General features: G+C 38.1%; 9 protein-coding genes and 2 long non-coding RNA genes across 15 annotated transcripts in view; 4 read left to right on the top strand and 7 right to left on the bottom strand.

Moving 5' to 3' along the window:
• LOC124311894 (collagen alpha-1(I) chain-like) overlaps positions 1-508 on the top strand; it is a 3,616-nt gene extending 3,108 nt beyond the window's left edge. Inside the window, exon 7 of the mRNA XM_046776262.1 lies at positions 99-508. Coding sequence (XP_046632218.1) covers positions 99-508 — 410 coding nt within the window. The remainder of the gene's footprint in view (positions 1-98) is intronic.
• Positions 509-7,254: 6,746 nt separating this feature from the next.
• Positions 7,255-13,689, top strand: LOC124312667. Its single transcript, XM_046777154.1, has 6 exons — positions 7,255-8,154; positions 11,711-11,872; positions 11,941-12,355; positions 12,423-12,624; positions 12,692-13,027; positions 13,094-13,689. The coding sequence occupies exons 3-6, from the start codon at positions 12,094-12,096 to the stop codon at positions 13,359-13,361; spliced, it is 1,068 nt and encodes a 355-aa protein (XP_046633110.1). The 5' UTR covers positions 7,255-8,154; positions 11,711-11,872; positions 11,941-12,093; the 3' UTR covers positions 13,362-13,689.
• A 27,482-nt stretch (positions 13,690-41,171) lies between these two features.
• LOC124311819 lies at positions 41,172-57,665 on the bottom strand. The gene is made up of 3 exons (XR_006910239.1): positions 57,577-57,665; positions 51,997-51,998; positions 41,172-41,185 (listed from the first exon to the last, which is right to left on the bottom strand). It is a non-coding gene; the product is annotated as an uncharacterized LOC124311819 (long non-coding RNA).
• LOC124311818 lies at positions 55,846-57,377 on the bottom strand. Its single transcript, XR_006910238.1, has 4 exons — positions 57,173-57,377; positions 56,882-57,111; positions 56,479-56,820; positions 55,846-56,415 (listed from the first exon to the last, which is right to left on the bottom strand). It is a non-coding gene; the product is annotated as an uncharacterized LOC124311818 (long non-coding RNA).
• Positions 57,666-57,676: 11 nt separating the features above from the next.
• Positions 57,677-59,509, top strand: LOC124311816. Its single transcript, XM_046776175.1, has 5 exons — positions 57,677-57,745; positions 57,826-58,107; positions 58,229-58,357; positions 58,435-58,566; positions 58,622-59,509. The coding sequence occupies exons 2-5, from the start codon at positions 57,966-57,968 to the stop codon at positions 58,951-58,953; spliced, it is 735 nt and encodes a 244-aa protein (XP_046632131.1). The 5' UTR covers positions 57,677-57,745; positions 57,826-57,965; the 3' UTR covers positions 58,954-59,509.
• Positions 59,510-68,815: 9,306 nt separating this feature from the next.
• On the bottom strand, positions 68,816-69,876 carry LOC124311893. Its single transcript, XM_046776261.1, has 3 exons — positions 69,860-69,876; positions 69,498-69,721; positions 68,816-69,442 (listed from the first exon to the last, which is right to left on the bottom strand). The coding sequence occupies exons 1-3, from the start codon at positions 69,874-69,876 to the stop codon at positions 69,153-69,155; spliced, it is 531 nt and encodes a 176-aa protein (XP_046632217.1). The 3' UTR covers positions 68,816-69,152.
• A 2,878-nt stretch (positions 69,877-72,754) lies between these two features.
• LOC124311815 (WD repeat-containing protein 61-like) lies at positions 72,755-74,337 on the top strand. Its single transcript, XM_046776174.1, has 8 exons — positions 72,755-72,823; positions 72,893-72,969; positions 73,047-73,198; positions 73,322-73,557; positions 73,627-73,720; positions 73,783-73,876; positions 73,951-74,122; positions 74,201-74,337. The coding sequence occupies exons 1-8, from the start codon at positions 72,821-72,823 to the stop codon at positions 74,288-74,290; spliced, it is 918 nt and encodes a 305-aa protein (XP_046632130.1). The 5' UTR covers positions 72,755-72,820; the 3' UTR covers positions 74,291-74,337.
• A 96-nt stretch (positions 74,338-74,433) lies between these two features.
• LOC124311817 (ras-related protein Rab-27A-like) lies at positions 74,434-76,096 on the bottom strand. Of its 2 annotated transcripts, none has more exons than XM_046776177.1 (8): positions 75,849-76,096; positions 75,766-75,789; positions 75,563-75,711; positions 75,481-75,500; positions 75,297-75,411; positions 75,051-75,163; positions 74,621-74,768; positions 74,434-74,555 (listed from the first exon to the last, which is right to left on the bottom strand). In XM_046776177.1, exons 1-8 carry the CDS (start codon positions 75,913-75,915, stop codon positions 74,517-74,519), a joined length of 675 nt encoding a protein of 224 aa, XP_046632133.1. In that variant the 5' UTR covers positions 75,916-76,096; the 3' UTR covers positions 74,434-74,516. The 2 variants fall into 2 exon arrangements, with proteins under 2 accessions (XP_046632133.1, XP_046632134.1); XM_046776178.1 differs by having other exon boundaries at positions 74,434-74,552.
• Positions 76,097-77,156: 1,060 nt separating this feature from the next.
• Positions 77,157-82,306, bottom strand: LOC124311814 (polypeptide N-acetylgalactosaminyltransferase 5-like). Of its 2 annotated transcripts, none has more exons than XM_046776172.1 (12): positions 82,153-82,306; positions 81,071-81,387; positions 80,745-80,989; positions 80,479-80,645; positions 80,169-80,376; positions 79,980-80,090; positions 79,723-79,900; positions 79,405-79,585; positions 78,257-78,396; positions 78,139-78,187; positions 77,887-78,071; positions 77,157-77,815 (listed from the first exon to the last, which is right to left on the bottom strand). In XM_046776172.1, exons 2-12 carry the CDS (start codon positions 81,359-81,361, stop codon positions 77,651-77,653), a joined length of 1,920 nt encoding a protein of 639 aa, XP_046632128.1. In that variant the 5' UTR covers positions 81,362-81,387; positions 82,153-82,306; the 3' UTR covers positions 77,157-77,650. The 2 variants fall into 2 exon arrangements, with proteins under 2 accessions (XP_046632128.1, XP_046632129.1); XM_046776173.1 differs by lacking the exon at positions 79,405-79,585 and adding an exon at positions 78,768-78,948.
• A 1,012-nt stretch (positions 82,307-83,318) lies between these two features.
• LOC124312616 lies at positions 83,319-85,131 on the bottom strand. Its single transcript, XM_046777094.1, has 6 exons — positions 85,002-85,131; positions 84,736-84,922; positions 84,631-84,649; positions 84,196-84,411; positions 83,933-84,119; positions 83,319-83,811 (listed from the first exon to the last, which is right to left on the bottom strand). The coding sequence occupies exons 1-6, from the start codon at positions 85,085-85,087 to the stop codon at positions 83,595-83,597; spliced, it is 912 nt and encodes a 303-aa protein (XP_046633050.1). The 5' UTR covers positions 85,088-85,131; the 3' UTR covers positions 83,319-83,594.
• A 1,063-nt stretch (positions 85,132-86,194) lies between these two features.
• LOC124352562 (isoleucine--tRNA ligase, mitochondrial-like) lies at positions 86,195-90,702 on the bottom strand. 3 transcript variants are annotated; one of them, XM_046802100.1, is made up of 19 exons: positions 90,558-90,702; positions 90,396-90,491; positions 90,058-90,337; positions 89,841-89,992; positions 89,731-89,780; positions 89,298-89,620; positions 89,138-89,236; positions 88,984-89,054; positions 88,690-88,926; positions 88,488-88,596; positions 88,359-88,416; positions 88,067-88,205; positions 87,831-87,991; positions 87,600-87,737; positions 87,296-87,521; positions 87,090-87,196; positions 86,879-87,024; positions 86,619-86,812; positions 86,195-86,539 (listed from the first exon to the last, which is right to left on the bottom strand). In XM_046802100.1, the coding sequence occupies exons 1-19, from the start codon at positions 90,639-90,641 to the stop codon at positions 86,261-86,263; spliced, it is 2,949 nt and encodes a 982-aa protein (XP_046658056.1). In that variant the 5' UTR covers positions 90,642-90,702; the 3' UTR covers positions 86,195-86,260. The 3 variants fall into 3 exon arrangements, with proteins under 3 accessions (XP_046658056.1, XP_046658057.1, XP_046658058.1); XM_046802101.1 differs by having other exon boundaries at positions 86,619-86,809; positions 90,558-90,700; XM_046802102.1 differs by having other exon boundaries at positions 90,396-90,495; positions 90,558-90,694.
• Positions 90,703-143,109: the final 52,407 nt, after the last annotated feature.

Here is a 143,109-nt window from a genome sequence, read left to right as displayed (position 1 = left end):
TTTATTAATTTAAAAATTATTCTATTTAAACTTCAAAACTAACTACTACTTGTCTTCTACTTATCTAACTACTTATCCATGCGGTCCCAGAAAACCAGGCAGACCCGGCAAAGATGGACTTAACGGAGGCCCCGGCGCTCCTGGCTTCCCAGGCGGACCCCGACCAGTTGGACCTCAAGGCAAACCCGGTGCTCCAGGTTTCAATGGCGAACCTGGACCAGCTGGACCCGTTGGACCGATTGGTGGCCCCGGACCTCAAGATAAACCAGGAACACCAGGTAGTCCAGGACCAGTTGGACCGGCTGGACAAACCGGAATTGCCGGAACTGTGACGCCAGTTCAAGCCCCGGCATACGAAGTACCTGTTCATCAACCTGCACCAGTTGATCAGCCATCTTACCAACAACCAACTCAAGCACCATTTTGGGCAGCTCCGACTCAACCGTCGTGGTGGACTCCTGTTCAGCCCTCATTCCATCAGCCGCAGCAATGGGCCTACGGACGATGAACTCTACCCGCATTCTTGAAACAACAACTACACTGAAAAGAAAAACTTTCCACGGTGAAAGTCGCTTCAAGACGACAAAAGAAGATAACACACCTCTATTTTCGATTATTCATTTTATAAATTCCTCATCTTCGCAACATGGTGATTTCTAATTATATACTTACATTTTAATTCAAAGTGCTATACAAATAAACTGCTTTACTAAATTCAAATTTTATCACATGAGCAAAGTCATGTAAAATGAAAAATAATAAAAACATGTAAATGTCAAAATGTAAATTGTTTGAAATCAAATTAATTTTGAAGCTAATATGAGCCATGTTTAAATTTTCTCAATAGTCGGGACGATACCAAATTTAACTCGAGAAATGAATGCTGTGGAAATTGTTGTGACGATACGGTCTGAACACACTCCCTTTTTTACAGAAACCGTTTTGTTTTTGAAGAGATAGCGCTTTTCGAAGAGAAAATGAAACTCACGGAAATTGGCCCTCATAAGCCTTGCTATTGGCCTCAATTAGTCCTGAATTATATAGAAAAAGTTCCATTTATAGAGTCTACCAATTTTGTCTGTATACAAAAATAACATCTCTCTATTAGCGTATATAGTTTACTGGGAAAAATCCAGACCTAGTAAAGCGCCTGTGATGTTTTCTGGATCCAATAAAGATGATGTTATACCAACTTTTATACAATTATTATACTGTGCAGACAGCAGTTGATTAATTGGTTGAACCTTGTACCAAGAATTAAATGATGGGAAACATTTTTAGCATTGATCTAACTCGCTGTCTACACATTACAAATTCGTAACTACATACATGATCAGCCCAAAATGTGTCCAATCTCTTTTATTTTTCAAAAGCGAATACGAACGAAAAAAGCGCCAAAGATATTTACGCACAAAAAAAAAGATGGAAAATTTCAACGCTATTCAATTTCTGTAACATATTATTGTAGCTTGTCCTCAGCCAAAAATGTTTTTGAAAAAATTTGAGGGGTAATGGGGAAAGAATTTACCCTGATGGTAGCCAAAATTCGCTTCAGCGAATCAGGAATTGGTGGAACAAGTTCCACCATCCCCCGTAACCCCCCTAACTGCTGGATGGTTCTTGTTCCTCCAACAGTACTTCAATTTTTGATTTTTGGCTACCAAAATTGTTTCACTCTTGTATAAATTAGATAGGAAACGTGGGCTATCCTCATTCTCTATTTTCGTTCGTTCCCCTGATCGTTTCAACTCGATCGTTCTTTGCCCTTGATTTAAAATTTGACTGAAGATAGATTGATTGAAGATGGAAACGGAAGCAAGCGTATCCGAGCTACTTCAAGATCGGTGGGATCTACTGAAAAAAAAAACTCGTTTGGAACAATTGTTGACTGCATTTCCGAGTGTTTTTTGAGGGATCATCCAGACGAGTTATTTCTGCCATCCATGGCCAAGTCGCTAGAGGAACGCTGGATGGTAAGTTTTTTATTATTTAATTCAATTTTTTTATTTACTTTTTGGACGTGTAACTAATATTCCTTTTTTATTTTACAGAAACTCTCGGAAGTCGAAAAGGAGCCTTATCGCCGCCTGATGGAGAAAAGAAACAAAGTAATCGAGGAGGAGATCAAAATTTTGGATAACATCATCATTGCCAAGCGTCCGGGAAGTCGGTCGTATTCAAGAGACAAATTGACCGTCCGAATCCCAGAGAAGGATAAAGCCATGGAAAACAAAATAGGTTTCAACCCCATTTTTTGGTGAGTTTCCATTTCATATTTCTTTAGATTTCTTTAATTTATTTTTTTTTTTAATTTACGTATTTGAGTGGCGATTTCCGCAAGAGCGTCTCGAAGAAACCAAACTAGCGCAACAACATCCTGGAAATGCAAACGACTGCCGTCAAGGAATGGTTTTCTTTATCCAAAACAATCCAAGGAGTGTACAGTATCCTAAAAAAAAATCCGAACGGCGATTTTTTTGTTTTAAGCCACCTATCCATATATCGGGAAACTGTGTTTGGCTTTTTTACATAAATTTAGGGGGATAGGAACAAAGCGAAAGGTGGGAAGAAAGTAATGTCTAGAATAGCCTTAGGCTCGTTGTCAATTTTTGGACAAGTGACGAGAAAACCTAAAAGCTGCGGGAATAATTCGTTGTTCATTTTTTCGCGCCATGACAATTCCAGACAGCCTGTCTGATTTTGTTCATATTTTTGGGGGGGATGGGGTGGAGACATGGCCATGGGCTAATTGAGCCTATAACTCCTTTTTTCATTCTTCCCAGTTCCCACCATTCGCTTTGTTCCTTGCCTCCCGGATTTAGGTCTAAAGCCAAACAGTTTCCCAAAATATGGATAGGTGGCTCAAAACAAAAAATCGCCGTTCGGATTTTTTTGTAGGATACTGTACATACATCGGGCCAAGTCTGAGTTTGAAGCATACACAGGTAAAATTTAAAATAATAATTAAAAAATAAATAAATTGATAACTAATAATTTGATTGAAAAATATAGGATCCTCAGAAGGCAATGAGGTGGTGGACCACATCTTACTTAAGACTCTACGTTATGGAAATTTTGATTTTTATTGATGGTTGCGACACATATGAAATCTGCTTGGTGAAATGTATTTTCATATGTATCCACCCGTTATCAAATATTTTTCAAGTGATTAACAAAAGTTCAAGAACGTCGATACAATTTTCCTGTTTTTTCATACGACCCATATTTCTTTTGTTAATCAATCATACGCCATAATGAAATTTGTTGAAAAGCATGAAATTCCATGAGTCAAGACCCAATACTAGTTTGGAAGCTTTTTAAGTCACTTAAATTTTAGTGTAGTTAAAAGACTAAATAAAGGTTGGGGAGGGGAGAGGAAATAAAAATCCAAAATCTCCGACTTGTTTTCTAAATGTGGGGTTGGATGGGTGGAGAGAAAAGTTTAAAATGGCCGATTTGTAAACCCTTCCTCCTCCTACGCATAACGAATTGCCGCCAAAAATTCAGCTCGGGAAATATGGCGCCCCTTGACAGTGAAAAAAAATTCTGTTTGGTGTGTATCACGAGTCGTGCCTGCTGTCATCTTAAAGCTCTCTGGCTGAATTTTATTGATCTCTTTAGTTTAATTTTCATCGGAAATTAAATCATGTGTGATGTGTATAACACGAGTCGTGCCTGGGTGGTTGGATGGGTGGAGAGAAAAGTTCAAAATGGCTGATTTGTAAACCATTCCTCCTTCTATGCAGAACGCATTACCGCAAAAAATTCAGCCAGGAAATATGGCGCCCCATGACGGTGAAAAAAAAATTCTGTTTGGTGTGTAACACGAGTCGTGCTGTTGTCGTAAAGCTCTCTGGCTGATTTTGTGTTTCTGTTACATTTTCATTAAACTGGGCCGATAATCTTAACTGTTTGCCAAGTTTTTGTTTCGGTGGCAACGGCTTCAGTGTCGTGATCTCTACACGCTGCTCTGCATCCTGGACGGAAGAGCCGGCCAATACCAACAAGTCGTCGTCGTCGTGGACTGACGGGTATGTTTTTAAATAGAATATTATATCATCATATGATGATGATGGGTACAAGTGCAGCATGGTCGATATTTCCGATGGTGTTGGTTCTTTTTCGAATTCGAAATTCAAATTCGAAAAATGTTGTTCCTAGAGATTCTTCTCTCTCTCTCTTCTTCTTCTTCCATTGATCTCTATATTATTTCGTTTTCTGTCGAAATTGGTTGGGTAATTTTTTCCCCTTTCTCTTTCATTTCTAGTGTGTGATGGATAGGTTCAAAAGGCCGGAGGTCTCTTAGGCGTGACTTCACTCGGACTCTTGATTCTGGGCCTTCTGTTGGTGTTCATCCTGATCCTGCTCGTCATTTTCGTCGTTCTAGCTGCCTTGTTGCCCAGAACCAAGGCCCAGGAGGCGCCCAAAGTCTGCGACACGCTGGCCTGTCTCCGAGCGGCAGCCCAGGTAAATTCTTTTCTCTTTTCTTCGTCTTCTTTTTTATTTTGATGATTTTCCGGGCCTCTTTATTTTTTTTGTCCACTCCCACTTTCGCTCGTCAATCTGAGCGTGAAGTTCCCGTCCGTTTCTATTCGATTCATTTTCCGTCCTCACTTTGTTAGCGTCGTAACGATCGCCTTATCGATAGACGATCGTCATGGGCCCACCAAGAGAAAAGCGAAACTTGTCCGATTCTCCCCCCCCCCATTTAGTCTTTCTACTCGCATCGATAGACTAGCACTCCCACATACATAGCGCACACAATTTACGCCTTTTACATTTTTGTTTATTATTTTGTGTGTGTGTGAGCTTTGTTTTGTTTTTATTCATGGAGAAAGGGGTGGGTTTCATATGTACAGTACTGCTACTACCCGTGCTGGTCTTTTCTCCTTTGGCCTTTCTGTGTGTGTTTTGGTCTCGGTTGTTTTTCGAAGCTGGGGTCGTTGTTGTTGTTATTGCTGTTGTCCATTAATCAGGTTCTGCGAAGCCGAAGACTGTATATCTACTAGGTTATCATGCAAGGGCTGGTTGCCTCCGATAGGTATATTTTTTTGTTTCCTCCCTCCGTCTGAATATGTGGCCGGAATGAAGCGATGCGAGAGATGTGAGAGATAGACACAGAGAAAGAGAAAAGATAGCGAGCGCACAAGAGAGAGAGAGACTGAGTAAGTATTGCCGGGGCTATGGGGGTATGCCACGGAATACATGCAGCGCATACAACAACAACAACAAGAAAAAGGAAAAGAAAGAAATAAAGGGGGGAACGAAGATCCATCGAGAGCCAAAGTGGTGCGGTAGAGAGTCCAGCAAAGTCGCTCTCTCTCTCTCTCTCCTTGGCAGTGGTCTGCCAAAGAAAAAATCCCGGGGAATGAAGCCAAAAAAAACACAGCACACACACTGGTGTGCTGTGTGCAGGGCTCTGCCGCTCAATGGCGATGCAGTATCTATAATGACGAGTATGTATAGCGCAGAGAGAGAGAGAGAGACGAGCGTGTGTGAAAACGAATCCGGCAACTCTGGCTGACTTTTATGGACGTGCGAGATGGAATCCCAAAATCATCCCCCAACCTAATAGAAAAAAAAATTATTCCGTCTCTGTATGTACACGGAATAGTCTGGACGGAGAATGGGGGGGGGGGGAATGCGGGGTGAAGCTAGGACCTTTTATCAGCTTCGACATCATAACATCTACACTATATTAGCTATGACCGTTTTGTTATTTTCTCTTTTTTCTTGTCCGTGCCTAGTCATTATTGATCCATCGAGAGAAACCAGATGAGTGGGGGATTGGTAATGCGGAAGAGGCTTTGTGTATAGTCTAGATATCTCTTCTCACGCAATTTGTGGTTTACGCGCTGGGTACCACTGCACTGTCGGCACCGCCCGTAATTGCATATTTGGCTCGAATATCCGAATTTTAAATTTCCCACTATATCCAATTGGATTAGAGTCTCGTCTCTGGGAGCGACAACCTCTTGATATGAATCAAACTGTAAAGTGCGGGTTGTATACCTACTGTATTCTTTCGGTGGTTACCGCACATCCTGCGGAAGGGAGAAAAACAAAAGTGAAGTATTTATTTTTAAACTTGAAATGAATTGCCGACTTTCTTTTTCGGGTGGCGGGAAGATTTGTGAATTAGAGACGACGAAATATATCAGAGAAACGACACCCCGCGCTCAACACTTTGGCGACAAACAGTAGGATCTCTCAAACAGCTATTTTGTCGTCTCTGCAAATATTGTGTGCGTGAGAATGGGCCGAAAACGGGAACTGTGAAGGGAAAACGGCATTGAATTGCTTGTTTAGATCGCATCTAAAGCCCCTCGTTCTTTCCTTTTTCACGCTTCGGATTCGAATGCAAAGCGGATGGTAGACAGATGATATAGATATAAAGAGACAGATGAGAGACAGAGAGAGTTATGACTGTCATGAGTATTGTAATATTATAAGCACAGAAAAAACCCATACAGGGAAATGCGTTCGCCATTTTTTGATTGAAATGAATTCGGCGTCTAATTTGAATCATTTTGAAATTTTTTCAGGAGCATCGACCGCCCCGCCAACGAGCACGAACCAACCGAATTCGTCTTGCTCTACACGCTACTCTACATCGCGGACGGAAGAGCCGGTCAACACCAACACGTCATCGTCGTCGTTTTCGTGGATTTGTGGTTGTAGCGACGATTTTCTGCTGAAGAATTCTTGCTACTCTGATTACGCCACCTTCTGTTTGACGGGTGAGTCCTGCCCATCGGCAATTATTTATGATCATTAAGAATTATCCTTTGCTATTCTGTCGATGATGTTATTTAGTCCGTTGTCCGTTGGCGTGCGTGATTTTCCGCTGTTGGAAAGAAGGGGGAGGGAATAAAAGAAGAGATGATGGGTACAAGAGCAGTATGGTCGATATTTCCGATAGTGTTGGTTCTTTTTCGGCTTGTCCCTTTGGCGCTTGGTGGGAGATTCAGCCTGGATCCTTTTGGATCCTTTTGGCCGAGTCGATGCCCGAGCGGACGCGTTTGAAACGAGGTGCTGTCGAAAAAGAAACGAACGAACGAAAAACAAATTTTATTTTGTGAGTGTTCGACTCTCTGCAAACATTTTTTTTCCCCCGTCGACGTTTTGTTTTTGTTTGGTGCGATCGTGAAATATGTTTTGCGGGCAACCAAATTTTTCGGGTTTGATTTCGTCGCGGATTATTGCGGCCACCACCACCACCACCGTCAATCAACAATTGCTTCTTCCGTGTTAATCCGATTCGCATTGTGGAAACTTATAATTTATTTGTCGAAAAAAAATGATAAGACAGTGTAATTCGACGCAAGAGTTTTAGTTTTCATGACATGGCCGACTTTTGATTGATTGAAGTCGAGTGCAAGTGACTTAAGGAACTCTCGGAACTCTTGGACGGGAGTTTTTTTTCCCGATGCCCTTACAGTTACGTATGTGTGGATATGCGTGTCTTTGACGTTACTATTGTCCCCGTGTCCTCGTCTGCTGTGTTTCAACCCCCCCCCCCCCTCGTGTGACGTGTCTTGTGTGTGTGCCGAACCGTTTCGTGCGTCTTGTCTCTCGGTTCCGGATCCATTGAAAATCGGAAGTTTTTCTTTTCTTTTTTCTTTTGTTTTTTTTATTTATTTATCTATTTTTTCCGTCGGCAAACGACAAGAAAAAGTTGGATGGTTGTCCGCTACTGACTTCTTGTAACAACTAGTGCTAGTAGGGGGAAGCCCATCAAATCAAAGGATCCGCCATTGAACATACTTATTTTCTTACTTACTTACTTTTTTTCAACTTTAATTGAATTTTTCTTATTTTCTTGCACGTGTCGTTTGGGTGTAGTATAACGAAGAAAAACCCTGGGTGGGTGGCGCTCATCAGCAGTCAAGCGGTGAGCTCCGGCTCTGCTTGTCCTGTGTGTCGTTACTCGAATGACTTTTCTTCTTCTTCTTCTTTTCTCTCCTTCGCATCGGCCAACGTCGTCGTCGTGTGGTGCCAGTTTTTTTTTTTTGTTAAGTATTTGGGAATTTTTTGCGACTCACTCGACTAGTTTTTTCGCCGTACGACTCCAGGCGCGCTGGTTCCGCAATCAATCCGACATTCTCGACGCTTGCCAACGTGTCTACAAAACCGGACGAAAAAAAAATCCATGTATCTATATTTTTATAAGGAAGTTAAAAGAAGAAAAAAAAATCACACGCGTGATGGTGGTTAAAATTTTTGTTTAGTGTAGCCACAACCTATACGTGTAGCTCTTTTGATTTCAGATAGGCTGCTTGATGCAGTTCAGGGTTATGTTGTGGAAGGCTTTCCTCCGTTTTATTTGTTCGCTCGGTTGATGAATGGAAGAAAAGAGGAGAGACACAACTTTCTGAGCAGAGCTCTGGCTCAGATGTCGTAGTTTTTTGGGGGGTATAGGGGGAAACCGGGTGACGGTTACAGCTTCTTCTTGTTGTCTATTTGCCTGCTGTTATCCGTCTCTCCATTTCGTGGCCCGCACGTTGAATAACGTCAAATTTCTTTTATAGTCTCTCTCTGTCTCTCCCGTGTGTGTCCTTGTCACCAAGCAAATCATCTAGCGCCGTGTGTTTTTTTTATGTTTTTCTCTCTCTCTTTGTTATTTATATGTTGTAAAAGGAGAAAGGAAACAAAAATTGCTGGGTTGGTGCATACGGTGGGAGTGGTGGATAGTTGATTGCGATCAAGAAAAAATGAAATAAAAAAAAACAACTGCTTTTTTTCGCTCGTTTGTTTTGTTTGACGGACTTCAATGCTAAACTGGTTAGGCAAACAATTTCACCCCTTTTTCTCCGCTTTTGACGTTTTTGGGGTAATTTGATGATGAAAGGATCGGTCAATTTAATCCCGAGCGACGGTCGAACGATCTTTTGTTTGTTCAATTCAGGAGGTCGGCCATACCTCTACATGATTTCTCATTTCCCCCGTTTGACCGGCTCAAAGTGACTTGTATCCAGAATTTTGGTTTTCTCTCCCCGCGACGCTAAACGAGAGCGGGATAGTCTTGACGTCGTGCGTGAATTGAGCCGTGGTAGAGCGAGAGACTCTACGACCCTAAACACAAATGAGCTATAGGCTACTCTGCGGCGGCGTCGATATAGTAACTCTCTCCCTTCTCCCACCTCACAACTTGTTTGCTCGCAGATGAGGAGGAAAGCAAAGTTAATTAGTTTGAGATCCGCAGAAAACACTTACCGGGAGCGGGCGTCGCCGTCGCATCAACCGCCGACGCCCGAAAACTTTGACAGCCCCACCAGTCGTCGGCCGTATAACAGAAGCTTCAGGCCGGAGAAATCGAATCTGCATCGGCATTTTCATTTTCCTAGTGAAAAAAAAGAGAGGGAAGAAAAAATGGGAGCGGGATAATTGAACAGGAGAGATTGAAGGCTTTATAGAGAGGCAGTGAGCTCACTTGATGGTGTCTGTTGTTCCAGGATATTGCCTCCTGGAAGCGGTTTCCTTTTGTTTTTCCTGTTTTGTTATTTTTCAAGGAAGAGAAGAAGAAGGAGACGATCTTTTTTCCCTCTTAACCCCACGGGAGGATGAAACTTGCATTCACTGGCACACGCCGCCACATGCAAGGGATGGAAGGGTGGGGGTCGGGGGGGGGAGAAAATGGGTGAATGTAATCAATACTGTCGTCTGCCGAGGGGGGCCTGTATTGAGAACAAGATGCTCCTCTCCGTATGGGAGAAACAGCTGCGCAACTGCACACACACACAGGCATCTAACGTTTGTTGGGAAAGTTCCCCAGGTCAGTTGCAGAAAAGAAAATATCGACCGAGATGAAAAACTTTTATTTTTTTTCTTTTTTCTTCCGGGTCGGTGGTATAATAATATCTGAGCAAGTGGGAGTAGCAGCAGCAGCAGCAGCCAACGTGACCGCCAACGTTTTCTTCATTGGCGTTCGTCGTCGAGATGGACTATGGCTTCAATTACTTACTTTGACATTTGTGCCGTGAACGGACGAGAGACCGACCTAACCCGCTTTTTTCTTCGCTGTAGTCTTTCAATATAATGTCTGGGAAAAAAGTATTGGCAGAAAAAAAAATCAGTTGAGCGGGCGTCCATCCATCCATCCATCCGCCTCTTTATTTCTTGTGTCGGGGAGCAGTTGTTGACTGGGCGATGCCTCGCGTGCGTGATTATTCAAGCTGGATACATCATCAATGACTTAAGGCGTTTAGCTGTCGGTCGGGTTGGCGCGCCGGATTCGTTACTCTCGCAATCACGCGAATCAAACGCCGGCAAACGGAGGTGAGGGGGAAGCGAGAAGTTGATGGGACTTTGATGTCGAACGATTTTTTCGGGGTGGGGAAAGGTGATTTCCCCTTTCTCTTGCCGATTATATCGGCGTCGCTCTTTTATTTCTTATTTTTAAGTCGATCCGACGAGCGTCTTACATACATCTATAGGATCGGATGAACATTAGTTGGTACACACCTCTTTACTTTTGCTTCTTGTCTTTGACTTTTTTTTGTTTTCATTCGATTCGGTCAGAAGAAGATCGACTGTGAATCAATCAAGGAGAGATACGATCGAACGTGTTTCGCCCCATTGTCGCGACTGTTGGGCACCGCTCTCCAATGTTTTACGGGATCGACATGGCTAACGCGATGGCGGGGTAGTAACTCTTTCTTCTGCCGTTGTGTCTCTTTTTTTACCTCGTTTGGCCGATGTGTCACATGAGGAGGAACAGAGAGAAATAGATTTTGATTCACTGTTGGAATCGTCTGGGCTGTGCTGTGTGTGTGTGTGTCGAATAATCATCTCTTTTGCTTGGTTTCATTTCGTTTGATTCGTTGCCAACCGTCGCCATCAACCCAATAGCACACGGCCATTTCAGTATTGATATATCTGACAATATCTTTCAGTTGTCTTGCTTCTTTGTTGTCGGACCAATTTCACTTGCGAGCTCTTCTTTTTTTCCCCCTTTGCTACAACTTCTCTCGTTGTAGTAGTAGTAGTCGATGATATACTGCATCTATTTGTTGATTCAGCCGACCGACGACAATCTTACCTATTCCGCATACAAGTAGTACACGGGAAAAACAAATTGGGGGGGGGGGACAAAACAAATACAGAGACTTTTCCAATGTCATTTTCTTTATCGACGCTCGACGTGACACGGTAAATATATTCCGTATACTGTGTATACAGTGTGTGGGTGGATGTAAACCAATAGTCTCCGTTCTAGCGTGCATAGAGAGTTGACAGGCAACACGGGCAGGATGGCGTAGAATTCGGGGGAAGTACTTCTCTCTCCGACGTCGACAGAGACCCGACGAGGGACGTTTAGGAGCATCAACTGAATCGTCGATGATAAAAGCTTTGGAGGTTATATTTTTATCTACCTGAAATCTGGTTTGGCTAATAATAAAAGGGGGGAAAAGAGTTCTGGTTTTGTGTAAAAGTTGAATGAGGGCGAATACTTTTACTGTTTTTTACGGACCTGCTGTTACTGGATGATGTCCGTCCTTCCGTATTTATTTTATTTATTTTTATTTATTTACTTTGAATCGAAAAATATCTGTACGCCATCGCGCTGTTTTACTGCTAGGATTTTGTTCATGATGAACTTTTGAATTGATTGCCTTCTAGCAACTTGTTGTGTCGTTTATCATCGAGAAATTCAAAACTTAACCGCTTTTCTTTTTTACCCATTACAATTTTCAAATATGTTTTACAGCCACAGACCTGATTTGAAAATGTTCCCTAAATTAATCTATCCAAAATTGGTGAAATCGAAATTTGTACATTGGCGACCAATTGCTAGGCTATCGTCAAATACCTGCCTAGAATCTTTGTCAATATGTGGCAATCCGCCTCGTAAACGATTAAATTTCTGGGTGTAAGTTTTCATAATTTCTAGAATTCGTCAAATTCCTTGCTATTCAATTTCTTTTTTATTTGTTTTAGTTGTAACACCTATGCAAGAAGCAGACCACAAGTGATTCAAATTCTCAAAGAAAACGGAATAATAGTAACCGCAGATCTGTTGAAGAAATTCAACTTCACGGTAGAAGAATTTCAAGCCGATTCGAGACTTCTTAAAAGAAAAAAAAGGGAAAAATGAAACAAAGTACTTTGAAAAAAGACCAGAATGAACCAGAAACGTGCAATCCGCCGTTTATTGATCTTGATGTCGATCTTTCATATCTCGGGATAAATTTTACCGTTAAATCGTCTCCATCACTTAAAAACGAAGTCTGGATCCCATCAGAAGAAAATGTGATTGACGGGTCAACTCTCCAAGAAAATTGTGAGCCAAAATTACAGGCATTTGAGCAATATTATTCTGACAAATCTGCTTCTTTTCACACATATTGCCTCGGTATGCTTTTTTCGTTTTAGTTTTCTTTTTTTTATTGTTTAGTAACCAAAATTTATTTTTTCAATAGAACAACTGTCGTCCAGTGACGATTTACCTGAAGGTTGGAGTGGTGATTGTCTGATTTGTCCAGGCAATACTGCTTTTAAATGTTACAACGCCAACAACAGCCTCTCCTGTCCAAAGGACAGTATTGAATGGAACGAAATTTTTTCCATGTTAACAGGTGTTTCGCATTTGTCGCTTCAAGAGAAGATTGAAACGCTCACATGGTAAGACCAATTTCATTACCAAATTTACTTATTTTTTTTCTAATAAGTTTTTTTTGTTTTCAAATAGGCGAGTTTGCCCTTTCTATGGGATCTTGGAAATCTTGGCGTCCAATGTTGTTGTGTGGACAACTAAAGTAGAAACGGTCGACGGACCGATTTGCTCATTTTGCGATCGTTACGTGAGTCCCATCTACCGCACGACAACGAATTCATGCGTATCCTGCGAGCACAATTACATAATAACGCTATTTCCACCAACTCCAAGAATTCTTGATATCCCAAAGACAGATGTGCCCCGGAAGAACAAGACGTTAGTCTTCTTGTGCGCCCGGCTATCGGCTGGGAATACATTGACGGTTGGATACTTTGACAAATTGGTCGCGTCACTAGAACAAAGTGAAAGGTGAGCTGTATTAATTGCTATTAATTTGGTAGTTGTCTAATTTTACCCATTTTCTTTTACTTTCAGCAATCCAGGACGGTTTGGTAAATTCAACCGTCCCGGGTTGCCGGCAGGAATGGAGATTGTTGGAAAATTTGTTGCCCGCGCGACTGCAACTACAAAAATTGATACTAGAAACGAGCGAACCATCAATGCTGAAGCTGATTGGCTACCGATGAATCTGTTGCCAGAGTTCATCGTACATCGCTACTGGCCGGGAAATACAGTTCTCATAGGAATGTCTTCACCTTCCTGTTTAACCGTTTCGCCAAATCATCTGGTTATGCATTCGTAACATGTCTTCATCAATTCTTTTTTTTATTTTTTTTTATTTCTTTATATTTCCCCAAAAAACCTTCATTGAGGAACTTTTCGCCCGTGGCATTCCACGAGACAGCCTCTTCTGTTATTGTTATTGTCTACAATCCAGGAATGGCCATTCAAGCAAATATGAGATAATTCTCTTGGCCCAAGAATTCCTAACCGCTTTAGAACTTGGTGCGCCTACTTATGATGTGCGCCCAGCACATATTGGATTTTTACACGCGGCGATAATTGGTAATATTTCTTTTAATTTTTGTCTCACGTATTACATTCAAAAAGGAACGTGACAGTACAGCCAGGCAGACACAACACGAACAAGATGGATGAGGCTAAACAGCATGGAGCTGGAGAAAGAAGGCCACGTACTTGGCACCATACAAGTTACCCCGTCCGCCGCCTGTCGCCATCTGTTGCCAGTATAGTGTAACATGTTTGGATAAATCAACATATTTTTGTAGAGAATAAACATTTTGCATAAAAAGTTTATTCTACTGCGTACAATAAGTTTCCGGTGTGCTCATCGAAATACTATTTTGCTTCAGGTTTTTTATTTTAACTGTCACATGGAAAAATCGCCAGAAGAATTTTTACTAAAAATTCTATTGTTTTTCCGTGTTTTGAAGATCAGTATACATTTATAAGTTCACGTGTTACCCGATCCGGGCCCACTTAAATCACCCTCTTTATCACCCTCCTCTATGAGGTCACCCCAGAAATAAGGAGATGACTTACTCTATGTAAAGTTCAGCAGTCGACATTTCCCCCTCCCTAAAAGTCGAACTAGACTGGGCTGCTCCTTTTGGCGAGCTCCGGAAGCATTTCTTTACTTGGCGGCATGGGCGGTGTGGTTCAAAACGTGAAGGGGGGGGGGGAACTACTGGGAAATTGCTCCCGTTTGAGTCCATGCGAATTCCGCAATAAAATAACAAGTGTTTTCGGCAAAAGTGAATTCGGCCAAATTGCCGAATTCGCTTATTAGAATACTAGCTGAAGTTATAGCAAAATAGTCATAGCTAATAAAACCCAAGTAAGAACCCAACACAGATCCCACAGACAACGCTAAATATATACAATTATATTAGCTAAGTAAGGTTTACGCAAAAAAACTAAAATAATAATTAATATAATTTTAAATTATATTGGCTAAACTGTTTAACAGTAGCACTCGTGAGCAGTGTTTCCACCTTAAATTTTGTTTCATCCCGAAAAATTTCGAAAAAAATCCACATTTTTCCCGTCATGATTTTTTTAGAATTGCATGTAATTTCCATATTTCTCATTTTAAAATTCAGACTTTCACTTTTAACATAGATATGTTAAAAAGGATGCGTACTACAAGTGTACACCATGAAGAGTAAAAGTTTTGACGTTTCTAAGTCCATTTTTAATTGTAGATAAGAAAGAGTGTAGCCAAAAGCTTTCGATATAAAATTCGAAGTTGGGATTATTCAATATTTGTAAAATCTAGCCCATGAATGAGTAAAATAGTTTCAAATCAAAGGACATAAGACCAGCATATATTTTGTGGGCAGCCAGAAGGTTTTCTGTGAGAAAGTTGATGGTAAAGTACAGCTCAAGTGCTGTCAATTACTCCAACAATCTTTTGCTGACATCTTCCATCACAATAAGCAATCTCGTTTTACTAGGATAACAAATCTCGTGATTCTCTAGAATCAAAAAGAGTATTTCGAATGATTATTCGACGATTTTTAATTGAGTATGCCCGTAGAAAATGAACGGCTTCGAGCGAGCTTGCGCTAGACTTGCTCCCAAGCCCAGCACAAGCTCGCGGATTCCAATCTTAAAAACTTTACCTTCTAATAATACTGTTTTTAAGCTTGGACCAATTTTTTTTATTCAAGGTTGCTCCAAGCCTTTAATTTTAATGTTGTGATAAGTAAACTTTATATATGATGTTTTATATTTGATTTTTGAAACCTTTTTTTACACGTTTAAAAATGTATGAATATATTAATTAATAAATAAATAATAATACAATAATTTTCATTCAATCTTAAATCATCTCTTGATTGTAAAAACACGCAACTGCACACATAGATAATTAAAGCTATTGTTGGCCGAGTGGAAAATTTACAATATCTAAACTTCTCTTGATATTTTACGATGCACATAACACCTTAATAAAAAAATATATGGTAAAGATGTAAGAGAGGCGTCACTAAAAACTGCGTTGTTTTATATATTTCGGGGCCCAGAATATCATTTTGTTTGATCCGAGCATCTCAAATAATATTTCTCATGGGAGGTCTCAACAGGATTTTTGTGAGATTATAGCAGAACTGCATGATTTCATAAGCACTCTTCCAGGCGGATATAAGACAGCTCTTGGACAGTATGGGTGAAGTATCTCTGGGGGAAAAAGGCAGCGCATAGGATTAGCTCGCATCCTTTTTTCTCGATCAACCTAATCCCTAGATCTGGAAGCTAAACAGAAAATTATCTATAATTTTAAAGAGGTTGCCAAAAACAAAAAAAAAAAATCATCATAGCCCACCGTTTGACCACGATTATACATGCTGAAATTACTATTTTTCTGAAAAACAGAGAAGTAGCACAGCAGGGGACGCACAGCACTCTCTTATAGAGAAAAAAGGGCTGTATCATAACCTATGGAAACCACAGGAATCTTTACATAAGAAGTTTTGTAAAACATTCTCAGAAACGCTCTTATTATGATGGCCCATTTCTCGTTCGTCCTCTTTTGGAAAATGTTGAACCGACAACTCTTTGCGTCCGATGTATTGTTACAGATCAGCTAGGGTAAATTCTTCTGATGTAGCATAGAGGGTACAAATCAATTATTTTTGTTTTGTGAATTGGTTGAAAAAACGAAACATTTTCGTGTGCAGCAGCGTGAGAGTTCCAAGAAGAAACGATAGTCGTCCATAGTCATCCACCCACATCTCCCGAATTTGTTAGGATGTTACATACCTTTCCTTGAAGGCAAGCATGACTGTATAATTATTTATACTTTCCAAATAGATTCTTCTGTTCTTAGGGAACATTTTGTGTGTTTTTAAATCGAAAGAATTTATTCTTTTATCCGAAAAATCTTCCAATAGAGACATGTCCACGAACACGCAGACGGATAAACGAATATCTTGAAAAAGAAGCCGTCAATGATACATGGTAGGGTTAGCTAGAATTTCTCCCTGTGAAAGATTGTATGAGATCTTTGACGATCAGAAGTTTATGACCCTTGATATATGATATGTCTCATATATCGCTTTATTGCTTTAGATAAATCTAACATAAAATAGAATAAACGTTTTCTAGGTTGTGTGCGCTTTTCATCTAAGCCAGATAATCGTTGAGAAAAAAGAAGGAGAGGAATGATGAGAAGGAGGATTCTCTTTTTATCGAATTTTGAGAAGACGTTAATAATTTTTTTAGTTTTCCAGAAGAAAAAAAGGAACTTCCTCAATCATTTAAGTCTATTAAGATTGGTGGGGACTGTCCGATAAAGATTTTTTCCATCAAATGCTTCACCACATATTTTAGTTTTTAGCTAAATCAAAACCAATGTTCAGCATGAAAATTCATTAAAATCTCAAGTTAAAAAACTTTTAGTAATCGGAATGATTTCCTTTCTTAAACCTCGCCTGATTTTTTTGTTGCGATGAGTCAAGTCACAGTGTAGTCTACAAAATCTTTTTTGACTGTTTTTTGTACTGAATGGAGTGGAGGTATACTTGCTCAAAGGTATGGAAGAAAACACCTTTAGATCTGGTCAGATATTTTTAATATGGACTTGATGAAAGATTTCCATCACTTGTAAATATATAAATATACATCTTGATTCCATATTTTGAGAGTTCAAAAAGGATTACAAAAAGGATCAATATCTGAAGCGTGATTGTTCGCCTAAAAACTCAGAAACTGTTGTATTCAAAGCTTGAGTAGTCAGCTACAGAATCTCAACACTGTGATTTTTGTACAGCCCTTGAATAAGCGAGCTAGGACGAATTCCCACCTCTTTTCCAAGGCACTTGCCAAAATATTGTGTTCACGGAGCTTTTTTTTAGGGTAATGGTAAGATCTCTCACGAAAAACAAATTTCTTGAGTTAAACTTCTTTTTTATTTATTTTTATTTCAAAACAACGTTTTTTAACTGAATTTTTGTTTTTATTATTAAGAAACTTTCATTTCCAGAAAACGTTCAGAATACTTTCAGAATTTAAGCCTTTCGAATGTCAATGACAAGTGAATAAATTCATGGTATTAGCAGATCATCAAATATGAAAAACCACAAACAATAGGTAACAAATCTATATGCGTTTGCCGTGTTTTCCCAATGAGGTCCATATACCTTTGGGCTTGAATGCTTGCACGATGTTCGAAATCAGAGATTGTCCGTTGCCGAAAACCTTTTTCAACTTCGAGCACATCACGACGTATACCAGAAAGGGGCAAGTAAGGCTTGTGGACGTCCCATTCTTTGAGGATCTCTCAATATTTTTTCTGCTCAAGGCCCCTCTGATAAGTCTTGTTAGAAGAATGCTTTAAGAAAGGTGTTTGGGGAATCAATCTGTTTTTCTATTACTTTTGGCAAATAAAGGAATTCACTCATCAAATCTCGGTATTGCTAGACGCTCTCCAAATAAGACTTCTGTGATTCGGGGACCTGATAGTCCTGCAGGATATCGCTTGTGGAGCCATGGCCAATTTTATCAGCCAACGCTTTAAAATCGACAATTTCCTCACGGTTTGAAAAGACCTTTACGTCCAGACGGTTTCGTGTCATGCGTCATCCCAGATAGCACACTGCAGTCCCATAGACGCCCAAAACACGTCACTTTGAGACGTCTGGGATGTACTTGGCACATAGCAGATTCCCAAGTTTACATTCCTAGGACGTCTTTTACGTATGGCCAATGTCCGCTTCGCCGAGATCTCATAGCGGTCCTTATCCCGTCCCATTGGATGGACTTTAGACGTACTTGGGACGGAAAAAGGACCTCAAGAAGTCATTAATAATAAATCTTTTTCTGGACTCTGAATTTCGTTCCTTTTTTCTTTACACTTCTTTTTCTTATGAGTGTTTGCTGTGCCGACATTTTTTCACGAACGGTGATCCGGATATCCGGACAAAGTTTATTTGTCAGAGTATGCAAAGAGTTACCAGGCACACATCATAATTCGACTGCATATAACCATCATAGTTGAAGAAATATGGAACCTGACCCGGGGATCGAACCCGGATCGTCGTGGTGAGAGGCCAGTACTATACAGATGGGCCACGAAATCATATCTGAGGTTAGAAGATAAAGCTAATAATGGAATTTTAGAATCAAACTTTGCCGCGAAAAGACAAAGACAGTTTCTCCGAAATTTTCTAAGTGTCGAGAAGGAGCCAAAAAATAAAAACGGGACGCATCAGAGACTTCTACGAGAGGGAGTAAAAAATGACGTATCCGACAAGATTAAAATGAGTAACGTGTTCAAATAAGGGCTCGCAATGGGACATCTTAGAGATTCCCCTGTGCCCCCCGCACCATCCGCACGGCTTTGGTCCCGCCTTGGGACAAGAATTCCTATCTGGGATGGTGACCAGAAACGATCTTGAATCAAAAAGCGAACCAAGCGCAAAAAAAAGTTATCAAATGTCAAGCCTTCGGATTTGTGAATCAGTAAAGCATAGCCGTGGGGCAGATTGGCGTATTCAGTTGTGTTGTCTAACTGGATTTAAGGTGATGGGTGTTTTCATAAAATTTGTTCAAAATTTTCTGTTTCGAAAAAATGTTAATATTTTTGTCAAAAGTTATTTAAAAAAAAACATTTTTTTTCTTTTTATTAAAAGATGCATGTATATTCTTAAAAAATACTTATGCATGAATGAAAACTTCATTTTTTATACCAAAATTAAATTTCTAAATATAAACAAAACTAGTATTTTTTACAAGTCTTGCAACACAACAGCAGACGACGTTTCAGCGTTATTTGCTCAGTGTTTTTTTTTTGTGTTTACTCGCAATAATGATTTCGAGTGAAATTTTTTGGAATCAATTAACTTGTCATAACTTACGGGGCAGCAAAAGTATTGGTTTTAGTTTATTTTGTTCTTTTTTTGGGACATCCCCGTAGTGGTGTGCAAGTGTGTCGCTTGGGATATGTTGTCAACTCAACGTCCGCCTAATTCAACAACCAATCATCTCTTATAGGTACTTTTATTGTTAAAGCAGTACAACACCGAGAGTGTTATAATGCTGTCCTTATTGAAGCAAGCGAAAAGACTTTTCAAAAATGGTCTTTTATTTATGTTCGTCTTATAAACAATCTTCCAGTGGTAAATAAAAGTATTTTTTTTTAAATCTTGCAAATTTTGATATGTACATTTATTTGTACTTCAAAATATTAGCTTGATTGGGAGAAACGTTTCGAAAACGTGCCTGAAGTCATCACTACGTTTGTCTCTGCTAGAACTTACTGCATAAAAGATAGATTTCGTCATGTTTTAACTTTACTTCCTTCTTTTTTCGTGCCTGTTCAACTTGACACAAATAATGATTGTTAATGGCGAACCTTTCATGATGTTGAGCCATTAGTACAATAAATCAGGCTTTTAGTCGTCGATTTATATGCTTAAAAATTTAAATTTTGAAAATTATCTTAAATCAGGTTATATTTTTAATTCGTCATAAATTGCGTCCTACCTTAGATCTCAGTAAATTTATAGGTGATTTCGTCCAGGAGAGTTTGAGGTACCCTTTGTGATCATCCGCAGTTCATGAAGTATTTGAAGCAAACATTTTGTGATAAAAATCTGGAAATGGCATAACCAAGAGTAACCAAGAAGTAACGACTGTCGATGACTAAGTTGGGTTACCCATATTTGTATAGATGATTAAGCGGAGGCTGGAAGAAAAGAAAAAGCCATGGCACAGCTATGCTCGATTGATTCTGGAGAAAATGGCCCAGGTTCAAAATTCCCGCTTATTCCTCAGCCCCATCAGCTCAAAACGTTATCAGAAAACACATAGAGTCGCTGCTCGGTCCCCCTGTTCGGTGCTCTCCAGCGAAAATATTCAAGAACTCTATGATGCTTTTGTTCTTTCTCAGTTTGTCCTTGAAACATTTTCACTCTGAAGTTGGTCGCAACCTGGCTTTGTTCTTCAATAAGCTTGGAGGTTCTTTCAACGTCAGAAATACAGCCACTGACAAAGATAAAACAAGCGGGTATTACACGAGAAGGGATGTGTTTTATGCAACCAAGTTCATACCTCGCAGCTTGCAACGATTCAACTCCCGAACTACCGGGGATGGTTTGGTGGGATTAATATGTTAATGGGGGCATTTTCCCATTCTGAGATTTTTATTTAGACCTTGAAGTCTATTTTCTCGGGGATAGCTTCAAGCTTGGGGCAAGTGGAAAGGATGTTTCGCATCTTATGGCTTACCAGGCTCTTCTTAGAACATTGGCTTCCGTGTTTTCAATTTCCCGATCAAGGCTTCCGTCAAGTTTAGAAGCATATCGTTCCGTACTCTCAAGGATCAAATTTATCTATTCAGGTACAAGCAGTAGATAAAAGGTTGGAAGGATTTTTTAGATGGATTCATCAATCAAAAAAGTTCAAGGGAAAAACCCAAAGAAAATCATCGGTGATCAAAGAAAATGAAGGCTTTTCGTCCAAAGGTCCAACAGGATGGCGTACACCAATTGAATTTGCGGCCCAGAATGGTACACTTAAGAAACCAGGTCTCGGTCCACAGCATTGGATATTATACCGATCATCCATCCAAAAGAATTTGGGCCGTGCAATTCCGAAAAAGCGCTCTTATCAAATACCGATCAAGGTTGAAAGTATGTAAGTAGCATAGAAAATTTTCCGACCCAAATGGGCAAAGAATGCAAACACTAGAGAACCGAAAAGAAAGGCCGGCCATCCCTATACGACCACAGCAGATCAAACGCCTGGAGTCAAAATAAGCATCAAATTCCTCTGGGGTCACATGCTGAAAAAGCATCAATTTCTCAAGATCAACATTCTGAGAAGGCTTAAAGGCCAAGGTACTCACAAAATCAGCAAACATTACACAAATGTAATTGAAACTTGCGAACACATGTTCAAGAAAAAAAAGGAGAGGCTTACAAGAAAGATTGCAAGCATTCCTACAATTTCCCGAAAAACGAAGGATCGTGAGAGTCCTCAGGTGAAAGGAGTTATAGCTGCATCTGTTCTTCAGGGGACAGTTTTTCATATCATGCCCTCTCAGAACGTGGCCAAATGGTTTTTGCATCTTTTTATTTGAAAATCCCATATGCCAAAAATAATTTTCAAATCATGCCAACAAAAGGTTTCCCATTCATAAAAATCCAGATTGGTTATACAAATCCCTAATCAAGGAGATCCACAGGTCATTCTTGGAAAACAAGTGAAGGAGCTTGAGCAGTTGCTTCTCTCACCATCGTGCCAAAAAAGCTGTCTCTGATTTTAAGGACATTAAAATGTATTGCGGTTGCTGGAAAAGTTCCTGTCAAAAAAGGTTTTATTAAAGCAATCTAAGAAAAGCTATGAGAGGAACTGGTCGTGAATCTCTTGAAATAATTTGAAAAGGATTGTTTGAGAAAGAAAGGCTTGATAGGATTCTTTAAGGAAAGCTCGAAGGGAAACTTGAGGGTATTCATAAAAAAAAGCTGAATCTAGCTCTTAAATTAATTGCAAACGAAGTACATCTGGAGCAAGTATCTCTCTTGACTTGTTTTCGTCATCTCAATAAGAAGAGATTTTGAAACAAAAAGTAAATAAACGGTTGCAAAAAAAGGACTTGAAAGGGCCCTCATAAGGTTTGCATTTTTAAGATTATTCATAGAGAAAGCAGACGTATGTGTCGTCCGACCAGTATCTCTAACCTAACGATCGGTATCACTATTTCCGTGTAGTTTTAGCTCCCTTTTTACTGCTGTGTGGATCTCGCGTTTTTTCATAAAATGAAATTATGCCTCTTTTGCATCAAAGGAAGGTCATACCGTGAACTCCACTCAGTAGCAACAAGCTGGCTGTCCGAAGGATTGATGACAGGGGTAACCACGATGTTGACATTGACAGCCATATCCGGCCAATTACCAAATTAAGCCGTGGACATTGCAAGTCCAACACAGTCGAGTGGTGTTGAGGTGTACACGACGACCTTAGTTGCGTGTTGTGAATTCAATCCTGCAATTGCACTTGGACTTTTAGGAGATTGACTGCTAGGTAGTTGTGGTGTATACTCCTTTCGTGATCTCGTAACAACTGCCTCCTTTGACCTTGTTCGAGGATCACGAACCCGTTTGGTAGATGGATAGGCTGAATTAGCTTTGGCTGCTTTTTTTTTTGGTAAGAGCAGGCAATTCTTCCACGGTTAGCAGATATTGCACTTCTTCCATGGCTGGAAGATATTTGAAGTGGCACATAAGTAACATTTTACACTGATCCCTTCGTTGTTTTTTCCCCAACAGGACAGGACGATGTCCTGGGCTGACAGAGTGCCTGGCAAAAGAAAATTTAAAAGAAGAAATGAAAGATTTGAAATGATAATTTTCAAAGATGAAATCAATGTCACAGTTTGGGGATTTCTTGTCTCCGAGAAATCCTTCTTGCCCTTTATTTTATTTTGGACGTTCAGGTCAAACAGCTGGACGTTCAGGCCCACATAGAAATGTTGGCCTGAACGCAGGGGCTGAACGTCTTACATCCAAGAAAGCTTAATCTAGCTCTTAAATTAATTGCAGACTATCTATGGAGGAAGTGTTTCTCTAGACTTTTCGTTATCTCATTTGGAAGAAATTTCGAAACAAAAAAGTCACTAAAACACAAATAAAACAAGCCATAAATTCCCGGTACAAAATACTTACGCAGAGTTTCCCTAAGGCAATGACCAAGCATTCTTGGGAGCTAGGAAAATTGTAATTTTGGAAGACCCTTTGTCAGCTGCCCCTGATGCATGTTTCCTTTGCCAATTTTTAATGAGAGGTAGTAGGGTGGAAACCCCCTGTGTTGAGGGAGATTTTTAACTGATATTTCAAGTATAAGTATAATTGCGTAATATATATATCAAAACTTATATAGATCATTTGGTGAACTTGCGAAGTTCCGTTAGCGTGGCCGTTAAAGTGGCGTTGCTCGGTACCTTCTTGTAGTGGAAGGGCACGTTCAGCCCTCTGCCGTTGCGGTTAAGGAGGTCAACTTCGTTCCAACGCACCCGATCGTCGTCGATGATGTTTCGTTAACCGAAAAAGTCTTTGGTCGTAAAATTGGAGCTTTAAGGGAACAATGAAAATTGGTGTTAATGTTAACGATCGTCAAAGATCAAATTGAGTCACTAAATACCTTCTGGCTTCTCGAATGCGTTTTGTAGCCAGCGGACTGGGTTGTGACGTGACAACATCATCATGAGACGCCTGAAACATCATCGATACGTCTGATCCAAAACGATCGCTGTTCTCGTCGAATCAGAGGCTAGAGAACTCATCTGGAACTAGAACAAGACTAGGCGGTTAAGATGATTCGATTATACTAGAGCTGCTACACAAGGGTCGTTTTGGTTATCATCTTCGGTGGTTTTGACTTTCACGTGACCGCCGCGTGACGGCTGGCCATCCTGTACGTTATTGACGCGGAATTCAGTGTAGATTTCTGCACCGATGTCATTATTTTCTGGCTGATAGTTGGGCTTGTGAAGGTACATTGAGGTATATTGCATTCCAGCAATGAATCCTGCTTAATGCATCAACTTCAGTTGCCACGGAATGACACTACTTCCGGTGACTTCTCACGTACATTGTCTCTTCTCCGTACACCAACATCTTAATTTATGACATCAATATCGACGTATTGGTGGGCAGCGACAGATTTAATCCAATTTATAGGCGGCGCGTTGTAGAATTTTTATGCGCCACGTCGACATCAGTGAGAATAATTTTTCCTTCTTTTTTCTGAAACTGCAATAATTAATGAATTAATAATTAGATTATTGATTATAATAGTAATTTTAACTTACCGTTGTCTAAATTTATTTAATTGTTCGTTGCCATTTCGTCGTAAATTCAAATAAGGCTCCCACGTGTTGTCAGCGTCGTCGTATCCTATCCATTTAGCAAAGTACATAGTTTCCTTATCCAGAATACTAAAAAAATCTCGTTATCAATTAATCAACAATTAACATTCACAAATTAATCAAAAACCAACAATAAAACTTTGCGAATCAGTACACTATTCTTCAGATGCATGACCTTTAAAATCCTTTCAGAATTGGAAAAGCTGCCTGGCTTTTAAAATTTAGACAACGAATATTTACTGATGGAATTCCAACATCTTGCTGAGAAACACATGAAAAATTGGGTGAAGTGAGCGATGAAAGAAGACAAATCGCAACATGTGCTTATGTTAATCAGGGAGAATCCCTAGCAAGACGAAAGATACCAAGAAGAGTTTATGCCTGTTGACCAACCTCGGAAGTTTAACATTTGCAGCGCGAAATCGTAGAAAATCATGCTAACGACTTTCAAAGGGACGAATTCGACTACAAGGGGCTGAGTGATGAAACAATAAACGAAATTTTTTTGATAGAAGCTAAATAACAAGGAAATTAAAAAAAAATTGGAGAACTTGGTTGAATAGAGAGAAATGAACTGAGCGAGGTGTTGGACTCGTATTCGACCGAAGAAATCTTATTCTATCGAAGCAAAGTGGAGATACCTTCATTCAAGCCACAGGAATTTGAAAAAATCCCTCTAGTTCGAAAGATTTCTACTAACACCTCCCATTACATTTGATGAACATTTTTTACATAAACTAACTAAGGAACTTTTTTACGCAATGGATTTAAGCTTGATAAGAGCTGCAAGTTTAATCCTAGGACAAATAGCATTGAATGGCTGATCGATGACACAATCGAAAAATGGAATATATGGAAACAAGTGGACACATTTTTACTAACGAAGAAGGAATATAGAAGGAATGCATAAAGAAATGAAGAAACGCTAGGTATTGGTGGCTATATGACAAATTGAGAGCCATCACGGTTACAAAATCGCACGGAAAAACAACGTCATCAATAAAATAAAGCTTACCCTTTATCTAGGATTTCCTCGACATCATATTTCACATCTTCAGATCCCGTAGGTTATTCGGATGTCATTATCAAAAACCAGATAACCGTATAGACAAAGAACGACGTGTTCACTAAACTGAAGAGAAACGAGTGGTAGACGAAACAAGTAGTGTTGCCACATCACAATTTTGTTTGTTTCAAAACATTAGTTACTATCATAATTATCAATTAAAAATAAATTTTAATGCTTTCAACGATTGTTTTGTGATCTTCGCAAGGCAAAAACCCGCCCTTCCTACGAATTAAAAATTCTTTGAATTAAGGAATGGAGTAGTCAAGGGGCCTTTTGAAAGATTCCGTCTCTAACCTCCCCTACATTTTTAGGAATTTCTGGAATGGGATGATCTGACCCGCGGGAATATTGATATCTTGGTAACAGCTGGCTTTCGGGAAACTTGGCGCTCAAAACGGGGGAACGTATGATGCGCCTTATTTTTACGCTTTTAAGGGGTGTTTTTACAGCTCGTGGCTTAGGAATTTGATTGCGAAACCCATCTTTGAAAGCTTGAAATACCAACTGGATCCCCGGAAATATAATAGGGCCTATTAGCTAGGTCTCAATGACGTGGCTGTCAAAAGCCATGGATGGACAAATCCGCTGGGATTTGCCTATGCTGTTGAAATGACTATTCATATTCTTCGATCTGGTCTTAATGAAAAATTATGATGCAAATCCAAAAGCCCCAAACATCTCACAGATGCGTTAACTCAGAAGGTGTGGTTGTGCTGTGAATTGTTTGTAGTGTTAGAATTCCCTTAAAATATTCATGGAGATATCAAATGCGCATTGGTAGAAAAGGAAAGCAGGGGTACAATAAAGACATTCGTGAGGATTATCTTTAAAGGGACAGAATATTTGAAGGATTTTGGAGATGCCAATGAATTTTTTAGACTCTGGTGACAAAACGGTCCAGAAGCCCTTCCCCACTCAAGGCTTCTTGAGGGTTCTATGATAACGATTCTGAATGACTTTCATAAGAAATAAGGCACCCTGCCTCTACCAAAACAAACTATTTTTTTTCATTTTTGAAACGGGAAACTTAATTTTTATCCTTTTTAGCAAAATTTAAGAATGAGATGACAAAAAAGTAGCCTAATTTTGCTGATTTAAAAACAATTTTTTTTTTCTGTGTGCCCTTTTCATCGCTTTGGATGCCGGAATTGGACACACTACGCATACTGCCAGTCCTGTGTAAACAAGTAGTGATTGCTCTTATAAAGAGGACTATTCTAAAATTTGAAGCAAATGTGGATTCTTCCCCAGATATCCTATCAATAGAACACCCCCCCCCCCCCTCATAATTTCCCTGGTATCCTCTGGGAAGATCTGTACCACTTATATTTCTAGGCCCTTGCAATAATTTAGTTAACAACAATTGAACTTTAGAGTGTCACGACAAATCACAACTTTTCTCTCCAATCGCAATTGCCGATGTATATCCGTCTATATCTTAGATCTTTAAAAAATCAAGAATGCAACAATACCCAGAAATGAATTTCAGATATCAATATCCAGAGTTAAATTTCTTAACGGCTCAAGATAAATGAATCTCCTTTGGAGGAAAATTTAAGAACGCCCATTGCCTCACAAAGCAGAGTAAGAAAACATAATTTAAAAAAATTAATTATACTACTTGCATCGTGAAATTAAAATAAAAGCATTTTAAAATCAACCACATTTTTACCACCGGGATTAAATATAAATCTAACAATGTTGCAGTGCATAATTCCTAGCGCTTATCATTTGATTTTCTCTTTGATTCTGTCAACCCTCTTTGTACTTTACTTCTTTTGTTTACTTTCCTTTACAGCAACCACCCATAAATGATCCAGGCTGGGGTGATTAAGGGTGCAATTGATTTTATTATTTCACTCACTGCCTAGAGAACCAAGGGCTCGCAACCAATAGATTCAAGTCGAAAGACCCCTTCATAACCTGCATCACACGCCAGACGAATAACCATCAAATCCCTCCCAGCAATTACACCACCAACATATGCAGAGGACACGTCGCCGTCCAAGCAAAAACCAACCGCAAAACCAGGCATAGCAATTCCAACATCCCGCTTGAAGCAACCATGTCGCCACCCAATCTAACATCAACCACAACATGCTCAAAAAGAACAAAGCAAAGAAGAGCGTGGTGGCAGAAATAAATAAGTCGTATAAAATATATTGTAAATTATTTCCAAAATAATTTTTACGGTCACAAGAGAACAACTCAGACATGACAACAGCAAAAATAATAAAAGTTATAGAATAAAAAATATCACTCTGCTGCTTTTTTGAAGAAAACAACGTTCCATAAAGATTTGGTGGCAGTTTTTCACCACGCGTTTGGCACTTGAGAAGGTCAAGAACGCGAATTGCCTTAATGAAAAGAGTAGGAAAAATATAAATAAGATTTAGAATTTTAATTTATACTAATCGAAACTTATGTTTGAACGTCATATAAATCGTTTGAAATTAAATCAACCCAGTTCGTTACTGGTTAAACTCCCGAGGAAAAAAGAGTGAAGTCAATCCTTCATTTTCTACCCAAGGTACGTGATTCTTTTACCATCCAGTGTCTAACACCGCGAAATTCAAGTTTCACTACGGAAACTGCAACCCAATTTCTGAGTTGGCCAGGAATATAGGGTTAACAACATCGTAGCTCATCATCCATGGGTATTCATTCTTGTAAGTACTTAATTGTTAAATATTAAATAATAAATAAAAATAGAGGTCATCAAAACCGCCGGTATTTCTGCTTGGAAGAGAAGAGTTTGAACAATTATGTAATTTCTTCTAAGGACCCGAAATGTTATCCAGCAGTGTTTGTTTAAGCGTGAAATACAAATTTCGCTACTGCTACCAGATTTCCAAACCGGTTAAGAATACCGGTTGAACAACATCATTGCACACAAGCCATTGATCTTCATATTGGTAAGCTTAAATGTTAAATATTAAAATAATAAATGATGAAATAATTTCCCTTCACAGTAAACGCCCCAACGCCTTAAATCAGCAAGGTCGATTCAATAGACGCAACATGCATCGTCTTCAGCGCCAAATATGGTTACTCAGATTTTAACGGAATGAGCTACTGGAATTAAACATCATTAATAAAACAACAAATTTGAAGGAGAAAAAAATGCAAAAACTGCTGAAAACAAGCATCTTTTTTACAGTGAGGTGCTCTACGTTCTGAGAGACCACTGTGCCACCTATGTAAATTGGAAACTTAGTCTAGTTTGTGAGATAATTCACAATCCAGAATACTTCACAGGGGTAAATATATTAAAAATTGGTTAATAACCTAACTATATAATCATTAATCTAAATAGGAAAAACCATTGAAAGAGGGCAAATGAAATTTGAAGAAAGGGTAATTTCTGATGAAGACTGTTTCAATCCTAAATCTTCAAGATAAAAAAGCTATTTATGTGGAATTAAAACAAGTTCAACTTTTCAAAAACAACCAAGGCACCGAGGCAGTAAACAACGGAATCGACATGTTCGTCACAAAAATCAGAAAGTTAACCAAATGAAGGTAAAAAAACTTTAAATTTATCTCTCAAGCAATTTAAAAAAATAGGTTTAACATGTACAAAGTACTACAAGTATTATTTAGATTACTACTTCTGTTTCACAGAAATACAATAAATTTTTAAGGTAAAAAAAGTAAATTATACAATATTAACCTTCTAATAACAGCTACTGGACTAACAATAATAAATTGAACCAGATAGAACACAAAATTTTACATAAAATTTCTTAAAAGTAAACAACAATTTAATAGATATAAAAAATAACTCAATATTGCGTTCCGTGATTTCAATAATAAATTTTTACATATGATTTTGAGATTTCTTTAATTCGCAAGGCAATGCTGGCTACCCTTTGTTCATTTGTTTCTTCAAATCCATCATGGCGATCATGGTATAGGATTACTGGTACGCGTAGATGAGAGAACGTAAATGGCAATACAACTGTTATAAAACATTGTTTTTATTCCTGGAAAAAAATATTTATGGCATGTTCCTTGCTCGGCCGTGTGGACATAAACGGTGACGCGCGGTAGTCTGTCCTTGAATTTCTTTTCTGACTGGAAAATAAGCCCGACTCACTTGCTGTCTGAAGGTGTCTTCTATCTAGCGCGGCCAATGTTGTTAAAAAAATGGACTTGAAATACTTGGATGTTGTATGAAGTTCTATTATAAAGATTTTTATTGTTGTTTGATTGCTGTCCTGCTGGGAACTCGAGGCAATCGACCAACAGTGCCAAAATCTCTTTACTTCAAGGAGGAAGATGCGGGTGGTGACTTCCACCGGACAATCGCTCGAAGTGACGCTTTTTCGGAACAGATTATTGCACCCGAAGACCTATTCGATCCAATTACGGATGAATAGGTGGAATACGTTCTTTTCCGTGACTCACTGAAAGTCGCTTTTAGCCCGGATGAGACAGCTGTGGAGCCGGATTCACCGCATCTGGGCACGCAGAATCAGGCTTCACGTCCATCAACAGACGAAGAGCTCGAACTCTACGCAGAAAGGAGCTAGACAAGAAGACCTTGTCTCAAAAAAGACAACCGTCTTGGTCTCTTCAATAATTATCTCTCATTTGTTTGTTTTTTGTATGGTCTAATTTTCTGTGGGCCCCATTCCGCTGAGGATGAAGTATATTCATGGATACAGCAGGTTCACCCCAACCTTCCATCAAAAGGTATGGCGTGGAAAACAAGTTAGAGTGATAATAATGTGTGTAATATGTTTGTGTAACATTATGTGTGTAATTGTCTGTTTGTTGGCATTAGAAAATTGAATAGAATGCAACAATGCTTCCTGTATTTTTATGTAATTTGTTTTAATGTTCTTTATTTAACTATGTTTCTTAACACAAAAAAAGACACGCTTTTCATACAATTTGTTTCGCTTGATTTAATTGTTCTAAAATCTCTAATTTATCGTTTTATCTTGGTGAGCTGTCATGAAAAGCATCACTTCAGTCCATTTTTAGTATAACCCTACTACCATAAGAGTATACCCCCCCCAATATCTCAATAAAATCATTATTTATTTATTTATTTACATTTTTTTTATCATCTCACTAACTCTCATCTCTGCCTCTCTGATAAAATTCACAATCTTGATATGTATTTATGTATGTATGTCACAATTAAAATGAAGTTAAATTATTCTTTTAGAGAAATATTCGCCGTGTATTTGCTAGGCCAACGGGTCAAGACCAACTGAGCGGTATTAGCCCCCCTCTTCTTTCAGGAGGGGCGACGTTGCCAATTCAAAGCGCGTCTATTTCACCTTACATGGATTAACGGAAATATAAATTAAAAACTAGGTTTTTTTCATTTCAAAAATTCAGACGTGCTTGAATGTAAATATGACAACTATTTATTTAAAATACCATGCATTTTACAATTGAAATGTAAAATAAATAAAATTTCAAAAAAATTCAAAAATTTAAACAATGAAGTTTCGAGACGCTTTGTTGATTCGTCATTTTCATTTCTTTCCAATGTTGTGTTGAGTTGATCGCTCAACAAAGATTGAGCTGATTTTCGCTTTATTTTTGTCGTTTAAACCATTGATCAACGTTTTTTTCTGGAATTTCGTTCTTCCAGTGACATCTAGCGGTGAAATGTTGAAGTTGATGAAAGATTGAGATAATAATTTGTTATTTTTTGTTATTTTTTAAATTTATTATGTCTAAATCGTTGTCTAGATTTTTCTTTTATTGTGTTTTTCTGTTGTAATAAGAAAAAGCATATTTGATAATTTACCGTTAGACGCTTGGAATTGGTCGAAATACAATAAATTGAAGTTAAGCGAAGATTTAAAAGAAATTAGTTCGCTGAAGCTCAAACTCAAACACAAAAAGATATCTTTGCCTGTGTTTCGCATCTTTTAGATGAAATAAGATAAGATAACAAAATTTTATTATCTTATTTCTATCTTTTGTAGAGAAAGATTACTATAAAAAATGCGTTATCTTTATGTTATCTTTTAATTTTTCCTTACAAGATAAAAGATATTATCTAAGATAGCAACACAATTTGAATTCCTTAAAAAAAATTGAATTATTGTTCTGAAAAAAATATTAAATTGTGTAAGATCGTCGACGTCAACGGGTGGGGACTATTCAAATTTCGCAATTAAAATTTTATGGTATAAATATTAACTATAAAAATAAATCAAATATACAACTGAAATCAACATGACAAGTTCTATGGTAAAGAATAAATTTCTTTACTTCGAAACAAAACTTTGAGAACTTGGGTAATACTTGAAGGGAGGCAATGCAGCGTTGGAAAATAATAAAGAAGATATAGAGAGAGGTAGAAGCGAGTAATTAAGACGGCATTGAGAGAAAGGATAAATTGATAAGTGCGGTACTAATTGAAGACGGAGCAATATATAGAAAAAGGGTGGAAATATAATATTGGGCTTGTTGCGCAGGGAGTACAAGCATTTAGTGAATTAACAATCGAACATGAACTTCTTTTTTCCGGATGCGATCACCACGGTCGACAGCTGGCGGATACATGCTATTTCACCTCATTGGGGTATCCCTTCCGTCGCTCAGCTTCTTGATGCCGACATGAGGCGATGATGTTCGGCCGTCGCTTGGTCCGGCGAAGTCGCTGCTGCCGCCATTGGTGATCGCCATTGAGGAAACAGCTCCGCTGTTGACGTCACCAGTGGGATGAACCTGAATGAAACGCCGTCGTCATTACTAAAGACGTGCTGAAAGAATCGACGATTTTTCCATAGAACGCTACCGCTTGCGAATTTAATTCGGTAATCACGATAACGGCCAAGTCCAACTATAACTCCCACATTGACCCATGTCTTACATTTCAGATCCTATATGCGTACCTGTGCCCCGATTGGTAAAAGTGAAAAGGGTTTGCTGTGGTCGTCATAGCGCGTTTTTATGGAAGCGCCGATGTCGGTTTTGTCGATCGCAGGCGTCTATTACGGCCTTCCTGCGGTCTGTAAATGCCTTTCGATGAGACGGGACAATTGACCGAGTTTGATGGCCAATAACCATCTCAGCTGGCAACATTCCGCTTGTTCGTGGGGTGTAGAATTCTAGCACGCCTTGTAGGAATTCCTCGAAAGATAAACCAAGAGGGGTCAAGATGAGGCAAGATGGGGAAATTTTTCGACCAATTCTTTCATTTCCCGCGGCTTCCGAATGCCGTTTCTTTGTAGGTAATATGAGGTGGAATAACTCAAAAGAACGCCCCATCTCTTCAGCGATGATTCCGCTGACTCTAAAATTGCGGTCCGACATATCGTATTGTGATCAGAGACGCATAGGGACGCCCACATCAACAAATTTTTCAACGGTGGCACGAATGACCTAACTTGCCGATGGATCGTGTCTCTAGCGATGCATGACCGGCCAACTGGAATGGATCCGTAGATAAGTCCTCGAACACGCTTGTCGGGAGGGGGTCTTTCATCAGATGTTCCTACGGAAAGATATTGATGGATATTCAAAATTGAGGAATGTTGGCCGTGATACATACCCGAATTTTTTGAAAACCTGATTCAATACCTTTGATCAGGGCATTCGATATCCGCAGCAGCAGCTTCCCTAATTTCCTCAAGTGCCGGATCACGGTGGTAGTCCAACGGTGTATCGTCAACGTCGTCACCAGTTTCACCCGTTGCAGATGGCTCTTACTCGCCAAATCAGATGATTATGGGCGTGATAATAACTCTCCAGCGGATGCCTCTTCGTTTGATGTGGGATCCGCTACTGGTGGCCGGGATAGCGCGTCTGGGATCGCGTGCTCCTTGGTCTTTCGCCATGCGGTTTTGAAGACGTAGGGGGATAAGCGCTACTTTAATGTCTGGAGTTTATGGTTCTCGATGACGTCCAACGTATAAGTGTCGAGATGGACACGAGCGCCTGGTGATCGATCATCAGTGCGAACGACGGCAGGCCTAATATATACAGTTGCCAATCCGCCGCCGCCAGCTCTGGCTCTACGATGGCGATGCGTGATTCTGTAGGGGTTCACCACCTGGAGTTGGCGTCGATAAACTTCCAATGGTCGTCGGTTTTCTGTAGTAAGGCATATCCAATACTTTATGTTCGGGACGCATCGACTTGAATGATGGTCTTACGGCCAGAATCAAAATGGACCAGTACAGTGGGCAACAAAAGCGCTGTCTTCGCCGCCTCGAACGAACGTTCGTGATCTTCAGTCCATTCATACGCGTTTCGGGTGCTCAAAATAGGGCAGAGGGGTCCTTTTGCAACCACAAATTCAGTTGAAAAACCCGCCAGCTGCTCCACCAATCCAAAAAATAACCGGAGCTCCGTGATATTGGTGGGGCGGGGGAATTGAGACGCCCCCCCCCCCTTCCCGGGTGTCATGAACTTGGTTAAATGCTTGCTCGCTGCATGAAGGGGGGTATGGAAATATCCATTTCTGGCAATCAAAGCTGCTAGAGAACACGGCTTCACTATCGATTTCCGCCACCTCATCCTCCACTTGTGGGTGGGACGAACAACATCTCTTCTTGAGTTTGGTGTGATCGATAAAAATGCGGAGCTTGCCATTCGAATTACGGAGCACCACTAACGGCGCCACCAAATCCGTGGCTTCCGTGACAGGCGCTATAATGTCGGCGGCCTTAATGCCATATACTGTCTGCATCCCTTCGGTGTGAACTGCACGCTGCCGATAGTGATGCGCGCCATTTTCGTTTTGCCCCCGGATCCAGAAGAACCACTTCCCCCAATGCCACCACCACTAAAGTTGCCAGGTTTAAATTTTTTTCCGTTTTGCATCACGGGGGAAAATGGTCCGGACCCCTACATTAATAACATGTCTTCCCGATTGACGGGCAAGGAGTCTCGGTTGAATGAGCGGTTTTGCCGCATGGTGAGAGGTGCCAGATTAGCCGCTTATTGCGCGTTCGTTTGATTTCGCAGATTTCTCACTGCGATAAAAAAATGTAAGATGTCCTGGGCAGTAGGAAATGGGTCAATAGCCAGAAGTTTATTTTTGATGTCCGCGTCGCGAATGCCTGTCATGATCCTGGTCGCCATGCGGGCATCGACGCATGTGCCGCAAAGGTCTGCTGAATTCTCCAAACACTCGAGGGAGATATAAAATTTGTCAAATTTCTCCGAAAGCCCCTGACGTCGTTCCTCGAATGCCACACGATACATTGCTATGTTCTGCTTTGCGCGAAAGCGAGGATTTGGTCCAGTACCTGATACGGGATAGTTGGGTGTGTGGAAAGGACCCCGAGTGCTACCTCGACTACCTGCTGCATTTACGGGTGTAGGGCCGCGCGAAAAGCTTCTATTTTCTCGTTCGCCGGGTAGTTCATGACACCAAATGACTTCGGCTCACTGGTGAGGTTCATCATAATAAACACTTGAAAGATGAAGGGTTTAATTGTCTGGCAAAGCTTGGGCGTTGCATTTGTACATTACCAAGCTTCCTTTTAATGCTGAAGCTGCAATCGTAGCCACCGGTGCCATCTGTGGAATATAGGATGGTATCGAATAACCCAACACATGTGAAATGTTGAATAAAGTTGTGTCGAAGTCATAGATAGGTGACATAGTAAATAGATAGGATTAACAATCACTATCGCGCTAAACAGGACCTTTTTCTGAGTGATCTGACTCAAATCTTGGGGAACACCGGACCCACCCTGAACATTTCTGGTTTCCCCCCATACTTCTCTTCCCCTTATGTTTTTTTTTTGTACCTAGTGTGAATTTTCCTGACTTTGACCCCGAGGGAATAATCCTTCTCCCGTTCGTCTCCGTTTTCTTCCCTCAGGGTGATAATCTATGGTAACTGGGTACCATAATGGTGGTTTTTGCAAGAGTGCGTTCATAAACAAGAGGGTTACGCGTCAGTCACTTCATCTACAGCAGAAGCTCATTAGTACTTCAGGGTTCAGGGATTGAACCAGGTGTGGCGGCAGTGTTGCACGATTGAATAAACAAATAGCGCAGCACTGTCTATTTATATGGAAAAGGGTGTCACATAAGACTTTTTTATTCACCCGAACTTTAAGTAAAATAAAGTAAAAATTCACGGGAAACGTGGGAGGGCTAAATAAAATTATGATATAAAATCGAAAAATCATTATGAATTACAAATACACAAAAATGCGTGTGTGTGAAGCACGTAATGAGTAGGGAAAAGGCAAAACGAATAACAACCTTGCGAAATCGGACGACCTGACCCATACAAAACGACAGGATCGACGTTTCCTTTCAGGCTTATGGAGCTGATTGTAATCTTTTCTTCGTACTCTATTCTAGAGAGCTTCTGACTCCGGAGTACAAAATAGAATAAACCTGACCATTGTTAAAACAGTTGAAGTTGAACACCCACCTTTTTAATTTGTATTTTATTTGCACTAATTACCACTTGAGGAATTCATCTCTAACCACAGATTGCTATAATAACGCTGACCTTTTCATTTATTAGAAATAGTGACGCACTAATCGACAAGATTAAAAAAGTAAGAAATTATTGCGAATATTTTTGACTATTACAAAAGAAAAATAATGGAAATAATATATTAAATATAATATGGTCTGAATCGTGAGGTAGTAACTTGCAAGAAAACCGGTCACTTTTGTCACCTGACAAAGCTGACAAATCTGTCAGCTTTTTCTGCAAGATACTGTACGTATCCTTATGTATTACATTAACGGCGTTGTCTGTCACAACAAACATTTATTTTTGCGAGTGACGCAACTTTCAACTATTGAAAATATCTCAATATCTAAAAAATCAGTATAATCAAAATTTTGCGGTTTTTCAATATGTATTTGAAGTAATTTGATCAATCATTGAAAACTTTATACACCAGGGTTGAAAGAACCAGGGCTAAAAATGATCTTTATTTTGACGTCTATAGACTGGGTAATTACGGTAAGAATATTTGAAATGGGTTCAATAAAATAAAAGGAATTTTTATGCAATGCACATCAATAATACTACACACCGTCAAATTGGTCAGGATTAAAAAGTTTATCTTCTGTGAATGTCAAATCATATTAATTTTGACAGAGTGCAGATAATCAATTGTCTGTATTGCATATTGTGTGCTAAGTTTGTTCCAAATTTGAGTTGTAGTCCAGGAGTATATAGATTTTGCTACATCTCTCTGCTAATTGTGCTGAATATACTATTGTGAGCCAGTATTTCTCTTTTATTCTATTGTCAAACATCTTGTTTATTTCGAGCAGAAAAAAAGAGGGGTGAATAGCAATACTAATTTCATTTAAGAAAGAAGCTAAGTATTTTTTGTTGCAGTATTACAACACTACACACTCACACTCATTTACAGTTCTTTACACACCTATGTAACGAAAAATATGCTTTACCGCTCCCCAATGAGCTGAGATAGGATTAAAACAGTACTTTACCACTCGCCCTACTGCAAATTTGATGTCCAGTTTTGTAACCCCAGAAAAATACATCAATACACTGACAGCAAAACTTTAGGGGACTGCTATCATATCTACTGAATTCTTTCCCAATGATGACAGAAAACAATGATGGAAAACATCTGGGCAGAAAAACGTGCATTGGGATCAGAAGGTCCATATTTTTCGATGAAGTTAAGTGTTGAATTCTGTTAAGAGATGAACATTTGATGGTTCTCCCTGTCCCTCTGAATGTTGATTCCAAGAAATCATGGTGGGGGGGGGGGGGGGGGGGGTTGCGGATTTCTTACTTTTCTTTGCGATTCGTTGCGAACAAGCAGTCATGAACGTATATGACGAAAATCGAACATTTGTAACTTTTTACTCCAGTGTAGACACAGGCATCCAGGCATCCAGTTACTGAAGTAAGTTGTTTGAAGCCCAATTTCTTAACTCGTATCGTCAGCTTCTCTTAAAATATATAGGGTGCCTGCTTGTTTCCATAAATTGATTTCAGCATCAAACAAAGGTTACTTCTCTCCCTAGTTCAAGAAACCCTTCAGGTTGATTCATGTAGATGAGGTAGTAGCTATCAGCTGAAAGCAGTCTTGATATCAATCTAAACAATCTCCAAATTTTCAGGTGCAACGATCGACAAGAAAATGTGAAAGGACTTCAGACGAGTGGTGGACTGGTGCAAACGTCTCTCCATAATCGATACCTGGTCTTTGGCTGCATCCTATAGTTGTGCGATGGCTAGAACTTTGCCGAAGACCTGGTTTTAATTTTCCTGTCCATTTGTGTGGAATTGGTTTCGTCTCGGATTGAATTTCAGAGGATGCTAACAAAACCAATGACTTGTTGGCACATTGGGCAAGAAAGTCTACCATGAAGACTGTCATCCAGAAGTAAGCATACTTGGATCGCACGTCATCCTTGTAGTTCTGAGTCGTGTCAACATCTAACTCAGATACCAATAGATTACTAAACGACTTTTGGTATTCAATGGGCTTTTTCACTGTTCTTTATCACTCTCCCAGAGCGCCTGTAGTAGTGTTGATGAGCAGGTACGGTCGAGACATCTACAAAAAAATAATATAATTTCTAACCTACACCAACTAGAACCACACCGAGTAACCTATAAGTACCTGCATGACCTCCAGACCCACTTTGAGCAGATCCTTCACTGTATATATCGAATCACTGTATTTCCACGATCAGTTTGAACAACATCTTTATGCGTAATTTCAAAAGCGACTTCCTAGGCAACCTTCAGGAGCGTCTTCGTTACCCGTGTCAGCACCTTCCATGTCTATAAAACTGTATCAGTTGCTCTGCACAATTATATCGAAGGAGAGAAAACATTTCTTTCAAGGTCAACCACTTGATCCTGTTGAAACTCAGCAACCGTATTGATAAACACACTAAATTGCTCACACGGGAATTGTTTGACTGCGGCTTGAAGTGATCCAGGGTCTCTATTATTGAAACGCATGTCATTGAAGACAACATCCCGCGACAACCTAACTTTTCTTTGATTTGGGAACCAAATGCGCCGATCCCTGACATCGTCAGGGTATTCAACCAACCAACCAAGTGTGCGCGTGGGGTCAATCTTCGGGTGAATTTCTTGGGGGAATCAATTTCTTAGCCTCACTTTCCAGAACTGTTTGTGAGGTGACCAATGAACGGTTATTTGCCGAAGAATTTTTCAAACGGAGTTATTTCGTTCTTAGCCGTCACAATGCGATTCCTGATGTAGACCAATGCACAAAAAACTCTCCCCAGAGCTGTTGAACAGATTTTCTCGTGTTTGGAGTGTTTTTGTTTGAAGAGTGAGCTTCATACACTTTCCCTTCCTTCACTTGGAAAAGAAGCCGATTCATTTTGCCATTCATGAATCCATATCACAGGATTCAGAAGAGTCAGTGAGACCAAGATCAATTTCTACACCTTCCACAGCCTACAACTTCATCGTTCTGCGTAATTCTCTGCAATTGGCGTGTCCAAATCTTTGGTGCGGCAGTGTATAGACACAGACGAGGAGGCAGCCACAGCGAATTCTCTCGTTGCTTGCAATTCAAAGGTAATACATGAAGTCTATACAGACCCACACCTCCCTCCTGGGATCCTCCAAAAAAGGCTCTTAGCCTCCAAAAGATTACGGTAGTAGAGGCAGAAGCTACTGGAGAAGATTCTAGGGTTTTCAATATATTACTTCTTCTTGTGTGTTTTTATTGTAGCATTGTTCAAAGACGTTAAACATGAGGTCTTCAGAACCCTGGTGATCTATCTTGAACTTAACAACTTAACCTTACAAGCCTTAGTTGGCAGTAGTTAAGTTTTTGTCACCTTAGTTAGCAGTTTAAATCATTTAAATAATATAAAAAGAAAGATTATTAGCAAGTTTTAAAAAATTTAATAAAATGAGAGTTGAAAAATTGAATTTTTTTATATTTAATAGTAATAGTAATAATAATTATATTTATATAATTATACTAAATTATGTTTAAGATTGTAGCACAAATAAACACATATTAATATGCAATTAACAAATCATTTATATTCTTCAAAATGAATACGGAATTGAATTGAAAAAATTAGATTCAGTGCCAACCATCGCAATTAATTTGGGTGTCAAAATAAGGCAAAACAAAAGCAATGACATCCCGAAATAATAAATATAAATTAAATAGAGCCCTATTTCTTTTTTGTTGATTAGAACCATTCGACGGATTGTACTCAAGTATCACTTTGTTCAGTTCCAGCATTCAACTTTCAATCACCGAATTCTTTTCCTTTATCGGCTCTACTATGACATTCCTCTTCGTCATCGAGTTCGTCAATCTGAGTGCTAGAAGATGCTGCCGCAGTTACGGACTTCGCTTATTCGTAACCATGGTATCTGCGAGCATTTTTGACAGCGCATACTATAGCTGAAACAGTCAGCTGGGGTGGTTTATGCATTGCCAGAACGTTGTTGATGACAACTACGGATACTAAAAAAATATGAAAAATATTTATTAATTAACCAACTGAAGAGACAATAACCTAAAAAAACTGCGACCAAATTTATCAAGTGGCCGATCCCAATTCTCAAATCTTTCCCTCGTTTATTCCATTGGACTTAGAGCTAAGAGACCGACTAAAAATGGTGATCAAAAGATCTTTTGCTACTTTATCTTTTGATCCTAATTTACGAAGATTCTGTATCTGAACACAGCACTATAATGACGAAAGAGCAACATGGACATAATAAATGATCGGCAACTATCAGGTTAGGTTAGTTTGGATACTATTAACATATGAGTAAAAGTAAATGATTACGAGACAAATGGACAGTTCCATGTCACACATTGCAGCATTCAGAACAGAGATTTCTTCTGGAAAAAGAATAGGCAATAAAAGCTGCTTCATTTTCATAACAGCTTCGGAAGTAACGCCTTCCCAACGGATGCCACTTGCACCTGCCTTTTTTCATACAATTTACAGTGAAAACGGAAAAATTTTAAGGAAAATATCCCAAACTTTCATTTATATTTAGGAGAACTGCATGAGAAATTCTGTTTGACTGGTTGATTCTGTAAAGGTTCGATACGAATTATTTATTTTATATTCTTGAATAAAAAAATTATTTAGCATCTCGTATGTTTTTTGGCTGCATTTTTGCTGCCCCTCACTGTGTTGGAGAATGGTAGGTGTCAACATTTTATTGTTACACTTTCATTCTACTCATTGCAACTTTTCAAAAAGCTTCTTTCCATAACCAGTGGCCGTAATGAACTCGAACCCCCAACAGCTGGAGATTCTTACCCATGGCTTTTCCCTCCATTGTCATCATACTAGCCCATTAAGCTCACGGTCGTTTGAACGTCGCGGTGTGATTGAACTACTTTTTCTCTTCAAATAACATTCATTTTACTACATTATGTTTATTGTTAGGCCTGGATTCGCATCCATCTTGCTTTTTTGACACAGTGCATCAGAAATTAGAAGGAGTTGTAAGATTTGAAAATCAATCGAAAATCACTCCAATCCACTCCAAGTTACTCCAGTAAATCCGGTTTAGTAGAATTTCCAATGTTGAATGTTAATTTACAAAAATTTCTTTCACTGTTTTTTGAGGTACTGATGGTCTACAAGCCGTTTTAAACACAAACCAACAAGAGCTGGAGTTATCACAACTATGGCCGGGACTTCGAATGGCTCTTAAAGAAATTCGTCAAATTCATCACTGGTATTAACCATTCTATGACCAAATTTCCTTACAATTTAAAGTAAAATTGGAAAAATTTTAAAGAAAATACCACAAAATTATATTTAGATTTGAAAATACTGCTTTGGAAGTTATGTCTTTATTTATTGGTTGAATAAAAACCACTCAGAAAGATTATCGGACGGTTTCGTACAGACTAGTAGGTTAGTCACATTTGGCACTATCTACTACCATTTGGGCATCTTGATAAATGAGCACCATCCAGCAAAAAAAGAAGGAAAAGACGGAGAACGTAACGACAGGTCTCCTTCAGTTATATTCAAATATGACAAATGGCATGGTTCTTTTTTTTGATTCTTTGAAAATTCAATATGAATAATTTATTACACATTTTTTCATTAAAAAAAATGCCATCTAATAAGTTTCTTAGATGTACTTTCTGCTGTCCGGGAATGTGTCATGGACAGCTGGATTGTATCTGTCCGTTTAATGCTAGATTCTTCAGCTTCTACCAGTAGTGTCTGTTGGTTGCTGGCATCGACATTTTTCCGGTACTGATCGCCACGTTAAAGTATATAGAGTACTATTATGGTAATATAAACTGATAAGCATGCTGCTGCTTTGAAATTGAAACTGTCAGTCACCAACCAGATGAGAACGAGATCGTCGGATTAGGCTTTATTACAGTGAATGCCTATAACCAATGTGCCTATATAACAGTGCAATAGAATACATCCATTAATTTAAAAAAAAATGGAATGCTGAGATTTTATGTGGTCTAATTAAAAAAAAACAATCGGTTCACCGTAATAAAATCACTTTTTCCTAAATGAATGATGATTGTTTACACGGCGTTTGTGGAAAAACAATTGCTGATATTTGAGGAACTTGATGGCAAGTCACACAGTTTATTAAAAATGTGTCATTTTCCTCAATACAAGTTTTATTTTGTGTTGAAAGTTTGCATAAAATTCCAATTATTTCATATTTTTACGTCAAGATGACAATCTTCCTGGAAAATATCGAATTTCTACTAAATAATCGAGTTCGTGTTTCATATGTTACTCTGGAATCACGACAGGTGAATGGAATATTCCAGAATTACATAAATGGCATATAATGTAAAAATTGAACATGGACTATAAGAGAAGATGTATTTTGCCAACAACTGGTATCTAATTTAACAAAATATTTGTGTAAAATGAATTATTAAAGGAAGAAGTTGAATCGACGGTGTAAACAAATAAAGAATCCTTGATAATTTAACTTGACAAATAACAGCGTAATCACTTCAAATTACTATAGGGGGAGGGGGTTCAACGTTTTGATACGTAGTTAATCGAAAAAAATGAAAAAATAATAAATTTATAAAAAGAGATTAAAAAATAAATAATTATAAAAAACGCGTTCATTTCATCTCATTTGGCTATGCTGCCGCTGTTTATCATTTTTCCCCTCTGGTGTACAGTCTGAGGGTAATTGTTTAAGTTTATTTTTTAAAGTGCCTGAGAAGATAAACAAAATGTTTCAATTTCTATACAAAATCCAAAGAAAAACTTGAATGTTTATCAACAATTATGCCAAGCTTTATCTGAACCTCATGATTATTAAACCAGTCTACAATGTCAAGAACAATTTAACAAAAAGTTCAATGAATTAACAAATATGATGGAATGAATTAACAATTAAAGTGAGTGAAAATCATTCAGTGGAAGCTGAAAAGTATTTTAAAGAATTAAAAGCTGCCATTACTGTTAAACTTCATTCTTTAGGCAGCATTGTTAATATGTTCGCCAAAGCTTTTGCAAAAGTTTCATTAGCGTTAGTCCAGTCTACTGTTTTATCTAGTGTGTCAGAACACGTAAACTTAATTGAATTCCTGTCAGGTTCATCTAAATTTGTTGAACCATCATCACGTGAATCAGAAAAAGAAGCTATTCTATATTTTTAAAATACAATTGCAACCCATCGGCTAGTAAAAATGAAAAAACTCCTGCGCAAGATGCAAAAAAAAATTAAACTAAGTCATTCTAACTATTACTAGTACTATTGTCACATCAGCGAGTTGGTAGGATTGTTTAAGCGTCGTGATGCAGACATGTTGCTTTCTGATTAAGAAATTGTTTTCAGAAAGAAAAAAAGCGAGAAGACTGAGCTGGAAAGCAAGAGGGAATGCAAAATCGCCAAAAAATCAGAAAAAGATTTGTAAAAATCTGGCTGTTGTTCTGAAATATGCCACTTCCGAATTCAAATCGAAATTGAAACTTCGGAATGAATTTGGCAAACCAAAAATTGAAACCCTTCAACCGTACTTTTTGGAGGCTATCGTTAATATTGCGATGCAATTCCGCTCAAGAAAAGAGAGGATTAATGCGATTTATCGTTGCATCTTGACAATTGACTTAATTTTGACTTGACTGAACACGACTTAACTGCCCAACTTAACAGAGACAGTTTTGAATTCACTCGAAGTTCAGTTTAACTCGATTAAAACCAAGGCCAAGCAATAGCTCTGAAGGATTGTGGCATGTTAAGACAGTTCCAGTGCAACTTATACGAGGCCAAAATGATAAACAAAAAAGTCATCCTGATTAACGTTTTTGCAAGGCTACAATCTAAAGCAGCTCATCGCCTCGCTTCTTGGGCCTTCCAAAGTGATTTTCCTTTCTCAATATGACAAGTCAAGGTATTTTTCACCTAGTATCAATAAGACTGTGGTATCATCATATTTTTAAATATTTATATTTTAAGCTATGTAGACTTGCTATTTGAATTGTTGCAGCAAATAAGCAAGCCCCGACTCTCAGGCACCTAGAGTACCAAATTCATCTTCCAGATTATGATTGAGTGGGGGCATAAGGGCACAAACTCATCCCTTTAATGTATGTTAATTTTTAATGTTAGTGCGAATTGTCTTAGAAAACCGGATGCTATCGGCTATTCTCGACCGACATATATTGCCATTCTCTCTTGGAAACATAGCTCTTCGACAGCGAAGGCCCATTGAATGGATTTAAAAAAATTATTTGAATTCCTGAGTTCGATGCGCTAACCAGAACAGAGAATTCGGTGAAACCCATCTTGATTTTAACCGGTATGAATAATATAAACCAATTATCAATCTATCTTTTTTAAAGTATTTTATATTATTGAATTATAATTGTATTTTATGTAGTTGATGGAGGGCCAGACGAGAATCCGCGCTATCAGACGGTAATCGAGACTGCTATTCATTACTTTCTTCGAAACTAATGCGCCTGGTCGGAATTCGTTAAATCGCATAGAAAGAAGAATGGCACCTTTGAGTCGCAAGTTGAACGGATTGATTTTGAAGCCTTATCTTTATGTCAGTCATTTAGATGGTTCTGGAAAAACTGTCGATGCTGATCTTGAAAAAGTCAACTTCAAACATGTCGGTACTCTTGCTGAGATTTGGAATTCTGTAGTGATTGATGGCCATCCATTAGTAGCAGACTATATTGACCCTATTCACTCCGAGCTTGGTGAATCGCAACTGAATGTTGCTGATCAAAATTGGTTCGCTGAAAATGTAAGAAGTAGTCAATACTTTCTTCAAATTGTTAAGTGCAATGACATGATATGTTGTGCAGCCCCAAGAAGCTCGGAGTTTCTATTATTACTTCTTGATTTATGCCTGGCACAGTTCTTTGTGTGAAACGGCAGAAAGTGGTTTAAGGGCTGCATAGAGATCTGATTTTGAAAAACACTGTTTTCCTTCTCTATTCTTGTCACTGAATCTTAACAGAGAGTTTTTAGTAATAATTCTCTGTTTTGAAAAAGGGGTTTACTTTGGTGACGTAGTACGCGTGAGTTTTACATTACGTATGAATTATACGTATTTCAATACGTCAGTAAAATATCGTTGACGTTCGCATCAATGGTTATTACCACAATCAACTCGAGTCCTCAAAGCATTTCCTTACGATCTGTATAACCCGTTAGTTCAATCTCAGTTGTCGGAACGCATATTTAATCATTGCTTGTTGTATTTCGCATTAGTGGTTATGCTTTAAAACCACATGAGCATCCACAAAAAAGATCGGTATGCTGTCCCAATTGAAACCCAAACTCGAATAAGACCAATTCCTGTAGCAGCCAACCGTCAACGAGAAATGATGATTGATTGCTAACAGTGAAAATGGGCCAGAAGACGTCGAATGGATTGAGGAAGACGAACTTGATCTTTCTTATCCAATTCCTGGATTTCCAGTCTTCGAAAACGAAACTGTATATCCCTAAGTTAAGTTTAAAAGTTGATTCTCTGCTGTTGACTGAAAATTTGTTCGCTTGTTTTTTGCCAGTATTATATCATCTAAAATTAAATAACAAAGAATATTCGTGTGTTTTTTAATACAAATATTGAGTTTTAAAGGTTTAATTTTTAGAGGGTAGGGGGGGGGTTGTAAACTACTACGTAGCATTAGGGGAAGGGGTCAGAATAGTACTTCAATCTACTACAGGGCAGCGTTGCCGTGATCGAACTCTTTTTATGATCGATTAGTGCGATCAAACTCAAAATTGTTGATTGAACTCGAACTCAATTTTGCAATCAACATTTCTTGGTGCACGCCATCTACTGATAGTAAATGCAATAATTAGCAAAGTCGTTCTGGTTATACTGTTAAGAGTGTCAACGTTTTTTTTTCTTCAAAAGTTCTCACTGTCAATGCTCAGACATTAGTTTCATTACTGTGTTTCATGATTAATTTGCATAGTTAAGTGAAGCAGAATTTCAAGAAATGTCGGAGACTTCCGATCATGAAGAATTTGATAATGAGAATTCAGATCCAAATACGAATTTATCACACCACAATGCTAGGTAAATTAGGGTTCTCATCTAAAGATTTAATTGATTGTATATGTGATTGAAGTAATGTTTAGATATATGAAGGAAAACTGCAACTCCATAAATATTTACATGTCAGTAACACAATAAATTTTCGCAATAACCTATACAGAAGCATGATCTTACTCGGAGCTTGGGCATTGGTAACTTTGGGAAACTGCTGCAAAAAATTTGGATAATTCAACACCATCCCTGTTTCAGTAAATAGAGGTTGCAAAAAAGAAGACCTTGATAGTTGGGTGTTGGTAATTAATTCATATTACGTAGACTATTGTATTTTTATAATTTTAAACTATTGCATATTTCTTTCTTTGAGTTCGATCAAACTAAAAAAAAATATTGAACGGCAAGACTGCTACAGGGAAAGGGAGGGGGTCAAAATTCAGTATAAACTCTACTACGTAGTATGTGAACGTTATCGACAATCTGCATTGGTTTTCTCTACTTATTTTTTTATCGTAAAAATGAATTATATGATTGACGTGGATAGGGGATAACTGATGAATATAAGTCAGGGTATAAGTAAGATAGAAAAGCAAGCTTATCAGCTCGCCGCGAAGGGATAATCGTAAGCCAGTTGAAAACTGTCTTAAATGAAAATTTCAGGGCCTATTTTTAAGTCGGACTTATTCACAATTCACACTTTTCTTCACAGACTTTTTGGTCTTAAAACGGGATTTTTTCGTAACACACATAAAGTTCAATCATTGAATTTAAAAATAACCATCTTTTAGTTAAATAACTACAAAACATAAATGCAAATCTGCTTGTTGCGTCATGGTTGGGACATCAAAGATTGCGTCATCACGGAGATGCTATGGACATCTGGTGGTTTTTAATCATGTTTGCCATCAATAACGAATATATTTCAATAAAAAATATTCGACAAGAAAGAATTAATTGTAAACTTAACACGTTATTTTAAACTTAACACGTTAAGTAAATGACAAGCACGTTAAGTACGGAAAGTGGAATTTAAACCTAAGGTAAAAAAGTTGTAGTCGCCACCTCAAGATGTCACCAGTCGTTAAACAATTATTTTAACAGTTTTTCATTAATTACGGGAGAACTAATTAAGTAAATAAAATTATTTTTGTTCTGGTCGCACCGCATATTTTTTGTGTAATTTTTAAGACCAAAAAGTTCGAAATCTGTCGTGAAACACCCGAGTTATGGAGCGGGACATACATACATACAAAGTGACATGGCTTTTTTTTTCTGCGTATGCGATTATTAGCTTCGCCCTTCGGGCTCGAAATAAGTAATAAAAGTATAAGTATCTACAGAACGAACCGCACGACCTCTGGTGGGAAAATACCTGATGACGCAGTAACACAATACCAATGGATCAAGCAGGGATTGTGGAGTAGGAGTTAAAAATCCTCCAGTGATGATGTACCTGATGTCCACTTGATAAATGATCAAACTGTCAATGAAATAGAAGATAAGCTAGTTAACCAATCTCAATCAGATGATGAAGTTGGTAGACTCTTGTTTTAGCATTTTTTTAAACTAAACTTTTCGATAATAAGTAATACAAGAAAGATAAAATTCTTAAAAATATCCAGGTTTCACATTTATAATGTTCGTATAGAGGTAAGAGGAGCCGAATAAGTAACTTCTGAATCAATACAGATGACTTCAATGGTACTTTTTTTTGCTTAATTTGAGTTAGGGTTTTATGACACGAGGCCAATGATGTTTTACGAGCACACAACAGAGCACATCATAATTTAGCATGCGGAATTCCAAAGGAGGAGGACTTTCAAATTGAGATTTTAGTGATCTAAAGTACAATTTCATATCTGGGAGCAGGTTGCTGTGTTCACGAGTAATTCCCCTGAAGTAGAGATAGGGTCCTTATAAACCCAGAGTGGAAGCGTTAAATGTGTGTTACGTTGATTGACAGCTTGTCTGTAGCCATCTTCATTTTGCATTCAAATCAATAAACATCTTAGAAATGCTCTTAACAGTAGTAGCCTAATAATCAATGAAGGGAACTTTAACTTACCAGCTAAGATTTGTTAACCTTTGGATTCCCTTGGTGAATGTGAAATTCTAAGGCTCTTCTACCCAAAAATTAAACAACAAAATTTGTCCTGCACTCTTGTTGGAGAAAGAATTGCGGTAAGCAACCTAAACTTGCATTAATGCTTTGACCATGCATAAGATTTTCTCCCCGAGAAGCTTATTCCTCTTTTGCTGTCTACACAAACTCTGAAGTCTCCTAAATAAAAACAGGCATTAGTTGTTTGAAGGTATCGAAAGATGATTTCATGTAGAAAGTTTTAAAAAATACAACAACAATGAAATGGCTGTTGATACAAAAAAATTCAAATGTTACCGTTGCTCTGTCATTAAATACAAAAATACCAAACCGAGTAAAAAGAACCCATGCTAGACAAGAAAGGCTGTTGAAAAGTTCTCAGATCGCTTATTATTGAACTTTTTTTAATAAATTCTTGGGAGCAATACCGAAAAGGTCAAAGGATTTTAATGTAGCTTACAGAATCGTCAGAAAAACGTTCTTCTTTGATGGAATGATTCCATGGGAAATCATCTCCCATAATTTTTTTACGGTAAATTGCACGTGTTCATTACTTCCCTTATACATTATTAATAATAACCTTACATTAGCAACTCCCACTCCTGGTTGCTGGATGGAACGGGCGAAAGGAAAGTTTGGAAGCCATAATTGACATAATGCCCAGAAGACCCAGAGTCAGAGCAAAACAAGCAAGTATCGTAACAAGGGAAATAACCAAAAGAAGACATAACGCTTCCGTTGACATCATCGAAAACCAAATAACTTGGGCTAGGCAGCCACATTGGGCTCGTCATTCTCTTCACTTCTCCACAGTTCAAAATTAATTATTAAATTCATTTCATAAACATTTTCATGCATTAAATCATTCGTCATTATTTCACTTCTTATAATGCATGATCACATGTAACGTTTGGAAAAAAAACTGCGAATAATTGTACCTGTAAATTTTTATTTTAATATTAACCACACACAGTAAACATCACTATATCGATATGACTTAACAAATAACACATAATTTTGTCAATAGAAAATATCTTAGTACCAAATAAACTCTTCTGGTCTTAATTCCAATGGAAGAACTGATATACATGTGGCAGGCCAGCGATACCATCAAGTGAGGAACCAATCTTAATCAAAAGGTGCCAACTCCTTAAAGACGGTTAGATCAGCCCATACTGGGACCTTCACTTTGCCAGTCCTAGAACCAAACATCAACATTAGAATACTCGGAAGCAAAGTTTGATTAAAGACTTGATACCTCACTGGGATTCCATTGGAATTCCATCCTTTCATATTCCCAAATGAGTTTCTTCCCGATCTGGCACCCTTTACGCCAAGTCACATGCCGAATTTTTTATCCAGTAAGATCCCGACGCATAATATAACTTGAACAAACGCATCAACCAGCATCAGATCAATTCCTTTGTTCACGAGAAGTTCAAAGCGTTTGTCAACAAACCCTTCCTGGTGCAATTGATGGATGAACATTGTTATCGTGCTCTATTTGCTACCAGAAAATTGATACTCAACTACGGTCCATTACTTAGACCACTGGATTTTATTCAGCACTTAGATTTGAATGAACCTCCAGCCCTTACTTTAAATGTTTTGTTAATGCAGTTTAAGATTTATCGAATTAACTCGCCGAGGTTTTCAGTGATTTCAGTTATGTTAAAAAACATTGTGTAATGTCATGTTAGAAAATACATATTGCGTTATATACAAAGACACGTATAGATAATTGGCAAAAGCAAGAACAAGTGTATAAATACCCAATGGTTAAAGGTAGAGCAAATAATTTACTCTTCTTGTCACTTTCAAATTGTGTAAGAGAATAGAGATCAGGAAAATGGCTGGCTGACAGCTAGAAGATTTTAGAAAGGGGACAAACGGCAAGAAGAAGGAGGTTGCTAAAATATCTTCACGATTTAGGCAACCAGATAGGATTAGGCAAACACACGTGTCAAAACATATTTGGGTTGCTAAAAATGTAATTTTAACAATCTTCCTCAAAACAAAAATATTTAGGAGATAGGCAAATATCTTTAACTCAAATGATTTTCCTCAAATTCGTGTGTGGTACGGCCAGCGGTTTGTGAAGATATTAGCAGGTTCGTCTTGAGTTGGTATGCACTTCACTTGGATCTTGCTTGCTGCTCACGAAAGAAATGGTATTTTACGTCGATTTGCTTTGTTTTTGATGGAATTCAGGGTTGCAAACAAGCCGAGGGGCACTCTGATTGTCACATAGGTAGGAATTTGAACTCTCTCAGTTTCCTGGATCTCGTTCAGAAGGCAGATAAGCCAAAAAGCCTCTTTGAATGACCTTGGCCTTGGAAAAGCGAATACAAATTCAGCTTCTGTGGTGAAAAGTGATGTGCAGGACTGTTGTCTGCTGGCCCTGGCGCATGACTTTGGCCCAACGTGAAGTAGAACAACGATTTTTAGTGTCACCAGAATAATCTGCATCAGAGTAGCCAACGGTAGAGTCTTTTCACTGTCGATGAAGAAAAGGCTAAAATTTGCGGTTTATGCTTAATAGTACAGTATGCGCTTATCCACACTCCAATGGGCAAGGCCGGGATTTTGGCAATATTTTTCAACTTTACCAACAGCATACGCTATGTACGGGTGAGACATTACCATGACATACAATAAGCCGCCGACTGTTTATCGATAATGAATGTTTTCCATTGCTGATTTTTCTTCTTGATTTTTTGGTTTAAATGATTCAAGACAAGGGTTTCGATCAGCTGGCTCTTTTTTAGGGGAATACTGGACCAAATTTAATTAAAGAATCAGCTTTGCCGTGAGATGGGGTTTAGATAAGTACGCAGCTGCCCTTATAAATACACCCAAGGATATGCTGTTTGATGTTCTAAACTGAACTTTTATAAAACTTTAAGAGGAACTCATTAAATTATAGTGTTCAACACACGTGGAGCTTGTTTCAATCCATGGAAGGATTTTCTAAGGTGACAGACTTCCTTTTCCCTTCCTTGTTTGATGAATCCTTCGGGATTATCCGTAAAGATCTCTTTGTTGAGAACTCCGTCGTCTTTGTGGAAGTCTGTTTTGATTTCCAACTGGATTATCTCCAGATCTAAGGCGGAAACGGTTGCGAGCCTGACTCTGAGTGCCTTATACTTCACGACAAGGGTAAATTTCTCGTGATAATCTATAGCATATTTCTGTGTGTGACCTTTGGCTACCAGACGGTCATTGTATCGCTCAGAAGTGTCTTCATGGGCCGGTTTGATCTGAAACTCGGTATTCATACTGTCGCGTCCAGGATAAAGAGGTGTCAATGCCCATGTCTCGTTTTTAATAAGGGAGTAATATCCCTCATGGATGGCTGATTCCAGATTGCAGTAGCTCCAGGATTGTTTCTTCCAAGCTGTAATGGAGGAGATACGGAAGTAGTATCAGTAAAGGGTCGTCAATAGTTTCCGTGTTTAAAGTTGACCTGTGTTTCTTTCTACCCACCGTATGATGAATTTTCGTCAAAGATGATGTTTGCCCTGCCTTCGATAATTTTCCTTGTAACTAAAACCACAGTCTGTTTGTTTTGAGCTGTTGCAATAGTCCAATGAGATCACTTTTTGTCCAATTTCTGTCGTTTTGTGTAAGGGACATGTCCAAACGTCCTTAAACTGAAATATCGAAAATGCGATATGTCCGGGTTCTTTCTGTACCAAGCTTCATTTGGCGTAGTGTCAATAGTGTTAGAAAGAGAACGATTCAGCACATTAACAAAAAAAAACTACTGCTTCACCCTGGATTTCCAGTGGAATCTTCTAAGCATGCATCAGACTTTTCCTCGTTTCCATTATAGTAATATTGTCAAGTTCAGAAACTCCGTTCTGTTGAAGGATGTAAGGAGCGCTTGTTTCGTGGTGGATTCCAAATTTGAAGTGCCATTCTTCAAACTCCTTAATACAGAATCTCTTCCGTTATCTGATCGAAGAAATTTTACTAGTCTTCCTGTTTCAGTTTTCAGTAGGGCTGCCAGTTGATGAATTTATCGGACACACGGTCACAAGAGCAAATAATGTAGTCTTCTTGTCATTTTTTAAGTGAGTAAGATAATAGAGATCAGGGAAATGGCTGACTGAAAGAAGACTTGGAAAAAAAGGGGACAGAAGGCAAGAAGAAGATTGCTAAACAAAACTTATATTGTTTAGAAATCCAGATAGGGTTCGGGCAACGGCAACCACACTTGTAAAAATATATTTTGGTTTGAGAAAACAGAGATTTTAACACTCAATTTATTTGCCGTCCATTGTTTGAAGGTTATTGGTGGAGTCTTGTATGTTCATCTCTTCTACCCATCAGATGACGTTAATCTCGTGGAGAAACTTGGGGTCGTCACGCTCATAATTTCCAGTTGTTTGATTCCTCGTCATGTGCTCTGAATGTGAAGCTGTGCTTAATCTCATTGATAAGTCTGATATTTCGAATGGAAAAATGGCTTCGTCTTTCTTGAGCTCTTCCGCAGTAAGAGGCCACACATTTCTACACTAAATTCTTATCTAATTTTTTTTATCGTCCACCTCTGTTTTCATATACCACATGCCGAAAGACAATAGCTGGATCCAAATGTCATCAAAAGGGGAGTGCGTATATCGAATCAACTGGGATAACGCAAATCATTCGTCATGTTAAAGTAAATGTGACTAAGAACGTCTTTGGTCGATTTCAGACCTTATACGCAGCGGATCCAAAAAGAAAACTTAAACCGAGAGCATCCACCAAACAGAGGTAGAAGAAGATACAGTCGAGTCCATTAACATTTGTGAGGGGTCCCTTAGTATTTACATGGGGACAATTTATGGTTGACTGACATACTTGGCGCAAAAAAAGTGGTTTAATTACTGGGGTAGGGTAGGGAATGGGAAATTAACGTAAAGTAAGGTTTCTTGGTTAAGGTTTCTTGTCAAGAACTCCAGCCAATGAAAAAATCCAATGTTTATATTAAAAGACCCCACCCCCGCATGTTAATGGACTGGACTATACAACACCACCACAAAAAACCAACTCAACTGTGCAGCGATCCCACATAGCACACTTCATCCGTCTGATGTCCGAATGAGAGCCGCATATCCGATTGACAGCCATGTCCCGTACGGGATGTTAAATGGATGTCCAATTGCTATACGTATTGGTTGTCCCTAGGATGAGTAAAAACAACATCCTATTGACATCCATAATACATCCAAGTATAGATATTTAATCACGTAAAGTAATTTTCTTTGAAGACGTTGAATTTTTACTTGTTTTTACAAAAAATATCAGCCGCAAAGGCGCGATTTTAAAAATTCCTTTAGGTAGAAAAATTGTTTTCGAAATTTTGTTTGCCTTCAGACATGATATGGATGAGAAGAAACTTTATTTTTTAAAATAAAGTTAAAAATAACATTAAATTTGCGTAATTGGGTTGTTTAAAATGAGTTCATAAACGAAATAAGTTTAACATACAAATTTCAGGCTATAAAGATATCACATCAGACACGTTAGTTTAACTGATTCCGTAAACAATACATTGTTGAAATTTAAAAAAGAATTATTCGGATTCTCATGAAAATGTGCCTTTATTGCGAACGAAGGCTGATTTCAAAGACTTATAAGAATACTCGTAAGAATATGTCCCAAGACTTATATAATATTTATATCTAGTAATGGCGTGACGGTAAAGCACTGGGATTCCACTCAATCGTTCCGGGTTTGAATCTCGTTAAAGTATAAACTTCTTTTTAAAAAAATTTCAAGTAAGAAATAGATATGCAATAAAGAAGGAAATATAAAAGAAATGTTAGAGGAAGAGATAGAGACAGGAAATAAATATTTATTTCTACGGAGTGGAACTTGGATGTCCGTTCTATGTCCGTGGGCGCCGATTTGGGTAGGTCTTCTAACGTTAAGCCGACCTCGGAACGCCCTCTTTCTGCGAATGTCTGACGACATCTGTCGAACATCCGTAGGACGGTCCTGTGTTACGTGGGGATAGTGATGCGCCAACCAAAATGAAGGAAAATCCCAGCAATGTAACCCCCCCCCCCCAATTGCACACGTCAGACAGTCAAAATTGAGTACCAGTCAATCCTCAACTTTTGGGTCTCATCTTTTCCGGTCACAAATTTTCATACTTTTAGAGAACGCAAATGTAAAAAAAACTATACCGGTACTGTCACATCTTTTCCGGCCCACAATAAAATGCTGTTTACCAAATACGGAGTAAATAAAAAAATGTTACAACACGGAAAATGGGAATTTATACAAAAATTTATTATGTAACAACCAACGGTTGTTAACATCGCTAAAAATAAGTATTTCCGGTTGCGATAGCGATACAAGTGTTTTTTTTATTGCCGACTATCGAACGATGAAGTTTCAAAAAAGTATCGGTGCGATAATCGCCGATTTCTACTGCATGTGAGTTGTTACTAACAACTCAATACTAACAAACAAAATTCAGAATAGAAATAAAATAAAATAATTCAATATACATTGGTTTAAGATCTTAATTAAATATTCAACAGGAATAAAAACTAGAATCACATGGTATACGACATGACATGATAAACCTCGCGTCGGTAGTTTGAACTTGGTCGTACTCAGATAAATTATTCTTAACTTATTTCGGTTACCAGCCAAACTTCATAAAAAAGCTACTTTTACTGAGACGAGATGTCGAGATACCTTATGTCATCGTCGTCAAGTCTTAAACAGTCGTCTCTTTAACGGTATTTCCGAAAATTTCAGTCGTTCAACGTTTGTGCTATTCTGAACGTGAAAATAAAATGAATTTACACAAAACATGTCCATCTACAAGAGACATATAGGCCTAAAGTGATCCTATGCCAAATCAAACACAAATGTATAAATCAAACACAAATGTATATATCAGAGACAAATCTATAAGTAGAATTTTAGTCGATTATAAGATTTTTGTTAAACTTAAATTCATGGGGCAGGGCAATCATTACATAACAGCATATATTGCTGATTTCCCACCAAGTAGAGTTTTTCTTTTTGTGTCTTCGTGTTTTTCATGGATTTAAGATTAGAATTATCCAGTCTTCAGAAAACTTTGACTGTGGGCCGGAAAAGATGTGGGCAAAACGGAGCTACTTTTCTTAACTTAATAAACAATTTTTGGGCCGTAAAAGTTGGGCCAGAAAAGTTGGGACTGAAAACGGCAGGGCCAGATTGACTACGTACCGTCAAAGCCAGGACGAATCCCTAAAAAGCAATGGCAGATCGATGAAGAAGTTTCTACGGAAATCACGACACATATGCAAAGCAATCCAAAGCAATCCACTAATTTAGAACTGCAAACCTAAGAAACTATCCCAAGCGAATGAAACTAAAAGATTAAACTGGAAAAGAAGGACTATCCAAAAGGATAAAAGCTCGTTTCTTTGCGAAAGGCTATCATCAAGTAAAAGGAATCAACTTTTAAGAATCATCTACCCTGCTGGCACGCTTACATCTCAACAACGTACCCCTGCTATCCATATTGGACGATTGGATATACATTTGGGACATCCATGGTACGTTGAATGTCTATCCTAATGTCACATCATTCTACGTAAACTTTTTACGTTTATAGGATATCCAAATTGACCAGATGTGGACGCGTTTGGAATTTTACCCTGGCCACATTTGGATGTAGATTATACACTGTTTGTCCATGTTTTGGACTATCCATTCTACATACCATTGAGCCGAAATATGTACAGCCGAAATACATTTAAATTAAATAAAGTTGGCAATGAATTAAATGTAAAACTCATTGTATTTTCCACTTACAAATACAGCGATAAGTGTAAGACAATTCAAGATTATTTTTTGTGTTGAGACGGGTTTGATGGAAACAAGGGAGGTAAATCAACACAAATGAAAAAAAACGAACAAAGAACAACAACAATCGTAGTGATTCAATATCTTTAACAGGTAGGCCGTCGAATTCCATCGTTGGCAATGCGATTGAAGATTGTCCTTTCTCAATCGTGATACTTATTATTACTTGTAAAGCTTTTGAAAGTTTCTCAATCCCTTGAGAAATTTGGGCTACGAACTTGAAAACTGACAATTCAAAAGATTCCTGCTCGGCGTTCTCTTCGAGACAGAGCTGAAACTGCATCAGGGGTGTTGCTTTGAAGATTTTGAGTCAATAAAGGAGTCTCTGGAACAGTGTTCACAACACGACCGATTTCAGTTAAGTATATCTGTTCTATGAAATCCTGGATTGTTGCTGATAACCATTGATGTGATAGTTCACACCAGAAGTTCCAGGCTGTGGAGAGTTCAAATAATCTGATGGGGCACTTGTAGAGTATTGGTCATCTGAAAAAGGTACAATAATTTAGTCACGATACGGAGAACTAATAAAATACAAGAAATAATTACTCTGAAAAGTTTCGTTTGATACTGCAGTGTGTGTTTGCTGCTGCATGGCACTATTGTGTGACCATGAATCAGAAGTTGGGTAGAGCTGCTGTTGAGAACGCGGTGGAGCGTGATAACTTTCACGATGACAACTACTTGATGGTTCTCCGTTGGATACATGGTCTAGAATAAAAGATTGCTGACGAGGTGGAGGCATTATTGCTGGCTGGTTCAACTGATTAACTAATCCAGCTGTTGGTTGCTGGCTGCTTCTTACATCATTGACAGTAAGAGGAACAGTAAAGACCTGTCTATCAGGTTCCGTAGAAGATTGTGGGGGTACATAACATGTGGCAGTTTTATCTAAATGAAACAAAAATACATTTAAGATTATACATGAAACATTTTGAGAGAATGCACATACTTTTTTCAGCACATAAGCCAGTAGAACATCATCGTCACAATCTTCCAAATAAGAATCACTATCTGAGTCTTCTGCTGATTCATCTGCGCTCAATTGTCTTGTAGGTTTCCTCTTTTTGCGTTTGGGTCTACCCTCCTAATTCACAGCAGCAGATGCCTCATGTTGAGAATCTGTAGTATCAATGTCAGAATTCATTCCTGCCAACTTGATTCTAGCTTCTGTGTAGGTATCTGAAATTTTAACGGATTCATTATTTCACATTGAGAAACTAAATGTATAGAGTTTAGTTACCAAACGTTGACTTGATGGTTGATGGATATGTTTTCCTATTTTTTCCAACGGAGGATCTTCTCAAGACATAGGGCAGGGAATTCTTGGTATTAGGGTAGTAGCAGATTCCATCTGACACCAAAATATCCGGTAAAACTGCCAATTGTACTTGTTTCACTTTCTTGTTCAGATTCACGACATCCACGTCTAAATTTACGATGTGAAACTTAGTGAGTTAGTAAGTGAGATAGGTATTGATAAATATACAAGAATACATACACGGCATATTCTATAATTACTTACACTACTTTGAGTTTGAGAATCCATCATTCGAAATATATAGTGCAATCAAGAATGGTATTAACTTGTTAAAGAATGTTTAACAAGTTGCCAGTGCCAGTGCCAGAATGTTAGTCAAGTTCAACCAGAATGTGGTATGTGTTGAAACAAAAAGCCAATCTAAAACAAGAAACCAACCACGCGACTACTTTTACTCGTCTGCTACCGGATGCTGGGCAGGGCGCCAACAAGTGACTGTGGTGAAAGTAAGAATCTTATTTAAATTTTGCATTCTATTTTGAACTAAAAAATGGAGTATATATTTAAATATCTGAAATTTAAAAAAATGGCTTAATTCGTTTATAATAATTTAACGTATTATGCCGACCCATTAGGTAAAACAAAAGCGGTAATCAAAGAAGTTAGACAATCTTTGACTGGTTGTGGCAGCCACTATGTCGATGGCATTACACTCGTTTATCTTTTTGAGTTGAGGCGAACAGACTAAAAATTAAAAATGTCTATCTAATTTTCCATGCTGCCTGGTTTTAAAATAATGGCTGATGGAAAACAGGATGACCCTAATGCTGTTCGGACCAAGAAAATAGAAGTGGAATACCGCCAAACACTAATACGGAAAAAAGAATACACAAACACAAACATTGATGGATTGCTTTGTAAGTAAATTTGATTGAAAACTGCGTTCTAGTAAACCATGTTCAGTAAATGCAATGTTGAATGTTACTCCATGGCTGGGGTGTGTTGTAATCTTCATTAACTTTATGACTTTCATTATAGGGAGTCAGAATTTACCAACAGATGATGTTGGAACTCATTTTGAGGCAACTGACGGGACTGTGAACATCAGCAATGACTTGCCTCCATCACCAACACATGTTACACCACCATTGAGGATAGAGTTGATTGGTAATACTACTTCTATAGAATAATAATGTGGTTTATATTGACTTCCTAATAGGGCCTATATTTCTGTTTAATGTTAGGTGATGAAAATGTATTCGCAGCTGAAGTTGTCAACAGCGAAACTACATCAAGCAAGAGTGTCAACACTGATGAACACTTACATCTTCCTCTAGCAAGTGTTGGGACAACATCAATGAGCAACGAGTTTAATGGTAACACACAAAAAATTATGAATAAAAATCCTTATTCATTTATGTCTTTTCCCAGGCCATCCCAATTTTCTTGAAGATGACAGTCAGGCTTCAGGTGCTTCAGGTCATACCACACATTACCAACATTTCATGAACTATGAAAATCTTGACTGGGAGGAACTTTTGGAAGACAATGATTCTTACCAGAAATCTATTAGTGAATCATCCATCCCAGATAACGTCAATGATTGGCTGGTCAATTTAAATGATGAGAACATTGATGTTTCTCATGAAGAAGCTGTGAGACGGAGTCTTGCTGAATGGGTACTGGATTGCAACATACCAAGAGCTCATGTTTCGAACCTATTGAAGCGTTTAAAGCAACAAAACCTGTTTGTTTACACTTAAAATCTATTGACATCCAAGAAATAGTTGTTAGTGAGTTGTCGTCGATTGTTCAAGCTTGGCCAATTTCGTTGATGGAATGTAAAATGCTGAGAATTCCCATGCAATTGTCTAAAAATGGTTTTTTTTTGTGTCACCTCTTTGTTCTAGCTCGTTTGCTTAATGATAATTGATTGAAATGTTGTAATGTTATTTATTCAAATGTTGCAAGACATAAAAATACAAGTGGAAAATGTAGAAAGCTTTGACATTTTGAATTTGCCGCAATATTTTTTATAAAGTACGTCAGCGCCGTAAGTTATCTTTTTTAAAAAATAAATAAATATTTGAATTTGTCATCTAATGGACGTAACTTGTACACACAGAAAATATATCCAGTTTGTGTCAAATTAGCACGTCTATTAGACAGGTAAAACTAATACAAAATAGACAAGATAGCAACATCGTAAAAAGACGTGAAAAATACGCACTATCGTCGTATTTTTTGGACGAAAAATAGACGCGACGGAGAATGGATGAACATACGTCGCATAGGCGGATATCAGACCAGCCGTGTTAGCAGGGTAGTCTTACGCTACGATTCACTACGGCTCATGATTACAATTGCAGAACAATATGCCTTCAAACTTTGTCATCTTAACATTAAAACAGCCTGGTACAGCATTCTTGTACAAGGAAGATGATTAAGAACTGTGCATCTCACATGCAGAAGCCTACCTTATCCATAAAAATGAGAGCGAATTGTGTCGACTATACAAATACTTATATGGAATCTTTCAGACCTCACGTAATTTGGAATCAAAAATTGCACTTTGTTTATTCCGCATTGAAGGGATCTTCAAACAAAGTGAGCCATCCAGGAACGTGCTCTGCTTTATGACTTACACAGACAATGGGGAGGCACGCTCACCCAATGAAGCCAAGAATACCTGGTTTAACTGACTTTGGTAAGTGGATTGGAGGGATTGAAATGTTTATTTATTCGCAACCCTCTCGTTTTCTCACCCCATGAAGCACCAGCCATCATTTTTCCGCAACTACGGAAGCATATCAACTAATCACTTGATATTGTCAACCCCTTAACATATCTGGAAAAAAGTAAACTCATTATTAGAAAAATATATTCCTCGTGTTTCTATTGCATTGTATCTTAACGCCATTGCATTGAGCTTTGTACATGCAAATGATTCTTTCTGAAAACAGCGAAGAGGTGTCTTTGGGTGGATTTTCTTTCTAACTGTAATTAGAGTTCCAACGGGAAATGATTTTTTCTTTCCAATGTTGATATCTGTTCAGAGGTAGTCGATTTTCTGTTTCACGGGAAAACCTTTCAAGGGGGTATAATCTTTTACGTAAAGTAATTAACGTGTGTTGTGGAAGAAACATTTCCGTGAGCCACTATCTCCCCCATTCATTAACTTTAGCGTTCTATTCATGATGTAAGGTCTATTTCCTTTCTAGGTTTTTTGGGTGTTGCTGTGCAAGTTTCGTCTTATTCTAGTAAACTAGAAGTGATAGCTGCTGGTTCAGGAAGCAAAGGAATATCAAAATCCCAATATGCAACAGAAATCCTATCTTTAGCCATCATGCATAATTTCACCATGTTGGCGTGCTCCATAGTATTGAGTTCCAATTTGATGTAGTTTAAGGAATGACCCTGACGCAATATCCCATTGACAATTAATTTTACCTTAAATTCGGAAAACTCTTTTAAATATCCTTTATTTATTTCCGTTTCTTCTTCTTTGAGGTGTTTCTGATTTTTTAAAAAGGCCACATCCAGTCCTCTTGCTAATACCCATGACACCATTCGTTTCTCTTATAATTTGGAGACTTTCTTCTTCGCAACTGCTTAATTGAAAAGATAAATAGGTCGAAAAGTAAAAGATGGTAAAGATAGCAAAGAAATTACCTTGAGGAAACTAAAACTTTTAAAAACATATGTAACTGATTTGGTTGTTGTAAAAGTACTTGCAATTTTATTTTGAACCACGTGCAGTATGAATCGGGTACTAGCGTCGAAGATAGCACACTTTCGTCTTCAAAATAACAAAGCTGGTTGGCTCAGGCAATGGCCCGTAAAAGGCATTAACATGTAATTTTAGACATTAAAAAAATCGAAATTTTCGCGTTTCTTTCTTCTTGGCTTGTAAATTCTGTCTTTTGGCTTTATAGGCTGAATCTTTTCGATAGGGAAGAAAGTTGAGGCCCAATTTCTTGGTAGTCCTTATGGTTTTTCGGATCGTTTTTAACGGTAGGACAATATTTCCCTGAATCTTAACTGAGGGCATCCCTAACTGGGTTCCTCAACAAATCATGTTGCACGAAGAGTAGATATTTAGGCTGCATCATTCCTGATAAAGAAATGATTTGAAAAATAGATCTAATTTTTTTTTATTTGTGTGTTACAGTGAAAAGCCGAAAACTTACTCAATCAAACATTAAGGTGGGAGTCCTGAAGGGGGAGGAAATCCTTTGTTCAAGAATCCTCCCCTTTGTCCCCCATACCCTAAGGCCATGCCGCGGGTGGGGACAGGACATGCGACATATTTTTGGGTGATCCAACATTTCAAAACGATGAATTTATCTACAGAAGAAAGAACAAGCGCAGTCACAGTACTTGCATCTAGGAGTGACTACAAAACAAAGATTAAAACCAATAAAAAGAAGAAAATTATTTTATGCTTAATACAAATCTTTTTGGGGGCCCTGTTCCTTTTGGCTCTCGGCCGTCTCGGCTAAGGAGTTACGGCGTTCAGTTGAACGGGAATTAGGCCCCAGCACCTTGGTATTGAATCTGGGGTGTGACTTTGAGCTGTACTTGAATTTGGTCCAGAGGGATCTGGGATGCTGCTTCGGGGTCGACCTAAACCACCGCCTCAAGATTCCTTTTTACTGGTCTGTGACCCCTATTTTTGGAACGATTACGTGGCATCTGAAAAATATATGATTCCGCTGTGTTCATGAAGGATTTTCATGAATCATATTCATGGAAACAGTGGAATGAAATCAACCTTCTATGAAAGACATGGCATTCCGTTCCATAGAAAACAAATTTTATATAATAACTACCAAGATATTATTGTATAATTTTCTGGCTTTTTTTTGTGACTTCGCTAATTGAGCGCTAGGGAGTTATTTCGCTAACTCAAAAACCCCACAAAGGAATTTCATTAGCTATCGACTTTAGCCCCATTAAGCGAGAGCCATTAGCTATTGTAGCCAAAAACACCAAACCCGTGCTGAGAGTTACACTGTTGTTGTTAAGGGTTGTGCTGTTCTTCTCATGATGTTTTCGCCTTTCGGGTTCACGTTGCCTTTTACATTTCGTAAATTGTTTCTGATGTTTTTATGGAAATAAGATTTCAGAGTGTTATTGGGGTTTTAAATATCTTGATAAAGAATCAACAATGGACAACAAAAAACTACCCGTCTGCCACCCAAGCCAGAACCATATATTGTATGTATGGATCATTTATTTCTATGAAGGTAAGGGAAAGCAAGAGTTAAGAGGTTGTCTTTCAGTCACCTTCGGTAATATATTGTTATATTATAATTGGTAATATATTACCGATTCGAATGCCCAAGAATTGTGAACCAGAGCTTTATTGAACTTTTCCACCCAAGCAATTTCCAACCCAGCAGTACGATAAATGAGGACAGTTAAACGTAGACTTTGCAGGAAAAATCAATGGGAGCTGCATTCCTGAGCAAAACATTGATTGTGTGGTAAAAAGTGGATTATTATATGCAAATTCACTCTTGGTGAAAGGGCTGGGCAGTCAAGTTGGCTGCTTCATTTTTATTCCACCTAGTTATAACCATTGTGAACAAGTATTCTGCTCATGCTCAACATCTAAAAGAAATTTATAAAATCCCCTTATTTCTTCCGCGACATTTCAATTGCCATATATTTGAGGGGACTACTGACGTTCTTGAAGTCTTTTGGCTATTCTACGACATCCCTGCAGCTAGTTTTGAGAGAGCTTGTTGGACGAATCATCAATCCATCTCACATGTGGTCTTCCCATTCTTTTCTAGGAGAATGCTCTTGTATTTAATTACCCGTAAAATCGCTGGTCATCTCTTCAGTGTTGACTTTTTAATTGCTAAATGTTACAACTTCTTGTGACTCCATGGACAAAACTGCTGCCTTCTGCATGCTATTATCTAGTTAAACGAATATATCAGGTAGTGATGCTTGAGAGAGCCTCATTTCCTGTCAAATATGCTACGCGGCTGCTCAGTCTCAATGGATGGATCATAAGGTTCTTGGAAATCAACGTCTCTGGAAATAAAAACTTTACAGCTTACAGGATCACAGGCCCTGAAGGCCTTTTGATATTCATAATAAGGCAGATGATGACACATGACTGCTTTTGGATAAGACTTCAGCCTCTTTTCTCTTGTGGTGAACTGAATCGACACCAGGCAGAATATGGCAACTGGGCTAAGAGAAGAGAAAAGAGGACGGGTTTTAAACCTATGGGGCAGCTCAGTTTCTTTTCTTTGTCTGATCTTGCGCACGATATGCGATACGGTCTGAAATATACATTCGCTATCACCTCGGAAGTTTTGCCTCACAATTACTCCCTGTACAATTAGTGTGTCATACTCTTTTAATATGTAGAAATACCGTAGATCCAAATACTGATGAAGGAAACGAAACATTCAGAATTACGCCCTTCCATACTTTATAGGGAACTTCCATAGGAAAGAATGGAACACTCTTTCCTCCTTCGACAGTTCTGTTTGCCAAATGGTTGAGAACATAGACATCATAGTAGTATCATAGTAGCTCCAATGGCAGGGAATACAAATAAGTCATACTTCTTGCCGATTCCAACAACTTTCAGTTGAGTCTAATTACACCCACTGTATTGTTCTGGTGAACAGGGGATTTTTTTACGTATGCCGCCTTTAAGAAGCCTTGTCTCACTTTTTTTTGTAAGCGTACTGTAACAATCCTTCTGAGATTTGTGTGCTTGTTGACTTCAAGAGGTAACGCGAAGTATAGGCAAACGTAAAAGTCAAGGTAAGATTTTGGTAAGAGTAAGCTAGGTGTCTCTAGACCAACAAATAAACAATTATGGAAATTTAGAACGGAATAGAAAAGAACACAAAATACCTGGGATGTCTCGAGCTGAAAGATGGTTACCACCGATACTAGATAATCATAGACAAAAACAAAGCCTATAACAAAGACAAAATGAGTACAGAATAAGCACAAGCAATAGTTAATAATAATTACCCAGCCAGGAAAAATCAACATATAAATAGGCTGTCCAGACAGGTAAAGCAGGACAGAGAAAATCAGAAAACTAGAAGAACAGCACATTAAAAATTATACGTACAGTAAATTAACATAAATCTACAAAACTTTGTCACAAAAAGATATGAAGCACAGAACACAGAAAATTCGTGCTGGATTGACATAACTAGCTTGTTCGCGAGTTAAATAAGCGTGGGTTTTACGTCACAAGAAAACGACAGACGAATTTACACAAAGCTTTGGTAGGGAAGGGGTGGAAATTGCGCTTGACGTTATTTGAAGTGTATCCAAGCGGCAGAGATAATACGCGCTTTTCTCGTCGCAACATTAGACAAAAGAATGAGGGAAAAAATGGAGGCAGTCTTAAAAGATCCAGCAATCATGCGGCACATTTAATGCTGGAACGATTGCAGTTTCACACACGCTTTGAAATTCACCTCGGAAATTCAGATTGAGCACTCCTAGGAAAAAATTGGTTTTGACCACGGAAGATTAAGCAAACCGCATGTGATTGCAGTCGAACCGCAAAGCTTTACGGATACATCAGCTAAATGATAACGTAGCTGGTTTGGTTATTGCAGTTTTCACTTATTATTGTTTATTCCATTTCAGATTTTGGTCTAATATGAGACCCAGAAAGGAGACTTCAAGTGACGGAAGAATTTTTTGTTAACGGAGACAAAGAGGAAGTCATTGCTGATGATCAGGCTCTTCTCACAAGAGAAAATCGTAAATAAGGTTTTGCGAGCATTAAGTAACTTTCTGGTTGCCTGGCAAGGTATTCAGCCGTCCTTCTCCAGGTAGTAAAACCTTACCTATTGGTATTTAACACTGAGTCCACCACTCAATCAGGCCAAAATTGGGGGTTTTGGGGGTTTACAATTTTTGGAAAAGGGTGACAAAGGCATCGCAGCCAGTCTCCGTATAACCCATTTTGTGCGGAATTTTACGGAAAACCAAATGGTGAAATCCGCAATGTTCTAGCTAGCATAGTTTTTAAGTTATTCAATAAAAACTAAGAGACCCCCCCCAGAAATTGTAGTGTTTTTTCGATTTTTGACATCAGTTTTCGGGCAAACCAGACCTTTTAAAAAAAATCTAATTTTTCATAATGAAAGATTTTGCCCCCCTCCAGAGACATCTCGCCCCGTTTTTATTTTAAACTGTTATTAGCAGAGATATCGGCAATTGAAAATCTTAGAAATTTTTCAAAATTTTCTGAAGATTTTCGCCATTGACAGACGTCATTTAGCAGAGATATCGGCAATTGAAAATCTTAGAAATTTTTCAAAATTTTCTGAAGATTTTCGCAATTGACAGACGTCATTTCGCCACCCCATCTAGCGGCCGATTTTTAAAAAAGCAAGGGAGATCTACTGTTCTTCTGGCCATTAATTTTTTTTTCGAACTTCAATTATCGATAGCCAACCAAGCCCAGCAGTTTTACATCGGTTCCATTCTTTTCTCAATCATTCAATCAATCAAAAATTAATTGCCAGAAGAATAGATCTCCCTTGCTTTCTTGAAAATTGGCCGCTAGATGGGGTGGCGAAATGACGTCTGTCAATGGCGAAAATCTTCAGAAAATGACGAAAAATTTCCAAGATTTTCAATTGCCAATATCTCTGCTAATCACCGTTTAAAATAAAAACGGGGCGAGATGTCTATGGAGGGGGGCAAAATCTTTCATTCTGAAAAATTAGATTTTTTAAAAGGTCTGGTTTGCCCGAAAACGGATGTCAAAAATCGGAAAAAACACTACAATTTCTGGGGGGGTCCCTTAGTTTTTATTGAATAACTTAAAAACTATGCTAGCTAGAACATTGCGGATTTCACCATTTGGTTTTCCGTAAAATTCCGCACAAAATGGGTTATACAAGGACTGGCTGCGATGCCTTCGTCAACCTTTTCCAAAAATTGTAAGCCCCCCAAACCCCCAATTTTGGCCTGATTGAGTGGTGGACTCAGTGTTAATTCTTAATGCATGCTCGCTTCTTTGTTTCTTTCCTGACTTTTGGAAATGTTCAAAGGTTTCAGTCTTAAGCGAACCCATAAAACTGGATATCTCAATTTTAAATAGCTTCAGACCGATTATTTTAGTATCCAACATTTTCAATCTCCTCTAGAAGATAGTTGTTGGATGGTTCTGATGACTAGCCAAAACTAAAATTGATTCAGCTCATGTCAACAGGATTTAAGATAAAACACATTAACCAAAAAAGCCAGCAACCTATTCTCTTGTCTCTCTCATTGAATCCACATTCCTGGACTCAAAATTTTGTGCCTCTGCAATCCTAGACTTCAAAAACTTTTTGATTTGGCTAGGCACCACGCAATTGCTGCAGCCCTTGTGAAACGCACCTGTCTGCCTTACTTACTGAATCTTGGCTAGCTTCCGGAACACTCAGAATTGCAATTCCTAGCCTCCCGTGCAAACTGTAACCCCTTTAAAGATAAATAATTTGAATAGGCCAAAAATCTGACTTTAAACAAAATAAATTTACAATTATAAATAGTAAAAAGGCATAGGGAAATTTCTATAACCTAAAGTTTCCGCACAGCAGAGAGCGGCTTAGAAATACCGAGATTTTAAATGTTAGAAGCAGGGTTAGAAAAATAACAGCTGTTATCACTACGACCATCTTTTAAATATCGATTTAAATCTCGATCCGATTTTGGAAAATTGCCATCTATGGGAGGGGGTAACAAAGGTGAAACATCTTGGAAATGAAAAATTGCCATTTTCAAGTGATTTCTCATATGACATGTACAGTCCCCTCACAAAGTTTGGAAACACGGCGAGTGTTTCCGCGCTTCTAACACGGCGGCTTACGGGCCAATGTGTCTCCCTTTTTTCGCGATAACTCACGTTTGAGTTATTGCAAAGCAAATTTAAAAAAATCTTCTTGGTGAGGAAAGAATTTTCTTTCACCATGATTTTTTTCAGATTTTAGTAAATTGAACTTTATCCCCAAAGTGCTAGACATAAAGTTTGGAAACATCGGCGCGCTCGCCATATGTTTCCAAGCTAAAGTGTATGCTAGTTAAAAAATCATAAAAAATTGAAATTAATCAATTTTTACTTGAAACTTTTACCAACGGTAGACGACATAGTCGTCTACATTTGGACAAAGTTTCAAATTTTTCTAATGAAACTCTGATTTTTCCCGATTTTTTAAAAAACAATTCCGATTTATTTTGGTGGCGCAGGGACGAAATCCTAGCCCGGGGGAAGAATAGAAGAGGGAAAACCGCCGGACCCCTTTGTTCTCCCCTATTCTCTTCCCTCTCTTCCCTCTTCTCTCTATTCCCTGCGGTAAAAGTTTCAAGTAAAAATTTATTAATTTCAATTTTTTATGATTTTTTAACTAGCATACACTTTAGCTTGGAAACATATGGCGAGCGCGCCGATGTTTCCAAACTTTATGTCTAGCACTTTGGGGATAAAGTTCAATTTACTAAAATCTGAAAAAAATCATGATGAAAGAAAATTCTTTCCTCACCAAGAAGATTTTTTAAAATTTGCTTTGCGATAACTCAAACGTGAGTTATCGCGAAAAAAGGGAGACACATTGGCCCGTAAGCCGCCGTGTTAGAAGCGCGGAAACACTCGCCGTGTTTCCAAACTTTGTGAGGGTACTGTATGTATGTATCAATTTATATAGCGCACTACGCATGATTTCTAATCCGATCTAATGACGCTGTTTCGTTTCCAATTTGGAAGATGTGATTAAACACATCACCGTATGCTTAACGTCATATCCTTGAAAGCAATCAAGGATCCTGTGTTATGCGTGCTGCCTTTCTCCACGGCGCGACTGCTACAGTTTAAGACGGGTTCAGCTGGGGTTCGAAACCAGAGCCTCATTGCCTTTTTTCCAAAGTGTTGACGCTCTTATCCACTACACCCCACATCCCCACCCCTCATGCGCTGGTCAAAATTATGCATGAGGTTATAGAACCAACGATGTTCTTTGTTTAAGCCCTAATGAATCCTCCTTTAGCCCTATTTTCCGTCCCGTAAAAGAAAGCCGATTTGCTACCGGCCCTCTCGACTGTGCGGAAACTTTTCATTCCATTTTAAAAGGGCCCTTCCCGTAAACAAAAAAAAAATGTATATTATAAAACTTAGAGCTAAGAACCCCCAGTCCAAACATCGTTTTCGTCGGACGAAAACTTGATTTTTTGCGATTAAATTAAACTTTAATGTTTTCCCATAAGCTTCTCTCAGCCACTCTCAGCTGTGCGGAAACTTTAGGTAGTTACTGTAATACTGTATAATTGTTAATTTATTTTTGAAACAACTCTAAATAGCCGGGAGAAAAATTTGCCCAAGCCTTTTCAAAATCGGCCGCTAGATGACGTGACGGAGAAATGGGATGATGTCGAAAATCGTTAGGAAATGACGTAAATGTTTCCAATCATTAATTTCTCTGCTAATAAAGTTCAAATCGGAAAACGGGGTGAGAGTTCTGTAAAGGGGGTAAAATCTTTTATTCTGAAAAAATAGGTTTTTTTTAACGGTCTTGTTCTGGTTTGCCCGATAACTGATGCAAAAAAAAAAACGAAAAACCTCTACAATTTCTGGGATGTGCGACATACGGGCCCCGCTATACGGGCCCCGACATACGGGCCCTCTTTTTTTTTCATGCGACACACGGGCCTAAAAAAAGACGACACACGGGCCTATTTTTTAATTGGAAATAAAAAGATGAGTTGAATACCTACTATGCGTAATCGAATTATTTACATTACATAAAGGGAGCTGGAATCGATGAAAAAAGAACACAGTAATTGGGATTCCGCTAAATGCTGATCAGAATAGATACAGACATGAAGCTGTATCGAAATTGCTGGCTCGTAGCACAACCAGCTTATAAAATGAATGTAGAAATAAAATGAGATAAAGTAGGTAGAGAAAAAAATAGTCTTAATCAGACTCGTCAAGACCATTGGCATTCCGGAGTTCTCTTAGTTGGGCCCTGGAGAACTTATGCGTGAGATTTCCAAGCGCCTCCAACAGTTCTTTAGATGAAATGGGATTATCGGCCCGGCTATAGGAAGCCCACAGTTCCGTCAGGTGGTGCTGCTTCGACTCTGCGTTTTTGTTCAACCGTCTCAGGGCCTGTTCTTGGGAAAGGAGCTTGGCCGTCATTGGTATTTTCTCAGCCTCGTCTTTCATCTTGAGAATGAAAGTGACGAGACTGATAGATGAAGGCCCTAGAATAAAAATAATAATGAGAAAAAAGATAATGGGATATAAACTAACAGTTACCAGCAACAGCTTTCAGGTTGTTGTGAGTCCCCTCGACGTTGTTGTTGGTACGTTCATGCTGATTGAACATGCTCCAATTTTGTGGTGGCCAAACGGTGCTTTTTATGTATGTGGTGTCGATATAGTTGCAAAATCTCAGCATGAGACCATTTGCTGCCGCTTCGATCTGTTGAAATCTTTTGGCGATTTTATCCTCTGGCAGCAGGTAGAGACTCAGTAATTCCCTGCAGGTTTTGCGAGTCTGACTGTCCTTCCGATAAGATGGTGCCAGCCCTATTAACTTGATGTTCCGTGGCGAATATCAAATGTCGGTCGACTCTTTCCCGCGATGTGATAGCGATATCTCGGCGGAAATATCCAACCGGAATGCAGCTGCCATATTGATCTGTTATCATCAAAAATAATATTTATGATTGCAAATAATGAAAACGATAAAATTTACACCGCTCTAATAAGGTTGTTCTTCACTGGGAGATTTCGCGATGGATCTTTTGCGAACTCCACCATCATTTCTTTCTCTACTACTGCCCTAGCAGAGGCTAGCGGATTGCTGATAGCCTGTGCCTTCGCTTTCATGAGAATTGAAGCATCCCTAGAGATGTCCAGGTTGGTTGGGCAGGTATGAGGTACTCTGGTTTACGACCAGTGATGGAAATTTCACAAATGCAGCAATCCATGATGACAAGTAATGAGCGTGAGTTGTGAAGACAATCAATCTTAAAAAACGAATAACATTCAATTTTGCAAGTTGTGTTGATGAAGACTACTCCCTTGTTGCCAGATTGTATAATTTGTACTTGGACACAATTCACTGTTATCAAAAAATTTCTGGTTGCTAAAGGAGTCGAACTCAAGACAATTGCGTGAAAACACAGAGCGCTAACCGACTGACCAAGGTGATGTTCAAACGCACTTTGTATTTATGTTCCTTATAAAAAAATAGACATAAATATGAAAAAAAAACTTGGGCCCGTATGACGTTAAAAACGACGTACGGGCCTAAAAATTTACGACATACGGGCCTGGGCCCGTATGTCGGGGCCCGTATGGTGGGGCCCGTATGTCGCACACCCGCTAGCCCCGCTAAGTGGGGCCACTTAGATTTTCTTAAAAATCTAAAAAAACTATGGCAGCTTTAAAATCGCGGATTGCACCATTCGGTTTTCCGTAAAATTCTGAATAAAATAGGTTATTCGGGGACTGGCTGCGATGCCTAGCGCCTAGCCACCGTTTCCCAAACAATTAATCCCCTAAAACCCCCGAATTTTGTCCTCTCTGAGTGGTGGACTCACAGCGTAACGACGTTAAAAAATTTGTAGTTTATAATATGCCTCTTCTAAATAAGGATCCTACATTAATATTTTATCCGGTTGAAAAAAGAGCAAATTTAACAACCAAAGTGAACCAGGATAAAAGTAAGAAGAAAAGTAAGTAAGAAGTGAAGTATTCTCATTAGATGGCTCTGTTAACGTGACATTGTTTTGCGTACATTTTCTGGCCTGTAAAGATATATAACTCTTATTTCAGGGTGTTACTAAAACGCGAAGCGAAACGGCGGAACGCGATACTCCTAAAACGCGAAACAGTGGTGCGAAACGGTCCCAAAAATTGGGGACCGTTTCGCGGGTCCAATGGCCTAAGGGCATCCTAAAGTGCGAAACCATTTGCGAAACCTTTGATTTTTGAAATATAAAAAATTTCCTGTTTTTTAATTTCTGAACGCCCTTACTACCACGCCCCCAACTACTTTAAACCGCTCCTTACAACTTCCGAACGAATCCGAACGAATTAAATCAAGATAAAAAAAAAGAGCCTCTAAAACGAATCTGTCTTTGCGGTTACAACTTCCTTTCTATGCTACGCAATTGAGAGAGGAGGATTCCTCAAGTTTGTTCCCAAGGACCCCTGATGTCTAGGGAAGTCGGCCAATAATAAGACAAAATTCGAAGGTGAAGACAAAATTGGAACATGTAGTAATATTTTTCGTTTGCGTTGAGAGAAGGCGCGTGATAATACACAAGTATGTTTTCTATGAAAACAAAAAGAAATGGTTTATATCTGTTTGATCAATTTCACACGTCGTGCCCGAGGAGACGATAGGGACGCTTAGTGACGCCATATATGGCGGACGTGCGTGATTCGTTAACAATCTAATCCATTCGTCCACGCCAATATGTGACGGTGTCAGTATAAATTCTCTTTTTCCTCTACTTTCCTTTAAAAGCAGACAAAAAAATGAACAAATTGCCAGGCACTAAGGACACATTTCAACAATTTTCCACTCCAGCTTTCACCGGCTTTCACGTATGGCACGCAAATGCTTTAGCGTACCGTTCAGCTTTATGAAAATGTAAAGAGCTTCGTTTTTGTTTTTTCAATCTAAACTGAACGAGAAAAGATTTCCCTCCTGACGCTACTTGCGATGTAATGAATGATGAAATAACGGAACGAGATTCCATCTCAGATAAAAAGGCGGAAAGATGTTAAGTTTTAAAATGCTATATTCGGTTGAGAAAGACAATTCTACTTCGTTTTTCGATAAAAATGTCGTTCAAGTGAGATTTGACCCAGAATGTCAACCTTAGCATTTAAAAAAAATGTATCGTGCCCTGTGCTGGATTTTCTACGTAATCGCCAGTAAATATTTATGGTCGTCCGGCTTTCCAAAGCAAACGCTTCACGCAACTTTAGCAACGAAGAAAATACACGCGCAAACAGTTACACAACTTTTGAAACTCATGCATGAAATATTTTAACTTACTTTGTGCTTTAACAGGACCATGAATGACCTCTACATGCAACTACACACATTGGTAGTGTGCCATTACTGTAAGCTGAGAAGTGATAACCTAGAAGGCTAGAATCATAATTGTCATAATCAATAATAAGAATCATAATGAATAATTGTTGTGTAGAACAGTAATATGCACTTCTCGAAACGAAGAATTTTAAATACACGGAAATTTTTGAATTATATTCTCGTCTTTAAATAAATAAATTCAAAAAATAACTTACTTTCAATTTTTTATTAGCTTCTAGTTCGACACCAGTTCGACACTTTGACGTTTGAAGACTACTTTTACAATGCAGTAATGCACTGACGTCGACTGTTTCGCGTCTACGGTTTCGCATTTTAGTAAGACCTCTAGCGCCTAAACTGCGAAACGGTCCCGAAAATTTTTAGGACCGTTTCGCACCACTGTTTCGCGTTTTAGGAGTTTCGCGTTCCGCCGTTTCGCTTCGCGTTTTAGTAACACCCCTTATTTCATCTCAAAATTTAACTTGTGTTTGTTTCTGTTCACGACTCAATTCCTTCATTAAAAATGGTTCGATGGTTAAATAGTTACTTAGTAGCAGTTTTGTTCGCAATGATTTAAATGTTATTCCCCTTTCAGTATACATTGGCTCATAAGAAAGAAGCTGCACATGACGAGGGAATTTGGAGTTGTTCTTGGACTAGCAAAGCTGAAGTGTAAGCAGCAGTCACACTTAAATAATATTACATGAATTTTTCAATTATTTACTATTATCATCTGATTCAATCTCTAGAGGCCCGGAAGAGTCAGATTATGTTGTGACAGGAGGAATTGATGATGCTGTAAAAGTATGGGCTTGGAGAAATGATCAGCTAGAGCTTCGCCACCGATTGGAGGGTCATGCTCTTGGAGTAGTCTCTGTGGACACAAGCTTTGATGGAAAATGTGAGTATTTATCATTTTTTTATGTTTTATTTGATCAAAGTTTATCTTTACTTCTGTGACATTTAAAGTACTGAATTGTTCTCTGTGGTTCACTGGCTGATTTCAAAACTTTTCTATTTGCAGTAATAGCTACAAGTTCTTTAGATTCATTTGTTCGCATTTGGGAACTTCAAAGTGGTGAAAAAAAGCAAACCATAGAAGCAGGGCCTGTTGATGTGTGGAGTGTTATGTTCACACCTGATTCAAAGTATATAATATCTGGTAGTCATGCTGGAAAGATCAACTGGTATAATGTAGACACTGGTAAACCTCATCAGTCCTATGACACTCGAGGCAAATTTACTTTGAGCATTGCATGTGTAAGTGAGATCATCCAAGTTTATCTATGAACATTTTATCAAAACTTGAACTTTTTATTTGTATTTCAGAGTCCTGATATGAAGTTTGTTGCCAGTGGAGCAATGGATGGCATAATTAATGTATTTGACATTGCAACAGGAAAATTAGTACACACATTGGAAGGTTCATTTTAACCTTATACAAATTTTAAGTTAACAAGTAATCAATCATTTTACATCTATAAGGTCATGCCTTACCAGTGAGATCACTATGTTTCTCTCAAAATTCCCAGTTGTTATTAACAGCTTCAGATGATGGACAAATCAAAATTTATGATGTGTAAAAAAAATATTCCCTGTTTTATTTGATTAGATTGGTGAGGTTTTGTAATATAATAATTTGGTCTCCTTTAGTCAACATGCTCAGTTAGCGGGAACGGTTTCCGGTCACGGTTCGTGGGTGCTCAGTGTTTCAGTTTCACCTGACAACTCACGTTTCGTATCTGGAAGTTCTGATCGAACAGTCAAAATATGGGATATGAAGGCGAAGCAATGCCTTCACACATTTACGGATCATACCGACCAGGTAGTTATGCAATAAAAAAAAAAAAAAAAAAAAATGTAAACAAAGACAATTTGTTTCCCCCCCCCCCCCCCCCGCTAGGTTTGGAGTGTTTGCTTCAATGGAGATGGAGAACACATTGCATCAGTTTCAGATGACAGATCCATCAACATATACAGTTGTCCATTGTAAAGCAATTAAATCTTGAAAGTTTTCTTGGAATAAAACTTAAAAGTATATTTACATTTGTGGGATGTTTTATTATTTTTCATTGGACTAGAATGAACACAGCAAATAATATTAAAATTGACGTGAGAAAAGTAACTGTTACAAAATTGTCAACAATAAAGCTTTATCACACTGAATTCTACAAATAGCACAATGAACATTTAATTCAACAAAAATGACGGAAAAATATTCAACATGCGCATCCCTGACTACCATCCGGAGAGTTCTGCTAAAAAAATGTAAGCAATTATATTTTAATTGAATGATGGATATATTCAAGCAGTTAGGATATACCTTCAACTGTATGGTTTTCCCTTTTTGGCCAGTACCAAATGTATCTTCAACAGCTTGATCCATTCTAAGCATAACCTTTTCCAGAAGAAGTTCTACAGCAATGTTAACATTTTGACCAGTTGCAGCAGATGTTTCAAGATAGGATAACCTGTTTAATCAAAGTATCAATTAGCAGTATGGATTTATTACATTCTAATATAAATTTGAAAAATACGCTTCATTCACAGTAACTAAAAGTAATACAAATTTGTATGAGATCAATACTTAAAGGAACAAACTAAGGAACATTTTTTAATCCTTTTTCAACTCAGTATTTTAAAATGACCAAGCTAATGTTGTTAATAAACTTTTTCTAACTGATTGGAAGATTGGCTTTTTTTTTTTTTTTTTTTCTAGCTGTTTAAAATATGACCAGACGTGAGTTACTAACCCGTATCGAGATGCCGTCTCTTTAGCATCTTCTTCAGAAACTTCTCTTTGATCATCAAGATCAGCTTTGTTTCCACAAAGAACTATATCAGGATTGTCTGTATAAGCATGAGTCTTCAAAATAATATAAGTCATTAAATATCCACAATAAAACCAGTTCATCAGAAAAATTACCATTTGTAATATATACAAGTTTTTTCTGATGACATGTGGTTATCCAGCAAATGTATTTTCTAAATGTAATTACCTTTAATTGCTCTAACCAGCTTCGTATAGATAGAAAGGACTGTTCATTAGTTAAATCAAACAGCAATAAAAATCCCATTGAGTCTCTAAAAAATGCAGTGGTAAGACTTCGAAATCTAATTACCAAACCAAACAAATATGAATAAGTTATTTGAAACTAGATAAGAATATGAAACTGAATGTACCTCTCTTGGCCTGCAGTATCCTATGGTGAGTACAGAAAATTAATTTATATATTTCAAAGAAATTATTTTATTGTGGTATTACCCATAACTGTAAATGAATTCTTTGGCTTCTGCCTTGCATTCCCTCTGAGTTTTTTGCACGGTATACAACACGTTTTTCCCGAAAATCTATTCCAACAGTTGTTGTAAACTTTGAATTGAACACACCATCTGTATACTGATACAGAAAACCTGGCCAAAGGAAAACTTAGAAATTTTGAATATTTAACAAAGCCAATGATTTACTTGTTTTCCCAACTCCAGCATTTCCTAGATAAAAAGTTTGTTAACATTGCTATTTAATTGATAATTTGTTAAAGGGTTCATACCTAAAGCTAAAAATTTAAACAAATAATCGTAGTCCAAACGATTTGAGGAAAGCGATTTTTTTGCCATTATAAAAATGTGGAAATACTGAGAATGTGGAAAGTACTGAGATAACAACACTGTAGAGTTGAAAAAATTGTGCTTAAACTGCTTAAACTAAATCAAAATTCATAACAACAGGTGGTACGATACAACGTTCTTTCCCTCTCCGGCTCCAGCAGTCCAGCTTACCCCGCCCGGCCGCCCCGCCCCCACATAGTGCGGCCTAGGGTATATGCATGGTATATGATAAGGACACTTCGACAATTTCTATGCCGGCTGTCATTCTTGTTAATATTATTTATTTATTGATTCATTAGGCTAAAACAAGGCTTTGTAAAAGCTGTTAAATTTTTTAAGTTTTAGTTTATTTCAGATTATTTTTCATGTCAGTTGCAAAGGTCCTTGATTTTCTCCACCTAGCGCTAAATACTTTAACCTCTTGCACGTAGTTTTTTTTAAATATCTTTTTCAATTTTCTGGAAGTTCTATTAATTTAAATTCCTTTGCGGTCTTTTATATCCACAAACCACCCATGACTAGTAGCCTACTATTCTTGCAACAGATTGAACACAACAACAGTCATCACCAGTGATCGTGAACGTATCCCTTTCCTGTGGCAGTTGAAAATGAATCTCAAGTGATGCTGGAGAACGGATTCGATTCCGTTCACTGACGCACGCTGACGCATAACGTCAATAGCATATGCAGAGCATGTGCTATTCCTTATTCCTTATATATTCAACACTAGTATATCTCCATGTAAATCAGAGTTTTTTCAGTTCAGCGATAGTTTTGTAATCAACCACATTTTCTCCGATAACAAAAACCAGGTTTCCGTTTACCTTAACAATGGTTTTCACTAATTTTATTCCGTTGTTCGTTTGCATTGTTACTTCCTGGTTATTTCAACCTATTGCTCTCTCATTTGCCACATCGCTATGTTAATGATCACTTTGATTTTGCAGAAAAAATGTAGGCTATACTTGGATAAGAAAAATTTGCGTTAAATTCACATTTAGTTTGTCAAAAATTATACCGCCGTGACAGTAGTACGAAAACTTGTGGGAAATAGACTCTTCAACTATTCAAGCAACTTTGAAGTCTCTGTCATTATTTTCGTTACCAATGAAATATCCCTAGTCTTTGGGACAACGAATTTAACTGCTATGAAAAAACAAAGCTCCAGAATAAAAGGAGGTTATATTACAGATTGAATTCCGTTGCGGATTACTTGTTAAGCAAGGGTGTGAAAACGTTGCGAATCTGTATAAATTTTAGACAACAATATCTGTATTCATTCAATTATGGAACAAGTTGAAGATGGATAATTTAAAATGTTGTGGAATCAGTCAGTCCATTAGTCTTTCCACATTAATTATATTCCAGCATATATCTTAAAAAGTTACGATTGCGAGACCTTAGAAAAACCTATCAAAGCACAGGTATTGCAGAAGGTGAAATATGTGGAATGGAAACAAAAAAGCAGTAGAAGTCCAGTCCAACTAAACCTCTGTTATGTCATACTGTCGTTGCTGATCATCTCGAAGCACGCACCCTTGCAATCGAAAAGAGATGGAATGTGTCATGTGGTTCAACAAAAGACGGCACATTAGAAAACATGGAAGTTGTAAAGAGGACGGCATCACGAGCTCCAATCTTATTTGAATGGCAACCTTTCACTTATGTACAGGTGTCATACGACAACACGTTTTGTCTAACTTTTTTTTTTTCTTTGGAAGGTTTGAAAAAGGTCGAAGCAAATTTACAAGGAATTATCGTCTATAGTCGCCTGCCACTTGAACCGACTCTTCATAATCCACTGCTGGCCCGCCGATCCGTCACATCTTCGCAAGATGGGCAAAGTCACATCACGCGACTCCGGTTTGGATAAGCAACGTCCGGAATTCACGTGCCGTATAAGTCCATCCTACAGTTCCGCAAAGTATTCCGAAATATAGTCATGAAGAAAACATTTAAGAAATACTACTCATCAAATACCTGAGCTTCATAAAGCCACGCTTGGTTGCCACCCATACCGTGGCAACGAATGAGTTTAACAATTCCATCAGTTCCAGTGGCGTCCAAACAGTTGTCATCGGACATGATTTGCTGGCGTTTAGTATAGGCAAATACTTGATTTCCGCCAAGACCATGACAGTATGAGATCCCAACGTTTTCACCTCCTACAAAACAAATCGAAAAATAATTACTGACCACAGTAAAACAAAAAAAAACTGAGTTCGAAATCACCTTTGCGACCCATTGTGTCCAAGCATGTCTGCGTTTCGGCATTGCGAATCTGAATACATGAAAGATGCGTTAAAAATTGAGTTATCACGGAATAAGGTAGAGTAATTATTCAATTTACTTCTCCGAGGAAGAAATAGTCCAAAGGCATTTGAGATTCTGGATAAACATTTTCCAGATACCAACGAAAGCTTTTACACTGAAGTTTCTTTCTCAATGCACGTCTGGAAGACACATCTCCAACTTCGACACTCCGAGCACCTACAAAATCCATTCAATGTCAAAGTTAAATTGAATTCCAGGGTCGCAGTAAAAAGGGTGAAAACGAAAGGGAAAAAAGGAAAGCCAAAATAATTATTCGCAGTGCATTATGAAGCCGAGTAACGATTGATAAAGTAAGATTTAAAGCGGTTATATAAATTCAGGCATTACTTTGGTGAACGATGAAGAATTATACCAAGCAATAGGAATGAGGAAGCCATGATCCAAAGAAAACAAAAAAGTGTTGTTACAATGGAAATAAATAAGGTGCTCATTCTCCCGTGCTGTACATCAAGAAGGTCAGTTTCAATTCAACAGAAGCTGCTGAGGTTGCTAAGTTAGAAATCAGATCAGCAATTTGTATTCCCTACCGGGATTCAGTTCATAATAAAACTCCTTCCACTGGTCGAGCCAAACTTCAGCTAGTCGTGCATTGTTGTGGTTAACAATGCGCGCTGTTCCGCCGGGAAATGAGTAGGGAGTAGTTTTGCGAAACACATGACCCACGTGACTACAGGTGGCTATTTCTACCGACCCACCACACATCCACACCTGGACACCCGATTAATCATAAAGAATCACCAATGGTTAGTCTGCAACACCCGATGTGATTAATGTTAGGGTAAACCATAGTATACAGATAACACTTTGATCATCTTTGTCGACGTCCACGTCTTTGTGAGCGATCCAAAGACAAGGATGACACATGAAAAATACAGATTGGACACTACCTTGGGAACAAATATTTTGAGTTAATACCATTAGTACGGAAACTATCAATATTAGCGTAGATTCTAAGCCATGGAGAAACTCTCCACGATTAAACTAAATACAATAAATGTTAGTGTTAGTCCCCGAAAGCCCAAATCCAACCATCCAAAGCGCGTCTACCAGATTTCTACATGAAGCCCGGACCAATGTTAGTACACTGCACACAGCAGCTGTTCCTAAAATAGCAAATGCGGATATAAAGGGGGGGGGGGAGGGGCTGGACATGAGATGATCAACCTGGGTTCATCTCGTAGAAGAAATCCTTCCAGCGATCCATCCAGACCTCGGCTACTCTTGCGGCATTTTTGTTGACAATTTTGGCAACACCCCCAGGGAACGAATAAGGCGACTTGTCCCGAAACACGTGACCAACATGTGAACACGGAATTATTTCCAGTTCGCCACCACATTGCCATACCTGTAGAAGGGCATAACTCGCCATCGTCATGTCTTACTTCTTAGCATTATTTAGAAATTCAGCACAAGAGTTTAAAACAAAAAACCCTTTCCTAAGTTAAATTTTAGTTTTTTAAAAAAATAGTTGAATATACATACCCTGAATGACATTTCGAGATTTTCTCCACCCCAAATGTCCATGCCTTCATCGTAGGTGCCAATTTCTTCAAAATAATCTTTATCGATCGAAAACAGTCCTCCGGCCATTGTTGGTGTCCTCAATGGCTGGGTACGATCACCATTCCTTCGGTCCATCTCTCGCTGCGGAACGCGATACCTGACAAGATCAATTGCCAATTTGTGGTGCTGTGTGTCGATGGGATTTCAGAAGAACGGCGGTCAGAAGACAATCTTACCAACGGAAATTTAGCTTCCAGTTAAAGCCTCCCCATGTCATATCAGACGCAGTGACGTATTCAAAGGATTCGTCAGATATTACATCAATGATCGGGCACACCACAATTTTCCTGCATCAATATAAAAACGTGACATGCGATAAGTAATTCAAGACGAAAAAAACACTCCAAACAGTGCAATTTGTTTACCTGTTTTCTGCCACACGAGCCAACAGAGGTTCCAGCCAGCCTTCAGTGCATTCACAGTGAGCATCGAGAAAAGTGATGACCTGTCCTTTCACTTGTTTGGCGCCGATAAGGCGAGCGCGGATGAGTCCTGAACGCTTGTGAGTGCGCAGCACATGAACAGGCACGGGAAAATTAGCTACATGATCTTCCAATTCTTTCCCAAGATAGTCTATAACTCACGAAGAAAAACAAACACAATTAAGTACATTTTTTTTTTTTTTGAAAAATAAAAAACGGAGAAGAAAAAAAGGACAGCAAATGAATGTGATACCTCTTTCGCTTGCATCATCCACCAAGATAATTTCAGCCAGCAATTCACGTGGCGAGCGTGTTATGATGGACCACACAGTGCGAAGCAACGTCGACCAAGCCTCATTGTGAAAAACGATGACGATACTGGTAGTTGGGAGGAGGCCGGGATAAGACTTGTCACGACACCTGATACATAATGATCAAAAAGGAATTTCAATCACCGGAGTAAACAAATAAATTAATTAAAAAAAATAATAATAATAATAATTAACGTGGCTTGCTTACCCTTCCAGACGAACGTCCGGTAATGATCGGTTTAGAGAAATAGAATCTGAGGCCAACAGATTGAACTGGTTGAGACGAAACTTCTCTCTCATCAAGGATTCTTGATCGGCAGGCAAGTGAACGGGCTTGCCCATTTCTCCAGGCTGCCCAGCTTGTTCTGGAACGACAGGCGCTAGCGACCATTTCTTAAGTCGATTCTTAGCGTATTTCAAGGAAAATCCACGTTCATCCACTTCTATAACCTCCTTAATTAAAAATATGAAATCAATGTTAAATATTTCTATAGACTATCGAGGAATTCATTCTACACTTTTGGATTATCGTACCTGATCCTTCTGGTTGGAGTGTGATGCTGCCGAATCGAAATTATTCACGGCGTTATTCGAATCATCAAGAATGTCTCGCTTTGCTGGATGAGCTCCAGCAGCTTGGGCGCCAAGAATGCCCATAGAATTGTGGGGTACAGGGCCAGGATTTCCATCGCCGACATTGTTACCTCGCGATGGGGTCGGCGAATCCGAGTAGTAAAAAAGGACCGCCACATCCAGCAGGAACCACACCAACGAAGTAAACAAGATGATGCGGCATGTATGCATTCTTATTCTTCCTCGAAACATTCTAAGGTCAATTTAAACCTGCACTTCTAAAAAAAAAAATTATAAAAATAACCCATGAATTAAAATACACAGTGAGACTGCAGCTTTTCCTGTTTACATTTAAACCTGAAACAAGATTACAATCAAGAACTAAGATGTTTCTAGAAAAATTATCCATAAAAAAAATGATTTGTATTAACTATACCTTTTAAACAATGGTTTTATATTAAAGTTACACATAAAGCTTTAAGAATCTTATATTAAATAACAAAATTAAAATTTAATTAATAAAAAATGTTAAAATTTACTCATCTACTGATAATCTGGCAAGTTTGTTTTAGAATAAATCTGCTTACAGAAATTAAAGCTACCTTTCACTTTTTGACATCTGAACAATCTCACATGAAAAATTTCAAGAATTTATCCTCTTAATAGTCAGAAGTTGAAAAGATAAAATATTCAATTCACAAATAAAATATTGCCTAAAAATATAAAATTGTAACACATACAGCTGTGCAGAAGAACAGAAGTTTAAGCTACATTTTGCCATGACATCTGCCATGGCAGATGGACACATGCCAGTTACCAAAAATGGGACACTAGAAATATAGGACAATTTCTTATTTCAGTTGGAAAGATGGATAACTTTCGACATAATTCTATTTCCGTAAATGAGGCTCAAGTGAAAGAACTGATTTCTCAAAAGTCGTACGATAGCAATCTTATGTTAAACGAACCTGCCTTTATGCATTGAATCAAGGCGAAATGTAGTACTTAACGACTAAATGTAGCAAACACCTATTTTAGTTTACCTTGGTAAATGAAAAGATAAGTCCACCACGTATAATTGTGCAGAGAAAGTCCTGACAAATGTAGATGTGTGTTTTATTACTACTAGTGTTTCGCATCAAGAAACGCAAGCTTCATGACGTGGCCTATTCATAGAAATCTTGCAAGCAGACTAATGATAACAAGAATTTTTTGACAGCATTTCGGCAACCTAGCAGTCTTCATGGAACACCATCTTACGGTGAATATTTTAAAATGTTGCTCGTTTCGGTGGGCGCTGAATTAAAGGCCGATATGAAGGCTGAATAATGGACATTTTTATTACGAGGGCCTGAGAGATTTTTGTGTGAAAATCGTTTCAACTATATTTATTACGCAAACGCTAATGGTGCGAACACGCCGACAAAAAGGAAAACCGGAAAATGCGAAATCAAGTCAAGTGGAAAATGTTTTCACTCAGCAGGAATTTGTTGGTAGTATGGATTTCAAGATCAGATCTTTTTTGGAACAAGTCGCTTTTCGCATTTTCGCTTTCAGGATGCTTTTGGTTTCGGTGAATCGTGTAAATGCGTGACAACCAATAGGAAACCAGAACATCTGATGGTAATTCCTTGGGTAATTCCCTGTATACTTCGATATCCCGTCGATGTGAGTCAAAATTAAATGGGCACAAGCGTTCGAGAGCGGGAGAATATTTTGAAAAATGTTTCGCTTGTCAAACGAAGATTTACATGAAGCAAATAACCCTGCTGCAACATTTGCCCATGGTTTAGGGCGTTACCACTTACCATCCCTTGATTTAAATTAATGCCACATCCGGCCAGTGGCACACCAGTCGTCGCAAGTCTATTTTCATTTCGTCTACTCTACATATAGCATTGTAGGCTACAGTTATAATTTGAACATTTATTTTTATCACAGACGTCGATAATTCGATATCAACGTAGTAAAAATCTAATGGGCGAAAATGTATGGCAGTAAACTTAACTAATGAACGTTACGGTTAATTTAGATCGTATTGTTGAAGAAATCATTTTTAAAAAGTAGACATTTGCCGGATATGATTAGAGAATCTACACTCTAAAAAAATTGAATCTTTGTGTTTGTTTATCTATTCGCGATAACAGGCATGCATTTGACTGGCTGTGGTAGAAAAATTTGCCAAGAATTAAGAAAAATGAGGATCGAGTCTCTTATGTGATCACCACACCATTCGTTTATTTTTTGAAATGACGGGCGCCAATTTATAAAAACATCAGTGGTTAAAATAATAGGGCTGAGATGATTTTTTGATAGAGCCTGTATAATTTGCGCGTAGCATCTCTTGTCATTTATACAAGCATCACATATATATATTGAACGCTCATTAAAGAAATGCACAGAACATAAAAATTGATAGACTACCGGCTAATAAAATATTTTTAAAACGAATTCAATTTAACAATATAAACCAAACTACTGAAATTTACTCCAAGGGAACATCATTGAAGGAATCCAAAAAATCCTCGTTGTTTTCCTGTTGGCTGACATATTTCTCAGCATAATCGGCCAAAGAACGGTTGATCGAATTCAAGCTGTATGGGCATTTACTGAAATACGTGTCGCACGACGCTCCGCTCCTCGCCTCAGAAATGGCCTCATGAACTTTAGTGCCCGATAACAAGGCATTCAAGTAAGAATTCCTTTGAAACAAACAAACAAACAAATATTTAATTCGACAAATAGCTTCAAACAAATCGTTTCTTCATATACAAATACAATACACTCCAACTAAATATTTTTTTAAATCGTCTAGGGACTTACGAGGCCAATCCGTCGATAATTTTCTCAAATGATCCCGCAGTTCCTTCGGACATTCGTTTCGTCGAAGATGTTATTTGGGAGCATACAGCTCTTTGCAAACAGCTGGGCGCATCGATATCGTACTGGTTTTGAAGAGCGTCATCAACTCGAGATGCCAGGTTTGTCAAAATACTTTGGATGTCATCACCTAGCAAATTTAGGACCAAATTGGATGGAAAGCGAAATTAATATCGTCCTCATGTGAAAACGATTGCAACGCTTACTTCGTCCGTACGGTGAGGTACTGACTCCGGTGAAAGAGTAAATGAATAGAGGGATAAGGATGATTGCCGCCAAGCCGATGATAACAGCATAGATGATGCTGCCTGAATTGACGCCGAGAAGACTTGTGCTCGTTCCATATGACGGCGTGGTCGCATAGTTTGAGCCATAATAAGAAGACGTGCTGCTGGCTCCAAATGGAATGTTTAGGAATGGCACTAAAAACAAATTCGGTTACACGTTGTTATTCTTTATTATTCTAACAGATAGAAACGGTAAAACTAATCTCGTCTCATTCTTTTCGTCATCTTGTTTTACTTTCCACGACTCATCTTTTCTTTTTTCTTTGATTCACTTTTTTTCTAACTAAAGAGATGAGACAGAGGTTTGTTTTTTTGTTTGTTTTTTTTTACGCAAGATTTCGTATACTCTCTTACCAATAAAGGAGAGTCCAAGCTGAAAAACAAAAAAACAAAAAGAAAACAAGAATGGTCGTTTTAGGTTAATTAATCGTAAAAATTTATGTTTGAATTCGGAATTACTTGTAAGTTATTTCCCGAGCCTGCAGTAGTGGTCAGCCCAAAGAATTTCCCCTTCCTTTTACTGGAAGTGGCAAGATTGCCACCTGCTTTGCTGGTAGAAATTGTTGGGTCGTAAGAGTCAGACTGGGCAGAGAAGCTTTCACGTCTAGATGATGTGCGGTTTGCGACACTACCTAACAAATCAGCGCTAGTGCACAAACAAAATTAGATTATTGATGTTCCAAAAATGAATCAATAGTAATGATAGTTTGTTTGCTGATGAATACTTTTTGTCGGTGGCACGCGCAGTGACAACCAAAAACGCGTGGCTTCCAATAACGACCAAAAGAAGGACAGCTTTAATGTCGATCATTTTCGAGACCGAGGGAAAGAAGAGGTTCAACGTAAATGATGGAATTTGTCAGTATTTCGGGTATTTATATCAGGGATTTCGTTGACCTAGTTCTTGGCAAGGCGACAAGAATCACGCAACAGGTTATGAGACGACATCAACGATGCATAAAACTATTCATTTCATTGATGGAAGAAGTGCTGCACTATGGATATCCGGACCTCCACCCTTCATTGTGTCGGGCGGACTTGACGTCGTCTTCCTGTTTTCTTCAATCAGAAGAAGTGTTGAAAAGTGTCTTTTCGCCCTTTTGTTATTGAATTCCTCTTGTGAAACATAATTACTTTTGTCCTCACTTATTTTTTTCCCTAGCAACTTTTTAGTTGACGCCTTTTCCATTTTATGCAAGAAATCTAACTAAGAATCAAGTTAATCTTTCCAGAATAGTGTCGAATCAAAATTAGTTTTTACATGAAATTATTATTTCACGTAAGTAGCGATTGCGTTTTATTGTTTATTTAAAAAAAAAAGCGCTGTATGTGCCAGTTTCAATAATATATTCCAATATCGTAATGATTTTGTTCCAATATTTAAAGCTTGTTATTAGTTCTATCAGATTTTTGTTTAAACCGTTGTGCAGACGTAATGAGAATAAACCGCTGCCGTACGAAATTCTTACTTCGATGGTGGACGATTTAGGTCACGAGACTTCAAATCGCCACGAATATTTTACGCATAATTCATAGCCATTTGAACTAGGTCAAATGGAAAATGCGGAATGGGGAGGGTCGCAACTTCAAAATCAATAACCCCACCTGTTGTCCTCGGAGGGTCTGCACAATTTTTTTTTACTCCCTATGAAAAATGTTGCGTGATGTGCAATAGGGGAATAACATACATGTTAATGTCAAAAGACGCTAATAGCCGCTTGGTAAGTGGAGTGGAACAATGGATTTTTTAAAAACTCTTTGTCACTTTAGGCTTCGGCCTCCTTCTTTTTTTTGTAAAATATAAATAACTGCAGACTATTCCCAACAAAATCCAATTTGTGTTGTACCCGCTAAGACTTCTCAAAGAAAAGATGGAGGATTGGAGGGCCATTTAAAAAGAGATAGGCAGTGAAGGTCACCCAATCTTTTACTAGCGTTGTCCTACGGACCCGCAATTCATTAATTTATTAGAACATTGATTATGTTACAAGGCACAAACTTTCAAGCATGAACAACATAAATTGCCATCTGAGGAAGTGTATCTCCTACAGCGAGAGCAAAGAGCTAACTTTGTTTTAGATAAAGTGATTTGAATTCGACCAAAATGTTGAAATTCAATTTTTGTAAAACTGTCATCTACATTGGAATTGTCCAGCTCCTTTGCGATGGAATCCTCATCATTTTTGCCAAGCAAAGTCACCATTGATACTTGGAGAAGGTCGCACAATGCTGAATCGTGAGTTTTCTCTTCTGATTGTAACATCTATCAAAATAATTTTTGTTTAGAAAAATGAAATAGATCAACTCGAAAATGAAATAGATCAACTCGAAAATGAACTTACCTGCAAAAGGTGGAGATCTCGAGAATCAAAAGCCGAAATTTCAACATTCCATTCTTGAGTGTTCAAACGACCAATCGCTTTGTTAACTGACTGGCGTAATGACAATGACGGATGAATCTGATCAACTACATCAGATAAATCAGATTTTTTCATGTCCGCGAATTTCCGATTGCGAAATAAACCTCCATTATCTGCTAGTGAAAATTGCGACGTCATTTATACGATAGTGTCCCGAATCAAGAACGTAGATCGTTCCAAACCTGCTCGCCATGGATGATGCATTTCAATTTCTTCCGTCAAATGTGGAAGGATAGGAGCAATTATTAAGGTGATCTGATCCAGAATTTCACTGAGTACAAATAAAGCGGAAAGTCGATCCTCACTTGTAAGACTGTGGCAATAAAGACTGCAAAGAAAAGTATTAAAATCATTCATTCTAAAGAAACGAGAAAAGAAATCTATTCATTTTACCGATGTTTCACAATGCTGCAATAAAAGGCAGAAACACTAGTATTGATGAAAGCGGAAACCAAGCTTGTGACTTTTCTAAAATTCATTTCTTGGTATGCCGACAACGCCTGAAAGATTGCACAATGGGTTGATGAATATAAGTTTTTTTTTTAAGTTATAGGCCTACTGAGATTATGTGTAAATATTAAATTTGATAAATACATTACATTTTCGGCGAATTCAGATAAAAGGTGAAGCATGTACTGATCAGTTAAGCCCAAAGTTGTGGGATTAGTTTGTTTAAATTGGGAGCAAGTAACAGCATTGAGATTTCCCAATAGAAAACGTAAAACTGAACGCATCTTTTGAATGTCCTCTGAAGCTTGTTGAATTGAATGGATACTAACTGATATGTTACCGCCATTTGCAGACACATGACTAGCGACCCACCAACTTAATAATAAAAGAGTGTTAAGAGGCAAAGCAAAAAATGAAACGAAAAAGTGAAACGACAATTTAAAAGCAATTTACCGCAAGGCATCGATGCCGACAGCAGGCTGTTTTTTCCCATCACCATCAAGAATCAGATGTGGATCAATAACATTACCTAGGGATTTAGACATTTTTCTGCCTTCGTGATCTAAGACGAATCCGTGTACAAATATATTTCTAAAAATCAAAACCAAAAAATCGTAAGAAAAACGGGAAATGTTTTCTTCCAAAGAAATGTTATTTACAAAGTAAAACATAATGCAATAATACTTGTACGGGGCATGACCAGAGCTTGCTACTGACGTCAAAAGCGATGACTGGAACCATCCTCCAAATTGATCTATCCCTTCCATGTAGAAATCAGCTTGCTTCCCTTGTGGCAAAACTGAATTCCATGAAACTCCACTATCGAACCATATATCCATAATGTCCTAGTTTTAATTTTGAACAAAAATTAGATTTATAAATGAAGAAACATTATAATTCTCCAATAATCAAATAATTACCATGCCCTTAAATATTTGACCGGGAATTAAATCCAACTTTTTTATCAGTTCCTCTCCAATTAGATCTTCAGGGCTCATGCGCCACCATTCATCAATTCCTTTTTCCAACGTTATTTTGCACACCTTTTCAACAATATCTCTAGAAAATCATAAAAGAACGTGAATGGTCCATTCAAATGTGTAAACAGTAAAAGCAAAAAATAATAAAAAAACAAAAACAAAAAACAATATATGAAAAAAGAACATTTTGCATTCAAGTCAGTTTTTGACTTTTGGCATATTTTTAACAAACCTATGTAAAATAGCTTCTTTCGTAGGAGACAGCGAACGGTAGAAAACTGGAATTGGAACTAAAGAAAAAGCGATTGCATAAATACGACGATACACAGCAATTAAATAAAAAATGATATGAATATCACACCTCCCCATGAGCGCTGCCTTGAAATACACCAATATGGTCTAGTGGCCAGTTGGGTAAGCATGGGCTTTTCGAAATTTTCTGGAACAACCGAAACATCTTTCATAGCTTCCTATTAAAAACAGGAAAACAATTAATAACACAAATCTTCAAACAGCGTATGAGGCACGCGTAAAGCAGAAAATCCAAGAGAACATCAACTTACAATTGACTTGGTTTTTATTTTGTCGGTATCAATGAACCATTGAAGGCTCGCCCTCAAAATAACTGGGAGTTTTGTCCTCCAATCATAAGGATAGCTGTGCGTGAAATTTTCTTTGAATATTACATCATTTTGTAATAATTTTAGGACAATATCTTGGCCCTTATCTAATACATCATTCCCACACAAGTCACTCCCAGCATCTGCAGAGTATTTTCCATCTTCATCTACCAAATTTAACTTAAAGAAAATATGTTAATTAAGTAATAAACTATTTTAAATAATAATATGTCATACGATCGGCATTTTATGCTGCAAAGCTACCAAGAAGTCATCTGGTCCGTGTGCTGGCGCAGTATGAACAAAACCTAAAAAGAATTTTATTTTATTATTATTTTTTGTACCTTTACTTGTTTTATTGATTCAGTATATTATTTTTTAGAACAATTACCTGTTCCTTTTTTCACAGAAACATGATTTCCTGGTAACAAGGGCATGCTCTTATTTTTTCGAAATGGATGTGAATAGTAATGACCATTAAAGATGTCCCCTAATGTGATAAGTAGTGAATATTTGGAACATGAATATTGAGCTTTCATTTTCAATGTTACCATCAAATTCTTTGATCAGAGTGAAATGACAAGACCATAACTGCTCAAGAGAATGGTAGAGCTCCAATGCAATTACCAAATACTTATAATCTTTATGAGATTTACACCTCACAAGGCAGTATTTCTTGTCTGGATTATAACAAACAGCTTGATTTGCTGGTATTGTCCATGGTGTTGTAGTCCACACTACCAAGTAAACAGGAGCTTCTTTAGAACTATCAGCTATACATTCAGGAAATGGTGTTTGCAGGGTTATCTTCAGGTAAATAGAAGAGCTAACATGATTCACATTATATTCCAACTCAGATTCAGCAAGAGCAGTCCTAAATTTAAAATAAAAGAACGTTTAAATACTGGAATACATATTTTAGATTAAACACAATCTTGAATCAATTAAAACTGAATAGCTCTTGAGAATATATTTTTATTTTACCTTGAGGATGGAGACCAATAGACAGGTTTATAATCTCTGTATACAAGTCCCTAGAATAAATAAATCTTCAAAATCAACCAAATAATTATTACAAAAATACAACAAATTACTTTATCATAAAGGTCACAGAAAATTTTAAGTTGTGAAGTGACATAGCTTGGTGTAAATGTAAAGTAGCAGCCACTATCCCAATCAGCCATAACTCCCCAACGAGAGAAGGCTTCTTTTTGGCACTTAATGGTGTCCAGGGCAAATAATTTAGCTAAATTAGAATGGAGATAGCAAAATAAATGTCTCTGTGAAATTGAAAATAACAGGTACAATTACCTCTCTGCCGTATTTCCAATGAATTTGAATTGAGTACATCATGTGTTTCCAAAGCTTTTAATTCAATGGGAAGTCCATGACAATCCCATCCTGGAACAAAATGCACTAATTTTCCAGAAAGCAGTTTATATCGTGACAATATATCCTTTAATATTTTATTCAACGCATGTCCCATATGTGGCTTTCCATTAGCATATGGTGGGCCATCATGCAAAATGAACTCATCTTCATTCTGCAAATTTTTTCTCTGCCATTTATATAATTGATCAAAGGATGCTCTCTGATAAAAGTTTAAATTTTGAAAATGAAATTGAATCACACTTTAGCAAAGCAACTACCTTCATAATAAACAGGTCACGTTCCTTTCGTTGAACAGAACTTATCCGAAGAGGAAAGCCGGTTTTGGGCAACAAGACACTGGTACTGCTGGACGCCTTGCTATGTTAAAACATTGTGAGGTTAATTTAAAAAATTTTCCTTCTATAACTACCATTTTTTACCGAGAAAATAGTACACACAATAACACAGTCATTTTTCTGCAGATCCCAATTTCTCGAATAGATCCCAGTATCCCACGCAGGCATGAATACAAATTCTAGGGGGGTATTATTTTTGTTTATTATTTTTCTTTGGTCGTCTGCAATAGATTAGAATATCGATAGCGATACTATCGATATTTAAATCACGATATAATAGGAAAGGTACACTCTCGCGCTATACCCAGTCTCTTGGAAGAAACGGCGTGTGTTTAGTAAAGGGTCCCAAGTTTTCCCGCCAGGTTCGCTAGTGTTGGAGGCTTATCCCCTCTCGGGGGTATAGTAAAAATAGGGGTTTTTCGATCTTAATCATACAACATTATTAATCAATGAGGCCAGAAATTGATTTCATTTAAGCTTTATTTCATTCCCTATTCTTTAAAACCTAATTCATGTAGATTAGGCAATTTTTTATATGTTTAATTTGTGATTGAAAATCACAATTTTTTGAAATTTGCGCACAAAAAAATCAAATGAAATGTATTTTTTATTACTTATTTTTGCTTATTCTATTTTAATTCTTTTATTAATTTTCAAATGAATTTTTAATATTTTCAAATTCGTATTAAATATTTTAAGAAAAAAAAATCTAGCCCAAGCCGTTCGGGTAGTATTTGCACTTTTTCTGAGACACGTAGTGCCATAAGAATGCACTGAAAAAAGGGGGGTGTACCTAATAGCTTGGTGGGTACTGTATAGAGGAAGCGACTGACGCGTACCCCCCTGGTTTGTGAACGCACTCCTGCGGAATCCACCATGTTTCCCTCTTGTTCGTGTGCTTTTGAGTGATTCACATAGGGAAAAAAAGAGTTTGTCGCGGAAAAATATTCGTGTAACGTTTCCTGTTAACAGAAGAAAACCGGGAATAATTTAATGTGAAAGGTAATTGAACAAGCTACATTTCAATATAAATTGTTATTACGTATTTAAAAGAAAATCTCTTAAATTTAAATGTTTCCCGTAATGTTTACGGTTTTAGAGACCGAATCCACAGAGAATCGGCGAGAGGGAAGAAAAGGGGGAAAAGAAAGTATGAAAAAAGGGGGGCCCATTCTTTCCTCTTTCCCCTTTTATTCGCACCGTATATCCCACTTGGGCGAATGACCATTAGATGTGGAATTCTATTCGTCGAGTGAATTCTCGTCGTCTACTACAATTTGTCAATTGTCATCGGCATGCAATTGGTCTGCTTGGGCAGCGATTAAGTTCGTGGCCGCGGGTAGAGTGCGCGCGATCGTTACATTCAATTTCATGGTGACTGTTATACTTCATCTCGTCTACGATAATATACTTACTCAGCGAATTCTTCATACCTGCATTTAATCAATTCACATCTACATACCAAACAAATCCGTGCATAAGTCACGCGAATAATTTGCGCACGTGTCAACCGCTTCGCTGTCGTGGGCAACATTTGTTATATCACAGCCCTGCGTAGGAGTTTCAGCCACAACGAGTGGAACTGGAATCAAATTTTTTTCGGATTACGATGAATTTTTTTACTACATTCAATATGACGCGAGAAATCTGAAAATGAAGAATGTTGTTCAGCTAGTGAAGCTTTTCATTTCAGAGTTTTCCGCGTCTTCTTTGCTCTACCCGTTCTGTAGTTATCCCCCCTTAAAGTACCCTAATTAAGTATAGCTCTACGGAGCGTTCCCAAACTTAGGGCTCGAGTTGAAAGCTACCCTTCCCTTGATAGGAAAAAAAAAATCAGCTTAATGCTACCCATAATGGCTACGGCCAAAAAAAATTTCGTCGCGATCCGAAAAAACTTGGATTTTTTGGAACGCCGAGAAAAACGCCTTTGTCCATAAGGTTCTCTCGCGCGTTCCCAAACTTTAGGTAGGTACTGTAAGTATGTATTCAGGAACAATGACGTTGGTCACTATATACGAAAGGTGGGTCTCGATGAAAAGTCGTGACCATCCATCCCTTCTCATATATAGTCAGCGTACTCTTCCCAGTATAAAACCGAAGCCGTGTAACACTTGTTGGTGGACAAGAGTTGGCCACATCGGAATTCTCTGCTGGTCGATGGAGATTGTTCTTCCTTTTTCTGTCGAGACCTTGCTAAGCTCGATTTGATGTCCGATGACGCCACTTTTTTCTTTTTTTTGTAGTTACATGCATATTTCCTGTAGAGGGCGCTTTTTTGGCGAATTTTGTAAATTAAATATTTCTGTTCATATTCTGTATGTTCCTTTGTGTATTTCCGGTAGGGGGCGCTTCCTTTACTGAAAAGAAATACTTGTTTTTTTTTTCCGGAATAACGGTCTCCTTTTTTTACTTTTTCTTTTTTCTTGCCAATGTCCGGTAGAGGGAGTTTTTTTTGGTTTCTTTAAAAAAAATAATATTTGTTCTTTTAAGCATGGCTTACATCCGGTTTAATGTAGATTTGGATTGTTTTTCTGTGTACTTGCTTGCGTTTGTCCGGTAAAGGGCGCTTTTTTTTCGCAGTATTTTTATTGAATTAATAATCGAATTTTCAGGTATTTCGGACTTCGGAGTCTCCGAGTCCCCTTGAAAGAGCATGACAATTTTCCTGATCGGAATGCAGTTGTTCACGTACTTCAATTCCCCCCCCCCCTTTGGACAGTGTTAGTTTTTTTGTTCCCGTCGAAGACATGGGCTATCGCATCTTGAAATTTTACGCAGTAGAACGTTTTTTTATTTCAGCATATCGAATTGCTCGATTTCTGAATTTCAAACTTCCAAAATTTCCTGAGAAGAAGGAAATGGTTTGTTAGTAAGTTTGAATCTGGAATTACAAATTTGTTTTTATTACCGATTTCCCCCTTTCGCACGAAGCGTCGTAAATGAGGATTTCTTTTTTCTTCGTTTTTTTCAAATTCCCTAACTGGGAGTGTGTGGTTACTGATGATGCAATCGAGATCTGTATAGATATAATTGTTGAATGTTTAATAATTTTCTATTAATAATTTAAAAAAGGTTCATTGTTGAATATTACCGATGATGCTGTTTCGTGGAATTTTCATGGCTTCGACGAGCGGTGTTAAGGGATACACGTTTTTCGGAACGCTAGTGTACTCGGTTGCTCAATAACCCGCATGGCAAATTTGATTTTATTGGATTAATGTCTCTTTTTGTTAACCAAATTATTATTTTTTAAATTTCACCCGTGTAATTGATTTGAATTTCAGTTCATATGGGTGTTGTCATGGTGTTTTTTCCGTTCGAAACTTATCTTGGACTGTGGAACCGGATATCAGATATATATTTCCTTCGCAAACGTGACAAATCAGGTTAAATTGATTGGCAAAGACGGTAGCTTTGATGGTGGTGGAGCTATCCATAATCGAAAGCTCCTTGAGTGCGTCTTTGTTCTTGGTGTATTTGATAGATGTTTTGCGGATGATTCTTGCTTTTATGGTCCATCTTGAGTGACAACAAAATTTTTTTAGATAGAGAAACAAAAAAAAGGAAAAAAAAACAATCGGGCAATAAAAACGAAAAAAAAACAATATCATACGAAATGTATAAGATACAGGTGAAAATTGTTTTTTACAATAGAACATGGGACAATAGAAATGAGAAATGAAATTTTTTAAAACCCTTATTGGAATTTTTTTATGTCCACAATTTTGGTGATAGTGGGACTGGGACCTCTTTCCATGTTGAACTCCAAATCGTCTTCGTTCCCCTTTCATTGAAAGGGGGTGCCTTCTGATATTGTGTTGTCCATCTTGACGATTGCAGCACACTGATGTGCTAAGTGTTGCCTTCCATTATATACTAACCAGTTGACGCGGTCTATTCGTAAGATTGAGTAGATGTAAAACTTGTTTTTAGAATCGGGTGGTGGTGACGCGAATTCCAAGTTGATCTAGCGCGTTTCTTCGAACGGTCAAATATTTCTTTCTTTCTTTTCTCATGAAAAAAAGTGGTTTTTGTTTATCGTCGTTTTTTCCCCTATAATGTTTCACGTTGAATATGTAAGCTCTTCATGCGAATTTGTATGAACATCACTAGTGGTTTTATTAAAGTTAAATTTTCCAGTGTAATTTGTTGTTAAGGTTGACTAGATTAAGGGTAAAACGTTTGCTGTTTTTTGAATTCAGTGGCGGTGACGCGAATTACACTTTGATTAAGCGTGTTTCTTCGTACGGTAAACTATTACTCTCTTCCTTTTCTTGTGAAAAAAGGGATATTTGTTTAACGATCGTCGGTGGTTTTTTCCCCAATCATGTCAGGAAGCTATTACATTTCATCAAGTCGAATATGTAGGTCCGTCATGCAAATTTGTATGGATATCACTAGTGGTTTAATTAATAGTTAAATTTTCCCTTGTAATTTGTTGTTGGTTGAGTAGCTTCCCTGTTTTTCGTAAAAATAGGACGTTGGTTTTCTTTGAATAATACAAGGTTGGTTCGTCTTCCTGGGAACATGCAACAGTCGTTTTTGTTATGTTTGGATGGAGTGTTAGAATGTTACGATTGAAATAAGTCAGTTATTTTCGTCGCAAGCGTTGAACTTGATTGCCACAACTTACTCGTTTGCTCTGAATTTTTGCGTATCATGTCGGAGGACGAAGGTCGTGAATTTAGCGATGAAATAAAAAAAAAACTGTGGACTTTTGCCGGTTGAAATCTGAAAATATTCGCGTCATTGAAAATCTTTATCGTTGTGGAAGTAATCGACTTCTGAAGTATATGGATCGTAACGAGTTGCATCCAGAAGCCGAAGTATGTATTGTATTGGATTTTTTTTATACTGTTTTGCTAAATGTTGTTATTTGTTTTGTAGATTGGCTTGCTTTTTCAATCAAATTATGACGGTGTAAGTCGGGTTTTGCGGCATCGACTAAGCATTTTGAGCGAAGAAGCGGATGTAATTTTTCGTGAAGCCAAGGAAATGCCCCAAGAAAAACAGCCAGATCCCGTGAAAATTAATTTGTGGTCGGTTTGGATTGTAAAAATTCATCTGGATTGTTCTCCTATTTTTAAAATTTTGTTTCTTCATGGAGACGATTTTCGTTTGGAGTTAGACAATTTTCCCGTCGAAACCCCATGGATTTGTTACCATATAGTGTGTTAAAATTTTTCCGCACTAATATGTCTTGTGTATGTGATGGTGTTTTGTTTTATAGAAATGTTGCTTTTGTTATAAGGCAAATTATCGCTTTTTCGAATAATTTTTAATTTATTCAAATTTGCCGTGTTTTGAGTTGTTACTGTTAAACTTTGCCCAAATAAAATATACAACAGGACAATCAAAGTGCAGCGTTTCCTTTATTGAGACAACTGAGCAGAGAGAGACAGACTATATAACACCTTATATACAAGCAGGTGACATTGCAGACGACAGAGGGAGTACGGGCAGTAACAGGCGGAAGCCTCTGCTTGCCTCCTATTTCCAACAGTTACATGTGATTTCTTATTATGATGCGGATATTTTATCACAAAGATTGTGTTGTATTCCTTACTTGAACAAACCTTTCGTAAGTTGGTAATTTTGTGACAAGGTCAGGCTGGTGAGGGGGTTCATACCATGATTCATATAAATACGTAATATGGCAACGTCGCCTGGTATCTTTGGTTTGTTTGTGGCATTTCTGATAATTTTGTAAACAAGTGCGGAATCACAGTGACACCTATTAGTTTTGTTATGTTTTTTTTTTTTTAAAGAAAAATGCACAAAAGGAAAGGTCTGGTATCGAAAAAAGATTCCAAGAGGTCTAAAAACACTTCATTTACTAGTGGATCCAGTCATAGTGAACATGGTGTAGCACAGGTAATAAGTCTATTGTTATGTTTTTGTTATTGGGTATTATTGGTGGTTTCTTCATAAGGTGGTTTTCAATAAGGAATCGAATGGTGCGCAACTTTCTTCTATTAAAGTGGTTGAGGATCAACCCTATTCAGCAGTAGCCTCGTGCAGTCATTCCACAAGTTCTTTTGAAGCTTGTAGTGATGTATTGGATAATGTTGCCAAAAGGATTCGTAAAGCACTTGATCGATTAGGTGAATGGCAGTATGCTGATGATAAAAGAAATAACCAGGTTAGTGAAGCTAAAATGTCTATAATTAATATTTGTCTTTCAGAACAGTAATTTGTGTTAATCATTTCGTAATTTGTTTGCACAGGCATCTTTACCTTTATCTAAGGTTGTGGGACTTAAATTTCGCAGAAATTTTAGAAAAAGTGAACGTTCCATAGCTAGTATTAATAAGGTGAGAATAAAATATATAGATTCTGCTTTAATTGAAAATTACCGTGAGTGATCGCACTCTTCTCGCACTTTTTCAGCGGCTGCTGCCACTGCCGCTCTGGCTGCCTGGGCCAAGGTATTTTCTTGGTTGGCGTTCGTCAACATAGCTTGCAATTACCTTTCAGTAAAGATAAACGAACGCGCTTCTTTTCCAGACTCGAAGGCATCCGGATCGCGCAGCAAACATTCCGTTCCTGACTCCGCAAGAGCGATCGCAGCGCTCCGACGTTCCTTAGTAATGTAGAAGTCCCCACTGCTCGAGAGCGGCCTGCATAGGGCGTTTGAGCGATTCGCTGTCCGGCAGCGAATTTAAACGAGCGTAGAGATCAATTAAGGGTGGAGCAATATCCATGATTCTTAACTGCGCTTTAGTGAATGACTCTTCCGCTGCGTTAATTGACCTAACGAAGCTTTTATCGGCCTTCAAAAGCACTCGAAACGAGATCCAGCCCTCTAGTTTAGGTGGTTTTAGAGAAAATTCTGCGCCCAGGAACTCTAGCGGAAATTCTCCCGAAATGGCCTACGAATTGTCGGTCGAAATTCCACTGGTCATCAAAGATGAAATCTCCTCCGAGATATCTTTCGACACTGAAAACGGCTGAGTGCCTGAAACACTGCGTAGGCTCATTCCTTCAATGGTTATTACGGGGATTGAAGCCACAGTTTCCGTCGGCGTCGGATCGATTACCACCGGTGTTGCCACCATCGCCTCACTCCCCCCCTCCTTGAGCTGGCTCGCCGGTCTAACTAGGTCGCCGCGGACGGCTTCTTCTCGTGTTTTCCGAATTCATATCATCCTGTACCTGATTTTGAGTAACGCTAGGGCCAGCATTCACTTCCTCGTTGCGAGGAGGGGTTTTCTCTTTGCTTGGAAGGGAAACTGATTTGCCGGTCGACGGCCGACCTGTCTTGTCCTTCGGATGAGCTGACTTTTCACTCGGCGGAGGTGCTGTTTTACTGCGCGGGGGAGGATGGTTTGTTCCGGGATCCTCGTCTGACGTGCCTAAATTGTCAACAATTATTGTCAACAATGCACACGCCTTTCTCGTCACACACAAAACCGCCCTAACCATGACGACCACTGGACACTACGTCGTAATAAAAGCCATCCTCTTCGAAACGATAACTATAGCCCTGAGCGTCGTAACACAAGCCATCTTCGCTGAAGAAATAAAAGTCATTGTCACCACAATAGTAGCCCTGAAGGTCTCGCCTATCGCTGGAAGGATTATTATATTCTATATGGATAGTCACCACGGTAATCTGGACGATGGTCGTAAAAACGGCCCTCGTGGTCTTCAAAGGGAGGAACGAAACCGAAACCACTACCGTCCCACTGACGAGGAAAACCAACCGGTTATCTTTCCCTGAACTGATAGTCGGGATGTTGGAGATCTCTCATCGATCGATCTCATCATCTCCCGATCCTGCATCCTTTCTCGCTCCGATACGGGCTGGTCGAAAAAATTTACACGTGGATCATAGAAACGGCCACTGAAAAAATCCCTTGGCGGTCGGAAGATGTTTGTCGAGCGATGTTACTTATGACAGAGCAAAAATAAGTCTGAGGAAAAGGAGGCGTGCCGCGTCCGACGAAGGCTACATAACCTTCAAATCTTTGAAAATGCCAAAATAAAATAATTCTACACCCTTAGGGTCGAGCGGAATTACAATTTTTTTTTAGAAAAGATGAAGTGTTATATCACATTTTTTAATGTTTTACAATAGGAAAAGGGAAAATTCAATGACGAGAAAGGTTTATCTGTAATTGGGACTGGTATTCAATCGTATTCAGCAGTTGCCTCATGCAGTCATTCTACAAATTCTTTTCTAGCGCTGCATTGGATAACGATGTTACTAGGAATCGTAAAAAAACCTGACCGATTGGGAGAATGGCAATATGATGATAGTAAACGAAAAAAAAGAGGCAAAATATTTTTTTATTTCTTTAATTATAGATTTTTTGTTAATTGGAAGTTTTTATAATCTTTTCTTTCATTTTCGTTATAGGTTTCATCATTACCTGAATCTCGTGGTATGGTATCTGAAATTCACAACATTCCTAAAAAAAGAGAACGTTCTATTGGAAATTTCACTCAGGTTAGAACTAATGGAATAAAATTCACTTCTAATTGTTTGTTTAGGAACCGTGTAACGCTATACATTTATTTATTTATTTTTGCTTTATTACAGAAAAACGGAATTGCCAGATATCGGAAAGGTACTTCACGAAAGTTTGTTCGGAGGTTTCAAATATTCTACACGAAGTAATTACGGTTATATATTATGTATGCGTTTATTCACTAATGTTACGGACTCTTGTATATTGTGAAAGGGCATGATCCAACATACATTTTTTCGTAACTTTACATCATTCTCTAAGTAGTTGGTGGCCAATACTGATGTTACACCTATCATTTTGCCGAAAGTGGCATTCGTTAACGATGTCACGTTAGCGTCGTCATTTACTTCAAGGGAAAAACCTACTTTCATTAATCAAGTAATGCTTTTTTCTATTATTATAACAGAATTTCGAAAGTATATTTTCCCTTCTTTTATAGCCATTGAATGTTCAACAAGCCATAGATATCAATGAACCGTCAGCGTTAGTTAGGTTTGATATGCTATCAATGACTGCCATGCCATCAGCAAAGCAGTTGGTGAACGCGGAACGTGATCCTTCCGTCGCGCTAATGGCTTTGGCAACGAATTCCGGACTGGGACGTTTTTCGGATGCCTCACAACTCACGAAGGAATGGGCTGGCAAAGAGTTTGATATGGAAAAGGTTGACGAAACCGTTCTGATTACTCCTTCGTACATTTCCAACATAATGTCTGAATTGGAAAAGAACGTGACACCCGAAGTTCATGCTCGCATATACGAGCACTATCAATATCGTTGGAATCTGATGCTAAACTTTTAGCGTTCGCTTTATTTGGTATGAAGAGTTACGCAATGGGAAGTGAGAAACATTATTTCGTGCCAATAAGCACGTTAAATTGTTTGCGAGCTCCACGTAAATTTATAGCAACTTTGGCAACTGTTCCTGAGTCTTTCAGATAGGATTCTATTTTATTCTAATACTTTTCATTCTTTCACTAATTCATTTAGATTGTATTGGAAGGTGCGCAAATAGTTTTCACATATCGAAAACGGGGGATTTCTACCATTTACATAAGGAATTCGTCGATACACATGATGCATCAGATGGTTCCGAGGATAAACATGCCACTCTGTGTAAAGAGTGTTACTCCACAATCATCGATTCCAGAAAAGTGCCAAAGTTTTCAATTGCGGCTGGATTAGATTTTGGCGTAAGTGAAAGAATTCAACTGCCAAAATTGACTATAGTTGAACAGTATATAATAAGTCAAGCGTGTTTATTGGTTTCAATAATTAAGCTATCGGGTCAACAAATATTGGAGCGGCAATCCGGGAAAATGGGACATTTTGTTGTTTTTCCTCAACACGCCACGCGCTTAGAAGAAGAATTAGAACGATGTCGACGTTCCAAGAACTGCGAAATTTTACCACGGGTTGATCACGTTCTTGAGTTCATTTAGGTGGCCTTCATTGGAACACATGCGCAGTGGATGCCTTGGTCCCACGTCAAATTTCCAGAAACATTTCGGACGTCGTTAAAAGCATTGAAGGTTATGAATCCGTTTTACCGCGATATTAAAATTGATGAATCCCAGAAAAAATCAAAGCATTAGAGGAATTACCACCAGAACTAATTTCTAATGCAACCATTGTTATGGACGCCAAAGAAATTTTTATAGATTAAATTATCCAAAAAGAAGGATTCAATGAGGAAATCATCTCTTCTACAAACTGATGTTCCAACACACAAGAAACTGAGTCAGCTATGTCGACGTCCTTTGTTACAAGAGCAAAGAGACCTAATTCTGAAGGCTCCGGGCGTCCACCTCTACCTTTCACGGTAAGTTTCTTTTTTATCCCCAACCGCAGAATTCCAATTATCAAATTTAAAATAATGTAACGCTATGCTTTCTCCTGGTATTGTTTTATTTCAGTTTTGCTGTTGTCAATGGAAAACGAGAACGTAGAGAATGCGAAAAGTAGCGGCAGTGATCCTTTGTCAGTCATTGAAGTCGTTCAAAACAAAGAACCATTTAACGAATTTTTTCAAAACGATGTCTTAATGTACAAAGCGTTTCCGCATCTTTTTGTACTCGACAAAGGATTAATAACTCACGGACCGTTATCGAAAAAGGACAGCAGGCATTTACTGTTGCAGTTTCACGGCGAATTTGCTGCTTGTCTCCGAATCGTTTTTGTGTTGTTCGATCAGCTTCAGGGACATTCAGCGACCAGAGTTATCGCAGCCAAAGTAAAAACTGATCTTCCTTACTGAAATTCAACGAAATGGTAGCAGATTCTGGCTTTCTTCAACGTCTGGATGCCGCCAAGACCAATCCTGAGAGTGAGGATGCTCGAAGTTTCTTGAAGAGTATCAACAAACACGTCGCGGTAAACAATTGCAAAGTACCGTATACATTGACACAACGCAAATCGTCTGTCACGCACCTTTACAACATAGCGCGATTTTATGGAATCCCGAGCATTTTTTTCACGTTCGCTCCGGATGACATTAACGGGTGTCTGAATCTTCGGATGGCCCTACCTAGGGTGTCCCATATTTGGGCTTTTTTGATTTCTTGATTTTTTTTTATCGGGGTGCGTTTTTTGAAGAAAATCGTCGCAGTAATATTCATTTAAAAAAATAATAAGTCTAGGGGTATCCGTAGGCGAAAAACCGCCGAAAAGTGCCAAAAACTACGATTTTTGGTACAAAAAAAATAAATAAACACTTAGGTTTCATATTTCACAGCGTTCTTCAAAAAAACAATAAATGGCCACCTTATTTATGACTTCATAGAAAAAAAAAATAAAATAAATATCAACTTGTGAGGGTACCCATGAGTGAAATTCAATGTGTTTTTATTTTTTTATTATTATACTATTATTTATATTTACTACTATTTATGTATACTGTCGGTGATAAATCAAATGAAATTCAACCTAACTGTTCTTTTTTCCCATTTAAAGATACTTGTTGACGATGGTTTTCTAAAACTTGAAGTAAAAACTATTGTTGTTCTTCATCATGGACAACATTTCTGAAGTCGGTAATCAGCTTAACTCCGCGTTCTGCGCTGTCAATTACTACTTCCAGTCCATTGATGATGTCTCGAAGAAATCTGTAGTCTTCAAATTTTTCCCAGTGTGATGATTCAAATTGCATCAACTCTATTTCTTTGCTTGTGCAACGTAGAAGATGGAAAATGAGCCATGATCGCTGGCCGATAAGGTCAATCAAGCTAGGAATAGTATACTCAAACTGTGGCATTTTCGGCTTGGCTGAAACAAATGATGTAGGACGTGGAATCTTTTTCAGTTTGGTTATCATCATTGTTCGAGAAATGAGAAGTCCTTCCATCAAAAATCGTTAAAATGACAAGTTCCCTTGTTAAATACCAAAGGTGTTTTTTGCATGACGATAGCGCAGCATCCTCTACTATTTTTGGTGATTCACCATCTTCCCGGTATTGATACATTCCTCCTATGAATTGAAGGTCAACCGTAGGTGCACAACTAGCTGTAAGATTAAATATTTGTTGTAGATATAGGAAAATATACAAGAAATAATTTTAAAATTTTGTTACCGAGACGGGAGCGCAAAAACGCCATACTATGGAACAGCACAATATAATCCGAGATTGTTTTGATTTGAGAAAGTTCATTTTAATCCAGTTGAAAACGTTCAGACAGCATTTGCATCTTTAATGCGTAAATTGCTATGTGCATAAACCGGGCTCTATGATGAGCGCCTGGTTTTCGAAACTGGAAATTTCTTCCCGCAGGAAGAGTTACCCCAAAAAATATCACGGTCAACTCGATCAACTCCCTATAGTCTTCTCTAGGAAAACTGATGCTGAGATGCTAGATGAGACTGACCCCAATATAACACTTTTCTTCCTTGTTGAAAAGAAAAAGACTCTTCGTCATCGGGCCATTCAAATAAACAGAGGTTGTGTGTATCGCGATCCAAGTTTTCCCATTCTTGTTGAAATCTATCCAGACGAATACAATATATATAGAATAAATAGCTAAATAGTAGGCAATGTAGGCATGCTAAGAATTACCTTTTCAAAAGTGGTTCGATGGGACTATTAGAATCACCGATTACGGCAGACCAGACGTATTTAATATTTAACTCGTAAACGTGATGGCGACAGGCTAGCCATAAAACTGCACGTCCCAGTTGTTGTTATAATAGCGTAGCACATCCACGATGAATTCCAGTGTTCGAGGCGGTGGTGTCAAAACCAACCCAATCACATTATCGGTGACTTCCCATGTTGATAACAGATTGACAACAGCATTCTTTTGGGATAACCCAGTTGAGTCTGAAATAATTGGAACGCCGAGTAGCTTGGGAGTTTCCAAATGTGGCTTGCCACTGACGAGAATAGCCACTCTCTCATTCATTTGACCGTTTAGTTTCGTAATCATCTTTGAATCCCAATGGACGACAACAAATTTGGGCTTGTTTGCCTTCCATTCTTCAAAAATCTCGCTTGATTTTTCTTCTCTTTTTTTTCTATGACGATGACCAGTTGATTTTGACAAGGAAACATCCAAGAGATTTCCTCCTCCACTTCTTATAAGTGCGCTTGCCATAGCTACCTGACCTCTGATGCATTAATCACCTGACGAGCTGCTGCGACACCCCATCGGTCCATGGCTGTTCGGAAAACTCCAGCGTCGAATTGAGGTCCGATGTCGGAGCGGAAACGCATTGGGACACTAAGTTCGACAAAGTTGTCAATGACAGCGTGCAAGACTTCCCGCGCGGTTGGGTCCCGCTTGAATTCGGCGTGAATTCTTGTTCTAATTTTCCGGTTTTTTTGCGGAAGCGTAGTGCGGAATTTGCTCTAAAATGCTAATAAAACAACGACAGATTTAGCATTTGAAATCGGACAAAAAGTCAAAAACCAAAAAATGAGAATGAAAATGCTATTTTTTGGTTTTTGTTCGAGTTTGATTAGTCAAGCAAGATAACGTTATCTTCAAAACTTTAGTTGCTAATATCTCCGTTCTCAACAGTGAAGTGGCTCGCGATTTGCGGTATTCGGAGAGGACCAATCCACCAGTTTTAGCTTGGAAATATGATTATTTCGTCATTACTGACCATTTTCACTTTCCTGACGCCAAAAAACACAAGGGCAAGAGAAGTAGCTAGGGGGATATAGAGTTGGATCTTCCAAGAAGACGAGAGTCCCACTACGACCCGGCCAACACAAATTGGAGCAATCAAGAACGCAGAGTAGAAAAAAGAGAGACCGCTCGCTCTAATAATATGGGCCAGCCAGCCTCCACTATAGAGTGTAGAGTTAAGAGTTGTTAACCACTAAACTTTAAAAGATGAGAGAGGTCTCTATTTTTATTTTCAGAGTATTTTTATTGTCGTCCATTAGCGATCGCCAGCCGCCCTTTTGTCGGTCGTGAGCTGCGATTGAAATGACAAGAACTCGGCAATTCAACTCCCATTTTTTCTTCTTTTTTTTTATTCTAAAAAATTTTTTTACAGTGACAGGCAGAGATGCAACAATAACAGCGGTGCCTACCCAGAGCGGTGGATTTGTCAAATCTTCAGGAGGTGTTATTGGCAATGTAAATTTTTTCCAAGAACCAGCTGGAATCCATTACCAAAATCCAGGACATTTATGTTCATGCAGTCAGCGTAAAGGAAAATAATTGCAAGATTTGCTCTGAAGGACCACCAATGAAAGCAAGGAATATGTGTTGGAAACTCCCGTAACTAATTAAAATCCGCTCAACTAGGCCCATTTTTTGTTGTTATCGTCTCTAGAAGTTCTAATGGACGTAAGTTCTAAGAGACACAATTCGCGAAAATGAACGGTATAGAAATTTTTAATTTACTATTTCATCAAATTAAAACTAAACTTTTATTTTTAGTAAAATCCTAGATTATCTTAAGGAAAAAAACAAGTTGGATTTTGAAATCCACATCGTCCAGGAAATTGAGCACAACGGATCAATTCTAGCAAATTTTTCAACAACAAACAAAAACAAAAATAAACAAAACATAAAGCGTTTGACTTGTTTACTTCTGTGCTAGGTTATTTTTGTGTGAATCTGAAAATGAATAGAAATCAGCGGCAGCTGGAATTGGAAACTCGAGGTAAACTGATTCATTAATGTGACTGACAATTTTTTTAAATTTATATCTCAACAGAAATTTTTTTGAACCTGATGACCAGTGGAGGCTGCGAAAATCCTTTATGGAAAGAATGAGAGGAAAGATGTTGTCAAACAAGAGTCTTCTGAGACTGGCTGACAAACTAGTTAACGTGGAGTTCTTAGGACTGGGGTAAGTATCTGTATTTTAGTATAGGCTATTGCATATCTGACTCGTAACTTAACTTTCTTCTTCTTTATTTAGATACCCTGTGCACGTTCTAAAAAAAGTCACAAAGTCAGCTGGTGGCATATTGATCCTATTCAGAAAGGATAAAAAACTTGCGATGCTAGCCAACGGAGGTATAGAAAAAAGAAAAATTAAGCAGTTAAAGATCAGGTATTCTAAAAATGTCATCTTCATCGTTCCAGACTATAGTGTCGTTAATGGATTAGAAAACTTTGTTCTCATCATGATGCGAAAAGACCATGATGAAATTGAATCTGGTCTTTGTTTGGAGCTAGCTTGCATAAAAAAAATAATCCAAGATTCAGCAAGGCTGTGTGGTGTATACCTGGAAGTGAATTCCACATTTACTCATACAAAATGGTAATACTTTAAATAAAAATCGTTTAACACTTTAACTACATCAAATAATTAGGAAATTTAGGAAAACCGATGTTATTTTGGATGGCAAACTGATTGCGTCTGCCCAGAATAACTTTCGGAAATTGTCCAGAGAACGGGCATTTGACAATTTGCTGAGGTCTCAATACCGGATCGTTCTCATTAAAGAACACTACGTTTCGGGGGTTAAGGAATTTGTGTTCAAATACACCAGCAGCAGCACCATTAACCACGCTGAGTAATTCTAAAATAATATTATTCTAGTTATCAAATTTGGATGTTTTGTTTTCTCCTTCAGGCGCCATGTTGGATTCCAAGAAATGGGATTTGGAGACGATGCCAAGTTTTCCAATCTGACGGTGTGTTTTACACTCCAACTGAAAAACTTTTTGGAGAATTTTATTTCTCAAAATTCAAATGACATACTCGTCTTCTCCAATGATCTATCTTGGAAACAAAAAAACATAGTTTGCAAGTAAATGTGAAATTTTTTTTGTAAGAATTTTCATTTTTTTTTTCATTTTTACTTTTTGATTTAAGGTTGGCTCATTCACTCAACCTGGATGCCACTAAAATCGGCCAGAGGCCAGACACTCGTGTAAACGTTAAGCAAATGAAGTGCTCCTTTAAACTCATGGATTTGTTCTGGCTTATGTATCAAGTGTTGGAGGAAGAAGACGACTATCTAATTTTCCAAGATGCCTCTTTGATTTATCCTAATAATTTCTAGTTTTTGTCTTCTCTCCATTAAATTTGCTAAGAGAACTTTGAAAAATAACAACTTTTCACCTTACTATCGCTTGCAATGCAGCCGTTGCCATCCGACCATTTTTTTTTATCTCTACAACTCGACAAAAGACCCGCAAAAGATCCGTCTGTTAGGTTAGAGTCTAGGTAGTTAATTAGTTAATTAACACAATGAATTCGACAAGAACAGAAACGAGATCCTTCTACAAAGCAAGCCGAAACTAGACTAACCCTTCTCTCGGCTTGCTGCTTCTTACGGCTCTACCGTGCGACACCTAGCGGTCACGAGAAGAAGGGCACACTAACACAACAACTCTCCCCAAGCTGTCACGCCGTAACAAAGAAATGCCCAAATAGGTCGTGACAGCTTCAACACAGAACAAACGAAACCACATGGTGATCTGCAAGGGTATACGAGAAAAAAAAATACCCCGCACGCATTTTCCAGATGGGAATGCTGAAGCGAAACATACATCGAGGGACATGGGAATGGTTTTAAACGGAGACAATTAATTTCGGCGTTCGACGGCGCCCGCTGCGGCGCGTAGTCGGAAGACCTGCGTGGGGCGCGGCTCTGGTTTGGCCAGTGCACGTGCTCGGGCTGTCATTGCCGGGCTCTTCCATGTCGGTGGGCGCGCCATCCTTTCCGTCGCTTCCGTCGGTGAGCGCTTGATCCGCGTCTCTCTCTTCACTTTCTTCGGCGTTCACCAGGCGGCGCAGGAAACGCCTGTTTCTCCACAAAACGCTGCCGCTCGCGAATTTCACACGATATGCACGATAGCGTCCGATCGCCACGACCACACCTACATGGCTACACAGCTTCGATTTGGGGTCCTTTACGCGAACGTTGGTGCCGATTGGCAGGGGTTCGAGGGCACGCGAGCGAAGGTCGTAGCGTGTCTTGGAGTCCGCGTTGATTGCCGCATGCCGATCCCTCGCCTCCATGACGGATTTCAAGCACGTAGCGTACGCCGAACGATGGGCTGGGACGATCAAACGAAGCTGGTGTCCGAACACCATTTGCGCGGGTGACAGTCCATTCTCCCGGAGGGTGTTCCGGAATTCTAGGAGCCCCTGTTTAAATTCTTCCGCATCTAGGCCCCTGGTTGGGGAGATTTTCTCGACCAATTCTTTGACGGCCTTGACGGCCGCTTCTGCGTGGCTGTTACTTTGACTGTAATTTGGCGTGGAATTGCTGACGAGCTGCTGCTATTAATCCGAGTTATTAATAGTACTGACATTACATGGGTCTGCAGTTTGTGAAATTTCTTTTAGTATTGATCTTGTTGGTATGTCAATAGTTATTACAGACGGATGTGGTGTTGAAGTTCGATCAGGAATGAAGTCTTCAATGTCTTCATCAGTCGACTCGGTTATATAACTGCTTTCATCACTAAATATCTGAACTATTTGGGTATTCGTGAGATTTCTTTTCTTTTCAACCAAAATTAGCCTTGCCTTTCGTCTTTTTTCTAGTTGAATACTTGCTTGATCTTCTCGGCCCATGAATTCAACTTGGGGGTTTGTCGTTGATTTAATAGAAACTGATAGTCCTGTTTCCCCCCGGGCTGTCGAGATGCTTTCAATGTTTCATAACAGTCGTTGGCAGAAATGTCAAAAAGCTTTAAAATATCAGATGAAAAATTTTCTATTCTTTTGCTCGTTATTTCGTTTAACTTCTTTGTTGTGAACTTCTTTCTGGTTTGTAAATCAATTCTCTTAAATGACTGCCAACATTTGACAAGCCTGTTTATTGTTGTTATACAGAGATTTTCTGCTTTGATTGGAATATTTTATTTTTCCCATACTGTTTTCAATTCTTTAAAAATAATTTCACACTTGTCTCTCGTTGATTGAGATCCTTTTGTGGAATATGCACACTGTTGACTCAGGTGTAGATATCTCTTCAACACAAGTGATTTTATGGGTAAGCGAGATCGTTTGGACAAACTTTCCTTTTCACTTGGGCCGATAAGCCAATCGATTAATTTTCCACGGATATTTCTTCGTTCTTGGTTGGATTTTTTCCTCACTTCATTTAACACATTTTCACTTGTTGATTCCCTGACTTGTTTTTCTGAACGTAGAACAGGCATTGTAACAGAGCTTTCAACTGAACAAATAAGTACTTCAACATGAGACAGCTGAGAGCTGCTGAGACCGTTTTATGAAACAAATTGTGCGCGTTGCCAGATCATCTTCAATTCGGTCACGGGTACCCTCACAAGTCGATATTTATTAATTTTTTTTTCTATTAGGTCAAAAATAAGGTGGTCATTTATTGTTTCTTTGAAGAATGCAGTGAAATATGAAACCTAAGTATTTATTTTTATTTTTTTAGTACCAAAAATCGTAGTTTTTGGCACTTTTTGGCGGCTTTTCGCCTACGGGGACCCTTAGACTTATTTTTTTTTAAATGAATATTACTGCGACGTTTTTCTTCAAAAAACACACCCCGATAAAAAAAAATCAAGAAATAAAAAAAAGCCCAAATATGGGACACCCTAGGCCCTACCGTTAAAGCATAACTTATCTTTCCCTGCCGTCGATGGAGGTTTCTGTTAGGCGATACGGAGCAATGGCGAACACTTTCAGAATCTTTCTGTCAATCAAGCCGGGTTACGTGCGATTTTAGCAACCGTGCCAGTTGCTGCCACAGAAATTTTCCAAATCATGGTGCAGAATGTATTCTGCATCGTCATGGGAACACCGCCGAGTGCTTCGACTAAGAAGAAAAGTGTTGTTCTTCCCGAAAGGCCACCCGGTGTATTTGGAGTACCCGTAGCTGCATTCGGATGCACTGAAGAGCAAGCTCGCAGATCCTTACACATGCACATTGTGTTCTCGGGCGGAATTCCACCGAATTTGTTACAAGCAGCTGGCGGCATTGATTTGCTAAAAACTGCCATTTCACAACCCAAAGATGCCGTTGCGTGCGGTGAACTTGAGCCGCTCACTCATTTCCGCCATTTGATCCGCGATCTTCAGGGGAAAACTCCACCTCACGCCTGCCTTTACAAGCCGCATCATCCGATTCGAGAAAAAAACAGTTTCTAAAAGATTTTCGGCGAGTAGTGGATCTTTCTAATGTCCACCGTCACACACGAACCTGTACCAAAGGTAAACACGGTATATGAAGTTGCCGATTAGGACTTCAATTGCATTTATCATGGAAAACCACAGCCAAGCAAATCAAAGCTGTAAAGTGTTAATGAAAAACACAACTCAAGTGAAGAAGCTCATCAGCAACCCAGATAAAAATGATGTGAAGGTCAAGAAATCATTCGGAAAAAAGAAAACAATTGTGTTTGAAGAAGATTTCGAAGTTTTGAGTGAGATTGAAGCGCCAAGCAGCAATTCGAGTCTTCTCCGTGTTTATTCCAGGAATCCAGTTGCAGCACGAGACTCGAGACAGATTATGTACGATTTGAAACGTCGTCCATCGGGTAATCCAGAAGATTTGAAGTTGAGTCTGGAAGACTTGTCAGACTATACATCTTTGAAATCTAATGACCAACAAAGATTAAGAGATACGCTACGATCACAAAACGGAATGGTTGTCGAATATAATCCATTGGTTTCGACATTGTTAGACTGCAACAATAACGTCAGTGTTTTGGGCAGTGACGCTCAAGCCAAGGCCGCCTTGAGTTACCTGATTAAATACGTCACGAAACCTCCAGCAGAACTGGCCCATTCTTTGTCTTTACTCTACCATTCCCGTAGAAACATACAGATACGGCCATCAGTTTCAGAAGACAGCGTAACGACTCAGTGAACCGCTATGCACAATTATAACAGAACTTTAAACAAGCTGAATAGCGCGGTTGAAATCTTGGCTACAATGGCTGCGGCTGCCATTCTATGAATTCCAGCCGAAACGTGTACTGAAAGTTTCTGGATTGCCTACGTGTCAGCAGCTATACCATACGTAAAACACCATCCAGAATCACCAGCAGAATTAAAGCTGAATAAAGAAGAGCAATTCGCTGCTTATATAAGAAAAGAAACTTCAGGAAACTTTACCAATGATGAAACCATCAATGGTGAAGATCAGGATAATTATGATCAATCAGTCTTTAGTTCATTTTCCGATACGGAGTTATCTGAATCCGATGCAAGTTTGCATGAAGAAGACACGCAGACGTCAAACAGTACAGAAAGAAAACTACATCCTTTGCACGAGAAAGACATGAGATTGTTGCCTGTAAATCCCGAAAGAGAAGAATGTAATCAAAATGAGGAATTTATTCTTGATGAAGATAAAGCTATTGTTGATGAAGATGACACTAATTTGCCTGAAGCTGAAATGGAACCCATTGCTATGTCTCAGCTAAATAATGCAGGAAATGATGAAAACATCACGTCGAAAGCGGATATTTTTGTCACGAAAAACAATGTTCAAGCGGTCCCGCAATATCTCCTTTACGCATACCGCGGTGAAGAGCTCGCATTTTTTTCGCTGTATGAATACGTTGCCCTGGTTGATGTCATTCCGATGAAAGGCAAAACTACAAGGGAAACAAGTGAGTGTGGCAATCGAGGAGCTGGACGCCTCTCTAATGGTGTTTTTCTATTCGAAGCCAATCATCCTTTGCACGGTAAAATCATGAATCCATACAATTGTATACCAGTGAATTAATTTTTTTCGATTTCACAGACACCTATCAACAACAATTGCGATCCCAAACGAAGATTCCTATCTTAGTAGGAAAACCGCCACACCTCCCTGTTACAAAACCATTGCAGTTGACAGATGAATGGAAAAAGCAAGCTAAACTTTTTTCTGAATACGTTTTTAATATTGTATCATCCATAAAGTGCGAAGACAGACGATGGCGGGACTTTACCTGGTGACTGCACATGGAATTCTTTTTTCCGTCATATGCGAAATCTAGATGGGATCGATCGGCCTGAAGGACCATCTTTTCTGGATGGCATTCGTTCTCAATGGATTTCGAATGCTGCTCATGGTTTACGAATATCAGCATCGGTCAGAAGAGCAGCCCAGAAATATCGTTGTCGTTCCGAACTGTATGGAAAACACCCGATAACACCGAAAGTTTAGGTAAACTTTCATCAGACGACACTGATTCGATAGACAAAATAAAAAAGGCGTGATAAAGAAGAAGCAGCTAAAAAATCTCAAGAAGCTATCGACGTCATGCGAGCAAAATCAGCAATGGGTGAAGAGTCAATGATGGTGAAAAGCCGCAAATTGAAGTTCTACGAAGAAACCAAGAAAATTCTCAACGAAATCTTCCATGATGATCAAGAAAAATCATTGCAACTCGATTTAACAACAGCAAGAAACGTCATCTGTCAAGAAACTTATGTAAATTCCGTTGACTTGGACAACATTGCGCAGCAATTGAGATCCGAAGAACCTTCAGTTCTTTCAGTAAACGAAGAATATGACGTCCAACAGTTTCCGTCTGTCACACCCTTACTGCACGCAGAGGACAACCATTCCAAACTATCTAACAGACTAAACAGTACTCAAAAAATAGTTTGGGAAGAAATCCGGCATCATTTTCAATGTCTACGGCTTTTCAAAAATGGCATGGGTCCGAAACCGTCCCAATTAAGAATATTTTAACACGGTGGTCCTGGAACTGGAAAATCATTCCTTGCGAAATGGATTGATTAACTTGCATTGGAATATAAATTCACTATTGGATGCATGGCACCAACTGGAATAGCAGCTAGTTACTTGCCTGAAGGCAGGACAATCCATAACTTTTGCCGAATTCCAGTTTCCAATTCGAACGATTCCTGCCTCGAAAAACCGACAGTCACCACTCTGCAAAATCTCAGAGATAGAGCTCAAGCCTCAACCATAGCTTTGGTTTTAATTGATGAAATATCGAATGTTGGACCTCGACTGTACGGGCACATCAATACCAGATTGCAACCCATCATGGAAAACGACGAATTTTTTGGTGGTTTAGCTGTTGTGACTATAGGTGATCTTTTTCAGCTTCCACATGTCAGACGGCTTAAACTTTGTATAGCGGAATGCTGAGCTTGCTGGACAAGAAGGTATCTTTAAATACTGGAAATACTGCGACAGTTCCTCGTTACATCGGCATCAGTTTATTCAAAACATTCAAAACAATTGAACTAACTAAACAAATGCGAGCTGCTGACGACGTGAAAAACTCAGAATTGCTGAACCAACTGCGAACTTCTAATATATGGGCACTTCCATATCCAATTAATCACTACGCATGTTGAAATCGTTAACTAAAACAGACGTTATAGAAGACGACAGTTGGACACAAGCGACTATTGTTGTAATCAGTAACGAAGAACGTTGCAGAATTAATGAGCAGCAATCAAAAGCCCTCTCTAAAAGAAAGAACTGCCAAGAGTTCAAGAAGAAGAATTTTATGGAACAAGCCGATCGATTGAATTGTGGCAAACAGTCTCACTTTAGAGGACACCAACTATGTAGATGTAGTTGGTGTCCTACTACGCAACTACACGCAATTCACAGATGTTTTTGCCAAAGGTTTAATACTTACATTATACAAGACAATATCAATCCAAATCGCGGCTATCTAACGGTACACCTGTAATACTACATTCTCTAGTTCTCAACCCTGACGAAGATGTCCATAGAGGTTTACGAGAAATTATGCAGTCGTATGAAGAGGACGTGAGACTGCAGTACAATCCATTTTTCGTGTTAGTAAAACTGCCGCACACCGATCCCGACGATTTCATCGGACTTAATGTTGGAGAAAACGAAGTAGTTATACCTTTAGCTATGAGCTCCGAAAGCAAAGGTTGTGCAGTCAATATTCCTTTCAGAAAAACAATGACGCTAAAAGCCAAAAAAATTCATGGTTACGAGCTGGGTTTCACCATTATATTCCACAAAATACAGGGTCAAACGTGTGATAAACTAATTGTAGATTTAAACAAAAGACCTTTCCAACCACAAGTGACATTTGCAACTTTCTACGTTGCAATTTCACGTGTCTGGTGCTCGTCAGATTTAATATGACTTCCCCTTCATCACGGCGACAAAAATTTAAGTCACTTGCTGACTTTAAAAGCACCTTTAGAACTCAACACATGGTTAGCAGCATACAATCCCAGAAATGGTATGTGGGATGCTAATAGGATTTAAGAAGACGCCGACAAAAATTCTGAAGAGAAAAGTAGTTTAAAGTCAACTAAGAAAAATAAAAAAAAAAATCTCTTTCTGAATCCAAAGATGGTCAATACCGTAAATCCAATGCAGCAATTCCTTCCAATTTGGCAAAAAACAGTCAAAACAATGGATCACCTAATGTCAACAAAGAACGGAAAAGACGTCAACCACGAATACCCGACGAAACACCCCAAAGGAAAAAAATCCTAAAAAATAATTGATTCTGCAAGAAAACACTATTCGAACAGCACCTTCTTTACTGTAACCTGAAACAGTAATTGAATTCCCAGCAGTTGGCTGTAAAACTTCGATTCCAAAACAAAGAAAATAATTTAGTGTGAAGTAGCATCAAAATGCCCAACTACTCATAGTAATGATCAATCGTAAAATAATCAAGTTCATTTTATTCATTCCTATTTTGTTCTACGTTTTATCTATTTTCTTTTTGTCATATTTTTTTTCTTTCTTCAATGTTTCATTATTATGTGATTATATAAACAATTACAAAGTAATATTCGAATTCAAAATACATAGTGAAACTGTGGCAGTAACGACAGTGTGAGAGGAGTGATTGGATGGCGGGAGAGTTTGATTGTCAATGGTAGAATTTGTTAATGAATTTTGTCAACTAAGTATATGTATATAAGTATATGGAAGGCTCCAATTTGACAGCAGCCACCTTACGACTTCCGGTAAGTGATTCAGTTAGAGGTGGGTGGTAGGGGGGCGCCAGATTGTTTGACTTAGCTGTAGAACTAACGCTGATGGAATAGAATCAATAGATAAACCGAACAAAACCTAACGTTTTCCACTCTCTATGACAACATAAAAAACAAATGACAGACGATAGCCGTCCTCATTATTTCTAAACAAACCAAAAATAAACAATTAAAACACCAACCTAAAAACACGAACAAAACTTTAAAAAATGCACTTTTACAAGGAGAATTCAACTGTGATAAAATTTCACCCCAAAAACGAAAACCCGCGACACACGAGAGTCCCAAAATCTACCAACCAATCACAACCCAACTTTCACGACCGAAATTCGAATTTCGATCACATTAATAAATATATCAAATGAACACAAACACCGATAGATACAACAATTTCCCCAGGCACGTAGTTTTATACGGCAAATTCACTAAAAAATATATAAAAACGAAAAGTTCCCCTATTTATACGCGATAATTCTCCCCAATTTGAAGCCAATCAAAACACGGCTGGAACCCCTGGGGAAACAATAAACAGTTTTGGGACCATAACCACGGCATAGCCTTCCATCTTTACCAAAGTAAATCTCTCAGGGATAAAAAAGATATACTCATTACCGGAAAATTAAGCCCTGCCCACTGAAAATGGTGGAGGGACCGTTTTGAAATAGGAGGGGCTTATCCCAACCCTAATTTGGAATTTAACACATTCAGGTAGAGTTTTGAAATAAATAAAAAATACCATGCGAATCAGCGTGAAAAACTAGGTATAACTTTATTTATTAAAACCAAATCCCTTATTTTTGCAAGGAACCTATCAGATATATCCTGGTGGAAAATGGAATATCCCTCCAAAAAATGGAATATATTCCATGCCTTCAAGATCCAACATGTTAGGTGCTGCTAGTTTAGAGGGTAAGAATGTCTTACGATGGGTTTATGAAGTGTAATCTACTTGTTTTAACTTGTTTTTCAGAGACCGGTGTGATGCCTTCAAGATCCAACATGTTAGGTTCTGCTACTTGAAAGGGTAAGAATCTCTTACGATGTGTTATTGGATGTGATCTGCATGTTTAAGATTTTCTAACGATGGGAATGTTGAAGTCGTTTTCCATTTTTATATTTTTTGCAGATCAGCAGATAATACTTTTGATCAAAAAGTATTATTGATGATTTACCCTTGATGATTTAGAAACATCACTGACACAAGTTAGTGATGTTGAGAACGTTGCTGATATTGCAGCTCTAGAGAACATTTCTCATCTTGGCACTTCACAACAACAACGTACGTTATTTTTTCAACAATTTTTAAAATCTGTCTAATGTCCATTATTATGTGTATGTTTACAGTTGTCTCTGACGCCGACGACTCCACGACTTCAACTGACATAGTTAACATTTGCTGTGAAGATTATGGTCAAAATATCAAAAGTGTTTCGAGAATCATTAAAAAGAAAAAACTTTCTTCTCAGTCAATGCCAACACCACAAGCAAAGAAGAAATAAGTGACAAGTGATGCAAATAAGGGAAAGAGAATTCTACAAGCAGTTTCTCTGCCAAACTCTTTTAAAATTCCTATTCGCGCTTTAGGCCAGACATTCAAAAGAAGCTCGAAGATCCGAGTGCAGTTTTCATTCCCAAAGATCAATCAGCCTTCCTTCGTGAAGTAGCAAATGATACTCAAGTGTACAGTTACAAACCCCCCCCCCCCCCCCCCAGTTCGAGGTTAATAACATTGTTGTGGAGATCCTTATGAAGTTTCCTCACGTCTCGTCACTTAAATTGCCGGAAGCGAAACACTTGTTTGTGTAGCATCGTTTTTACTGTTATAGAATTCTTGCCTCGTTTCTAAAATGATGTGACTTATAAGTTTAAAAGATTTTTGGAACGAAGAAGAACAGAAGCCAGAAGAGCGGCACTGGTTCAACCGAAGATGTCCACTGTCAAAAATTGCGGTCCTAGAAAAGAGCCTTCGTCTGTACCAGGTATATAAATTTGTTAGTTGAAAGTGGCACGTCTTAAATATCTTGTATTTGAATTATAGATGATGACGAGGTTTCTTACGGGCAAAACGTATAAAAAATGATGGAAATCTATGAGAAACGCTCGGCGCCCTTCAGTAATGCAGTGGATGCCCTAATTAAAACTACCTTCTCTAGAAGAAAAGTTCTTGTGAGAGAGTGGTTGCCGGAATCTGGAAGCATTGAAAAATTCATAGATCCATTTGTCCATTTTTGAAATTTCAGGCTTTTTGTGAGTATATAAGTCAATAAAATTTATTTTGTTCTAGTTGTAATTCAAAACTTCTCGCATCCAATTTATTTAGATTAGCTATTCCTAGAGTTCAAATACTCATCACAAAGAAGTCGCGTGAGAGCTTCCAAGATGTCTGGTCTTCAGCCAAATATGTCATTGAGGTAGCCAAAGCAACCGGAAGATGAAAGTGAACACTATCTTATCATCTGAAATGTATAAGACAATGACACCAGGTAAACAAATGCTTATTGTTCAATGGCAATTCACAAACTATAATCTTTTTCCTTTTTAAGAACTTGTTTCTAGGGCTGCACAAGAACTTCTCCTATTCTTGATTCCTGGCAAAGGAAGAGGAGACAAAGCAGCGTGACATTTGGTCAATTTCAGATTAGTAAGATAAATAATCTTTTTCATCTTATGTAATCACAATCTAATTGTTTAAATATTTTTCTAATCCATAGGAATCGGCAAATTTGGAAAGATCAATCCAACAGGAGACGAGAGGTGCCCCATACATTCGGTACATAGGCTCAACAATCAATATCATTATTGAAAGCAAGCCATTTATAAGAGTCCGTACCACTGCAGAAGCAGTAATAGCACTGATGGCCACCTATTACGTCTTCCATTTGGACTACAGTGCCAAAGTCAGCAACGCACTATTGTTTCTTCAATCGTTTGTTCTTGGAAAAAGGACCACACAACTGAATCGTACGTGTGCCCCGGCCGTTCATACCTTCTCTGCCTTGATACAAAAAATGAAGATTTCCTCCGACAACAAATGATCATCCACCAATAAAATTTTACATTCTTCATACATGTCTAATTGGATTGTTATTTCAATATTTGTTTCGGTTTGAACATTTGGATTTGTTGTTCACCCAACCCACCAGTAACCTGTTGACCAAGATTTTAAATGCTGCGTTTCTTGCTTAATAAAAGATCATTGATTCAGATCAATTTCATGCGATTATTTCATTACATTTATTTAGAGGCTATAAATCAACCTTAATAACGGGTCGTTTTGTGCTTTTTTCAGGGAAATTTGTTTTCTAATTCCGTTTTTTTTCCCACCGATATTAGGTGTTATCAGTTGATCACCGATCACCAATATTGGTACCCCTAAAGTTATTTTTCGTTGAAAAAACACCTACGTGGCAGAGTCGCATATAGGTGGAAATTTCTTCGAAAATTGGTGAGTTTTTTTAACAATACCTTCCAAAGATTCTATGAATAATTGGTTTCTTGAGAGAAAGGTCCCACTGATGTACTTTTTACTGGTGAATGCATACCGGAAGTATCACCTGTGATGTATAGAGCATCTATTTAATGAAAAATGTGGTGTAAAAACTAGAAGAATCCAAGATTAAGAACCTAAAACAAAAAATCTTCCATTATGGAAGTCTGCAGTTAAAATGGTTAAGTCAAAATATATGTTAATTCTATATAAAATTTCTTGGAAAGCTGATAATTTCATCTATTATTACACAAACACAATTCAAACCGTGAAGTGGATTTTTGAAGATACGGCTTAAAAGTAATTTAACTGCCACAGACCGTGGCAGTGGGTGGTTAACCTATCTAAGATAGATCTGTTACCCATTCTTGAATGGAGTTGTTGCTTTATGGCCTGTCTAAGAGATCTGTAAAAGATCAGTGAACTATCGAGTATGAAAAAGGTGTCTACCAGCTGAAGATCAATTGCCTAAAGGAGGAAGGTTTGAAGGTATGTATTTTAATCTCATGTCTTTCTATTATTTCGTGAAAATTTGAAATTTAGTGATGACATTTCCCGTGTTGTATACGTAGAAGGACATATACATGTTTATCCGGTTGGAGGTATTGTTGCTGAGGAATAGATGACACAGGTTGTTGTGGTGGAGACGATTAATGATAATTTTCAGGGTTAACGAAGATTTTGACGATCAGGTGAGCGAGGATGAATTATTGCTTTGCATTTTATTGCTTGATTAGTGCTATTTGGAGCGTTATTAATCAAATATAGACGATATAGCGTGTAATGAATCGTCAACAAAGGGAACTTTCCCTGCTAGTAGTGGTTTTTGATCGTCTTCAAGAACACTTTTGTGTATCTTTTGAGTGTTTAACCTCGTCGCTTAACTGTTACTTTTGTCCTTTTCCCCGATATCGATGGTATTCTTGTTCAAGACGGTAATCAACTCGTGTACGTACATATGTAATAAGTCCATCGTTCAAATTTTTTCTCCTAATTTGATACAGGTCAGTTTTTAAATTCTAACCGACGTCTAGGTTTTTCAAGGCTCTTAATGCTTCGCTTTTTTGAGAAGTGATCAGCAGAATGATAGCTTACTTTGATTGGTTGTTAACTAGTCCCAATGGACCACTATTTGGTATCGTCTTGGTGCGAGACTCCACCCAACGATTTCTCAAAAGACTGGAAGAGTCGAAGTAGAGTAAACAAGAACTTAAAGTGCTTTCCATGGGACTATGCGGTGTTGACCTTGTATTGCAGCTGTTTTTCAAAGAACAAAAAAAAAACAACAAGAAAAAGAAAAAGGTAAGACCAACCTCAGGCTATAGGGGACCAACGCCCCTTAGACTCTTTTCAGCTTTTAAAGTGACAATATGTCACCGTCGTTGTCTAGTTCATCAAGCTCAGATTTTGATTCGATGGCAGCTAGCTAAACTTTACCGTCGCATTCTACGTAGCTTTTCCCAGGAAATTTGAAATAAATGCAGAGAGGGACTTGAATAAGCGAGGTAGGCGTCGGAGTTGAAGTTGGAGCAAGAGCGTCTTAACAACACGGGGCCAGGGTAATTTAGAAGCCTTGGAAAGTAATTGCAGTCACTACCGGAGTTGCAGCCGTTTGGTTAGTCGCAACCGTAACCGTTCAATGGACAGCATCCGCAGCCGTTCGCAAGTTCGCCGTAGTGGTCAACAAGGAGGAGCTGACGTCCCCTGAGAGGGTTAAGTCTAATCAGTAGGCGACTGGGTCCCCATTTTGTAGAGGGTTAGATTTCCTTTTACAATTTCAAGGCCACCCCAGGAAGAATATGTCATTTAGTTCTGAGTTGGTGACAATTTTGATGAGGAAGTTAAATCTTTACTAGAGAGACCAACAATTGAAAGAATCCAACTCAAAGACCAATGCTTCGTCAGCGGCGTTTTTGTCATTCTGAAAAGCTCTGGTGGCTTTAGACTGAAACGATTACTAAACACTTAAGGTAACCTTAAGTACTCCTTGGAGTACATCACTTATACCTTTTATGGTACAATTTATTTCATTTTTGTTTTCATGCCAATTATGGATTTTTTTTGTATATCGTCCACTCCATGGGCCTTCAGAGAGGTCCTTAAACCCGTAATGACTGTTGAGAAGGAGGGTGATTCAGATCTTAGTCTACTTGGATGATTTTCCCATCCTTAGCCAATCCAGGGAAGGGGCAGAGCGCGATTTCGCAAACGTAGTATAAATACTGGAAAAATGAGGTTTTTTGATTAACTGGGAGAAATCTGTGAGCGTGACCACACAGGAAAGGTAGTATTGGTGGTTTCATATAATTTTAAAAGACTTATCTCTGTCTCTCTCTCCCCTAGGGACTTAGAGCAGATCATAGAGATATATCGCTCTTAGAGATGCTGCGAAAATTTTAGACGATTTGTCTTTTCAATTATACTATCTAGCTTTAAAGTTTCGATCACGTGACTTTCCTCAAAAACGGAGGAGGTGGCTTAAAATTCATGTGATCTTCCGGCATTAGCGCAAGGGTTCATTGGTTCATGAAATGGATCACGTGATCCGCGAAACCAATAGAGTGCGTCAGCCTCAAATCTTTTTTAGCCCGCTTCACTATTTCTTTTGAAACGACCTAGAGAATACAAGATGTCTCACCAGATATCTCAGCAAGACCAAGCTGTCAATAGGAAAGCCAATAGGAGAGCCAAGCTACCAATCACGTGATCTTTTCCTATTGGTTTTGAATTGGACCCAATCAATTTAACGGCTAATGTTCTAAAGTCACGTGACTTTAGGCCCCTCCTCGTTTTTTGAGGAAAGTCACGTGATCGAAACTTTAAAGCTAAATAACTTCTACAATAATTTTTTCCGAGAGACACATTAAATTTGAAATATTTTTTTTCTCTTAATTTTAGTATAAGTCATTATTTTTTTGAATTTCATCGGTCCTGACCCTATTCATCTCTCGTCGCGGGTAAAATGGCAAACCGCTGTCGGTGCTTGATCCCTATTTAATAATTTTTTCGGATGCCTCTATTTCGTGGTGGGCTGCCTCCTTAAATTATGCTAAAGCCAAAGGACCATTGGGAGATCAGGAGCGATATCGTTGTTTAGACCAAAGCTATGAAATAAAACAGTGCCTTATCTTTAGAATAATTGGATAGAGACGAGGACACAACGATAAAGAAACTAATTAGCTAAGAATTACTCTGGTTTATCTACGCATCGTCTTCTTGACCACAATTGGTGGAGTCAATACAATCATAGTCTCCTCTATTTAAGAAGCCAAAAGAAATGCTATCCCTCCAATGTGGGAAAAGTGAAGATAATTTTTCTCACCTCTTCTCCCATTTACATTCCTCCAAGTGGACCAATGGGGGCCATCTGGTGGTCGGGTGTGTGGGAATCAATGAATCACCATGTAAATTTTTAAAAAAATTTGAAACCTTAAATTTGTTTCCTGTAAGGTCCATGAAAATTTCCCATGTACTTTGATTGTTTATTGAAGGTGCATTGCTGTCATTTTACACATACCACCATGAATTTTTTTTTTCTAAAACGGAGAGATTGGGTAGGCTATTAGACTACATTTTTTGAAAGCTATAGTATCACAAATACAGAAATACTACCCGCTCTTGTGATATAAAATTTTAAAGTCAAGGCTTGAGTGAGTAAAATTTATCTCAGAACAAAACAAAGGTTAAAAATATATCTTAAATAATCGAATAAACGAAAGAAGACAGAAGAATTTGAGTGAGAAGTGAGAAAAATTTTACTTTACGAACTCGGCAGATGTAAATATATCCCGGTTACAAATCTGGGCCTTATATGACTCACCCATTACCCGATACCTCTTTTTCCCTTCCCGTTGCGAAAGTATTGGTTTTGATAGTAAATAAACCGAGTCTTAAAATATCGCCACTAGATGATAAATTGTCGTCCATTGATGGCGGGGCCAAACTGCAGAAAGGGAAGCCAAATTTGATTAAAAAACCCGCAAACCTTTCGGCTTTATAAATAGAGAAAGCTATGATACAATCGCCACATAAATAAGCCGGAGTTGATAGCGGCTTTTTTCGCACTAAGGTTTTTTTACACACATGGGGTGCCAGCTGTCAGTGATAATGCCACAGCGGTGCATTGTGAATAATTCAGGAGACTTTAGGTCCCATAGATTGTGTAAAAAAGCGTGGAAATAGTGGCGTGGTGCAAAGAGAGCTTAAACACGATTTAAATTGAGTATCTTCATACGGCACAAAATGACGTTGCAGATCGTCTATCGGGCCAGGAGTAAAACGATTTAAGACTCAATCCGTAGTAACCTGAGAGTTCGCTATAGAGCCTAAGGGTAGAGTTTTTCACCTTCCTAAATATTTTTTTTCCTCCGCAACTAACTATTTTTATTTCTGGGAAGTAGATTCCGGAATAAAATTATTAATTTTTTTAGTTTCCCATAAGGATCTTCTTTTCAAGAGACTCATCGCTATGCAGAGTACGTCCTGGATAGCAACAGGATTTTCTCTAAAGAAACCTAGGAAGTCTCAGCGTAATTCTGCCCTTCAAGTGATCACATAGAGAAATTTCTGTCCCTTACTAGCTTGCCCGGCTGAAACTTTGAGAGATTTTATCGTGGCTCTGATCAGTGGCGTCTATGAAACAGGACAATGTCACTGTTTCTTGCACTAAGACCCCCCTCCCTCCCCCATAGTTTGGTAGGGGTATCAAAGATGAATCGGTGACAAAAGCCTGTTTTGAAAGACGCGGGCGTTGACCAGTTGGTCTATTCAATTCATTCCACAAGATGCGCCTCAAATCAGGCTAATTCTGTTATGCCGTCAACTTTTACCGTTTTTACATGATCACTGCGAGGGGCGCTTCAATGGCTAACGCATTACGTAAATGACTTCTTCTTTGTTGGTAAGCGAAACCTGGACATATAAGGTTTTTCCTTCCTTCATCCCAAATACTTGTTAATGTATGTGTTAACTCAGTTTCAGGAGCGAGAATGTCGGATATAGAGAAGCCAACTCAACAAACCTGCCTAAGCCGTAAAGAAATCATTGAAAAGTAGAGACAGAACTCCGTTAAGTTTTGTTAAACTGAAAGCCTCGTTGGTCTGGGCGTCTGAGGCAGTCTGTGTTGCCACACCACGCAATAACGGAAACGGAAAGACACAAAACCAAAGCGGGTTAGTTGAGCCTATTTATTGCCCGACGGGTTGCTGGTTGCCAACAGCAAACCAACTTCCAGCAAACAATAAAGAACACAAACGACACAAGTGGGAGAAATCAGTTGGAGTTGGGGGCACACAAAATGGTCGCCAGACCACGCGACACAGATTATAGGAGAAACAATACCTGAGCTGGTCAATGACGTTCAGTTCCATTGGTCTAGATGATCGCGTAGCGGACGATTCTGTCATCACCAGGGAAAGTTTTGAGAATCCTTCCAGTTGGCCATGATGACGACAATGTCTTCTACTTCGAGATTTGGACCTTCTCGCTACCATATTCCGCGCTCGATGAGGCTTGATAGAACCTCCTTCATATAATGGCTCCAGAACTGATCCCACACTGCTTGCGCAATCCGCCATCTTTGCTTGGTGGACAAGTCATCCTCGGAGAAAACGTCAGGTGGAAGATTTGGAGTAAAGCATTCTGGATCGTTTGGGTCTTCGATCATTGAAATTATCTTACGACTGTTCAGAATATTATCGAACAGTGTAAGGGCGGTAAACATGATTTCATCGATGAGGCTTTGATTTCCTAAGACTCTTTGAACGAAATCTTAGCGGCTCGGATCATTCGTTCCCAGCTATCTCCTAAATGTGGGGCGACACCCATTTTGACGGCCGACATGTCGCAGGATGGCATGTTGATTAAAGTTCTGAAAACATTCAGCTAGTCAACACGCTGAACAACGGGACATGCTAGTCCCGTTGTCACTGTGGTAGGACGCAGGAAAAATGTGACGATTTTGGAAACGGTCAAGCGCAGAGATGAAGAAACTTGTATCCAACGAGTATGTCATTTTGAGGTGCACACATTATAATATACAACCCATATAATAAATAGGCAGCCCCAACGTTTGATCATGTCATCTGGATGGGACTAAAATAATCCGCTCCAGTGTATGTAAACGCACAATAGGGCACCTTCAACCGAGAAGCGGGTGGAGCAGCCATGAATGGGCCTCCCTTTCGTGATACATCTTCTGCAACGAAAACATAGATGATAGACTCGTTGTGTCGTTAAGCGACCTTTCGGATCCAATACTGTTGACATGCCTCCTGGTGTAGCTGGCAAGCTTTGAGATGATCACGATCACGGTGTAGCTTGAAGAGAATGAGTTCGGCCACCCGCTCGCATTGAGGAAGAATGATCGGGTGTTGATTGTTTTTCAGAAGAGGCGCGTTTCCGAGTCATCTTCCGACACACATATGACCATGACGTTCAAGATATGGAGTCAACTTAATCACCTTGGACCTCTTGTCGATTTTTCGGCCGGTCCGTAGATCATCTCCCCTGCTGTATGCTGTGGAGAATGAATGATTTGCTGACCTTGGATCTCATTGGCTGAAATTTCGTCTGTTTGAATGTTGATCACGATCCTTTTGACGGGCATTTCGGATGAAACCGAAAAGATAGGTGATTAGCGATCTAGATTTTCTTTCGATTTGAAGGTCGATCCCGTTGCTCTCTAGCTGTACGAGTCCGACCAAGGTGGTTTCTCGGATCTTTGTATAGTTTCATCAATTGCTAAGATAACTTTAAGTTTGGGCCATTAATCGAGAACTTGGAGAAATGATGAACTGGAAAATCAACGGTGGTAAACGATGATGTCGGAAGAGTCTAACCCACGGCTGGCGTTATCTTCAGGTTTAGAATGCGTTTGGAACGTAATTCCATTGATCCGGCGTTTAACTCTCAAATATCTCACCTACACGATTTCAGACGCAATTGTTAAAAAGGTAACTACCTGATTTAATCCAGCTGAGGACGGTCGTAGAGTCGGTCCAATAAAGAGTCCGGCCGAAATCGAAGTCGATCTCGATACACACTTGCGCGCCGAGACGCGTGACAAGAACGGCATTGTTAAGTTCCAAATGCGGGATCTTCAGGAATTGGAGCAGAGTGACTTTGGCTTTTGAGATGAACCGAACAGTAGCTGATGAACCGAATCCAGTGCTGAAAAAAAAACTATTTAGGCGACGACACCCAAGTTCATTTCTGAATCGTCTCCAAAAACATGCAGTTTGTTCGCTTTGGAATCGTCTTCACCGGGAGAAAGACGTCGTTACAGGACGAGTCCAGAAAGCGAAGGCAAAATTTTTGCTTAGCAGATCCAGCTTCGATAAGATCTTGGCTCAGCTCATCGAAAAGTTGAATTTATGGCGCCAGATGTATTGCATGACAACTTTCGCTTTGAAACTATCAGCGCTAGAAAGCTGAGTGGGTCAAAGATGCTGAAGATGGATTTCAGCAGATTCCTTTTAGTCCTCCCACTTGAATCCGCCTTTGCACCACCAGGACAAAGACGTCGTGACGAAAATCCCAAACTTACCCGTCCAAAAACCCCAACTAAACAGAGTTAGCTCTTCTTGAGCTGTCGAATAAACAGGGACATAAACGAGAGGAGAACAATGTTGGCTTTCAAGGTTGATTGATCCCTTGCTTAATTCGAAAGTCTTCATGACATGAACATCCGAGATGTTGAAAGAGAAACGACAGTCCGTTGAAGAAATACGATAAAGTTGACGATCTTTCAAGTGGAGAGATTTAGTTTCGCCGTTGATAGTTATCGTCGATACTCTTTCCACCCTACCACGTAAATTGAGAAGGTTCGACGTAATCACGGATATTTCACTTCCGTAATCAAGGAGCGCATAAAGTGGAAACTCTTTCCAATTTACCTTTAGAATGATTGGGACGTTTGAAAGTCAAATTTTGCTTCTGGAAAGTCTCGACAAGACTGAACCGGAGAGTTCCTTTTGGATTAAAGCCGTGGAGCTAAGTGTAGCAGAAGAATGTGAATACCGTCACATTCGGGTTTAGAACAACGTTAAGTCCTGGTACACTCCTTTCTCTGAGATCATTTCGTTCATAGCAGAGGAAAAGATTTGAAACCTTCACTATCTTAGTCCGACAGGCAACTCCTTTAATTACATACAATTCTTTAGCCACTGTTGATAATTGCTCTTGCATCTCGGGCATATTAGACTCGTGTCGTCGGTGTCAGATTTCGAAAGAGTCGTGGAAGTAATGTTGAAAACGTTCGGTTTGTGCCTACGGTGCTTTTCTTCTGTTAGTTTCACGGGCCGCTGACGAGAAGATTCCATTGAACTAGCTAGGTTAGATTTTTCAGCCATGGCAACTCCGTCGAGCCATTGATCTAAGTCTTAATAGACGCAAGCGTCGGTTTCATCGCCCAACTCTTCACGCTTAATCGACTTTTCATTGCCGGTGGGAGCTTTGCAACCAGCTGCGAGAGTATAGCGTGACTGTATTGCTCCATGTCGTACCCTCCAAGTCGCAGAGTCACCTCAATTTGTGAAGGTCCAAAGAGAATGATTTAAGGGCATTAAACTATTTGTCTTTGAAGGGGTGGAGTTTCAGGATGGATTCGGAACAAGCTCGATAGACGATTTGTGGATTGCCGCATCATCTATGGAGCTCGTTCAGGGCGTGTTGATAAAGTCCTGGATTCAATAACGTTCCTTCGATGTATTTTATAATTTCTTGAGTAAGGGCGTCGTGAAAATGAGAGATTCACTCCGTGTCGGAACTTACGGCATAATGAACGAAGACCTTGAACATTTGAATAAACATTTGTAAATTTTAGGGATCTCGATTGAAGATTGGTGCCTTCATGAGGGTGGATTGATGCTCGAACGACCTGGCTCAGCGTGTGAGGTACCAAGGGCATGGATCATTGCGCCCGATGTATAAACTCTGTGCGTCGTAGGCCGTCGGTGGAGGGACTAAAGGGCCAGGAAAGCCCGTTGAGAACGTCGGATTCGTCGGCATAAAGGATGGCGCCGTGATGTTTCTCGGAAAGGAAAAGAAGCCGAGGCTGGAAAAAATTTAAAACTGGCTTGTTGCGTGGATAGCTGTGGAATTGAGAGGGTGGTCTTGGTGGCCAAGCCCGTAAATAAAACTAGTTTCAAGTGAAGTAAAAGTCAAAATCTAGAGCCTGGGTGGACAGAACCAGACCGTGTAATGGACCTAGGCTAACCAACCCGAAGCTCGTTATGTAAGGCGGCTCGGATGTTACTTGTGTTAAACTGGTCGGGACCGTACTCGTCGGAACCGTTCTTGTCGGGATTGAAGTTTTCGGTGGCAGATTCGTGGGCCAAGCGTGGCAAGCGCTAGACGGTGGTGGAAAAAAAGGTGGTAGAGCCGGCAGTGTTGGCCCAAATCAATTCCGTTGACCAACGTTCCTCTGAAATTATCTAACTGCTTCAAAGTGAATTTTATTTTGTTCAAATAGTGAAAAAATTAGTTAATACAGAACAAGAGGTAAAATGCTTCGTGTAATTGTACGTGAAATGTGACACCAGGCCAAAAAAACACGAAAAAAACACGAATTATTGAAAATGAAGTTTCCGTAATCCGTATACTATAATCGTAAACTATTGGCAAAACCGATTTTTAATCTTCTGATTTGATTACTGGAGAGATTATCGTCGATGATTGCTGCAAGAAATTTTCTAGCAATAGGGATCCTAGACGTTCTGTCCCGGATCATCTGTCCCAGACGTTCTGTCCCGCCTTTCTGTCCCGATTCTTCTGTCCCACCCTTCTGTCCCACTGTGAGACGTTCTGTCCCGCCTTTCTGTCCCGCCCTCTGTATGTCGATCAACTTTTTTACCGCCACCTAGCAATTAATACGTTCATTGGCTTTAATGTTCGATTGCGAAACGACGAAAAACTCGCGTAGGTGGACGAACAGAAGATAATCAATATTTTTGGACTGTTTAAGAAAATTAATAAGTGTCTTTTTTAATATTATGTAGGTTGAGTCAATGGCCCTCGAAGAACCCCAGGTTTCTGCATCGCAACCAATAGCTGAAGCTGCAGAAGATGATGAGCGACAAATGTTTTCCCAGCCAGCAGTAACTAATAAAAGTCGAAGGCCAAGAGGACGTCCACGAAAAACTCGCGTAGGTGGAAGTGGGCCATCCAACAGAGGTTAATAAATATATTTTGATTGTTATAGAAAAGAAATATTAAGCTATGTTATATAGGCGAAGTCGAGGTTGTTGAACTGCCAGAGATTAGTTCACTCTCTCTAACGTCTAACGTCGAAATCGCTAATAACAGAAAACACGCTTTTTGCACTTCTGTCCCGTTTCATACCTTTCTGTCCCGGCGCGAGTCGTTCTGTCCCGGGACAGAAGGGCGGGACAGAACGTCTGGGACAGATGATCTGGGACAGAACGTCCAACCTCCGTTCAATTTCTTGCTGAAACAGAGCAGTTCAGCGATGACAATTGATACTTTTTCTCAAGTGCCTTGTCGATTTCGTAAGTCCTTTTCGTTTTTTTTTTCGATCCCAAAACATTTATCCCAATCAAAATAGAAGGTACACATTTTTTTGGTTTATATCCAAAGTTCCTGGCAAAATGGCCGGCTTATACAAGTGTCTGTTTTCAGATTGTGTGGCAAACAAACTAGGCCAGAAAAAAATCTTTATGGTTTCTAACTTGTCCAGACATAATGCCAAGAGGCACTATTTGGTCTTACATTTTCCTGTTGTCTTTTGACTCTTTTCTTAAACTTATTTTAATTTGTAGAAATATGACCCAAACATGTCATGTGCAAAAATGGAACGGTGCCATAAAGAAGTTAACTTATTATTCCGTCAGCTTGGCAAAAATTTATGTTTTACAAACGAGGAGTAATACCATTCTTATACAAGGAAACCTAAATTTGGTTATTCTTTTTATTGGTACGTTATGAGTTTCCACAAAACTTATTATACTTTGATTGTATTATTGATTAGAACTTTATTATTGTTGATGTTCTGCCCATCAACACCGTTGATAAACCTGGCTTTATACAACTAGTCAATGATATTCACTTTTATGCTGTTGCATAAGAGAACATTCTTTTCAAAAATGTTGGAGAACAAATTTAAAGTAAGAAAATAATAGCTGATTGAAGTATTGGTGAAATTTAACGACGCTTTTTATACAGCGGTTGCTAGGACTTTAAGCTGACGTAGAAGAGTTTCATATCTAGAGGAGACCATCAACTGGTTTGACTCACATCAATTCACTGGCATTCGTCACATAAATGCCTGTCTCACGTTTGATATGTTATCAAACCTTCTTGAAGAATTACACACTGAATTTGGTGGTTTAAAAAAATTATTGGAGACTTTTAACAATTACATCAGTCGCCTTTTGAAAAACTAACCGTACTTTGGAATTAACAATCATCGAACTCATTGAATTGTGATATCATCGTAACCTTGATCAATTATTCGTTTTGCGATCGAAAACACTTCGTAACAGGTAGCTGGATTTCAGAGTTTGATACTGTAAACTGCATGCTAACCAAAAATCCGATGTTTGAGAAAGCTATTGAGTGAGTTTCGTTTACCTCTATGAATAGCAATACCTCAAAGAATACATACGGATCATTAAAATGGTAGCAGAATCTCTGGATATCTTTTAAGGCGAGAAAAAGAAAGTGTGATTCAGTGTGATGGAGTTATTTGTTGCTTACCTTGAAAGAAAAATTGAAAGCTCTCATGGACAACGCAGCAATTATCCATTGCCAACTTTAATTTCTTGTGTGCTTGACTCTATCAATGAAAGGTATTTATAGGGATTTTTTGTGTTTGATCTGTTGCTAAATTTTTAGATTTTTTAGATTTAATAGCATGTTTTGGGGATGAGCTGCGTTTAGCAGCAATTTTAAATTCACTTTTTAAGTTATCTTGACTTGATACTGAAGATGACGTTCGCTCAAATTGGGCCATTTTTACAAAATGTGTTTCATTTGACTACATTACAGCAGATATAATGTCACCTTTCCACTTTCAACAGCGGTTGAGAGGCTCTTCAACAAAAAAGGCCTCATATTTACACCGTAAAGCTTAAATCTCACTTTTAAGCACTTTGAAATGTTGTTACTTTTAAATTTAAATAATTATTTTGCAAACAAGTGGTAAATTGTCTTATTTTAATAAAGCCATATAAAGATTGAAATTTTGCCAGAGTTTGAAGTAGAGTTCAGTTGGGTAGATGCTCATATCTCAAGTATTTGTCGATATGTTTATAAGTCCTCTTTGCTTCTTCTTAAAACACATTTTTATTGTTCAATGGTAACAATTGCATTACTCTACTGTATGTCAATTGATATGGAAATAAAACATTTTTCGTTCACTTTCAGTCTAAGACTTTGCATTATTCATTTTGTATGTAAATTTCTAATTTTTTTTGTGGGTGGGGTAAACTGTTTAGTCAAGAATCAATGTGATCCTACCATTTCAATAATATAGGACAAAGGGTGATGTAAACAAACACAAAAATAATACCATGTATATTTGATTACCAACTTATTGTTGATTAAATTCGAATATTTAGCAAAAGTGATCGTCCACTTTAAAATTTAACCTACCTACATGTTTGAGCGTCAAATAGCATTCAACATTGTAATTTTGATTTCTAAAAAGATTCCAAAATCGTTCGATAAAATAAATTTTGGGATCGAACGACAACCCTAGTCAAAAGTCACCATAATTGTCGATGATATGTTGATCAATAAACTCATGACTCATGACGAGAACCAGCTTCTAATGAGATATAAGGATTTAAAAAAATCTTCCCTGAATTACTAAATTATTTATTGGTCGTGAATAGCAGAAATTTAAAAAATCTTCTATGCCCCTAATTGACTATGGGGTTATGAATTGTTGTTTGTTCTCCACTCTTGTGACTCACGCTTTTGAATCTGCGTAAAGAATTATGGTGAAACCCAGAAATGTATCGCCGGCTTCTTAAATGTTTAAAACACCATGTATAATAGACGGGTAGAGAAACAGGTTCAAACCAAGGTTCAACCCGTCCCAAAAATCGTCCTAGTTTGGGAAGCCAAATCGTGCATTCCCTGTTTCCCTCGTTCAAGAGAAGGACATCGTTCTAAAGCTATATGGCGCAAAATGTACAAATATGAACCTAACCCATACGAGTGTTTTCTAAATTAATGTAAAATGGTCTCTCTCCAAATCCCATTGACCAACAGAGACTTCTTATAGGTTAGTCCAATTCAGTTAGTAAAGGACTGTTTCAAATGTGCCTATTCACTTACGTTCTTGAAGACTAATGGGTAGTGGATCATGGCAGAAAGAAACTTCTATGTAAGTGAAGTTTTCTTGCGATAGCTTTCTAACTTCCACTCCTGTAGAATAATTATTTCTCTGTAACAAGTGACCTGCATCATGTAATTATGGGTTTCCTCTCCTTCTTTGATTTAATCTTGGACTAAAAACTCCCTTCGTGATGAGCAAGTAACTTGTTTCGCAAGGGAGTATTCTTCGGATGTGAGATACATCTGTAAGAGCAGGACATATATTTGGAAACGAGTGAATTAATAACAGTAAACTCCCTTTGGGGGATTCTCGAGCTAACGAAGAGCTTCTCGCTCAAAATACTAACTTTTAGACACTAAAGACTCTGAAAATGAGGCTTTCACTCGTGATTGTAATTCAGCTTAAAAAACAATTGAAAAGACCACAGCAACAGTGGAAAATGTTGCTTAAAATGCATTCAGAAAGGTAAAAATTCCATTCGTTTGAGAAAAAATTCCATTTTCTCTAATTAGAATCTTTAAAAAAATATTATTTTTTCCAGAGGTGTAAATGGTTTTCACGTTCCATCTTGACTTAAATAAAAATAAAAATGTACTATCATTCATTTACAGCATGCTGGTTTATTGTCGTCAATACTCCTACATTGACGATATTCTGTCTCGTTTTACTTTACCACTTAATGGCTTGTTGTGGTTCAAATCTTCCTCTTGCGGTTCTACTTTTTCTTCTATTTCGTAGTTATCTTCTGGGCCAATACCATTTGCTCAAAGTATGAAATTATGTACACAAAATGAAGCAAAATAACACTTGGAAAAAGATCCAGGCGTATCATATGTAAAAATTTTAATTGACGAAAAATATTCAGTTGGCAAATGCACATTCTTTATTTGAACGATCAACAATTACCGTATAATTTAATTAAGTCTACGGGACGGAAATGTTAGGATAATTAACCTATATTATCCTATGGTTATTGGTGATATTTTTATACCTCGTTAAGTCCTCTCTTAGGATAGGATTTCAATAAAAATAATACAAGGTATTGAGAGGGGTAAACTTGGCCTCTCAAGAAATTATTGGAGTCTTTGAATATGTATATGATATGACTAGAATCGACCGGCCAAAATAGCTGGTCAGATCCATCTTCCATCAAAACCAAAAACTTGGAACATAAAAAAAATCATTTAAAAATAAAAGATACAAAACTAACATAGAATAAAGGAACATTTGCATTAAAAAAAGGAAATCTTTTTCAAGTTGATCTTCAGGTGAATATATGCTTTACATCCAAAACAATTGACAAACTAAAAAATTCTTCCCGCAAATCCTTAATTTCAGGAAACACAAACTTTTTGTGACATGTCCGACTGTTCGAAGTGAGAGTTAACTATGACTAAAAAACTTATGAAACAACTTTTGTCTTTCAGGCTTTTGGTGCCAATTTCCAGATGTTGCCGAATTTTCCATTTCCGAGTCGCATCTTTTGCAAATTTCTTCGTACTTTCGGCCATCTTGCCAAAATGTTGCCTAAATAACGATATATCTTTGCAAATTTGTCGCACTTTTAAATGTTAATTAACCATTTAGTACAAGTTTCTTCAAGCTCTGTGTCCATTTCTTGCAATAAAAAACAAATTACAAGCTTAAAAGGCCTTGCAATATGGGCAAACAGAACGTTGTATTTATTTAGAATTTTTAAACTTAAATCTAAATAAAATAACAACTGATGATTTTTGTTTTTCACGGTATCCGTGGTCGATGGATCCTGCAATAATGCGATAAGCAAAATAAAGGATGTGATAAACCACTTATTCAGTCTTGGCTGCTTTGAATTAAGGACAATGTGAAGCGTGAAGAAATGACTGAAATTGGTGTAGGTTAGGTACTTTTACGTATTGTGGTTCATGTCAACTAAATGCATGTGGCATTAACAGTCTTCCTTCCAAGGGATAATAAAATGCATGAAAATTGTGAGAGTGGTAGCAAATATCAACTTTTCACTTTTCTTTCATTTTACACCAGTCTGTAAAATATGTATACAGTAAGAAGGTCAAATAATCTTCATGTATCTCGTCTTATTCTCTAGATTTCAAATAAAGAAAAAGCCTGCACACGAACTTGATTTCAATCAATTCTCTTTGCATAAAGCACTCTTTCTCGTTAGTTTTATATAATTTTTTATTTTTATTTCAACTCTTTTCCTTTTATGTATAAATTATTTGATAAACTTATTTTGGTGACCCTTTCAAAACTTATAGTACAAGAGAGACATAGGGAAGGGGCAAAAATTTTAACCTGTAACGATGCGGTAATTGTTTTTTGCAATTTACTTCAAAATTTTCCGTACAGGTTTGGAAGTCATGCAATTATGTTATTTTGAGTGCTCGTAGATTTATTTCTTATTGCAGTGCTTAACGGCAAGTTGGGAAGTATACATATACGTTAAATATCTTAAGCATAAAGTGTGTAGTATAGATGATCTCCGACCCTTAACGATTAGAAGAGAACGGATTACAAATTAGAAAAATGCTGGTCAATTGTAAGCGAACAATGTTTTTTCAGGAGATGAAGTAAATATCCTTCAGAATTATTGGACCTGTAGCAATTCTCGAGAATGCAAAGTTTAAAAACGGGACGGGCTAAAAATTACATGTCCAAGTAAAAGTGGCATTTTTGCAAAGAATTTTTAAAAATGCGTGGTTGGCGTAAGCTTATTAATGATTTAAGTTGCTGAAATTCTCAGATATGTTTTTAATTTCCTTTATAAACTGAAATGATTGGTGGTTTTATTCAGTTGTGACTTAAGAATACAAAAACGAAAAGGTACTTTTACGTAAGTTAATACGGTGTTACCCATACAAATATTAATAACGGCAAAAAAGCCTGTCTGCTTCCTTAATCTAAATTTATTTTTTTCCTGCAGTTTAACACTGATTGCCATCGTTGAAGTAAGTCAGACGTTGGACGTGAAAATGATGGATGGCATGAGTTTAACATGATTTGCATTTGGCATTATTACCAGTTTTTCTTCCAAGAGACGATTAGATTCAAATCCACTTACAGTGGAAAATATCCACTGTAAGTTCATATCAATCTGTTAAATATGCAAACAGGCAGAAGGTTAAATAATCTCGTATGTAGTCTTATTCTACATATTAAAAATACAGAAATGGACCAAACGCTTGATTTCATTCAATTCTTTAGCAAAATAAATTAGTAAAATAATATAGTGGTTGCTTGTTACAACAGGTATAATTACAAAAAAATTTCCATCATTTCTTATCAATGGACGCAATGGAGTTACCTCAAAGTTTTCAGTTAGAGTTAAAGCGTCGCTTGCAGTTGTTAAAGAAAGGATGGAGCGCAAGTGGTTCTGATTATCAAGCCGTTAGATTTGCAAAAGCAAGAAATGAAGCCAGAGTATTTTGATTACGAGGACGGGGAAGATTCGGATGGTGTAACAACAGAAGAGAACAACAGAAAAGGAGAACGACGTCTTAATCACTTTTTTAAAAATATATTTGACTGGTGAGTATAAGTTTTGTTATAAAAAAGAATTTCCAATCTAAATTACTGTAATTTTTTTTAGACCATGGTTGGATGGACCATGGTGGTATTTGGCACCTTGTGATAAAAAACAGAGGAGATGGAGATAAAACTAGTTAAAAAATAATGGTTGATTGTCATGAAAATGTTAAATTATCATGTTTCAGTCTGTACTACTTCCTTTGATGCGTAAATTTGTTTGCTATAAACCTATATTGGTGACCATTTCAAAATATTATAGGATAGAGGAAAGGAAAAGTAGGTTAAAATTTCTAATGATGCATTAGACTATGATACTCGTAATTAAAATCAAAATACGATATCAGTTGCTAGAATTCTCAGCAACAACACCTTTGCTCAATTTTTATTTCCTGAAAACTTATGTTGAATGAAAATAAATGTTGAATTTACTGTAATTCAACGTAAGTTATTAATGGAGTAAGGCTAATGGTTGTTTCATTCAGTTATGAATTTAAAATACAAATACCTTTAACAGACAGACTGATTGGCAACAAAAAAGTAGATTGGAAGGGATATGTGCTGAGTGATGGAAATTTCGACCGAACTTCGACTAGACGATTAATTGCAGTAGACTTTCAGTAAAAAAAAGCTTATGAACCCCGCTCGATTATTTCCCATTATTGACCAACATTTTGGCAGTCATTCCGTAAATTGGGTAAAGTTATACTAAAAATGGTCATGGAATGAAATTCCGTTTTGCATAATTGCAAATAGAAAATATTTGAAACCTGTGAAATTGCAGGTAGAGCGGTATTCCCAATCTAATACCCAAGACAACCCAAACGAGACAGCACTTCTCGTTTCTTTGTTCCAGAGTGGCGGTAAAAAGATTGAACCCCGTAACCCATTATCCGTTGCAACTCGAGGAAATGGGCAACTGGAAGTTCTAGTGCCGTATACATACCAACTAGTGAAGTATTGTTGCAGATAACAATCCGACAAAGGACCTCCATTCTTATGCAAATACATTCGTAAACTTGGTTGGAATATTTATCACGGTGTTTCGTTTCTGTTGTTTTAGGAGTCGCATTTAGTACTAGGCCGTGGACATAATATCAGTTTTTGTTAGGAAAGATTTAGTACGTCGAGGGATTTGACGTAGTTTATTTTGAATTTTATGGGTTTTCTGTGTTAGACTGGTTGCTTGAAAGAAAAATTACATTGTTTATTGCAGATCGTGAACAGATCAGTCTATCAAAATTCTAAAGGTTTTTAATGGCATTTATGACGAAAAATCGGATCTGTTTTCGTAATTGTTAATAAGAGAAGAAGTTCAATTTGACTCTATTCAAGTTACGTTTATTTTTGTTTAGTTTATATCCTTTTATAGTCTTAAACACTTATAAGTTGTACATTGAACATTAAATAAGCCATCTTGTATGTCTCTCTCTCTACAAATTGATTGCTAAATATGACAAACACTCACTTCTGATCTGAGTAAAAAACCCAAGACCGGGATCGGCTCTACAAAGATACAAAAATATCGTGCCCATTTATATGATACTTTGAACTAAGATATCTGATTTAGATCACATATTTCCTTAACGCAAATCGATTTCACTGGTTTTTTTCCCTCTTTCTGTGATTTCTCTTTTTGAATTTTAACCGTCCTACGTGAAATTTGGCAAATATTGAGGGAATCGTCTTTGTCTGCTCCCAGGAATACCATTTTGAAGTATAATGACTAACTTTACCTCCTGATTTTATGTTTTTTATAGTGATTTATATGTGAACCGCTGTCATGTTACAACCGATGACTCGTTTTCAAATTCTAGTCTGATGATTTTAATGGTCTGAACGTTAACCTATCCACAGTGAAACGAACGTCGCTTTGTTTTTCTTCGTAAGTCAAGTATAAAACCCCAATATTTTAACATCACATCACATATCCTAATGGGTCGCTAATGGGGTTGGTGTACCTTAAAGTAAGAGTGGGGGTGGTCAACTAGTTAAGCAGCTTTGGGAACACCACTTCTCAGTTATTCAGGTGATTTGTTAAATAAGAAAGGGGTGACACAACGAAGAATCAAACAATAAAAGAAATCCTGAAAAGATACTAGAGAAGCTAATGACAAAATTGAATGTTGCTTTACACATATTAAAAGTCAAATTGAAAAAAAAAATATTAAAAATTTTGTTTCAGATCTCACTTCGAATCTTCAAAACTTTAAATTGGTGCAGGCGAACTATAATTTATTTATTATCTACAATACTATAATTTTGCTTGCGTTTTATTTTTTTTCTACTGAACTTTGAACTGATTGTTCCGTAAAATAAATTTTGTGGGCATTAAGTTTTCATTAAATATATCTCTACTAATTAAAATGTTAGCCAAATTTATCCTGAGACCACTTCTCGCTTGACCACCAGCGTGATTTTCTGCGAAATCTAGGGCCTCCAGAGCCATGTGCCTGCAAGAACGTGTTGGGTTAGTCATAGATTTGAAACCACATTTTGCTTAATTTTTTCCTGCGTAACTTAGCAGTTTTTTTTCAGAATTAGAATGGTTCTGGCTGGACAAGTCCTAGCTTTGTGAAAGTATATTTCTTCACTGATTTTTATGGTAAGTAATTAATTCTAATCCGCAGTTCATAACAAGCATTGGCATTGGTCGTCACAAGTTTATAATTGAACTTTAAGCCATTGATTTTCCTGAGGACAGATATTCTGCAAACTTTCGAACGATCCACTCCTTCATTTATTTACTGAATACCCACGGCCGTTGATGTATGTTTTTACCAGCTTTGAATCCTCTTGACGCAATTACACTTTTTTTCTAGCCACCTCATACAAGTAATGTTACAATATGGCTATCAAAAGTATTGGCTTTGATGGGAGAATTATAGATCGACATTGTTGTACAATAAAGAAACTTACGCGTTATTTTTTCATCAACCACCCTTGTATTCAGTTCTAACCTAGTGATCGATCTTTTTCGTAATCCCCTTTTTTTGGTACAGTTTTATGGGCACTGTTGGCGGAAGAATAAGCCCATAGTTAGTCATTAACAATAATAATATATTCCTTTATTCTGGCTATTGTACAAAGGGAATCAGCAGAATGATTTTATTCTCTTATGTGATTCCATTTGAAGTGTATCACAGCCTAGTTAACAATAATCCGTTCGTAACAATATCCCAAAAATGGACATGAACGTCAAAAACATATTGTGATATTGAAACGATGTAAAAATGATAAGATGAAAACTGGGTAGTAATTAGCAATTTGCAGCAATAAGTAATAAAATTCATATTTCAAATGTAAAAGTTAACAATGTCATTCTGAAGACCATCAGACAGATAATTTTAATGATAAAAGCAAATTTACATAAAATTCATTTGACCATTGTGTTCTTTCAAATTAAAAAATCCTTCAAATTCAAAATTTTCAATGTATTCGATGTTCGATGACCAACTAAGAAAACATTACGATTTAATTTAGGAATTAAGAATACATTCACTAAACGTGTTGCAAAAAAAACCATACCATAATTTCACAGATCCATATGCTACAGCCACTTAAGAACCAGTCTACATTAAATAGAACATACAAATGGCGTTTTCACGTGGGCTTTTCGAGAGCTCAAAAAACGCCCAAGATAGAACTGGATTTTTCAAAATCCCACTTGGAGCGCCTCGAAATCTGGCAAAAAACAATTTTTTTGCTCGGCCAGTGGAATATTATATTCGATATTCCAAGCGATTGTAAACAAAAATAACATCGTCTGCTACTACTTACTGCAAGTATGCAAAACACGTTGAATCTGGATTTACTTCTTGACTCCGGCTCTAGACTAATACGGAGTCAATAAATGAATCAATTGTGATTTTCGCCCAAAGTTTCAGTGAATTCCGTCCCAGTTCAATGGCGCTGCTTGACGCTCGAGAATTCTGAGCAACACAATAGCGCCAACTGGAACAGGTTTCGGCAAAAAGTAGCTCGATCCATTTTTTCAATCGCTAGAAAAAGCCCCCGTGAAAACGCCTAAGACAAATTGAACAAACATTCGTGAGGGGAATATTTTATAGATAAGAATATAGTAATATAGTTCTATAAAAGAATGAATGAAAAAAGTATCTGCTCTCAGATTTTATCTAGAACTTAAAATTTGGGCAGAAAAAGCATACATTGCATAAAAGCATTCAAGTTTTATTGATCACAAACAGATTGTAGAACCCCGTTAAGGAAATTCAACGTTCATACTTTATCTATGTATTTGTTCGACAGAAAAACGGTGGTATAACGGACATGGGTTAGAACTACTTAATACAATTAAAATGAAAAAAATTGCGCGTATGACGTGCAACAATTTCATATGGAAAATGTCACCAGTGAAAGTGATGATGGAAACCGATTGCTGGCTTCTGTATCATTTGAGTCAATCTGTTTATAATCTTGCGATTCAATCCGCAAACATATGTCTGAACTTGTACTTTAACTGTACTGGAATTGTAAATCGATAATCCAATGAAATTGTTAAAACCAGGAAAGACGTTCTTTTTAATTATTCTTAACTGGCGAATTTTTTTACCGAAATTAGGGAGGAGCCTGCCGAAAATATAGCAGCAGTGGTTGTATTTGAATAAAATATAATTGAAAAAACGGATATTCTTTTTTTCTTCAGATAAATGTTAATTGGCGTCGCACTCATCGTGAGCCTGAGCATTATAAACAGTGAGTTTCTTGTAATAAATTTATTTGTTCTTTACTAAATTTGCCCTCACCCACCTAACACCTGAAGAACTTTCCCTTGTCCATCACATGACGAACTTATCACACTAGGATCACTTCAATCTTTTTAAAGCTGAAATCATGGAAATGAAATACAAAAATGGCATATTTCAAGTTAATTTTTTCTATCAACTACTTCCAGAGGATGATGATGAATAATTGGTTGGCATTCTTTTTTTTTATCTTTCTTTTTATTGAGTAAGGCACTTTTAAAAACTAGCTTCAACCATTGCATTCGAAACAGCAAGCCTTTTTTGCTTCGGTCTCCCAAATGAAGGAATCCCTTATTGCTGCTCGTTCGTTTCTCTTTCTTTCTATCTTCTCTGCCATCATCCAGTATTTTCATATTTTCCTATTTAAATATTTATGAAAACTAATAGATTTCAAAGTGAAAAACTTATAAAATTTAACCTTTTCCTAATCTTTCATTGACGTAATCTATGGATGACGTAGATTCCACTAAGTTTTACTGCCTAACTAAAATTCAAATAATGAAAAAAAGAAAATAATAATAAAATTTATTTGTTCTTACCAAGTAATTCGTGGAGCTCTTCGTAAAATGTGGCTGTTTGGACGAACATTTCCCAGTCTGCTAAATTAAGTCAGTGGAGGTTTTTTAACTGTGTTTCAGCTTGTTCCGCCGGCTTTAGACTTTACTACAAGCAATATACGTATTTATACTGATTTTTATGCCGGTCACCCTGAGTTCCGCTGCAATCGAAGTAAACAAAGTAAGCCTCTGTAATTTTTTGTCCCATATAGTAATCCGCCGTTCTCTTAGGATCTCCAAAAGCCGGATGGTAGCAAGGAAGTCGATGGTTTTTTTTCCTTGGATCCTTTTACGAAACAAAAATGATCCGTTTCTTCATTTGTCTCGGCAACCATTTGTGATCCAGTTGATACCACCGCATCTCGTTCGTCCACAATTAACTTTTACCGTTAGCATCTTGCACGTCATTGGAATCTCGCGCAGATGTTGCTGCTTTGTTACAGTAATGCGATCTGTTCATCAGACGGTAATACCGTTTTGCTCCGTATGATATTAATATGGGACGTCATGGTGTCCTGGTGGCACCATGTCCAGATCAATAGCTAAATAAATTGTTCCAAATCTTTATATCTTCCTTTTCATCTTCCATCTCAATATCTTCGTCATCAAATTGCTGATTCCGATGAAAAGCAATGTTATGTAAAACACTACACGCTATTATTACGCTGTAATAGGGAAAAATCATAGGTTATACAAAAGTCAAACTATAAAATATTTTTATAACAAACGAACAAAGAAGCTTGACTTGGAGTAAGTCTGAGTTCAACATGCAGGCAATAAAAGAATTTTTTCCAAATTCCAAACGTACGTTCTATCGTGCTTCGGGTTGCCTTGTGTGCTCGATTGCAACGCAACTAAACAGACAAGTTTTTTTATTTTATTTTGCCAACCCTCAACCAATAGCTGTATGGTAAAACCTCTTTGGGGGTTTCTGGTGTGCCACATGGAGTTATAAGATGTGTTGTACATCCATAACCGCTGTCACAAAGCAGAAAACCATTGCCAAAGTAGCCACGGGCACATTTCCTCCCTATGCTGCTGTCTTTAAATACATTTGAATCGAGGCTTGGTAGCATTAGCAGATAAGAAAGGATTATTCGCATCACAAATTCCCTGCAAAACAATTATTTCAATTAACGTTCACCCAATGAGAATTGCGCATTCACCTGAACGTTGATTGAATGATAGTTATTTCTGTTAACATAGGTTCTTTCGTGGTGCATTGGGATCACGATTTGCACATGCAAACCATCAACACACCCTATAACTCCGGGCATTCGAGTGATGTCATAAATATCGTTTTTTACCTAAAAAGGATTTGATTCGTATCACTGTAAAATTTTATAGCTCGTGGAACGTATCACCGTAATAAGATTTTCCGGAAAAAAATTAATGTGGCGCTGTGAAATAGCACATAGTGCAACTGAAACGCTCCTCACTGCTCGTGAAACTGATGGTTGGCTCAGTCTTAAAACATTTCCAACCACTGTTTGAAATGAACCAGCCGCATAGAATTTCAAAGCAATCAAAACTTGATCAATAGGGGTCAAAATACGTCTAGCCATTGTTTTTCTTCTCGGCAAATAAGGTGTTACTAATCCTAGCTCAAAGAATTAAACATTAGCAACAAGATATGCCTTGCAACAAAAAGGAAATAACTTTAATAAAGTTAATTGAATCACGGTCGAATCGAAATGTTTTCCGCAGTTTTTCATCATCGAATAGAGTAAATTCCGATTCACATAGAATGGACGAAGACGGTTACGATTAATGCGATTCCTCTGTCGTCAGTGATCACTATCCTCACTTGTTTCTATATTGTCAGAATCATTCATTTCTCCGTCATTCTCGTCAATATTGAGCAAGTCAATCATGAACTCGTCAAATTCGTCCGTTTCAACATTGAATTCAACGGAATTTGTTTTCTCTTGACATGGTATTGATTTTTATGTTATTCCATGTCGCTGAAACTTTTTTAACAACTAACATGTCAATGTTTTTTAAATTTTTTTCGCAATCCTTCATCACATAATGTGTTACATCCATTCCTTACAGCAGTTTTCCAATCCTTTTTTATATAAGAACCCTCCCCCTAAAAAAATGAATGAACGTGAAATGAAAAATGCAAAGATATATTTATAATTGCAAATTAAAAATCAATTTCCATTTAAAATCATAGCTGAAACAGGAATAGGCTTAAATACCACGTATCTAAAGTGCTATTGGTTCAATTAGTGGCACTCTAATTTGAAATCAAAGTCTGTGTAGATAAAAGTTCCAAGTCCTTTTTACCGGGACTTGAAAAGTTATAATTCGTCTGCCAAGAATAAAAATATTCCTAGTAAGGCCTTCTGTCATTGGCTCAGTTGCAACTAGTACCATTCATAAGCCAAGTATAAAATCTAAGTTAAGTCCAGTGAAAAAAGTTAGTTTTTTTGGTTCGGAATCATACTCGGACTTGAGATTGAAAATTTTTTACTTTAGCTCAAAACTCGGACTTAACTTAGATTGTTTCAAGTCAAGTTTTCGTTAAGTTCAAGTCGCCGTTTCGGAATACAACCCAATTTCTGTGAATCATCTTAAGAACTCTAGATCCTGGATTATTCCAACTGTGACTGATAATGCGTCGCAAATATGACAGCCACTTTGCAATTACAGTTCCCCAATCAAAAAACATAATTTTGTAGAAATGGAACTTAGTCGAAGGTCTTAGTAGGATGGGATACATGTTTTAGAAAATGTTTTATTCCAGAATACTCGCAATACACGTCTTCGACTCACTAACAACAGGATTAAGTGAATGATGAAATGAATGAACCGATAAGGGCTACTAGAAAATTTGCATGAGTTGAATTACTTGACATGTCATTCCAGAATGAAATTATGAAAAAGTTTTAAAGTGTATGCATTTTTAATCAATTTGGTGTAGGTTGATTAAGGAAAATCACTAAATAAAAAAAGTTTTTAACTGGTGTGATGCACTAAAAAATTAAAAATTGCATGGTAAAATATGAGGTACTTTTTTTGTTAGAAATCGGTGTCATAAACTATTATCCACTAGGAAAATTAACAATGTATACGGGTTAACCACTCATTACGATACCAAGTTGATATAGGTGATGTGGATATTGGTGATTCTGGTATAATATCTGTAATGCCC

This window comes from Daphnia pulicaria, chromosome 8 (assembly GCF_021234035.1).
Source record: "Daphnia pulicaria isolate SC F1-1A chromosome 8, SC_F0-13Bv2, whole genome shotgun sequence".
Taxonomy (NCBI): Eukaryota; Metazoa; Arthropoda; class Branchiopoda; order Diplostraca; family Daphniidae; genus Daphnia; species Daphnia pulicaria.
The sequence above is the reverse complement of the archived record's forward strand: the minus strand, read 5'-3'. Positions and strand labels throughout refer to the sequence as shown.

Excerpts from the sequence above, each read along its gene's own strand:
- LOC124312667 (XM_046777154.1), top strand. The coding sequence starts at position 12,094 with ATGAAACAAAGTACTTTGAAAAAAGACCAGAATGAACCAGAAACGTGC. Across the intron at positions 12,625-12,691 it reads AAGATTGAAACGCTCACATG|GCGAGTTTGCCCTTTCTATG; the intron begins GTAAGACCAATT and ends GTTTTCAAATAG. Across the intron at positions 13,028-13,093 it reads TCACTAGAACAAAGTGAAAG|CAATCCAGGACGGTTTGGTA; the intron begins GTGAGCTGTATT and ends TTTTACTTTCAG.
- LOC124311816 (XM_046776175.1), top strand. The coding sequence starts at position 57,966 with ATGCTGCCTGGTTTTAAAATAATGGCTGATGGAAAACAGGATGACCCT. Across the intron at positions 58,108-58,228 it reads AAACATTGATGGATTGCTTT|GGAGTCAGAATTTACCAACA; the intron begins GTAAGTAAATTT and ends CTTTCATTATAG. Across the intron at positions 58,358-58,434 it reads ATTGAGGATAGAGTTGATTG|GTGATGAAAATGTATTCGCA; the intron begins GTAATACTACTT and ends GTTTAATGTTAG.
- LOC124311893 (XM_046776261.1), bottom strand. Across the intron at positions 69,443-69,497 it reads CAACCTGAAAGCTGTTGCTG|GGCCTTCATCTATCAGTCTC; the intron begins GTAACTGTTAGT and ends TTTTTATTCTAG.
- LOC124311815 (XM_046776174.1), top strand. Across the intron at positions 72,970-73,046 it reads TGGACTAGCAAAGCTGAAGT|AGGCCCGGAAGAGTCAGATT; the intron begins GTAAGCAGCAGT and ends TTCAATCTCTAG. Across the intron at positions 74,123-74,200 it reads TTACGGATCATACCGACCAG|GTTTGGAGTGTTTGCTTCAA; the intron begins GTAGTTATGCAA and ends CCCCCCCGCTAG.
- LOC124311817 (XM_046776177.1), bottom strand. The coding sequence starts at position 75,915 with ATGGCAAAAAAATCGCTTTCCTCAAATCGTTTGGACTACGATTATTTG. Across the intron at positions 75,790-75,848 it reads GTTTAAATTTTTAGCTTTAG|GAAATGCTGGAGTTGGGAAA; the intron begins GTATGAACCCTT and ends CTTTTTATCTAG. Across the intron at positions 74,769-75,050 it reads GAGACGGCATCTCGATACGG|GTTATCCTATCTTGAAACAT; the intron begins GTTAGTAACTCA and ends TTGATTAAACAG.
- LOC124311814 (XM_046776172.1), bottom strand. The coding sequence starts at position 81,361 with ATGTTTCGAGGAAGAATAAGAATGCATACATGCCGCATCATCTTGTTT. Across the intron at positions 79,901-79,979 it reads TGGAAGCTAAATTTCCGTTG|GTATCGCGTTCCGCAGCGAG; the intron begins GTAAGATTGTCT and ends TGATCTTGTCAG. Across the intron at positions 77,816-77,886 it reads CGTGGCTTTATGAAGCTCAG|GATGGACTTATACGGCACGT; the intron begins GTATTTGATGAG and ends GCGGAACTGTAG.
- LOC124312616 (XM_046777094.1), bottom strand. The coding sequence starts at position 85,087 with ATGATCGACATTAAAGCTGTCCTTCTTTTGGTCGTTATTGGAAGCCAC. Across the intron at positions 84,923-85,001 it reads GCGCGTGCCACCGACAAAAA|CGCTGATTTGTTAGGTAGTG; the intron begins GTATTCATCAGC and ends TTTGTGCACTAG. Across the intron at positions 84,120-84,195 it reads TACCTCACCGTACGGACGAA|GTGATGACATCCAAAGTATT; the intron begins GTAAGCGTTGCA and ends TAAATTTGCTAG.
- LOC124352562 (XM_046802100.1), bottom strand. The coding sequence starts at position 90,641 with ATGCCTGCGTGGGATACTGGGATCTATTCGAGAAATTGGGATCTGCAG. Across the intron at positions 89,237-89,297 it reads TCTGATCAAAGAATTTGATG|GGGACATCTTTAATGGTCAT; the intron begins GTAACATTGAAA and ends TTATCACATTAG. Across the intron at positions 87,025-87,089 it reads TGCAGCATTGTGAAACATCG|TCTTTATTGCCACAGTCTTA; the intron begins GTAAAATGAATA and ends TTTTCTTTGCAG.